At 50.8% G+C, this 130194-nt stretch overlaps 4 protein-coding genes across 8 annotated transcripts; 2 read left to right on the top strand and 2 right to left on the bottom strand.

Moving 5' to 3' along the window:
- The first annotated feature begins 659 nt into the window (after nt 1-659).
- Spns3 (sphingolipid transporter 3 (putative)) lies at nt 660-58360 on the top strand. Of its 2 annotated transcripts, XM_032914068.1 has the most exons (12): nt 752-962; nt 8006-8071; nt 15644-15780; nt 16808-16959; nt 17563-17629; nt 18621-18769; nt 19275-19427; nt 24651-24840; nt 51256-51321; nt 56725-56823; nt 56931-57102; nt 58006-58088. In XM_032914068.1, exons 1-12 carry the CDS (start codon nt 752-754, stop codon nt 58086-58088), a joined length of 1545 nt encoding a protein of 514 aa, XP_032769959.1. The 2 variants fall into 2 exon arrangements, with proteins under 2 accessions (XP_032769961.1, XP_032769959.1); XM_032914070.1 differs by lacking the exon at nt 8006-8071 and having other exon boundaries at nt 660-962; nt 58006-58360.
- Nucleotides 58361-66751: 8391 nt separating this feature from the next.
- Spns2 (sphingolipid transporter 2) lies at nt 66752-105022 on the top strand. 4 transcript variants are annotated; one of them, XR_004388990.1, is made up of 13 exons: nt 66752-67273; nt 81537-81602; nt 92867-93003; nt 97646-97797; nt 98000-98066; nt 99339-99481; nt 99762-99914; nt 99999-100188; nt 100282-100347; nt 102230-102328; nt 102411-102574; nt 102963-103123; nt 103558-103618. XR_004388990.1 is itself a non-coding variant. In XM_032911688.1 (13 exons), exons 1-13 carry the CDS (start codon nt 66904-66906, stop codon nt 104033-104035), a joined length of 2277 nt encoding a protein of 758 aa, XP_032767579.1. In that variant the 5' UTR covers nt 66752-66903; the 3' UTR covers nt 104036-105022. The 4 variants fall into 4 exon arrangements, 3 of the variants coding, with proteins under 3 accessions (XP_032767579.1, XP_032767580.1, XP_032767581.1); XM_032911688.1 differs by having other exon boundaries at nt 102932-103123; nt 103558-105022; XM_032911689.1 differs by having other exon boundaries at nt 102953-103123; nt 103558-105022.
- A 93-nt stretch (nt 105023-105115) lies between these two features.
- Nucleotides 105116-115863, bottom strand: Mybbp1a (MYB binding protein 1a). The gene is made up of 26 exons (XM_032911692.1): nt 115325-115863; nt 115125-115220; nt 114439-114522; nt 114280-114354; nt 114083-114190; nt 113207-113382; nt 112949-113116; nt 112723-112840; nt 111834-112129; nt 111541-111651; nt 111021-111146; nt 110714-110884; nt 110528-110627; nt 109562-109658; nt 109332-109483; nt 108974-109057; nt 108733-108885; nt 108487-108654; nt 108238-108398; nt 107620-107863; nt 107375-107506; nt 107220-107288; nt 106710-106823; nt 106471-106572; nt 105897-106045; nt 105116-105784 (listed from the first exon to the last, which is right to left on the bottom strand). Exons 1-26 carry the CDS (start codon nt 115514-115516, stop codon nt 105196-105198), a joined length of 4035 nt encoding a protein of 1344 aa, XP_032767583.1. The 5' UTR covers nt 115517-115863; the 3' UTR covers nt 105116-105195.
- Nucleotides 115864-117232: 1369 nt separating this feature from the next.
- On the bottom strand, nt 117233-120791 carry Ggt6 (gamma-glutamyltransferase 6). Its single transcript, XM_032913994.1, has 4 exons — nt 120396-120791; nt 119589-119791; nt 119398-119511; nt 117233-119097 (listed from the first exon to the last, which is right to left on the bottom strand). The coding sequence occupies exons 1-4, from the start codon at nt 120533-120535 to the stop codon at nt 118058-118060; spliced, it is 1497 nt and encodes a 498-aa protein (XP_032769885.1). The 5' UTR covers nt 120536-120791; the 3' UTR covers nt 117233-118057.
- Between the last annotated feature and the right edge of the window lie 9403 nt (nt 120792-130194).

The raw sequence follows: 130194 nt of genomic DNA on the forward strand, positions 1-130194 counted from the left end.
GAGAGAGAGAGAGAGAGAGACAGACAGACAGACAGACACAGACACACAGAGAGACAGAGAGACAAGGATCACTCCGTTACCCACACATGAACTTGTGTGCCTTGGTGCACGTTATGTTCGGAGGTCGGAAGACAACTTTGTGGAGTTCTCCTCTTCTGCCATATGGGCTCTGGGGATCTAACATATGTCAGCAGGCTTGGTGGTACTTTCTCAGGCTGAGCCATCTTGCCAGCCCCCATGGGTTACTTTTACATAAGCTGTCCCTATGTCTCCAGCTCCCTCTGTTATCTTGTTCCTTTGTGCAACTTCCTTACCATCCTGGCCAACACCTACCCTCCTCTATCTGACCTGGTTCAGGGCCATGCTCACAGCTCATCTCCCACTTGCATAGGCAGGGCAGTTTGCAGTGAGCAAGGCTTGGAGACACTCCTCTCATTTCCTGTCCCAGGAGCTTCTCTTCCTCACTGCAGTTGCTGCAGCCATAGGCTAGATTGAGGGACCACAGAGTTATCCAATCACCAATGCAAGACCCTCTTCCCCCAGCAGGGCTAGGAGGCTGAGAGTGATGAAATCCCACCAGTGTGGCTGCACTGTGCTCAGCAGGAACCTGCGATAAGGTGTCTGACAGTTAAAGGAGCAGCCTTTTGAGGTTGAGAGGCTGGGAGCCTGCAGGAAGTGACTTGGTGCCAAGCCGATGTAGCTTAGTTCAGCACCCGTTCTGACAGAGAAGTTGCAGCTGGCACTGCTGAAAATGTCCAGAGAGTGTATCAAACCTCAGACAGGAGGGCCACAGAGCCAGAGCCTGAGTCCAGGTGGGCAGTATGGGGCCTTGGCTTCAGGTAGCTGTCTGCCTCCCTCCACATCTGCCTCCTGGAGCCTGCCCCGCTGGAGAGCGTACTTGGCTGCAGCTGTTCTCTGTTACATCAACCTTCTGAACTACATGAACTGGTTCATCATCCCAGGTGAGGATGGGAGGGGTAGCCTGGGGCAGTAGCGTCAGTTATCCCCATTCTACAAGCCCACGACTGTGTATCCTTGGTGGCTTTCTTCCCAACACTTTCTTCTCTAGGAGCACATCTCTGACGGTTTCACCCCAGTGAGTGGTCTCCCGCCTCTCCTGAATGGTCTCAAGCCAGAGTGGGGGCACAATGTGTGTCAGCGCAGGGGTGCTAGTAAGTAGATGGGATTGTGCTCTGCAGCAAAGGCATTGGGATAAGGAGAGAGCTGCAGGCAAGGTTATGGAAGGCAGGGCAGCTTGGCCCAGCTCCCAAGTGAGAATGGCTCTCCCTGCACTGTTTCTGGGGCAGCCGGCTGCTGGCCTACCTTGCACAGTTTGCCTTTCTTCTTGCAGGAGACAGGGTACAACATGCTGTTCTGTCTCTCACTTGCACACTCCTTTGTGACTGGGCTCTGCTTGCTTTTCTCATCTGGTCCCCCATTCATCCCTTCATCAGTTCATACTCAGCCCTTTCTTTAAAAAAAAAAAAACAAACCAGTGTGTAAGGATGTGTGTGTACACATGCGTGTGTGTACATTTGTGTGTGTGTATGTGTGTGTGCCTGTGTGTGCCCGTGTGTGCCTGTGCGTGCCTGTGTATGTATGTGTGTGCCTGTGTGTGTGTATGGGTGTGTGTGTGCCTGTGTGTGTATGTGTGTGTGTGCCTGTGTGTGCCTGTGTGTGTGTGTGTGTGCCTGTGTGTGCCTGTGTGTGTGTGTGTGTGTGTGCCCGTGTGTGCCCGTGTGTGCCCGTGTGTGCCCATGTGTGCCTGTGTGTGCCTGTGTGTGCCTGTGTGTGTGTGTGTGTGTGTGTGTGTGTGTGTGTGTGTGTGTGTGTGCCTGTGTGTTGTGTGCCCTGTGTGCGTGCTCTTCCACCCTCATCTGACTTTCAGAGGTTGAACTGAGGTTTCAGAGCTTGATCAGCAAGTGCCTTCACAAACTGAGCCCTCTTGCCAGCCCTCATTTCTTTTTGGAGGCAGGGCCTCATGTAGCTCAGGCTAGACTCAAACTCACTATGTAACTAAAGATAATCTTGAACTACTGATGTGCCTGCCTTCACCTCCCTAGGGCTAAGATTGCAGGTTTGCCACCACAATGGTTTATGAAGTTCTAGGGATTGAACCCAGGGTCTTTGTGCATGCTGGGTAAGCACTCTACCAACTAACCGAGGTCCCCAGCCTCTTTTCTTTGTTTGTTTTTGAGATAGGGTCTTAAGTAAGACCAGGTTGGTTTTGAACTCACTGTGTAGTTGAAAATGATCTGGAACTCCCAATCCTCCTGCCTTTGTCCCCTAAGTGCTGAGATTACAGGTGCTACCATGCCTAGCCGATTTTTCATCATCCACTTGTTCCAGGTTGAGCACTGTGAGCAGGAGCACTGTGCACTGAGAGCAGGAGCACTGAGAGCAGGAGCACTGAGAGCAGGAGCACTGTGAGAAGGAGCACTGTGAGCACTGTGAGCAGGAGCACTAAGAGCAGGAGCACTGTGAGCAGGAGCACTGTGAGCAGGAGCACTGTGAGAAGGAGCACTGAGAGCAGGAGCACTGTGAGCAGGAGCACTAAGAGCAGGAGCACTGAGAGCAGGACTGTGAGCAGGAGCATTGGAGAAGGAGCACTGAAAGCAGGAGCACTGGAGCAGGAGCACAAGAGCAGGAGCACTGAGAGCAGGAGCACTGAAAGTGGGAGCACAGGAGCACTGTGAGCAGGAGCACTAAGAGCAGGAGCACTAAGAGCAGGAGCACTGTGGAAGGAGCACTGTGAAAAGGAGCACTGAGAGCAGGAGCACTGAGAGCAGGAGCACTGTGAGCAGGAGCACTAAGAGCAGAGCACTGAGATCAGGAGCGCTGTGAGCAGGAGCACTGTGAGCAGGAGCACTGTGAGCAGGAGCACTGGGAGCCGGAGCACTGAGAGCAGGAGCACTGAGAGCAGGAGTGCTGTGAGCAGGAGCACTAAGAGCAGGAGCTGTCTCTTATACACATCTAGATGTGTATAAGAGACAGACTGAGAGCAGGAGCACTAAGAGCAGGAGCACTGTGAGCAGGAGCGCTGTGAGCAGGAGCACTGTGAGCAGGAGCACTGAGAGCAGGAGCACTAAGAGCAGGAGCACTGTGAGAAGGAGCGCTGTGAGCAGGAGCACTGAGAGCAGGAGCACTGTGAGCAGGAGCACTGAGAGCAGGAGCACTGAAAGCAGGAGCACTGTGAGAAGGAGCACTGTGAGCAGGAGCACTAAGAGCAGGAGCACTGTGAGCAGGAGCACTGAGAGCAGGAGCACTGTGAGCAGGAGCACTGAGAGCAGGAGCACTGAGAGCAGGAGCACTGAGAGCAGGAGCACTGAGAGCAGGAGCACTGAGAGCAGGAGCACTGAGAGCAGGAGCACTGAGAGCAGGAGCACTGAGAGCAGGAGCACTGAGAGCAGGAGCACTGAGAGCAGGAGCACTGAGAGCAGGAGCACTGAGAGCAGGAGCACTGAGCAGGAGCACTGTGAGCAGGAGCACTGTGAGCAGGACCAGAGCACTGAGAGCAGGAGCACTGAGAGCAGGAGCACTGAGAGCAGGAGCTGTGAGCAGGAGCACTGAGAGCAGGAGCACTGAGAGCAGGAGCACTGAGAGCAGGAGCACTGAGAGCAGGAGCACTGCAGGAGCAGGAGCACTGTGAGCAGGAGCACTGAGAGCAGGAGCACTGAGAGCAGGAGCACTGTGAGCAGGAGCACTGAGAGCAGGAGCACTGAGAGCAGGAGCACTGTGAGCAGGAGCACTAAGAGCAGGAGCACTGAGAGCAGGAGCACTGAGAGCAGGAGCACTGTGAGCAGGAGCACTGTGAGCAGGAGCACTGTGAGCAGGAGCACTGTGAGCAGGAGCACTGAGAGCAGGAGCACTAAGAGCAGGAGCACTGTGAGCAGGAGCACTGAGAGCAGGAGCACACTGAGAGCAGGAGCACTGAGAGAGAGCAGGAGCACTGTGAGAAGGAGCACTGAGAGCAGGAGCACTAAGAGCAGGAGCACTAAGAGCAGGAGCACTGAGAGCAGGAGCACTAAGAGCAGGAGCACTGAGAGCAGGAGCACTGAGAGAAGGAGCACTGTGAGCAGGAGCACTGAGAGCAGGAGCACTGTGAGCAGGAGCACTAAGAACAGAGCACTGAGAGCAGGAGCTGTGAGCAGGAGCACTGTGAGCAGGAGCACTGAGAGCAGGAGCACTGAGAGCAGGAGCACTGTGAGAAGGAGCACTGTGAGCAGGAGCACTAAGAGCAGGAGCACTGAAAGCAGGAGCACTGAGAGCAGGAGCACTAAGAGCAGGAGCACTGAGAGCAGGAGCACTGAGAGCAGGAGCACTGAGAGCAGGAGCACTGTGAGCAGGAGCACTGAGAGCAGGAGCACTAAGAGCAGGAGCACTAAGAGCAGGAGCACTGAAAGAAGGAGCACTGTGAAAAGGAGCACTGAGAGCAGGAGCACTGAGAGCAGGAGCACTGTGAGCAGGAGCACTAAGAGCAGAGCACTGAGAGCAGGAGCGCTGTGAGCAGGAGCACTGTGAGCAGGAGCACTGTGAGCAGGAGCACTGTGAGCAGGAGCACTGAGAGCAGGAGCACTAAGAGCAGGAGCACTGAGAGCAGGAGCACTGAGAGCAGGAGCACTGAGAGCAGGAGCACTAAGAGCAGGAGCACTGAGAGCAGGAGCACTGAGAGCAGGAGCACTAAGAGCAGGAGCACTGTGAGCAGGAGCTGTGAGCAGCAGGGCACTGTGAGGCAGGGGCACTGTGAGCAGGAGCACTGAGAGCAGGGCACTAAGAGCAGGAGCACTGTGAGAGCAGGAGGCACTGAAAGCAGGAGCACTGTGAGCAGGAGCACTGTGAGCAGGAGCACTGAGAGCAGGAGCACTAAGAGCAGGAGCACTGTGAGCAGGAGCACTGAGAGCAGGGCACTGAGCAGGAGCACTGTGAGAAGAGCACTGTGGAGCACTAAGAGCAGGGAGACTGTGAGCAGGAGCACTGAGAGCAGGAGCAGAAAGCAGGAGCACTGTGAGCAGGAGCACTGGAGGCAACACTGGAGCAGGGTGAGAAGGCAGGAGCACTGTGCAGCAGGGCACTAAGAGCAGGAGCACTGTGAGCAGAGCAGAGCAGGAGCACTGTGAGCAGGAGCACTGAGAGCAGGAGCACTGAGAGCAGAGCACTAGAGCAGGCACTGAGAGCAGGAGCACTGAAAGCAGGGCACTGTGAGAAGGAGCAGGAGCACTGAGCAGGAGCAGAGAGCACTGAGAGAGCAGGAGCAGGAGCAGGAGAAGGAGCACTGAGAGCAGGAGCACTATGAGCAGGAGCACTGTGAGCAGGAGCACTGTGAGCAGGAGCACTGAGAGAAGGAGCACTGTGAGCAGGAGCACTGTGAGAAGGAGCAATATGACAAGGAGCACTGAGAGCAGGACCACTGAGAGCAGAAGCACTGAGAGCAGGAGCACTGAGAGCAGGAGGAGCACTGTGTGAGCAGGAGCACTGAGAGCAGGAGCACTGAGAGCAGGGAGGAGCAGGAGCACTGAGAGCACAGGAGGGCACTAAGGCAGGAGCACTGAGAGGAGCACTGTGAGAAGGAGCACTGTGAGCAGGAGCACTGAGAGCAGGAGCACTGAGAGCAGGAGCACTGAGAGCAGGAGCACTGAGAGCAGGAGCAGGAGCACTGAGAGCAGGAGCACTGTGAGCAGGAGCTCTGTGAGCAGGAGCACTGTGAGCAGGAGCATTGAGAGCAGGAGCACTGAGAGCAGGAGCACTGAGAGCAGGAGCGCTGTGAGCAGGAGCACTGAGAGCAGGAGCACTGAGAGCAGGAGCACTGAGAGCAGGAGCACTGAGAGCAGGAGCGCTGTGAGCAGGAGCAGGAGCGCTGTGAGCAGGAGCACTGAGAGCAGGAGCACTGAGAGCAGGAGCACTGACAGCAGGAGCACTGACAGCAGGAGCCTCTGGTAGGACCCAGGAGAAATTCAGACATGTAGTTCCTTCTGCAGGGACAACTGACTTACAGAGCACAGAAAGATGCTTATCAATAATGACCATGCAAGGCAGAGAGGCAAGCAATGGTGCAAATGAGGGGGCTCAGGCAGGCTGGGAAGCCTAGGTGAGTAACTGCCACTGCTGACCATGACCAAAGTCATCAGTAATGTAGCCGGGAGCCTCTGTGGAATGAATGGGAGTCTGGGATCTGCAGATATTACCAGAGCAGGGCTGTATCTTTGAGGAACTCAGAGGGGCACAGAACATGTGCCCAGCTTGGTCTGAAGTGAGATAGAGTGGGGAGGTGCCAGCAGGGCATCCCTGAGGATGAATGACTGTAGAACTCATACATGGGGAGCATTTGCCTGGGGCCTTGGAGACTGAGATGACTGGAAGGACAGAGATCAGAGACGTGTCAGCCAAGGCAGGTGAGTGTACTGATCGGAAGGGTCAAGAGGGGGAGTAAGCAGAGAGCATTTGGCGCAAGATCACAGGCTTTTTGAATGCCAGCCTGGGAGCTCATAATTTCTGGTCCAGGCAGTGGGGAACCATGGGAGAAAACCATGGGAGACCATAATAGGATTTGGGACCTTGAAAGATGCAAGATGAGCTGGAAAGGTCAGTTCAGAGGTACCAAGGGGATCAGGCTGAAGGTAAGGAGGAACCTGAGTATGGGCTGAGGGGCTTGGAGGAATGGGATGGGAGGAAGGCCAGGGCTGCTAGGAAGTGTTACTGTGTTACTTTTGGGTGTTACTTCAGAGCCTTACCTGTATCCAGTTCTTTTTCTGCTCTGGGGCCCCCAGCAGGGCTGTCAGACCCTGAGACCCTGAGGTCTGCCTGCCACGTCACTTCCCCTTTGGAACTTCCACTGGCTGTGGTCACTGTGAGGACTGAAGACTTGGAGAAGTGAAACCATGTGGGGACTCTTGGCGACTGTTGTTGGGGCCAGGCAGTGATGCGGCAGCTAAGATTCTCCTGTGGAAACAGCACTCGGAAAGACCAGGGTTGTAAAGACTGGGAGATAAGAGGCTGGCTTCATTAATCCTTGCCCTTGGGCTACCCACAAGGTTGACAAGGTCACAGGACACAGGTCAAGGAGACTCTTCTAAAAATGGAAATTGAGTTCGCTCAGAGGACTTCCAGGGAGCTGTTTTTCTTGCTAACTCACGTTGTATATTTTCCTTTTTCTCCAATGACTACACCATCTGGTGTTGTTAAAAGATGAAAAACGACTGAGGGTGTAACTCAGTGCTTGTTCAGCATGCATGGGGCCCTGGGATCTATCCCCAGCACCCCATAAAACCAGCGTGCTGGCACACACCCGTAATCCTAGTACTTGGGATAGAGTCAGGAATATCGGCAGTTCAAGGTCATCCTTGACTACATAGAGAGTTTAAGGCCGGCTTGGGCTAGGTGAGGTTGTTTTTCCCCCTCAGGATGATAACAATGATTTTTTTTTAAGGTAAAAAGGATGCACAGTTGTATATGCTTGTGCGTTATGGTGAGTGGGCTCAAACAAAGTGAACAAACTCTCCTACTCTCCGGCTGCTAGATAACAGCGGATGGATGTAGGGCTTCCTGTGGGAGGGGCAGTCTGAAGGGTCCCGTGTGGGGTCATTTTTCCCCCTTCTGTGATGCTGGAAGTGGGAGCTGCCTCTGTCCAGTCCCTGTGACTCCCATTCATGCTGGACAATCTTGGGCAGCCGGAGTCTGCGTATCGGGACAGAAACAGTCCCCTCCCCACTTTTTAAACCAGGGTGGGGGTGTTGTGTAACTTAGGCTGGCTGTGAAGTCTACACTGGCACTCCAGCCCCGGATTGCTGAGATTACAGGTACCATGCCTGGCTTTTGTGTGTATTCCACATGGGCATGTTTCTGTTTTGGTTTTGGTTTTGGCTGCTGTTGCTGTGTGGTTGGCCCAGCTGCCATGTCCCGTGCTGTGTGTACTGCTCATTGGGGCCTGTCCCAATCTCAGAAGAAGGAGCCTCAAAGGCCAGCTTGGTCGGGCTACTTCCCATTTATAACCCTCTCCATTTGTCCCCAGGAGTGTTACTGGATGTCCAGAAGTATTTTCACATCAGTGACAGCCATGCTGGTTTGCTGCAGACAGGTAAGGAACCAGTCCTGGACCTGGAGCGAGAACCTTTTGTCATAGTTTGGCGGGTTCTGTGGCTGGCTCCAGCCCCCGAGTCTTTGGCAGGAGAGAGCTGGGGGTTGAACAGGCCCTTGAGCTAGAGTCAGCTGCAGGACGCAGTCGAGGGAGACGGGCTGGGAAAGCTCCTGAGTGTTCCTGGTTCTCTTCCTGCTTTTAGCTCAGCTGAGTATTCCGCAGAGAAACAGGAAACCCCAGTGTGTGCTTTTCTCTCACAGAGCTGAGAAATCTGACTGAAAGGGTACTAATAGACAGGCAGACAGAAGACCTTGGTTCTCAGGTGGCCTCAGAAAGGCCACAGAGAACCTACTAATGCAGCACCAGGGAGCTCGAATGGATGGTTTATGGGATCATTAAACACAGGCTAACCTTCCATGAAAGCCTGGGTGAGTGCAGACCTATTTGTATGCACACACAAGGGCACACATGGTCACAGCACATGGCACCTTGTGGGTGCAGGGTCTTCTCTGGAACCTGTCCCCCTACAGATATCCACTGTCATGCTGTTTTGCAGCAGGTTCTCAAACTAGGTGCAAGGACACCACCCCCACCCCAGGGAACACTGGAAGATTTTCCATGGACTGTATGAACGGTCCTAAGAAACCTACTCCATTCTGCCTGTCATTTCCCTAACATGATCAGTCTGGAACAACCACACCTGGAGGGTGGTTCCCCTTTGCCGTTGTCTCCCACCCCTACCCCCGCTTCAGTACACTCCTCTGTCTACTGCCTGAAGAGGCACCACATCCATGTGCTCCTCTCTGTTAAACTCAGGGTACCATACACAGGGAGTTGCTAAGGCTTTCGCAGGGAGGCCTGGGATGCAGAGAACTCATTCATAGACACGCTCTGCGCTCTTCCCACCGAGCCACTCACCCCTGGCAAGGAGCCAAGCCTTATCTAGCCAGTTCTTTTCGTGACCGTCTGCTACTTATCTATGAATTCAACTTCAGAAATGAGATCCTGGTCTCTGAGATAGGTATTAACACCCCGCTTTTGACTGTAAAAAGACGGCAAGCCAGCCACCAGTTTCCCCACAGTCTGATTTGACGGGTTAGTTTGGCAAAGCGGGGCTGACTTTCCCACTTGGGTTTCACAGCCAGTCTTTCCTATAAACTGAACTCCATCTGCCCCTTAGAGTGCTTGATGGAAATTCTGTTTACAGAAATAAAGTCATCCTTCAGTATCTTCTGGGGATCCGTTCCAGGACCCCTACTGCTGCCAGTCTGAGAAGGCTCAAGAGTTCCAGGCCAGTCTGGCCTACTTAATGAGTTCTAGGCCAACCAGTATTACATAGTGAGACAGATCCTGTCTAAAATAAAACAGTAGAGTCTGGGCACAGCGGCTCACACCTTTTATCCAGGCACCCAGGAAGCAGAGACAGGTGACTTTGAGGCCAGTCTGGTGTGCAGAGTGAGTTTTGAAGCAGCTAGGACTATGTACAGAGACTTTGTCTTTAAAAAAAAAAAAAAAAGCGTAATGTTTACAGCTCCCCTAGTACATCTTCCTCTAAATTCAGGTCATCTCCAGATGGCTCAGGATACCTAATACAGATCTTCATAAGTTATTGTCACAGTGTTTCATTTAGGGGCCAATAAAAAAGGAGGAATGTCTGTGTGTGGTCAGCATGGATATAATTGGTTTTTTTTTTTTTTTAACTACTTGAACTTCAGATAAAAATGTTTCATTTATTTATTTATTTTTTATTAAAATGTATTTACATTTACTTTCTTTTGCTTTTTGAGACAAGTTTTCACTGTGTGTCATTGGCTGGCCTGGAACCCTCTGTATAGAGCATGTTAGTCTGAAGCTCACGGATATGCTCTTGCCTCTGCCTCCTGAGTGCTGGGATTAGCAGTGTGTACCACCACACCTTGCTTTATTTTTAGAGATTTATTATTATCCTGTGTGTATGAATGTTCTGCTTATATGTGTGCCTGTGTGTTATGTGCACCATGTGCCTGCCTGGTGCCTCTGGAGGTCAGAAGAAGGCACTGGATCCTCTGGAACTGGACTTACAGACAGTTGTGAGCTGCCCGATGTGGGCGCTGGGAACCGGACTTGGGTCCTCTGCAAGAACAAGTGCTTGTAATCTGATTCACGTTTCGAAAAATTTTATTAACTCAGTTATTTTGAGGTAAGGTCTCATGTAACTCACACCAACCTTGAACTCACTGTGTAGCCAAGAATGATCTTGAACTGGGAGCTAGTGGCACAAACCTTTAATCTCAGCACTCAGGCGGCAAAGACAGGTGGATCTCTGAGTTCAAGACCAGCCCAGTCTACAGAGTGAGTTCCAGGACAGCCAGAGCTACAAAGAGAAACCCTGTCACACACACACACAAAACACAAAACAAAACAAAATACCAAAACAAACAAAAAACAAAACAAAACAAAGAACCCCTTGAACTCTTGTAGTTCCAAGCTGAGGCTACAGATGTACATTGTCATGCCTGACTACTAAAATGTTTTTAAATGTCAACTTGAAGCATATGAAGAAGTGAGTGGTTCTAGAGGGAATGAAACAACACAGATTTATATTAACACCAGTGAACTGGAACTGGTGGCACACACTTGTGGGGGTCATGAGTTCGAGGCCAGCCTGGCTACATAGTGGGCTCCAAGCCAAACAAGGCTGCATAGGGAGACTCTGTCTCTAACAGAAGAAAACTAATACAACATTGCCAGTACTGAGGGTAGTGTATGGAGGATGATGTATGGGGGATCGTGTGTGTGTGTGTGTGTGTGTGTGTGTGTGTGTGTGTGTGTGTGTGTGTGTATGGTTGTATGGGGGAGTGGTACATGGGAAGTGCTGTGTGTGGGGTGGTGTATGGGGGTGGTGTATGGAGGTGGTGTATGGGGGATGGTGTATGGGGGTGATGTATGGGGGTGGGTGTGGGGTGGTGTATGGGGGATAGTGTATGGGGGGTGATATATGGGGTGGTGTGTGGGGTGGTGTATGGGAGAGGTATATGGGCAGTGTGTGTGGGGTGGGGTATGGGGGTGGTGTATGGGGTGGTGTGTGGGGTGGTGTGGGTGGGTGGTGTGGTGAGTGACATATGCAGGGTCGTGTATGCTCCAATCCCTGGGAGTTGGAGTCAGGAGGAAGAATCAAGGTTATTATCAGCTACATAGGGAGAAAAAGAGGTTACATGGGCCTCAGACCCTGTCTCAAAGAAAAATCAGTGAGATAACATTTGTTTTTATTAGACAACAAAAATGAAATTCTAGTTCATATCAAGTGGTGGCAAGAGTTCCAGCATGCACTTCTATGCAAGTGTAAATTGATACGGCCTATCTGGAGCCCTATTTTGGAAGTAGCTATTAAAATTTTAAACACCATCAACATCGGAGATCACTCTCTGTGGAGTATTAGGTTGAACCATATTAAATTACTGGTTTTATAGGTCAAAAGTGTCCTAATTTCCACAATTGCATATTGCTTAACCAAGTTTTACAGCAGGTCATGGGAGAGTGGGAGGGACTAGGACCTGATCTGGGCCTTCACTGGGCTAAGGAACTGTCAATCACCTATGATTAGTGACTGAAGACCCAGTGTTAGACAGAGTCCTCTAAAGTCTTGGCCTTTTGATAGTGGATAAAGTGAAGGGTGGGGTGGGGTTCCAGGCCCCCATTTGTCTACCTGCTAGCTCTCCCAGCCTGGAGGCCAGGACTCACCATCATCCTCCAAGGGAGAAGGAGATTTTATTTTAGACACAAAAGTCTTGCTTGAGTTTATCAATGGGCCACAATGCTGGGCAAACCCAGAGCCAGGTCTTTATTCTCATAGAAGAGCAAACACAACATAATAAATGCCTTGCCTTGTTTAGGTTCAGCCTTTACAAATGCTGTGATAGGCTGGAACGATGATTTATTGGTTAAAGGCATTGGCCGCTCTTCCAGAGGACACATGTTGTATCCCCAGAACACAACATGGCCATCTGTAACTTCAGTTCCAGGGGATCCCACACAATGGCCTCCAAGGGCATTGCATACACGAGGCACACATACATGCACGCAGGGAAAATACCCATGCACTCATAATAATAGAAGCTTTAAAAATTTAAGAGAAACATTTTGTCTTAGTTAGGGTTTTACTGTGGTGAACAGACACCATGACCAAGGCAACTCCCACATTTAGTTGGGGCTGGCTTACAGGTTCAGAGGTTCAGTCGTCAAGGTGGGAACATGGCAGCCTCCAGGTAAGCATGCTGTAGGAGTTGCGGAGAGTTCTACATCTTCATCTGAAGGCCGCCAGCAGAATACTCTCCTGCAGGCAGCTAGGTGGGTCTTAAAGCCCACCCTACTTACACACACCCACTGCAGCAGGGCCACTCTTTCTAATAATGCCACTTCCTGGGCCAAGCTTATCCAAACCATAACATATTTTTATTACATTTAGTGTGTGAGTGTGTGAGTGAGTGAGAGAGAGAGAGAGAGAGTGAGAGAGAGAGAGTGTGTGTGTGTGTGTGTGTGTGTGTGTGTGTGCGCGCACGCACGCATGCATAAGACACAGTGTGTGTAGAGTTATAGCATAGTTTGCAGCTGCTTTTGTCCCTTTACCGCTTAGGCTCTGAGAATCAAACTCAGGTCTTTAGGCATCTCAGCTGGCCCCTTGTTTTTGTGGTTTTGGGACAAGGCAACTCAGGTTGCCCTTGAACTTTCGGTCCTTTTGTCTCAGCTTCCCAAGTCCTGGAATTACAAGCATGCACCACACCTGGCTTGATATGGTACAGAAGGGCTGGAGATGTGGTTCTCTTGGTAGGGTGCTTGCATAGGATATACAAAGCCCTGGGTTCTATCCCCAGCACTGTCTACAAGCAGAGCGTGGCGGCACACTTTAGCACCGGCAATCAAGAGGTAGAGATGGGAGGATCAGAAGCTGCTGCAGACAGCATACTATGACAGGGACTGTCCGGAGCAGTCTGGGATGGAGACATCTCAGAAGCCGGCAGTAGCTCCTTGATGGTACCTGGGACCCTGAGAAGCAGGGGACACATCCCTCCAGGGGACCTGCCATCTGAAATAAGAGACTGCCTACAGTAAGCCAGGATGGAGACATCTCAGTAGCCTGCGGCAGCTCTTTGTAAAAAACAGTTGTTCCCATTTCTCCTGACCTTAGCCCTGGATAACAGCTGTATAGATCTTATTTGTGCATGACTATTTTTCAGTTGGCCTTGGTGTGCATAATTATTCTATTATATCTGACTTTCCTATTTCTTTTTCCTTCTGCTCTGGTGAATTCTATGAAACTAGATGTTCCTTGATGTGATGATTCTTAAACAATTAAAAATTGAGGCATGGGGCAGAGCACAGCACAGTCCTAATGGTCCAGGTACAAGCTGTGTGTTCTCATCTCGGAAACAATGTAATAACTGCACAATGGTAGTTCCAGATTAATGCTTGACTTGCAAAGAAAGTTTGAAGAAATTATTAGAAAATGAATTAAAGCCAACATTGGGACCCTGAGAAAGGGAAAAAAAACTATTGAAGTTATGAAATAAGTTTTGCACAACATTTAAGAGTGGTACCTGGATAAGGAAGTATAGAATGCATAAAATTATATACTAGTAAAACTACGTCAAAACACTGGGACCCTTAGGAGAGTCATTGTGTGCAATATGCAGAAGTAGAAAGCTAGTGGAGTTACTGAGTTAAGGGTTAACTTGATTCTTTCTGGACTGCCTGGCAGCTTTGCCCATGTCATTTATCATTAGAAATTCACAGGAAAATGCAAGTAACTGGCCTCAGAGCTCTGAGCTCTGAAGTATAATAAGTCAAAAGTTAAACTTTAAATAATAATAAGTTTGCAATTATTATTTTGGCCACAGGCCTGGGAAGGGGAAGCTTGAAACTTTGGGGAACAATTGTAATTCTTAGTTCTTTGTGGGATGTGGTTATTCTTTTGAATTTGATTTGGCAATGATTATACAATGTCTTTTTTTTCTACCTGCTTCTGGAGTATCAATAAAAGAGTGGGGCAAGAAAAAGGCAAGAGAGTGAGTGGAGAGCGAGTGAGGTGAGAGCGAGGTGAATGTCGAGTGAGTGGAGAGAGTGTGAGACAGACAGTGTGAGGGGAAGAGAGAGTGTGTGTGGGTGTGTGCATGGGAGAGAGAGCAAAGAGTTGTGTGTGTGTGTGTGTGTGTGGGGTGTGTGGTGTGTGGAGGTGTGTGTGGTTTGTGTGTGTGTTGTGTGTGGTGTGTGTGTGGGTGTGTGTGTGGGTGTGTGTGTGGGTGTGTGTGTGGTGTGTGTGTGTGGGTGGGGTGTGTGTGAAGTGTGTGTGTGTGTGGAGAGTGTGTGTGGTGTTTGTGTGGTGTGTGTGTGGTGTGTGTGTGCTGTGTGTGTGTGAATGTGTGTGTGTGTGGTGTTTGTGTGTGTGTGGTGTGTGTGTGTGTTGTGTGTGAGTGTTATGTGTGTGTGGTGTGTGTGTGGTGTGTGTGTGTGTGAGTGTGTGTGTATGTGTATGTGTGTGTGGGTGTAGTGTGTGTGTGTGGTGTGTGTGTGTGAGTGTGTGGGTGTGTGTGTGTGTGTGTGTGTGTGTGTGTGTGTAAAAGGAGAGTGTGTGTGGTGTTTGTGTGGTGTGTGTGTGGTGTGTGAGGTGTGTGTGTGTGTGTGTATGTGTGTGTGAGTGAAAGGGGAATGCACAGAGGTGCGTAGGGGTGTGGGAGTTCGAGAAGAGAAAAGTGCACAGGAGAAAAGCAGAGGGCACAGGAGAATGAAGAATGTGTGCAGCCTCAATCTGAGAGAGAGAGAGAGAGAGAGAGAGAGAGAGGCTTTAAGCCTTGAAAAATTGCCTGTCAGTTTGTACCTGAAAAGTAGTCTGCCTGTTTATCATGCGCCTTCCAGATATCCCTGCTTTCAGTTGAGAACTCCAATCCTGTGTCGAGGCTGGACCCCGACATTAAGCTCAAGGTTATCCTTGGCCAGATAACAAGTTCAAGGCCATCCTGAGATTCAGGAGATCTTGGTTTAGGCACAGGTATTGGTGCGGAGACTAGTGCGCGTACCAAGGCACACCAGCTCTTCACAGCCTCCTGCACCCTCTCTGGTTTGGAGTCTATGTGCTTATTTCAGGTCCCCTCTGCTGGTCCAGAGGGCCGACATCCCTATTCCCTAGCAAAAGATGTGTGAATGACAAGTCAGAACAATTCCCATACCCAACCTCACAGAAGCCATGTATTCTTGCAAATCCAGAAGGCTGGCATTCACTCCGTGTGGTGGCTCTATATCCCTTTTATGAAGACTGAGGGAGAATGTCAGCTTCCCAAGACATGCTCAGAGGCCACACAGCAAAACGAGGCAGAGCTGAGGTTTGGCCCACGCCCAGTGCTGTACACTCTGGGCTATGGACTGTATGATGGACTGGGAGTATAAGACTTAACTTTATATCTCTTCTTTCTTTTGTTCTGGGCCCCGTGCCAAGGTGCCAGCTTGTGGCATCTGTGCCAGGCCTCTTCCTTGAGCCAGTAGGGCTGTCTGCCCAGCCACCCTCTTGGAGGTTCCAGGCTGCCTCTTGTGTGTCTCCTTCAGTCTTCATCGGCTGCCTGCTGGTGTCTGCACCTGTGTTTGGCTACCTGGGTGACCGATACAGCCGCAAGGCCATCCTGAGCTTCGGGGTCCTGCTGTGGTCGGGGGCTGGCCTCTCCAGCTCCTTCATCTCCTACCAGGTAGGGTCCACATCCCCGCCCAGTCCCCGGACCTTCCTCATCTGCTTCCTCCCTGATCCAGCTGTCTCGGAGCTTCCTTCTGGCCCAAGCCAGCTCAGGGACTGTACCGCCAGTGCAGGAGGGGAGCCTGTGGTACGGCCTCTAAGCCTGAGTAGAGAGGCCATTAGATGTGCTTTGTTGTTTCCATTTTAATTTTTCTGAGGCAGGGTCTCTCTATAGCACTGGCTGTCCTGGAAGGCACTATGTAGACCAAGCTGGTCTCACACTCACAGAGACCTGCCTGCTTCTGCCTCCCGAGCGCTGAATTTAAGGTGTGTGCCACTATGCCCTGCTGTCGTTAGTGAGACAGTGTCTCACTGTGTAGCTCTGGCTGGGTTGGTATATTCAAAGTAGAAGAAGCTGGTCTTGGACTAAGCAGAAACCTGCCTATCTCTACCTACCAGGTACTAAAACCAAAGGCATGAGGCGGCATGTACCACCGTGATGTCTACCTGGTCCTTTAGACGTTCTCCCCCACCCCCACCCCCTTTTTTCTGGAGACAGAGTTTCTCTGTGTAGCTCTGGCTGTCCTGGAACTTGCTTTGTAGAGTAAAGCTGGCCTCAAACTCACAGACATCTGTCTGCCTCTTGAGTGCTTGTGATTAAAGGCAGGCACCACTACATCCAACCTGTTAGACTTTCTTGACCAGGAGCTTTCTGGCCTTCCATTTCACTTCCCACTCTGGTGGGCTCTGTGGGGGCTGGGGGAGGTTGGTGTAATAGGTACCGTCTTAGGAAACTGTCCTGACTGCAAAGAGACCCAGAGGAAGGGTTCCACTATGGGTCGGGCAAGCAGCGGCTAGAAACACCAGTAGGGTTACCCATGTGACTTTGGGCATCTGGAGTTGGGAGAGGAGGGACACTTGCAGTCCTGGCTTGTGCCTCCTTCCCTATGGGCTTTTGTCATAAGGTCCCTTTTAGGTCCCCTGGACCCTCATCCCATGGGAGATCTCTGGATCTCACCATGGTCTTGTGTTGGCTTATCCAGTATTCCTGGCTCTTCTTCCTGTCCCGGGGGATCGTGGGTACCGGGGCAGCAAGCTATTCCACCATTGCACCCACCGTCCTGGGTGACCTCTTCGTGAAGGACCAGCGGACCTGTGCACTGGCTGTCTTTTACATCTTCATCCCTGTTGGAAGGTTGGTATCAGTCCTGAACCCACTTCCCCAAGAGGTAAACTGAGGCTGAAGGAATCAGAACAGGAGCTGTGCTGGGCATAGGAGAGATCAAACCAGGAGGGCTGGGATCTTCCGCCATTGCTCTTTCCCTCCCTATCACCGTGTCTCTGAGCCTGTTTCCTTGGCTGAATCCATGGGGACAGTGCTGCCCCTCAATGGGCTATGGGAGGTTAGCGATGATGACTGCTCCTGACTCTCAGCTCACTCCTGGAAGCAGTGAGAAGAGACAGTGTGGGCCACTGGGGAGGGCAGCTCTGGGAGACTAGTGAGGAAATGTGCTTCACAGCCCTACAGGGAGGCCCCTGAGCTCTGACCCTCTTTTCCTGACTGAATCTGGGCTGGGCTTTGGACACTAGGGGGTGGGGTTGGTGGTAGGATAGGCCCATCCTTATATGGAGGGAATGGCCTAGGGTCTGGGCTAGGAGCCAGGGGTCACTAGGGGTCAGACCAAGGGCAGCATAAAACAGAACCTTTTTCAGGGGATGGGCTCAGCGGCTGCAGAGAACTGTCTCCCTGGGCCCGCCTTCCAGCCCTCACTACTGTCTCTCTTGCCCACTGTTGCAGTGGTCTGGGCTATGTGCTGGGATCAACTGTGGCGGAGCTGACAGGGAACTGGCGTTGGGCCCTCCGAGTGAGTTTCACTTCCTTTTTGTCCCTACACTTACCCCCTGGGCTGACTGGGACTTTCCAGTCTCCTGTGGCCTTAGCCACTTGGCATAGTACCTGGCGCCATGGGGGGGTGTTGGTTGCTGTCAAATTGTGGCCTCATGGGAAACATGGGCTATGGAAATCGTGACCTTGAGGTCAAATTCCAGCTGCTCAGTTTGTTGGCTGTGTGGCCTCAAACAAATTGTCTTCTGGTTTGGGGCCTCAGCCTCCCTTGTTGTAAAAGTTAAAGCTACCTATGAATCTTAAGGATTATGGGCAAGAAGGAGAAAGTTCCAGGCCAGGCCAGGCCGGGCCAGGCTCAGAACAGCCTTAAGGATTGGCATCTGGGGAGACTTGGAAGTGGAGTCAGGATACGGGGAACATACCTGGGCAGCCCTTGGTTTACGGACCGCTCAAAAGAGGAACTGAGTGGCAGAGGGGCCTGGAGCTTGGTCCTGCATGCAGACCTCTGCTGAACTGTCATGGAAGGCAGAGATAGAAGCCTGAGGCAGGAGAAGGCTTCAAGGAATCTGGCCTGATTTGCCTTGAACAGGAGCCTTCTCGTGTTCTGAGCTGCTTGAAGCTGCCCCAGACTATGTAGTGAGATCCATGTCCTATGGGCAGGGGGGACCGGGGAGGGTGGCAGGGTGGAACTGGTGTGGCAAGTGGAAGCCTGAGCCAAGAAAAGGGCTTGTGGTCTGAGTCCCAGTTCCAATCACCTTAGGCTCCCTGCTCCCAGCAGAGGAGAGTACGGACTGGACAGGGGGACAATAATTGGGTACTAAGGAAATCAGACTGGTTAGAGAGGCTATACGGTCTCTGTAAGAGTGAGGGCAAGCTCTACGGACAGCTCTACATATAGTCAGCACCTGGGAGCCAAGGCGAGACTAGTGGTCAGACCCAGTGGCCAGTCATCTCCTGTCTCTTAGGCTGTAGTAGATTTTGGTGCTGGCCCCACGGCCTTCCTTCCCTAGATCATGCCCTGTTTGGATGCTGTGGCCTTGGCTCTGCTCATCTTGCTGGTTCCAGACCTACCCCGAGGAGCAGCTGAGAAACAGGGAGAAGTGCTTGTGAGGGCTCCGAGGAGCAGCTGGTATGAGGACGTCAGATACTTGGGGAGAAAGTAAGTGTCCCTGGACTCCATTTCGAGTCCCAAGAAACCCCTGTCTGCTCCAACGACTCCAACCTCCATCTCTGACTCCAGGGTTGTCTGATTGTCCATGGCCCTCTTCTTTCTCTGAGCTCCATTCTCTAACTGAAATGCTTCTTTGTGACTTAGTCCCCTCTGTATGTGGCAGAAATGTGGCTGAGAACAGGGCAGGCTGTGTGAGCCTTGCGCTGTTCCTTTATCCAGTGGATGTCTTTTTCCAGCCCCTCCTGCTACCCTAGGCTGCTGGAGTTTGTTGACCACCTCTTCAGGTTCCACAAGAGCAACATCAGCCCCTGTCTCATGTCTCAAAGGGAAGCAGGCCTCACTGTACTCTCAGGCCTCATGAACACCGCAGCCTGGGACACGAGGGAGCTTGGATCGTTAGGAAGGCTGAACCCTGCATGCCTGGGGCAGTGCTGCTCAGGCACTTGCAGTCCTGGTCCTATCTTGACCTCAGCCAGGACACTTTCTCTTGCAGCTGGAGTTTTGTGTTTTCAACCCTTGGAGTGACAGCCATAGCATTTGTGACTGGAGCTCTGGGCTTCTGGGCACCCAAGTTTCTGTTTGAAGCTCGCGTGGTCCATGGCCTACAGCTTCCCTGCTTCCAAGAGCAGTGCCACAGCCAGGACAGGTGAGGACGGTCTGGAGGGGACTGGCCTGGTTCATGGGACAGTTCTCAGGAGGCTTTGAGCCTGGGTTCAGTCTTTCAGGCAATCTGTGAAGACGGCTGAGCGTTGGATCTAAGGAACTTTGAATGAGCCTGCCATTGTGTGTGGCCACAGACATCTCCCTCGGCTTTTCTGGTGCTGGAATCCCTATCTTCCTACTTTTGTGGGTATTGAGGGGGTTCAGAAGGCATCAGAGGGAGAAAGGCTATGAGGCTTCTGTGTGGCTTCAGGGGATGATAGGTGATTACCCTTTGTTCTTCCGGGAGCCCCAAGTCATTCTGTGAGGTCACCCCATTTTTCAGATTGCAAATTGAGGCACTGGAAAGATTCTTCATGTGTCTCATTTAGGGATGTTTGGGATGTGTTCATTTTTTCTCTGCCTTATAAGTACATCTAGACACCCAGAAGATTTGCTGGTAGATGGGAGGGAAGGGTCTCACTCTCTCCTAGAGGTGTCATTTCATTTCCTGCCTGGCCAGTCCTGTGGCTCTGCTGCGCTCCTCTGCTAGCCCTACCACCTCTTGCCAGGTTCTCTAAGGCCCTTCTGATGGGAGTCAATAACATCTAGGCCTACCTCCCTTGTTTCCTCTCCTCCTTGATACCCCAAGTCCTTGCTCCCACCCCTGGTGACATGCTCTCTCTCCTGTATTTGTTGTTGTCGTCTTTGATCTTGCCTGGCTGATTTCTTGGACTTTTAAATTAAAATTTCTGTATATGGGTATTTTGCTGGCTTGTTTATCTGTACACCACATGCATACAGTGCCCGAGGAGGCCAGAAGAGGGCATCAGATTCCCAGAACTGGTGTTACAGATGTTTGTGATTGGTCATGTGGATGCTGAGAATCTGGTCCACTGCAAGAGCAGCCCATGCTATTAAACACTGAGCATTTCTCCGAGGGCCCTCCTTGGACTTCTAAAGCTCTACCTTCCCCTCTCCTGGGCCCTTTGTTGGTCACACAGCATCTGCTTCCTCTTCTCCAGCCACCTTTTTTTTTTTTTTTTTTTGACTCAGTTGTACTCCCTGGTGCCCAGAGAGGCGTGTGTGGTTTCTCGAATACCTGTTCTTCTGCCCAAGTACAACATCTGCCCATAGTTTCCTTCCTTTTTCTTATCATTATTAAACTTGTTTATTTTGCCAACCTGAGGATTGAACCCAAGGCCTTATGTGCTCTTTGTGGTGAATTCTAGGTAAATGCTCCACTAATGAGGGACACTCTCAGCCTCTCACTGGCCGGTTTTAGTCAAGGGCTCTATCACTGAGCCACACCTCCAGCTCAAAATGTCTGCTTCAGGCCTAATGCCAAACGTTTTACACTGAAGGCTTTCACATTGTCCCTGAATTACAAATGAGATGGAAGATCATGGGTTGGGATTTGGCTCAGTGGTAGAGCGCTTGCCCTAGCAAGCGCAAGGCCCTGGGTTCGGTCCCCAGCTCCGAAAAAAAAAAAAAAAAAAAAACAAAACAAAAAAAAAAACCCAAAAAAAACCCAAATGAGATGGAAGATCATATAGGTCAAGTGAGTCGTCTAAGTTCATACAGTTAACAAGCAATAGTCAGGGCTTAAATCTGTCTAACCCTGCTTCTGCTGCTCTGAAGCCTCCTGTCCTGTTGCCATTGAAGACTGCCTGGTGCTGTCAATGGCTTGCACATTACACACACACACACACACACACACACACACACACACACACACCCTGCACCCCGGCTGGCAGGGATTTCTGGAGGTGCTCAGGGAAATCTTCTGAACAAATACATGGAGATGTGAGGTTTGCCTTTGTTCCCCTGAGTCATTGTCCTCTCTGGAGGCAAAGACAGTTTCCTCTCTGCTCAGTTTCCACTCTGGTTTGATTCCCCTTCACACATCTGTGTGAGAAACTGGTGGATGTATTTGTTTCTTGTGTTTGTTACAATAAATGGCCCCACACTTAATGATCTAAAAAACAAAACAGAAATATGGGCCTGGGCTGGGGATGTGACTCAGGAGTAGAGAGCTTTCCTAGAGGGCATGAGGCCCTGCATTCAATTCCAGAATTGCACAAAGTCAGCACAGTGGCTCACGCCTTTAATCCTAGCACTCGGGAGGAGGAGGCAAGAGGATCCGGAATTTCAAGGGTGAAGCCTGCAAGATGGCTCAGTGAGGAAAGGCACGTGCCATCAAGACTGATGACCCGGAAACCTAGAGTGGAAGGAGAGAACCGACTCCCACAAGTTGTCCCCTGACCTTCACTTGTGCACTATGGTACCACATACATACACACATACACACACACACATACATACATACACACACACATACATACATACACACATACACACACATACATACATACACACATACATACATATACACACATACATAGATACTTATATATATGTATATATATATATATGGCTCAAGGTCATACTCAGCAATATAGGGAGTATGAGGCTAGCACAGGGTCTACAAAAACAAACAATCAAACAACAACAACAACAAAAAAAAACAAAAACAGAAAGAAAGAAAAGAAAAGGGCATTTGATCTGATAGAGTGGATGCTCTGGGTTCCAGACCCAGTCCTAAAAAAAAAGACCCAATTTAAAAAAAGCAGAAATTGCTGGACAGTGGTGTGCACCCCTTTAATCCCAGCACTTGGGAGGTAAAGGCAGGCAGATCTCTGAGTTCAAGGCCAGCCTGGTCTACAGAGAGAGTTTCAAGACAGCCAGGACTGCACACAGAGTAACCGTGTCTCAGAAAACAAAAGCGAAAAGCCCAGCAATTAGTGTTGTGATTTTGGAGGTGGAGCTTCCAGTGGGCCCAAATCAAGGTGTCTGCAGGGTCATGTCCCCTTAGAGTTCTGTGGACCTTTGGCTCTCCTAGGTCCTTGTGGGTGGAAGCCTTTCTTGGCCACAGCTCTCTAACCTCTGCCTTTAAGGGCACACGATACACCTCTTCTTTCTGGGATGGAGGTCACCCCAGTGACTACTTTCAGGGCTTACCTGACTAAGGGATGGTGGTCATTTTAGGCTAGGTCCTAATATCTGCAAAGTATGTTCTTCCTTAGAAGGTTCCAGAGATTGGAATGCATAATGCAGGCAAAACACCCATACCCATAAGATAAAAATAAAATACAATAAAAAAAAAACCTGTTACTGTGCTTATATGTATGTGGAGACTTAAGAACAACTTGCTGTAGTCATTTCTCTCCTCTCTTTCCATCTCGTGAGTCATTAGGATCAAACTTAGATTACTAGGCTTGGCAGCAAGTCCCTTTACCTGCTGGGCCGTCTTGCCAACCCACATGTCACATTCTTTACCTGAATGTGGGTATATGTGTGTATATGGAGGTCAATAGTTAACCTCAGGGTCACAGCTCAGGAGCTGTCCACCTTGATTTCTAGACTGGGCTGGCTGGCCAGAAAACCTCACTGATCTGCCCCTCTCTGCTTTCCCAGTGCTGGGATTATAAATGCATGACATCGGGGCTGGAGAGATGGCTCAGCAGCAAATGCATGACATCATCATGTCTGTCATGTATGCTAATGCTGGGGATTGAACTGAGGTCTTTGTGCTTGAGTAGCAAAGCACTTAACTGGCTGAGGCGTCCTCCTCAGCCCCCTTGGGGGTAGTAGTTGGGCCCTGGCCATTTCACATAACTGTAATTTTTGTGTCTGAGAAATGATATGACCAGGAGAGACAGGTATGTGTTGGGGCCACAGAGCTCCAGAGAATAGTGCAGAGCAAGGCAGAGAGGCTGGCCAGAAATCATGAGAGCAGCTCAGAGAATTCTGTCATTTGTGCAAAGGGGATGAGAGACTGAGAGAGGAGGCTACAGTGGTCAGCAGGACCAGTCCTGTAGGACCATCATGTTGGGCAGGGGCTTGTAAAGAGGACACCAGAGAGCCACTGAAGGGCTGGGAGAGCCTTGTTGGATTTAGCTGTCAGAGTCCACAGCAGTCACTGTCTCAGTGAGACCTTGGAACTCTTTTTAAAAAAAACTTGAATGGAGTAGGAGGAGGATGGTGTCTGTGGATCCTGGCTCTGTGTCTAGTAGCTGTCTGATACTGGCCTTCTCCTTTCTCAGACTTGCATCTCTCCATCTGGGAATTCTGGGAGGAAATCAGAGTTCATTTGCTTAACGTGAATTATGTGTGTTCTCGGCTCTGTAATCCTAGCACAGAGAGAAGGAAGGAAACCAAACCTGGTGGTCACTGCTTTTGAGGAATCTGCAGGGGCGGATAGTGCCACAGGGACCGATGGAAATAAAGCAGTCAGCCTGGGAACAGGGAGCAGTGTCCCCAGTGAGGGGGTATTTGTGAGAGTCATGTGGATTGAGTAGGAGTTTGGAAAGCTTAGAATGAAGCAAGCAAGGAAACAAGAAAGCTACCACAGAGTGTTCCAGATGCACGAATGAAAGCATGTGAAGGTGTAGGGGGCAAGGGGAAAAAAGAGCAGAGCTGGGGCCCGAGGACCAGGGAGCTGGGCCCAGATCTCTGGGTGTTTGAGAGCGACTGGAGGACTTGGTCACAGTGTGGTTAGGAGCATAGTCCATTGTGTCTTAAGAAGCACTTCCTGAGGGCCTGTGTAGAGAGAGTCTCCATCAGAGCCAGATAGTGTTGAAGTAGGTACAAGAGTGGGCGGGAAAGGTAATGCTGTTGGTGATGCTTGGAAGGGATTTGGAGTCAGGGTGCAGAGAGATGCGATTGAACAGGGAATGTGTAGGCACGGTGGTGCACACCTTGATTCCAGCACTCAGGAGGCAGAGGCAGGTGGATCTCTGTGAGTTAGAGGCCAGCCTGGTCTACAAGTGAGTTCCTAGGCTAGTCAAGTCATAGCAAGAGCCTATCTCAACAAACAAACAAACAAACAAACAAATCCCCAAATTAACAACAAAAATGGTGAATATATGTAATGCTCAGACAAGAGCTATGAATCACGGACGTCAGTCATCTAAGCAATGAGGATGGGTGGGGCCCTAAAATGAAGATTTCTGAGTGGGGCTTTTGGAGTAGTGAGAGAGAGACGGTCACTGTGGATGTTCCTGGGTGGAGATTCCTACAAGGTTAATGGGCATCGGCTTTTTAGCTACAGTTCTGGGCTTGTTTCCTGCTGCATGGTACCAGATGATGTAACTGGGTTAGGTAACCTGGCCCAGAGGCAGGGATGGGATGCAGGTCTGACCCAGTCCTCTCTGCTCTTTCCTATCAGCCTGATTTTTGGGGCACTGACCGTGGCAACTGGTATTATTGGTGTCATGCTGGGGGCAGAGGCCTCAAGAAGGTACAAGAAGGTGAACCCCAGGGCTGAGCCCCTCATCTGTGCTTCTAGTCTGTTTGCCACAGCTCCCTGCCTCTACCTGGCTCTCATCTTGGCCTCACGGACCCTCCTGGCCTCCTATGTAAGTGAGGTCCCCTCTGGGAGTGGGTGGGAAGTCCTTGAGGACATCGGTGCACACCTGTGTCTTGGTGCTATTTGCACTGACCACTCCTTCCAGGCTACCTCTCCAGCTCCATTTCCCAGGAAGTACACAGAGGCTCACAGAGAGCTCCCTAGCAAACAGGCAGGGGCCAGATTCCTTCCCAAGCTCCTTTCTGGCTCTGGACTGAGTCCCTCTGGACTCCTGACCGACAATCTGGATAGAGATAGGGGTAGTTGTCCTCGGCTGTGCTGTGAACCTAGGAGGAATGTTCCCCAAGTTCTGAATGAGGAAGTTTGGTCATGGCTGATGCAAACCTTGCTTGAAGGACACTTATGGCCAATATAAGCTTTCCAGACCCTGGTCCCTATTCCGGTCCCTCCTGTGTTCCACATTCGGCCTGGGACTTTGCTAGTGTCTGTTCACAAAGGGCACTGTTCCTCTTCCGTGTGTCTGAAATCTTTCTTTCTGCAGTCAGAGTTCACCTCCTCCAAAGTGTTTCCAAACTATCAAGCACCCTGTCCCAATTAATTCACTGTTCCTTCCCACCTACCCCATTCCTGTCCTGCCAAGTGGGAAGGGCTTGCTATTTCCGTGAGGATAATAGCAGCTTCGATCCTGGGAGCTGGGCACAGTACCCTTGTCCATAGACCTCAGGCCCACTGAGCTGACTAGTCTCAGAGACTAGTGATGATTTTTCTGTATTCTAACCAGTCCTGGTGACTGTTGTGGCCAGACACATTTGAGAACTAAGAAGTCTGGTTCAACTAAAATCACAACTTCCTCTCTGCCTCTGAGTAAGGCTGTTACTTAGGTGCAGAAAATTGCCCTGAAGAGAAGACCCCTGGTGTGCTCAAGCTCCTTGTCACGTTTCATGCCTTTTGTCATGGATACCACTTCTCCGCACGATTCTGACTCCTACAGGCCTGAGTGGATGGCAGAACAGACAAGAGTCACCTGGGAATAGGTTGTTTTCTGTCATTGCCTTCTGAGTGACAGGTATCCAGGTGCTAGAGTTGGGAACACTTTTGTGTTTTTTGAGTGGGCTCTGACCTTACTTACTTGAGGCAGGTGTGACCTCTCTCGCAGGACATGCCTGGCCTGTAGGCCATGCTAGGGCACCCTCATGACCTTCACGATTCCCCTGTATGCAGTCCTTTTAACCCACCTGGTCTCTCTCCTTTTCCCACACTGTACTCTGCTCCCTCTAGTACTCCACCCCAAGACCTTCCCAAGAGGATTCAGACCCCAGAGCCCATACTTCCTAATGCCAACTAACATGGGCAGGACAGTGGGGGCCCTTGAGGTGGCCTTAGTCTAGGAGAGTCTGAACTTAGGTATTCTGTTAAGGAGAAAGGCTGGCTGGTTTCTTCCTGTCTTCATTTAAGAAAGGGTTCTCTCTCTCTCTCTCTCTCTCTCTCTCTCTCTCTCTCTCTCTCTCTCTCTCTCTCTCATTTTGAGACAGGGTTTCTTTGTGTAGCCTTAGCTGTCCTGGTACTTGCTCTGTAGACCAGGCTGGCTTTTAACTCATAGAGCTCTTCCCGTCTCTGCCTCTGCCTCTGCCTCTGCCTCCTGAGTGCTGGGCTTAAAGGCATGTGTAGTATCACTGCCTTCCAAGAAAAGTTCTCTTTCAAGAAATGCCCTATGGGCCAGTGAGATGGCTTAGTGTGTAAAGGAGCTTGCTGCCAAGCCTGGTGACCTGAGTTTGATCTTTGTAAACTACTTGGTAGAGAGGGAACTAACTCCCTCGAGTTCTCACTGTCATTTGTACACCATGCTAACTCTGTCTCTGTCTGTCTCTGTGTCTGTCTATCTGCCTGTCTCTCTCACATACACACACACGAACACGTGCACACACGCATACACAAAGGCTCAACAATGAAGAGCATTGGCTATTCTTCCAGAGGACCAGGGTTCAATTCCCAGCTCCCACGTGGTGGTTCATAATCAACTATAACACTACACACAGGGGATTTGGCCTCCTAGGCCACCAGCATGCACATGATGCACATACATGCAGACAAAACACCCCTATTAATAAAATAATTACATTTTTTAAAAGAAAGAAGAAAACAGTAAACACTCCAGGCATGATACAGAGCCTACTCCTGGGCACACTGGTTGGCAGTTGGCAAAAAGATGCTCCTTGTCTGTTGCCAAGGCCTTAGTGTGCACCTGAGCCCTCTTCAGGGGGTGTCTTGGGTTTCCATGTCTGTGATGAAGCACCATGGCCAAAAATAACTTGGGAGGGAAAAACTTTATTTCACTTAACACCCCCACATCACAGTTCATCATGGAAGGAAGTCAGGGCAGGAACTGAAACAGAGGAGGGAGGGACCTGGAGGCAGGAGCTGATGCAGAAGCCATGGAGAGGTGTTGCTTCCTGTCTTGTTCTTATGCCTTGTTCAGCTTACTTTCTCATAGAACCCAAGACCAGGGGTGTCCTTACCCACAGTGGGCCCTCCCCGACCAATCACTAAATAAGAAAATGCCCAACAGGATTGCCTACAGCTGGATCTTCTCAGCTGAGGTTTCCTCCTCTCAGATGACTCTACTTGTGTCAAGGTGACATGAAACTACCCAGCACCGGGAGATGCTCTGTGAACTTCCTGACACCCTCTCACAGGTGCACCTGACACTGACTCGTCCCCTTGACACAGTCGTGGGAAGGGTTTCCTTATCCCACCTGACAGACCAGAAAATTGGGGCTCAGAGAAAGCAACAAAGAGTAAAACAGACAAATGCTTGCCTCACGCCTGGATCTATCAGGATACATCGGTGACCTTGTCATTCTGTGGGAGAGAATCAGCTGGGCAATAGGTGTGTTCATGCTTGATGTCTATTGGTTAGAGCTGGTGAGACTCACAAGGACTAGGATTTCAAGGAGAAAGAGACCCTGGTGAGTGGGGGCCCTGTTAGAGGCATGTTCCTGCATCAGACAGCTCTGTTCTTGCTACTGTCTTCTTTAACTCTGGCTGGCTGCTTCTTGGCTATGTTTTGGGCACACAGATGTCCCCTATCCCGCACTCTGGCAGACTGCAGAGTCTTATCTAAAAGTAACACCGTGACTCAGCTGATCAAGCTAGCTGAGAGAACCCTAACTCTTCTCCAGCCTGTCCTGGTTGAGTATGGAGGGGCAGGAAGGTGCTCAAAGCAAGGAGACATCCATCTTCCAGTGCCAGAAGTGGCTCTGCCGTCAGGATGCTCTGAGGACTGAGTCTCCATGGTCAGATTCCAGCCCTCATTCTCCGCATCTTTGTCCTGCTGCCCTGGGGCCTACGAGAAGTTAACCTAAGATACAACCTGAGGCTGTTCCCCTGTCAGCCCTCAGTCACGAAGCCCTTTCTACCCAGTCCCACCCTTCTGCCCATTTCTTCTCCCCTGCCCTCTGTCAGCCTTACCAGCTTTCCCCAGCACTGCCCCCGCCATGACAGCCAGTTCTTGCTTTTCCTCTTCCTGCTCACTTGTTGTAATCGGTCCATCCTACATGGTCTGGGAAGTGTATAAATGCCATGAGCCTTGGCAGCTTTAACCTTGCATAGCTCTCTGGTTCTCTGAAAGAAGGTCCAACTCTTCATCCTGGCATTTAAAGCTCTGCGAGAACTGCCTCCACAGCCTTGTCGGCACCTCCTCCTCTGCACTTTTACCCTTCCCGATTCCTAGAGCATGCCCAGTGGATGCCCTTTCAGTCCATTCATCATCCCTCTATGCCCATGTGTCTAAAGATCTACTTATTTATTATTTATGAGTACACTGTCACTATCCTCAGTCACACCGGAAGAGGGCATCAGATTCCATTACAGATGGTTGTGAGCCACCATGTGGTTACTGGGATTTGAACTCAGGACCTCTGGAAGAGCAGTCAGTGCTCTTAACCACTGAGCCATCTCTCCAGCCCTATGCCCATGTGTCTAAATCATTCTCAGCCTCCAGGGCAGAGTCAACCTAGCACTGTCTTCTTGGGGCTTTCTCTTCCTGGGGGTCTGGTCGTCTGGTCCTCTACTCACAGCCTTACTGTTCTCTGATATTCTCTCTCTCTCTCTCTCTCTCTCTCTCTCTCTCTCTCTCTCCCTCTCTCCCTCTTTCCCTCCCCCCCTCCTCTTTTCTTCTTCTCTCTCTCTTCTTTGATACATGGTTTCTCTGTGTAACTCTGGTCTTGGATCTCCATTTGTAGACCAGGCTGGCCATGAGCTCAGAGATCTGCCTGCTTCTACTTCCCAAGTGCTGGGATTAAAGGTAAACCCACCATACCTAGTTTGATTCTAACACTTCCACAGCCCTGGCTTGTGAATTCTGGCTCTCGTTCCTCCCTTCTCAGCGCTCCATCCCCAAGTACACTCTCGGGAATGTGGGAGTGAGATGGGAGTCTTCACTGCTTGCTGAAAGAGCAGTTTAAAGTAAGTTGTTTGTATCCATTTACTTACTCAAGCCTAGTAAGTGTTGGCCATTGGCTTCCTAGTTCAAATGCTACAGTTGCCATGACTAGAATGGCTCAAATATCTCTGTCCCGAGGAAGTTTGAGTTCTAGTGGGAAAAAACAGACTTCAGGCAAGATACATGAGGGCAGGGCATAGTGCAGCTGTCTTGAAATCACAGCACTCAGGAGGCCGAGACAGAAGGAGTTCTAGGCCAGGCTGGGCTGTATACTAAGACCCCATCTCAAAGCAAGCAAGTAAACAAACAGATACATAAGTCAAACTTTTAAACTATTCCAGGTGATGATAAATACATAGAAAGCTATAGCGTGGAGAAGGGAGGTAGTGAGAGGGTGTCTGTGGATGAGCGAGGACTCCTATTTTATACAGCGTCCAGAAGGGTCACTGAGAAGGTGCTGTGACGACTTCTCCTCCTCCTCGTTTTCTTCTTCTTGTGGTTGCCAGGAATGGAGTGGGAATCATGTAGATACTTGGGATAAAGGAGTTCTAGGAGTAGGGACTAGCAACTCTCATGGGCCTGAGCCGGGGGTGTACTTGGAGGGTCTGAGGAATGGCAAGGAGGCCGTCCTCATTAATACAGAGTGGGAAGTGAGCGCAGAGAGGCTGACGGGGCCTTCAGACATCAGGCGGGATTCCATGCTTAGGGATGGAGATGGTCAAGTGGTTGTGCCTTTATGTCTGCTCCTCTAGTGTTGCATTGGTGGACAGCCATGTGCTTAGCCGACCCCGCATTCCTGGTTGTATGGACGATGGGGTGTATCGTCCTACGGCCACAGTGTATGCTCATCTCCTCTGCTGATGAATGTCACTTGGTAGTAGCCTGTTGAGGACTTCTGTATCTGTATGGATAGGATGTTGGGGTATTAGGGATATGTGTATTCGCATCTGTGTTTTGTGGTGTGCCGGGGCATGGCCTCAGGATGACCTAGCAAATGCTTCTCCCTTTTCTTTGTTTTTGCAGCGTACGAAGGATCTGTGTTAATTTGTCTTTAAACATTTGGTAGAATTCATCAGTGACACCATCTGGTTCTGGGCTTTAGCTGGGGGGAGATTTTTGATTATGGACTCAATATTTACTTGTTGAAGGTCAGTTCAGATTTTCCTGTTTCTTTTTGACTGAGTTTTGCTAGTTTTACTAATTTTTTAAGTTAAATTTTACTAGTTCAACTAAATTTTACATTTTTGAGATCATAATATCCCATCATTTCCACTTTCACCATGTGTGTGATCTTAAACACATAACTATATAACCTGCTTAGCCTGTATAACACACACACACACACACACACACACACACACACACACACACACACACACACACACACATATATATATATTCACACACACACACACGCATGCACGCACATACACACACAGACACAGACACACACACACACACACACACACAGACACACACAGACACATGTTTTCTGGGATGGACATTTGGTATTGGATAAGCAATTGGTGTGGTCTTTCCTAGGGGAGACCATTTCTCCTGCTCGCAGCATTTCTTGAGTTGTCTGTAGCTCTTTGGGTGGGGCTGAGGACTTGTGAGCTTCCACATGCGCCGTAGGATGCCTACTATTGCCCTCGTTCCTCTCATGCTTAGGCAGCCATGCTGGTGAGGCTTTCTGACATTCTGACTTCCTAGGAGACATAGTCTTACAGTGAACTCCCTGGTCCTCTGCCTGCAGTTTCACAATGGTCCCTGAGCCTTAGGTGCAGGGGTCGTGTCGTAAGCATATCACTTGGGACTGGACTCCATAACTCTGCATTTTGATTGGTTGTGGTTTTCTGTAATGGTCTTCATCTTTTGTATAGAGATGTCCTTTTCATTTTTTTCTAGGATTTTTAAATTTAGTCTAGATTAATCTAAGTCTTGGTATATAAATGTGCATAGATTTCCTTATAATCCGTTTGATTTCTGTGAGATTGACATCAGTACCCTTTCACTCTTGATTTTGGTAAGCTAAGCATTCTTTTCTTTTTTTCTTTCTCAGTTTAAAAGTCTGTTGATTTTGCTTTTTCCCCCTTTCTATTTCTTTTTTTTTGGTTCTTTTCTTCGGAGCTGGGGACTGAACCCAGGGCTTGTGCTTCCTAGGTAAGCGCTCTACCACTGAGCTAAATCCCCAGCCCCTCTATTTCTTTTTAAAATATATTTATTTGTTTTATATGTGTATGTATATGGGCATGCATGCTAGTATGTGTGTGTGTGTGTGTGTGTGTGTGTGAACTGATGTATCCATCCACATACGTGGATATATTTTAGTAAATGAGTTGTATGTATGTATGTATGCTCTTATATGTGTGCAATGCTACACACATGTATATTCAGGTTGAATATATGTTGAGCATACATATTGAGTTATGTTAATTTATGTGTACCATGTGTCCTTCTGTACTGTTTGTCTACCTGTCTTTGCTTGAGTATCAGGGATTGCAGATAATTGTGTGGGGTATGTGTGCCTGTGTATATGGCCGAACATAGCTCTTCTCTTACTTTAGCTGCTGTACCTACGTTGCGTGGGAAGACAGGGTTTTTGGCAGTACAGTGTGTCTGCTCCCAAATTGGTAGAGACTAAGTTTTCCTGTGCTCCATGGAAATGAAGCTTCCTGAGCACATGGAGTTTAGTTCAGGCCCTGTGGGCCACCTGCAGGTGTGGGGACTCCATCTCCTCTCCTCAGGGCCTCTTGGCAAGGGAAGTGGATTTCGAGGCTGGTAATTAGGATCTAGACACACTCGCAGCAGGTCTTGGCTCACGCCCCTTCCTTGGCCCTCTTCCCAGGGCTGCTGCCCTTCAGAGGGAAAGGGGCTCGTCCCTTAGAGGAGGACTGAGCCTCATGCAGGGGCTCTCAGCCCTTGCTAACCTGTTGGCTGGAGGACATGGCTGGATGCTGACAGTCCCACTTTTGGTGGACTTTGTGTTCAGGATGGAGCAGCCAGAGTTTGGGCCTGGCAAAGAGTGTGCACTGGGGAATCTGAAAGACCAGGCTGTCATTCCTGCCTCCACACTCCCTAGTTGTATGATCTAGGGCAAGATACTGACCTTGTGAGCCTCAGTCTTCTCAGCTGTAAGATGGGAGGCTACTTACCCGTGGCCTCACTGAGGAGGTGAATGAACTTTGGAGCCTGTTCTAGCTACCATGGTTATGTAATGAAACTTGGCCACTCAAAACAACAAAAGCATTTGTTTTGCTCAGATTTTTCAGCTAGGCAAGACTCAGTTGGAGGCAGCAGGGGTGGCATCGAGTTTTCTATCTGAAGTCAAGAAGGCAGATGGGGAGGGCTGGATCCTGGAGGCCAAGCTGTCTGGCAGTTGATGAGAACTTAGCTGGAGCACTTGCCCATGCCTTCTCTGTGTAGCTTGGGCTCCCTCACAACATTGTGGTCAGATTCCAAGCACTAGCAACCAGCACTAGCTAGGTGAAGCCATCTTGCCTCATATGACCAATCCTGGAAAGTTACTTTGAAAGTGATATTTTCTCTTGAACTCTAACTTGTGGCTCAAAATAGCAGGCTGGAGAAACAGAGAAAAATATATTTATTTTGATTTATGAGTATGTGTTTGAGTATATGCTACGTGTGTTTGGGTGCCTAAGGAGGTCAGAAGAGGGTGTCAATTTCCCTGAAGTTGCAGTTGCAAGCGTTTAGGAGCCGTCCAGAGTGGGTTTGGAGAACTGAACTTGGGTCTTTTGAAAGTGCGTCTGGTGTTCTTCACTGCTGAGTCGTCTCTCCAGATCCCTAGAGTCTGTCCTTTGATGAGAGGATCAAGGACCTGAAAGAACATGTGATGACAAGATATTATCGTCTGGTTGCTGTGGCTCAGGTCTTCTTGTCCCCCACCTTCTGGGTCCCTCTGGAATTTCACCTTGAAGGGAAGCATGTCTGTGCGTACGGACAGGAAGCCCACTGGGCGTGGGTCTTTAGCTCTACTCTGTTTTCAGGATCTCACAGGTAAGAAGTCTAGGGTTCGAGTTGTACCTTCCACCAAAGCTGGGCTTCCTGAACTGAGGGAATGGACTTTCTGATGTGTCTGAGATCTCGAGAGGTAGATCTGAGGCCACATCTTAGTTAGGAGCAAGAACCCTTGTCCTAATCAAATACATCCCAGTATGTCCTGTGTGTCATACACCATTCTAAACACTAGGGGGATTGTATTAAACAAAATGGCACACAATCTATGTGGAGTGAGATAAATATGTCAGAGAAGGATGCATTCTGGGGGAAATAACAGAAGAGAAAAGACATAGGATGAGGGTTCAAGGGGCCTCACTACGATGAAAGCTTCATTACTAACCGGAAGCAAGGGAAGGGCAGAACCATGTGGTAGTGGGAAACAGCAATCTGTTGGAGGAGAACAGCAGATGTTGGGACTCCAGGGAAGAGAAAGTAACTGCTGGGAATCAAGGAAATGTGTCTTGGAGGGGGTAGAGCCAAGATAGGGTGGAGGAACTGTGTTCAGAGTAATGACAGCAGGAAGTGGGGCATGCAGACCATGCAGGACCTTGTACCTACAATGACTTTGGTTTCAGATATGAACTGAGGACCAGTGAATGTGTCCTGCATGCAAGCCAAGTGATCTAACTAATCACCCCAAAACTTAGTGGCTTAAAACAGTCTACTATAGTAATTATAACTATTGTTGTTTTGTCATGTGGCCCATGGCCTTTTTGCTGGAGAGTTTTATGACAATTTGACATAAGCTAGAGTCATCTGGGAGGAGGAAACCTCAACTAAGAAAATGCCTCCATTAGATCAGACAGTGGGCAAGCCTGCAGGGAATTTTCTTAATTAGTGATTGATGCAGGAGGACCCAACCCATTGTGAGTGGTGCCATCCCTGAGCTGGTGGTTCTGGGTTCTACGGGGAAGCAGGCTGAGCAAGTCACGGGGAGCAAACCAGTAAGCAGCACCCCTCCATGGCCTCTGTATCAGCTCCTGCCTCCAGGTTCCTGCCTTGTGTGAGTTCCTATCCTGACTTCCTTTGATGATGAACTGATGTGGAAGTGGAAGTGAAATCTTTCTCTTCCCAGTTGCTTTTGGTCATAGTGTTTCATCACAGCAACAGTGACCCTCACTAAGACAGCTTTGAACTCAAATGTAGCCAAGCATAACCTTGAGTTTCTGATCCTCCTGTCTCCACCTCCTCTTCCCAAGGCCTGGGGTTACAGGTGTGCACCATCATACACAGTTTAAGCAGTGCCAGGGATCAAAAGTGGGGCTTTGTGCATGCTGGCTCAGCTCTACCAACTGAGTCACATCCTCGGCCTTCAGTGATTTCTCATGGCAGGACCGTTTCTCTCCTGTTTCCTGTGTTTTCAGTTTTAGCCTGTGCTCACTCATGTGGCTGCACTGACCTGGGGTGGGCTGAAATGCCCACACTGACCAGTCTCCTGTGGCTCTTCTCCATAGGACTCTGTATCCTTTGTTAGAGGAGATCAGCTTCTTTTTAGAACAGTATCTAAGAGACCAAAGTGGAAGACGCAAAGCCCTTTAGTCCCCAGGAAGGACATCACGTCTGCATCCTTCTATTAGCTGAGGTGATGTAGGACCCACCCAGGTTCACTGAGGAAGAGCACAATGCAAAGGCATGAACATGATGTGGCAGGATTAACTGGGGCCATTTAGCAACTGTCAATCACATAGCTTAAGGAATTCTCTCTGGGGCCAGTGAGATGGCTCAGCAGGTAAAAGGGCTTGCGGCCAAGCCTGATACCCTGAGTTCGATCCCTAGGACCAACATGGCGACTGATTTCTGCAAGTTGTCCTCTGGCTTTGTGGTCTGTACACATGCCTCTCGGCGTCCTCCGTGCATGCACAAACACAAATATTAAATAGGTAAGGGGAAAACTTGAAATAAAAAGGGCAGGGGGAATTCTCTAACTTCTGTGTTGAGATGGAATGGGCGGTGCCCAAGTCAGGGAGAGGAAAATAATGAAGAGGTTTTTCCAATGACACAGGCCAGCGAGGGCGGTGGCTTGGGTCAGACTGGCTAGTGAGGAAGTGTGGAGAAATGGTCAGGTTCTGGGTGTGTTGTGGAAGTAGAGCCACAGGATTTCCTGACAGATTGGGTATAGAGCGAAAGAAAGAGAGAGAGGAGTTAAGAGCGTGTCTGTGGCTTGAGCCACTGGAGTCAAGGAGTTGCTCTTTGCTGAGGGGACGTCTGGGAGGGAGGGGAAGGGTGGCTGTTTTTACAGTTCTGTGGGGTTCCAATTTCGGCATGTCGAATTTGGTTTGTGTATTAGTTGCTTTTTCTGTCACTCCAAAAACAGCAACTTAAGGCAGGAAGGGTTTATTTTTGCTTCATGGTTTAAGGATACCCTCCCCGGCAGCAGGGAGACAATGCAGCAGAAGCACGAGGCAGCTGGACATCCTGTGTCTCGCTTGGCGTTTCTCCTGCTACAATAAAGACTGCGATGGAAAGTGGCTCAGGGAAGAAAGGGTCTATTTCACCTTATAGTTGGCCTTTTTCATCGATGAGGGACATCATGACAGATTCTTTTTTTTTTTTTTTTTTTTTTTGGTTCTTTTTTTGGAGCTGGGGACGAACAGGGCCTTGTGCTTCCTAGGTAAGCGCTCTACCGCTGAGCTAAATCCCCAGCTCCATCATGACAGATTCTTAAGGCAGTAACCTGGAGGCAGGAACTAAAACAGAGGCCAAGGGGGAGTGCTGCTTATTAAGGCTTGCACCTCAGGGCTTGACAAGCTATACACCTCAGGATCACCTTCACAGAGGTAGAATCACCCCTGTGGGATGCACCCCTCCCCCCATCACACATTCATTTAGAAATGCCCTACAGTCTCATCTGTAGGTAGTCTAATGGAGGAATTTCCTCTGTCGAGGTTTCTCTTCCGGGATAGCTCTCCTGGTGTCAAGTTGATGAGGTAACTGTGCTTGAAGTAAGGAAGCAGAGAGATGAATGCCGGTGCTCAACTCACCCGCCCCCACACCTTTCTCTCCCTCCCTCTCTCTCCTTATCTCTCCCCCCTCACTTTCCCTCTTTCTTCTTTTTTTCTTTCCAGCTGGGACAGGGTCTCACTATGTAGCTTTGGCTAGCCTAGGACTCACTATGTAGATCCAGCTGGTCTCAAAGTGATGGAGGTCTGCCTGCCTTTACCCTCTGTTCTAGGTGTGGTGGGTGGGCCACCAATCGGCCTCCCCTTGTCTTTCTTATTCAGTCCCGGCCCCCAGCCCACAGCCCAACATACAGGGTGGATCTTCCCACCTCAGTCAGAGCTCTCTAAAAACATCCTCGCAGATATTGCTGGAGCTGTCTTCTAGGTGATCCCAAATCCAGTCAGCAAGTCAGTCAAGATAAACCATCCCAGGCCGCCTCTCAGGACATGCAACTCCAGATGCCAAGAGGCAGCTGCCGTGTGCCAGCCTGGGCTTCAGGACAGAGGTTTAGGCTGCTGACTTGAAGCTGGGAGTTTGGAAGAAGTCACTGAAGTGAGCACAGTTTGGGAAGAGAAATAACATGGGACGAACCTTCCATGTATAATATATATATTATTATATATTTTATACAATATGTATTATTTATATAGTGTATATGAGTGTTTGGTCTGCAAGTGTGTATATGCACCACATGTCTGCAGAGGCCAGAAGAGAACCTCAATCCCTTGAACTGGAGTTACAGATGGTTGTTAGCTGTGTGGGTGCTAAGAGCTGAGCCCAGGTCTTCAGCAAGAGCAGCCAGTGCTCTTCACTACTGAGCCACCCTTCCAGCCCCACCCACCATTTATATTTTACTTCTGGGAAACTTAAAACATTTAGTGGTTACCAGGTGCAGTAGAACCTGAGAGGTCAGAGGCAGGCAGATCTGTGTGAGTGTGAGGCCAGCCTGTCCTTCTAACTGAGTTCCAGAACTACAGTGAGATTCTATCTCAAAACAGAAATAATTACTCTCAACGCACGGGTCTGCTTCCACCTCCGTGTGCTGTCTCCTTAGACGGCTGCCTTCCCATTTGCCTTTCTGTACTCACTCCCAGGTTTATGTTCACTAGAAATACCTTTGCTGTTACTTTGAGACAGAGCCTCACTCTGTAGCCCAGGCTAGGCTGGCCTGGAACTCGGTTTGAAGCCCAGGCTGGTCTCAAACATGTGGCAATTTCTTGCTTCAGTCTCCCGCATGCTGAGATTGCAGGCATGAGCCATGGTGATAGATACTGAGGTCATGTGATTTTTAAATAACGTTTACAAATTATTATATTTTATTTTATGTGTATGCTTGGTTTTTCTGGATGCATGTCTGTGCACCATGTGTGTACCCAGTGGCTGTGGAGGCCAGAGTGTTAGGTCCCTTGGAACTAGAGTTGCTGTGAGCCACCATGTGGGTGCTGGAAATAGAACCCAGATCCCCTGACAGAGCAGCCAGTGCTTTTAACCACTGAGCCACCTCTCCAGCAGTTTTTTTTTTTGCATTGTTATCTATGTTTTGTGTATGCATGTATGCATGTGCCTGTGTGTGCAGGTGCTATGACATTCATGTGGAGGTTAGGAGACAATTTGCAGGACTCTATTATCTCTTTTCAATATAGGAGTGGGGAATTGAATTCAGATTGTCAGCCCTCGTAACAAGGGCCCTTACCCAGTGAGCCATCTCACAGGTCCACTTTGTAATTTTTGGAACAGATTTATTTGGATATAATTCACATACCACACAACTCATGTATTTTAAGTGGGTACCTCGTGGTATCCTGTGTATTCAGAGCTGTGTGATCATTCACACATCAATTTTCCCTTAGGAGATAAGGGCTCACTATGTTGCTCAGACTGCCTTTGAACTCCTGGGCTCAAATGACTGTCCTGTCTCAGCCTCCCAGGGACACCAGGTGCCTGTATCTATGCCCAGCCCCTGCACTGACTTCAGAGCCTTTACATCACCCCAGAGAGCAGCTTTGTATCCACTCACTGTCTTAGTTACTTTTCTATTGCTGTGATAAGATACCAGTGGTATACTGCTTCCAACAAAGCCACACCTCCTAGTCCTTCCCAAACAGTTCCATTGATTGGGGACCAAGTATTCAAACATATGAGTCTACGGGAGCTATTCTCAAAGTACCACATTCTACTCCCTGGCCCCTGGAGGAGGTGTGTTACCAGAAGTGGGCTTTGAGATTTCAAAAGCCCATGCCACGCCCAGTTAACTGTCACTGTGTCGTGGTTGTTGTTTTGATGTGTAGACTCTCAGATATGGCTCCAATGCCATGCCTGCCGCCATGCTCTCCACCAGGATTGTCATGGACTCTCACCCGGTGAGACTGTAAGCCTCAAAATAAACTCTTCTATAAGTTGCATTGGTCATGATGCCTTACCACAACAATAGAAAATAACCCAGATGCTCCCCACCTCCATACCTTCCCTCCTTTTTCCTCCCCAGGCCTAGGCAACCACCAGTGGACCTCCTGTCTTTATAGCTTGCTCCTGCTAGACACCTCCCAGAAACACAAGCACAGAGTGTATGTTGCGTGTGTGACTTCGACTGACAGAAACTGAGGTGAAGTCAAAAGCATTACATTCAAATTAGTTGTGGAAATTTGGATTTACTGAAGACCAGCTACGAAAGGGAATGCCAGCTGCGTCTCCCCTCCTTCTCTCCCTAACCTTCCAAGTTTTGTTATTTTTTATTTTTACATTTTCTAGAGTTATAACATCCACAATCTGTTCTCTGTGCATAATCCCAGTAGCTGCTTGACAGTGGTCCCATATTTAAATGAGGCTGGTGCTCATTATCAGTCTGCGTATATAGATTCTCTGTCACTGACTCCTTTATTTTGTGTCACCTCCTCAGTGCATGCATTTCTGGGTTCAATGGGTTGAAATGGTTGAGTTTTTTCTTTTTCTGAAACAGAGTCTCATTAATTTTGCTCTACTCAGATGGAAACCACATGTGCACGAGAACCACCTCTTCCTACACTGCTAGTCCCTGGCCCTTGGGTTCTTCAGGCTTAGGGGCTGGGCTGACAGACTAATAGCTCTAAGGCATCATTTCTCAAAATGGGTGTTGTGACCTCTTTGGGGGTAAAAATGACCCTTTCCCAGAGATCACACATCAAATATCATGCATATTAGATGTATACAATATGATTCATAACAGTAGCAAAATTACAGTCATAGAATAGCAACAAAAATCATTTTATGATTGGGGGTCACCACAGCATGAGGAAGTGTATTAAAGGGTCTCAGAATTAGGAAGGCTGAGAAAGCTCAGAAGCTTAAAGCTTTAGGCCAGAGAGGCTGGAGACGTATGACTGTAGCTGCTCAGGTTGGAGGGACATTGATTGCTCTGGCCTTTGATTGCCAGTGGCAGGGCACTCCCACCTAGTGAAATGCTTGGTGTTAAAGTGACAGTGAGGGTCGGCAATCAGCAGCAGGCAGCTAGTGCTGTAGCTCCCAAGCTTGGAGTACTGACACCATTGGCTTTAAAGCCTGGTAGCCCCTGGACCCGTTTAGGGGGTGTATGACCCTACAACTGTAATCTTTGGCTCTTTATAGCTTCTGCCTTTTCTGTATTTCCACCATCCCTCGCTGTCCACACCACTTGTGGTCACTACCGTTTCTGCCCTTGGTATTTCCTGGAACTGTTCAGCATTCTCCTGCCACCGTACAGCTTTGGTCACTGCCTCTGCTTGCTGCCACCATCACTGCGGCCATTATGCTACCTGCTCAGTCTACCCATTATAGAGGCAAGGAAGCAAGAAAAGACCATGTAAGACTCCTTCTGTGGGCCTGTGTTCTAACTTCACTGGGTAGCCCGGGAGAATGTCTCCCAGAGTGAGCCAAACAGCCTTATATAGCCAGCATAGGATCGTGGTATAGCTATAGGATGCCAATGTGGTGTTATAATGTACTTCAACCTCAGCACACCTTCATCTTCTACCGGCCAAAGGCCTTATGTGTGGATCAATTACAGGCCCAGCCAACGTTGTCGTGGGCTTCCTTCCTGGCTTGAGAGAACAGCTCCAGGGGAAGCCAGGGCATCTGGAGTTCCCAGGCTTGTGATCCAGGCTGTCTGGAGTAGGACTAGACCATGTCGTTCTGGAGCAGGAGTCCTCACTCATAGTTTCAGGGGTCATTATGGCTGAAATGAAATGTTCTCAGAGTGGTAGTGGAAGACTTAAAATGATCGGTTGTATATACCTTTACTCCCAGCATTCAGAACTGCTGAGGCAGGAGGGGTCAGTTCAAGGTCACCTGACTAGAGCGTTACTAGGCCAGTCAGAGATACCTAGCGATATCTTAACTGCAGACAGGAAAACCAGGGCTGGGAATGTAGCTCAATTGGTAGAGTGTGTCTCTAAAATGCAAGAGGGGTTGATCCCTAACTCTACATGAATATAGGGGTATGCATCTGTCATTCCAGCACTCGGATGTAGAGACAGGAAAATCAGAAGTTCAAGGTCATCCTTGGCTACCCGTATCAAGTTTATCAGAGAGCCCCCCCCTACAATCTCCCCAATTACAACAGCAAACTAAATCAGGTCAACCAACAACAAAAACAAAAACAAAACTCAAATATGGCCAGGCTGTCTTGGAGGGCTGTTGTTTGCTAACGGATTTCTTGGCTGACATTTTCCTGACGGAGGCAGCCAGGCATGGGAAGGGACCTGACAACTGTCACTCAAAAATTCGAGTGGCTTACTGCCAGTAGTTGAATTTATTCGAAGAAAATAAATATCAAGAAGCATATCTCAAGGAATTATCACAAAATTAGCATTCCCTAAATATACGGTTTATTTATTCATTTTCGTGTGCATGCAAGGGCTGAGGTCGATATCCAATGACTTCTTCTATTGCTCTCTACCCTCTGAGACAGGCTCTCCCACTGAACCCAAACTTCACTGATTCAGCTAGACTGGCTTTCCAACAAGACCCCTGGGTTTCCCCCAGCTCTGCCTTTGGAGTAGTGGGATTGTACTCAGAGCCCCTACACTGGGCTCTTTACATGGATACTGGGCATCTGAATTCAGGCTGAGCCATGACCCAAGCACCAAAGTTAAAATTCTTTCTTCTTTTATTCTTTTTTTTAAAAACATTTTTTGTGTATCAGTGTTTTGCCTAAGCATATGTATGTATACCATGTGCGTGCCTGGTGTCCATGGATACCAGAAGAAAGCATCAGACTCCCAGCAAAGAGAGGTACAGATGGTTGTGAAACAGCATGCAGATGCTGAGAAAGCTGGGTCCTCTGAAGGAGCAGCAAGTGTTCTTAAACATTGAGCCCTCTCTCCAGACCCCAAATTATCATCCCTAACAGTGCTTACCAGAATTGTCTTCTTATGATGCTTAGCTGTGAGTAGCGCCAAGTCTAATGCTTCTAGGAAAGTTTGTGCTCCTCTCATCTGTCTCTTTACCGCACAGCCCAGGCTGGCCTCAAACTCAGACTACTGATCCTCCTGCCTCCACCTCCCAAGTACTAAGATCATAAGCATGTGCCCTGGTACCCAGCTCCCCCACCTGTTTTTTAAAAATTTTAATCTTTTGGGTTTTTTGAGATGGCTCTCACTATGTAACTCTGGCTGTCCTAGAACTCACTAAGTAGACCAGGCTATCCTCAGTCTCACAGAGATCCTCCTGCCTCTGTTCCCCAGGTGCTAGGATTAAAGGTGTATGCTACCATGACCCACCTTGATCTCTAAAACCCTTAATGTTGGTAGCACTGTGGGTTTGAGACCAGCCTGGTCTATTAGGTGAACCTAGAGCAACCAAGGCTCTGTTACACGGAGAAACCCCGCTGGAAAAGCAAAAACAAAACAAAACATCCTTAGCATTGATCCTTTTTCCCCTTGCGGGTACTCAGATATTTCGTTAATTTTTCTTGAAATCCAGCAGCTTAGTTGGTGTATTAGTCTCTATTGCTGTGTAACAAATCACTCCCAAACACAGAAGTGTAACACAAGCATTGCTGCCTCAGAGTCTATGTGGGTCACTTGGGTTTTTGTTTCTCTCAAGGGTGCAATTGAGGTATTAGTTCAAAGTCTGTTGTTTCGACTGCAAACTCAGCTGGGGAAGGCTGCCAGGATCACTAATGGTTACTGGCAGGATTCAGATCTATGGGTGTTGAACCCCCTTTCCTAGCTAGTTATTGCCTTTCAGTTTCTTAATGTGGATTTTTTGCCTCAGGCAAAATAGGCATGGTCTTCACCAATGAGCTATATTCTCTATCAGAATGGCTGCCTTTACTTAGTGGTTTGCTCCATCAAAGCATAGAGGACAATGACTAAGAAGGGAGAGACAGTATTTTATAGCCCAATCACAGAAAGTTTACCCCACCCCCTTTACTGTAATATACTCATTCAAAGCAAATTGCCAGGTAGAGTTGACTCTAAGGGAAGAGGTTCTGACCACAGGGCAAGGACTTAAGGAGGCCACTCCTCACAGCCAGGAAGTATACCCAAGGCAGGTGCTTCACAACACCTCAGAGTTTGTCATGACTGCTTTTCTTTCTACAAGCATCAGTAGCCAGTCCTTCCTCATTTTATCTCTTTGTTTCTTAGGCTTATCCGCTTTCTTTTCCTTGTGCTGAATCATGGTTGGGACTGGTACTTGGATGAGGCAAAAAGACATCAACGGAGAAGAAATGTGAGAAGGCTCCCAAATCTTTGGTCCTAAGAGCAGGCCCCTCCTTAATACCATGTCTCTACCTTCCTAGACCTAGAGCCCTGCTCATCCTCATCCACCCTCCATGTCATTCATTTCTGTAATTCTTTTCTTTGTGTCCTCTTGGCAACTACCAGGAAATGCGGTTATTTTCACTGTATTAGCTCCACGTTGATGTTGTTTGTGGTTTTCCTTCTCCATTTAGTAATATTTCGTTAGGTAAGTCATCTCCTTTTATGTCTTATCCTACTGAGCGCTGACTTTATCCATAAGCAGTTTCTGTATTGGATTCTTACATTATTCTGTAGTTTGAAATAATTATAAGAATGTCTGTGTCCCTTCTCTTACCATCTGCCTTCTAGGTTGGATTCTTCCCCTGTTTCCTTGTCTCCTTCCCTTCTTCCCTCCCTCCTCACTTCTTTTCCTTCCTCCCCTCCCCCTTGTTTGCTGTCCTTTTTCTCCTTTTCTTTTTAAAAAGTTATCTTTATTTTGTGTATGTTGTGACTGCATGCTGTGTGTGAGAGACATGTGTGCAGTACCCATGCAATCCAGAAGAGGGTGTGTCAGATCCCTTGGGGCTGGAGTCAGGCATTTATGTGCTGTCTGATTGGTGCTGGAAGAACAGAGCACCCTTAAGCACCGAGCCATCTCTCTATCCCCCTGTCCTTCCTTTTAGAGATCAGGTGCATTAGGGTGGTATGGCTATAGACAAGTTTTTCCTAACTTCTCTTTTTATGTTTTTTCAGTCTCTGTATTCTCGTTCTCTATCTGTTTTCTTTCCCTTATCTGTTTCTTTCTCTACCTCCTTTCCTTGCCCTCCTCCCTTCCTTCCTCCCTCCTTCCCCTCCTATATGTCTGCATAGCCCCCTTAGTGTGCACAGATCACATTCCCCTACCTTGGGTGTGGGTAGCTCTGCTCAGACAATGCACTGGCTGTGCTTGTACAGTTCTTGACTCGGGCCCAGGCTTCTCTGTGGCTGTCCTCTCCTGCATCAGGGTTGTACTTTGAGTTGAACATTAGGCTCTATAGACTTTTCTGTCGCCTGAGGAAATTACAGGACCAGGTAGTAGGGAGTCTTTGTTAGAGCACCTGGGCTCTGCTCCGAGTCGGGATTTAGGTAAATGCAGTGTACAGCACAGCTCCTCGGTGTAATTGGTGGGTGCATCCCCTTCTGGAATGGGGGCTTGCCTTCTGGCTGGTGGAGGCAGGATAGGGAAGTTCACTCTCCCCATTTCTGCAGCCACTTGTCCCACTGGCTCTCTGTGAAGGACACCTCTAGGCTGCATCTCCTCCAGTGAGGAGGGTTTTGTAGAGTGGCTCTGGGGAGGACACTGAGCAGCATACCCTGCAGAATCATCCGCCTTTCTGCTTGCCTGCCAGTATTTAATGTTTATTTCACTGGATTTTTGTTCTTTGTCTTTGGTTAAATCTCTTTTCCATGACTTACTGCTTTTGGCTTCAGGAGCCTCTGTCTTTACCTGGGAGTTGTTCCAGATGACCGCTCAGACACTTTCCAACTCACACGTGATCAGAACATCGAATTTGCTCCCTACCCAAGGTAGAATGGAGCAGGGCCAGCACGGACATCCCCGGGGCAGTTAAGATTGGCTGAGGTGGCTGTGCCTTGAGGACTCCCAAGGCTGTCTGGGATCAGCCAGAATATGTCCACTGAGCTGCGGTCACTGGTCATCTGAGGGTTGACTCCTGGGATAGTGCCAGCAATGGTACCTCAGATCTTCAGAATTCTCCTCACACTCCCCAACACCACCCTTCAGGAATTCTGGGAGAAGCCTCTTTGCTTTTTTGATCTTTGGGCTTGAGTAACCAGCATCCCACCCTCAGAACTGCCTCAGTGGGGCTTAAAGAGGCCTACCGTCCTGCTAGGATCCAGCAGGTGTCTCTCCGTGCATGGCCCCTCAAGAAAGTTCACACCCTGACAGGATTCCCCAGGAGGACCCCAGAGCTTCCTGTTTCACTTTCCTGCTGCCAGCTTACCAGGTTGTTGGGTGGTTGATGGACTCAGGAGACCAGTCAGTGCCCTTGTCCCCCAGGCCAGTGCCTGCCATTACAGGTTGGCCGGCCTCAGGGTAGAGCATGCCAGCCACATGGCTGCTTACTGGTGGCCAGGCTATATTCTGGGTCTGTTCTGGCTGACTCGGCCATGCTGAGTGTGGCATTATTACACAAGTGGGAAAGATTCTTTCAGTTTTTCCTACCATGAGTCCAGAGGGGACAGTGACCTGCTCCTTCCCAGTGAGCCTTAGAACTTCTCCATCAAAGATTAGTCAGTGCTCAATTTGAAGGCTGAGGTGGGGTCAGATTGAAGATACAGGTTCTTGGGGGTTGACCCTGGCCAGGATGTACCCTTCATCTTTCTGCCTATGTGCCGAGAGTTGTGCAGGTGTGAAGGCATGAGTGTATGTATGTTTTGTGCAAGGATACATACAGATTGAGAGAGAGAGAGAGAGAGAGAGAGAGAGAGAGAGAGAGAGAGAGAGAGACTGACTTGCTGGCCATTGTGTCACAGTGTCGTGTGGGTACATAGTAGGCTACTTTCCAGCTAATGCTCAGCCTGTGATTGTACGAACACCAGTACTAATTTGTGCATGCATTGTGTAGTTTGGGTTTTGATTTTGCCATGTTGCTCAGCCTGGCTCAAACTCTTGGGCTCAAATGGTCCCCTGCTTTAGCCTCCTAAGCAGCTGGACCTTACAGAGAGAATTCCATACCTAGCACCACAACTGTTTTGATGTTTTATATATCTCCTCTGCTACCTTCATGTGTGTATACATGTGATATGTGAGTGTTGTATGTGTATCTCAGGCTTTGAGTGTGTGTGCATGGGTATTAAAGCTTGAATGCATGTGTATGAGGCACTGCATATATGTAACTGTAGGTGCAGAAGTCCATGTATGTTTATGTTGTTGCTTGTGCATCTGGTGTGTGTGGATAACTGGCAGTGTAAACATGGTTGTGTGTGTACAAGCTTCTCTGACTAGGATGACTAAAGCCAGACATACATACCGGTTGTCACTGGCCCAGCTCAAGGATGAAATATCAGAGGTCAGGAGTTCTCTAGCACAGGGCCATTTCTCAGGCCCTGGGCAGTGTTCCCAGGACCTCCTACCCATCAGGAACTAAGTCAGGGTACAGGGAAGCCACCAGATCCTGAAGAGAAGCCCAAAGCAGAATCAGATTTCCCCTTTGGAAGTCCTCTCTAGGCAGGTGTTGGGGAGATGATAAGGCCCAAGAAACCGGAGAGGTTTGGATCAAGCCATCAGCAATGGGCAGGAGGAGACAGATTGATGCACGATGCAGACTGAGGAGTCATGCAGGGTCAGCAGGCGCTGGGATCTGCCTGCCTCCTTGAGTCTAAGGACAGCTGATCTGTGTCTGTATCCTAGCTGGCTCAGCCACACTGGGCAGGAACAGTGATGGGGAGGGGATGAGGGAAAGAAAGTTAGGGGACATGTCAATGGGAGGTTATATGGCTGTCCAAGAGGGACTTGGACCTGAGAGATAAGCAGTTGGCCAAATTCTTCAAAATTGGAAATCTATATCTACACCTGTGTAGTATGTGTATTTGTGATATATATGTGTGTATGGTATGTAGTGTGTGCAATGTATGTGTGTGTATGTGGTGTGTGTGTGTGATGTATATTTGTGTGTGTGGCATATGTTTGTGCATGTGATGTGTGTGATGTATATGTGGTGTGGTGTGTGTGATGTATGTGCATGTGTGATGTATGTGTGTGTGGCATATGTTTGTGCATGTGGTGTGTATGTTTATGTATGTGTGGTGTATGTGTGTTGTATGTGTGTGTGGTATATATGTGTGTGTGTGGTGTGACACATGTGTTTGTATGTGTGTGTTTGTGTGTGGTGCATGTGATGAGTGTGCATTTGTGTATGTGTGGTGTCTGGATATGTGTGTAGTATGCATGGGGTGTGTGTGTGCTGTGCTTATGCCATGGCACATGTATGGAGGTCAGAGAGCAACTTGCGGATATTGGTTCTCTCCTTCCACCTTTGGTATCCAACTCAGGATGAAACTTGGGGTCATCAGGCTCTCTGGCAAGTGCTTTTACCTGCTGAACAGCTGAAACACCTTGAACAGCCCTTGGTGTACTTGCTTGTTGTTTTCTATTTCTTTCTCTGTCTTTCTTTTTTTAGATGCTACTTCACTCTGTAGCTGAGGTTGGTTCAACCTCTCAAGTGCTGGGATTACAAGGTATGAGCCACCATACCTGGCTTCATTCCTTTAATTAAAAAAAAAGTGGTGTGTGTGTGTGTGTGTGTGTGTGTGTGTGTGTGTGTGTGTGTGTGTGTACCCAATACAAGTGTGGGGGTAACAGGACAACTTGTAGGAGCTGGTTCTATTTTTTCCATTTATTTATTAATTCACTTTACATACTGATTGCAGCCCCTCCTCCCAGTCCTACCCTCACATACCCCTTTCCCCTATTCCCCCATCTCCCTCTCCTTTGTAAGTCCCCCACAATGGGTACCAACCTGCCCTGGAACATCATGATGCAGCAGGAGTAGGTGCATCTTCTCACCAAGGAAAGCAGCCCAGCTAGGAGATAGGGATCTAAAGGGAGACAACAGGGTCAGAGTCAGCCCCTGCTCCAATTATTAGGGGACTCACATGGAGACTATGCTGCACACCTACTACATACGTATAGGGGCCTAGGTCCAGCCCATGCATGTTCTTTGGTTGGTGGTTCAGTCTCTATGAGTCTCAATGGGCCCAGATCAGGTGATTCTATAGGTCTCATGGTGTCCTTGACCTCTCTGGCTCTCTCAGTCCTTCCTCCTGATCTTCCATAAGTCTCCCTGAGCTCCACCTACTGTTTGCCTGTGGGTCTCTGCATCTGTTTCCATCAGCTGCTGGATGAAGCCTCTCGGAGGACAGTTATGTTAGGCTTCTGTCTGCAAGCATAGCAAAGTATCATTAATAGAGCCAGGGGTTGGCTCTCTCCCATGGGATGGGTCTCAAGCTTGTCCAGTCATTGGTTGGCCATTCCCTCAGTCTCTGCTCCATCTCTATCCCTGCACATCTTGTAGGTGGGGTAAATTTTGAATGGGAGGTTTTGTGAGTGGGTTGGTGTCCCCTCCCTTCATTGGAAGTCCCACCTGGTTACATCAGCCTCTATATCCCCCATGCTAGAAGTCTCAGCTAGCATCACCTCCATAGACTCCCAGGAGCATTACCCTGATCTAGATCTCCAGCTCCTTCCAGAGATGCCCCACATCAATTTCTTTCCCCTCTCCCAGCCCACTTGTCTCCTCCCAACACCTAACACCCCCTGTTTTTCTCACCACCATTGGAAACAACCTGGATGTCTCTCAACCAAAGAATGGATAAAGAAAATATGGTACATTTACATAATGGAATACTATGCAGCCATTAAAAACAAAAACATCATGTAATTTGTAGGCAAATGGATGGAACTAGAAAATGTCATCCTGTGCTGAGGTTACAGACATATAACTGGCATGAGCTGAGGTTACAGGCATGTGCTGAGGTTACAGGCATGTGCTGAGGTTACAGGCATGTGCTGAGGTTACAGGCATGTGCTGAGGTTACAGGCATGTGCTGAGGTTACAGGCATGTGCTGAGGTTACAGGCATGTGCTGAGGTTACAGGCATGTGCTGAGGTTACAGGCATGTGCTGAGGTTACAGGCATGTGCTGAGGTTACAGGCATGTGCTGAGGTTACAGGCATGAGCTGAGGTTACAGGCATGTGCTGAGGTTACAGGCATGTGCTGAGGTTACAGGCATGTGCTGAGGTTACAGGCATGTGCTGAGGTTACAGGCATGTGCTGAGGTTACAGGCATGAGCTGAGGTTACAGGCATGAGCTGAGGTTACAGGCATGAGCTGAGGTTACAGGCATGAGCTGAGGTTACAGGCATGTGCTGAGGTTACAGGCATGTGCTGAGGTTACAGGCATGTGCTGAGGTTACAGGCATGAGCTGAGGTTACAGGCATGAGCTGAGGTTACAGGCATGAGCTGAGGTTACAGGCATGTGTTGAGGTTACAGGCATGTGCTGAGGTTATAGGCATGAGCTGAGGTTACAGTCATGTGCTGAGGTTACAGGCATGTGCTGAGGTTACAGGCATGTGCTGAGGTTACAGGTGCACCACCACGGCTTTTTCTGTTTGCTTGGTTTTCATTTGAAGCCAAGTCTGACTGTACCACAAAAGTCATTGAATGAGGACTGTATTGTACTGTACCTGTGGAGACAATGTGTGTACAAATGTGTATAACCAGGTTTCCAGCTGCAGAAGCATGGTATGTTAGTGTCTGTCCAGACTGTGCAGTGAGAGAAACCCAGGCCCCAAGGTGAGTGTGGGGACCTTCCCAAGGTCCCCAAGCAGGTGTCCCACCCTTTGTGGCAATGCCACTCCTTGAGCCCAGAAGGCTAGGCTTTCACTGCCTGGAGAGCCTCTGTAATTATGGGATTAGAAGGCAGGCTGTCTCCACCGGCCTTCTGCCCCTCAAAGCCACAAGTAGAGTGATGGATTTGGTGGCATAGAGCCTGTTTCCAGGTATGTCTGGAAACCTGGCATCCTTAGGCAGCTTGTTCATTGAAAGGCCCCATTGTGGCTGCAGCCTCCCTCTGAAGGGGCTCTATTTTGGGACAGGATCCACCCTAGTCCAGCTGGAAAAGGTACATTTCAGGATGTCCTGTGGGTGTGGAGGTAAGGGTAACACCACACAGGGGGTGTGTTCCTGTGGTAATGGGTGTCCAGCTTGTGTGGAGGAAGAGAGGACATAGAGGTAGGCTGAAGTATGTGGAGAGGAGAGGCTTTTGGCCCAGGTAGAGGTGCACGGATGACAGGACACCATGGGGAGGGGAGCTGCGCTAGGCCAGGCTTTCATGTGGTCCAGAATCTGGGTAGACAGGCCCTGTCAAGATGGAATGCAGGGCTGTGGCCTGCCTGGGCCTCACCCGAGTCCTGCCCACCAGTGACTTCCTGCTTCCCACTACTGTGGCTGCCCAGCCTTTGTCCTAGGCCTAGGAGGAGACCCACCCTGACCTCAAGGGCCTCCCAGTTAGGGTACCCGGGGCCAGAAGCAGCAGCCACAGGCAGCTGGGTTGGGTGTGTGATCACAGGAGCTGCTTAGCCTCTATTCTGCTCTTCTCTCACCAGAGCGGGTTGTTCTCCTGCCCCACCCAGTGTGGCAGCACATTCCAGCCTCCTGCCACTGCTCACAAAAGGTGTCTGCCAGGCATTGTTTGTGGGGCTTCTGCCTGGTGGGCTCCTGAAGATCTTTCTATCTCATTCTGACTGCCCCTGTGTATCTGCCAGGGTCACCTCTGCCTAGGACTCCCTCCCCAGCTAGTTCTCCTCATCAGCCTTTAAAGCACAGTAGCCACTGGAGGCCCCTGAAAGTTCTTGAGGCCATAGGCCTTCCCAATCTCACCATGTACAAGCCAGACACAGAAAAGAGGGCATCTCTGGAAAGTGGCCTTTGGGCTTGGTGATCCAATCTGTGACATGGGTATGATGATAACCTTATCAAATTACCTGGCCCAAGACGGGTATGGGGCGGTGATGCCTGGCATGCACTAGGTGTTCTTTCTGGTGGTGGTGCTGTTCATTTCTCTGCCTTTGGGATATCAAGCCTTTGAGTTCCCAAGCCTGTGCTGCTTTCGGCATAGCCCCGTGACTCCAGGAATGACTAATTCCACCCTGGCAATAAACTCTCCAGAGCTAGGAGAAGTGAGCCTTTCCACCTCTTTCTTCGGTTGCTTCATTAAGCTCCTCTTGAGTGAGGGGAATGAGGATTTCCCTAATCCTCTGGCACGAGGTAAAACAGCACAGAATGCTGGGTAAGACAGGTCAGTAGTAGAGGATACTGGGAGCAAGGCTGAGGGTGGCACCGGAGAGAGGCCTGAAGCTTTTTGTGTTTCTGGTTGGCCTTGTCCTGGACCAGCTATGACCCGAGAAAAGTCTTGGCCTTGGCTAGAAATTACCTGTGTCTGCACAATGGCTGTGCTAAGGCTTGCTTTTGGGGGTGGGGGGCTTACTGGTATATGCAGACCTCCGGAGAAAACAAACAGAAAGTGGTGGGGCCGAGACCTTGGCCTTCTTGTCCTGAGTCTTCACGTTTGGAAATGCTCTGGTAGTCCCGATGTTTCCTCCTTCTTGGGTGACCCCCCCCCCAAGGGCTGGGTCTTGGAGGCTATGAACCAGAGTTCTCAGACATGGTGCTCATCTTGGGGGTCTCAGTGCCTTCCTCTGGGGGAGCCTCAGTTTCCCCCCTGCACAATTGAGGAGGAACTGTGGGAGGGGTGGGTGCCTGAGGTGGGGGCAGTCATCCAGGCCATACTCTGTCCACAGGTGTTCCTGGCTCTCGGGGAGCTCCTTCTGTCTTGCAACTGGGCAGTAGTTGCTGATATCCTGTTGGTAGGTATGGGTTACATGTTGGTCCTGGCACTTTTGAGTAGCCTGGGGACTGGGAAGGACCTCAGAGGCCCTGAGACTGGGGTTAAGGGTCACTTTTCACAGTTTCTGTAGATAATATATTCCCTTTCAAACACTCTCAAGCGTTTCCTATCTCATCCCTGCACATAAGCATGGAAACCCAGAAAGGGCTGGTACCTGCACCAAGGTCACACAGTGGCAGAGCTCTGAGCTGGGACTGGCACACAGGTCTTCTTTCACTCTTTGCCATACTACTTCTTAGTGAACGGGCTCCCTGGCCTGTTCTTTAGAGTCACAGAAAGAAATGCTGGACTTAGAGCACTAGCCTCTAAAGCCTGCTGGTTCCAGCCCACCCCACTGCATGGAGTACTTGAAGGGCCGTCTGGGGTGATGAGACCTAAAGATGTTCTTGCCACATGGGTTCAGGGTCCACAGTCCAGCTCCTTCCTGTGTTCAGCCTCTCAGCTGCCTCTGAGGAGGCCCAAGGACTTTGAACATTATTAAAGTCTGAGCCCTGATTGATAACAAACAGGGCTCCTAAGCCTAGGGACACTGAGGGACCTCCTGCTGTCTCCTGGCAGACTGGCACAGTCTAGCACTGGGTATAGGGTTCTGGGTGGCCTGGCCACAGGTAGAAAGCTGTCTGGTGAAGAGGCTCGGACTAGAGTCCTCTGCAGAGACAACCCTGGGTCAGCCCGCTTCTGCCCTATGTCACTCAAGAACCACGTGACTTTAGGCAGGTTGCTTTGTATCTCTGAGCTTTTGTTTCCTGATAAGGAAAATGGGGATGGAATGTTAGTAACCATTGTTGTGAGAGTGGAGGAAGAGACAACCTGTAGAAGGTTTAGCCCAGTATCAGGCACAGGGGTTAATGGGTAGGATTCCTATTGTGACCCTGAGGTTCCCATGGCACTTCTGTCTCCTAAAGTTATCTTGGGGTCCTAGAATCTGGGTTTGGAAGGACCATGGGGATGTATGCCATTTAACTGACAACAAGGTCTGCTTGAGCACTGCTGACAGGATGTTCACTGCCTGCCGTGTTTCAGGCTCAGCCCTGTCTTTGGCTTTAAGGAACACATCACTAGATATAGCCAGTCTTCCCTGCCCCTCCCTCTGCACCGGAGACCTAGGCTCCAGGCCTGACTCAGCCTGGCCTTGGGCCTCAGTTTCCTTGCCCATAAAAAGGTCTAATCATTACCTCCCTAGTGGGGTGAGTGAGCCAGCCTGAGGGAGCAGCCGCCCTCCACATAGCTCATCCTCTCTCAGGCGGTTCAAGTCATACTGAACCTGCCCCCCACAGCTTCCTCCACTTACCCCCCACCGTGATCCCTTTTTTCCACATGACAGCCCCGATGATATGTGAAGGCTACCTGGCATCCCCATGTCTGTCTCTGCTGGAATCATTAACCTGGCAGAACCAGGTGCTTTGCAGTGCTAAAGAGGAGTGTGCTCACAACTGCGAAGGAGGGAGAGGGTGGTTCTGGGGGCCAGCCAGAATCTGGACTGTGGGGGAGCTGGCGGACCCCATGCAGCCCAGTCTACAACTCTCCCAGCCCTTCATGGCTTGGAGGATATGCTCTAGCCAGCTCCCTGCCCTTCCCCCTGCCTTCTCTCCCGCCCTGAGCTGCCCGGTGGCCCACAGTGATCTTCCTGTCCTAGATGGGGTGGGGTTGGCAGGAAGGGCAGTCCTTTCAGCTCCCACGTTTTAGAGGGGCACAGGTTTACAAGAGTATACTATGCAGAGATGGCAGAAAGCCAAGTTGCAGGAAACGGGGAGGGGACACGTGTGTGGAGACTGAGGTCCCATGGAGAAAGCAGGTCAGGGGAAGGACTTAGGTGGGGACAGGTTGTGCAGGATTGGAGGAAAGGCCCCTGTACCTACCTGCGCTTGCCCCTGAGTAGGAGGTGAATGTCTCTTTTGGTTGCTATGAGGGTATTGTTGTAGCAGGAGACAGCCAGGTGGACAGCTCTTGGTAGAGAGAGCAGAGAGGGTCTAACAGGAAAATGAGGTAGAGACTATGGGTTCCTGGGGAGGTGAGGGGAGAGGATGGACAGCTCAGTTGGGAGCTTTTTAGCAGTCTGCCTTTCATGCCAGTCCCTGCTACTTATGATGAGAGACAGATTGTGGCCATTACTTGACCTTTCTGTGACAGCCTCAGCTCAAATGCACAACAGGGCAAGTAGCTCCTACCAGTGTGCTTCAGGCCAAAAGGACTCATGGAGCTAAAACCTGTACCCTGTGTGTTCCTGAGGAGGTGGCATCTAATCCCCACCGGTCCTGCCCCAGGACACTGCTCTCTCCACAAGGGAGGATCTAGGCTCCTTTTAGACCCGAGGTCTCAAAGGGCTGCCCACTCTAATGGCTCTCACACTTCATCCTTACTGAGTCAGGCTTGGAGGAGCTCCTCACTGATTTCGGACTCTTCGTCCTCATCATCTGATTGGATGGGCGGAGAGTCAGTCAGTACAGGAACTGCACTGCTAGCAGACTTCCCACAGAAGCCTGACCCAGTAGTCTTCAGCACAGCTTCTGGGTTCTCACAGTTACCTCTCCAGCCTGCAGGCTCCTTGCAGGTCTCTCCTCATTTATCTCCTTGTTCAGTCATCCTCATGAGGAGCTCGTTCCCTGCTCCCTCCCTACACATCTCCTCCTGGCTCTGCTGCGCCTGAGACCGTCTTTTCTCCTGGAAAGACAAAGAAGGTGTCTCTCTCTATCTTAAACCTGCTCCAGGAGCCTCCAGCTGCCCCATCCAGGCTGTTCCTCAGTGGCTCACTCTTCCTCCCAGTCCTGAGCAGAGGGATGCCCGAGGAGGGACTGTATTACCATTCAGGGGTATCTGGCCACAGGGGTTGAGTTGAGGAGTGCAGAAGGCAAGCAAGCTGCCAGGGAATCTGTCCTTAGTGATTGTCTCCCCAACTTTCTGTAAGGCGGTGGCTGTCTGCACCTCTCTTGCCCTGGGCTATAAAGGGAACTGCTTTTCTGAGAAGGGTGGGTGAGCCAAAACACAGGTGTTTTTGTCTCAGAAGCTGGTGAACCTGGAATGCTGAAAACCCAAAAGCCGCTCATTTTCAAAATTACCCAGCCCCAGCTTGCCAGGTGCTGCGAGGCCCAGCCTTTGCAGAGTTACAGGTACCCAGAGGAGGCAGGGAGGTGGGACCCGTTTCCCTATATTGAGAAGATATGGAGGCAGCTTGCAGAGACCTTACTCTGGGGTCCTGAGCAGCTCCGGCCCCATGTGGATCTATGCATGAAGCCTCTGTGTAGGAAGCCAAAGCTCAGCCGTCTCCTCAGAGCCACCCATGACTAATCACATAATTATGGGGTGAGAAGGAAGTCCTGAGAAGGTGCAGAGCTGTGGTCGGTTCCTCCTCCAGTGCTGGCAGGTCCTGAGGATGGCAGGAGGCCCAGCTTCTCTTACTGTGTGGGGAGAGAACCTCGGCCCAGTGACCACCATCTGATGGCCACAGTGGCTCCCCAGCTCAGCCCTGCCCACCTACATGCCTCTCTCCAGCAGACCTCCTATGTCTGTCTGGTAGGGTTCTGGAATTCAGAGTCATATTTCTGTGTCCCCTTTGACCTCTCTCTGTAAGACACTGATTCTCCTGCCCATAGGCAGGACCACTAAGGAACCTGTCTTTTCAATTTTTTTTTTTTTTTTTTTAGATAGGGTCTCACTATGTAGACTCATTGGTCAGGAACTCCATATAGACCAGCCTGGCCTCCAGCTCATAGAGCCCCACTGCTTGTGCCTCCTGCCTGTTGGGATTAAAGGTGTGAGCCTCCATGGCCTGCTTCTGTCTTCTTTTTTCTTTTTTTTTCCGGAGCTGGGGCCCGAACCCAGGGCCTTGCGCTTGCTAGGCAAACGCTCTACCACTGAGCTAAATCCCCAACCCGCTGCTTCTGTCTTCTTATCCCTACTGTCCACTGTTTAAACGCTGTGCAATGACTACACCAACATGGCTGACAATGTCAGCGCCCATCATCCCTAACATCAGAGGGTCAGGAGGCCAATCTCTGGGAGAAGAAAGCCTGCCATCCAGTCTGGACCCTGTTACTTCCTGGCTGGGCTGCTCTGGGCAATTTAATTACCTGCTCTGTGAGGGTTTTCCCATCTATAAAATACAGGAAATAATCATATCTCCTTCATGACCTGCTAGAGCTGATATATAAAAACACATGCAGGAAGTAGTTATTAAATGCTATTATTATTATCATTATCATTATTATTATTATTATTATTATTATTATTATTATTATTATTATTATTACTTGCAGATGGGTTCAGATAATGGACAGTAAGGTCTTGGGGACAAGACTCCAGAGCAGCAATCTCCTCTGTGGCTGCCATAGTAGGAAGTAGCTCTGAGAGGGCGAGTGTTCTCCTGAGACTGGTCTTTCAGAAGACTTACTTAGTCAGCAGGTTTTCAGTAGCCCTCCTGTCCCTCATGTGCTACGGTACTCCAGGGACACAGGAGACACGAGGGGCTTTGCTGTTAATACAGTATGTGAGGTAAGGAAATGGACCAAAAAGGACCCCTCCCAGTTCCAGGGGCATTTAACTGTGGGGTGTGTGTGTGTGTGTGTGTGTGTGTGTGTGTGTGTGTGTGTGTGTGTGTGTAGGCAGGCCCCTAAACCTGAGAGGGCTTCGCAGAGGAGGTGACATAAGGGTAAGTCGTCAGTGAGAAATAGTGCCGCAGTTGGCCCAGCGAGGGAATGCCTGCCAGGCAGGAAGCACACATGCCCACAGCCTTCTGCCAAGCAGGATAGATATTCATGTGGAGCTCCTGAATATAAACTAAATGACACTGAGCACAGCCCTCAAGGTGGGTACTATCATTATGTCATTTAGAGAGGAGACAGGCAAGGCTGAAGCGGCTTGCCCAAAGACGCACAGCTAATGGGTAGGGATCTGGAGTGGACCCCAGACTGTCTGACTCCAGAAGTCACATTCTTGATGCCCTTACCTTCTTGCATGGAGCTGTGTGAGCCTCCCTGGCACAGCTGCCCTGCACTGGTCACACCTACCTGCACTGATCTCTGGCGCCCTGAACTGAGATACTGCCTACCACTGTGTTCACAGGCTGTATTCACCACACAGGCTCTCCCAGCTCAAGTGTAAATTCTCAAGAGCGTCTCTGTTCAGTGCTGCGCTCCTTTCCCACCTAGTCCTGTCCCGGGGAAGCCTCTGGGCCTCAAGAGGCCTTAGTCTTGGAGTGCGACTCAGGCCTTGAAAGTCAGTATCCCCCCCCACCCCCAACACCCCCACCTCCCACCCCCATTCTCTGACCTGTTTAGTCTAAACACTCTGGGCAGATGGGAACAGGGGAAGATAGTGACACCCTGTCTTCCTTCAGACTTAGCTCTGGGGCTTCTGTGTTTTGCAGTCAGTGGTGGTGCCCAGGTGCCGGGGCACGGCAGAGGCGCTCCAGATCACAGTAGCCCACGTCCTGGGAGATGCTGGCAGCCCCTACCTCACTGGACTTGTAAGGAGTGTCTAAGTGTGTGTAGGGAGGGACTTGGGAGGTACTGTTCTTGAAAAGGTCCTGGGGCCACCTGGTGGGCCTGGCAGACACTCTTCTCTTCATGGCAGATCTCCAGTGTCCTGCAGGCTGAGCGCCCCAACTCCTACCTGCAACACTTCCTCAGCCTTCAGCACAGCTTCCTGTGTTGCGCCTTCGCCATCGTGCTGGGCGGTGGCTGCTTCCTGCTGACTGCACTGCACCTGGAAAGAGACCAGGCCCGGGCCAGGCAACCTGGCGAAGGTACTCCCACCCTTTGTTCCCCTTGCCAGGCTCCAGGTTGAATATTTCTGGACTGGGAGCACTGGTAACTGCCTCTGCCTCTGGATGGCCCATTCCAGAGCATTTATTATGCCCCTGCCATGTGCCAGGCAAGAGAGCAGATTGACACAGAGAGAGGGGGGGGGAGGGAGGGAGAGAGAGAGAGAGAGAGAGAGAGAGAGAGAGAGAGAGAGAGAGAATTAGGCAAGTCAGAACCCTCATGCAGCTGATGCTTTAATGTCTAGAGATGGACTAAAAACAGAAAGCAGGAGGGGGAAATGTCTGACACAAGAGCTATAGAGACAAAAGACAGGGAAAAGGGTTGACAAGGATAGATGATGTGATCCCCATTGAACTGGTGACACGGGAGTGAAAGAGCAAGGAGGAAGGGGTGAGCCAAGCAGCTACTGATTGGAAGGGGCTCTAGGAGGTGAGAACAGCTTGTGCAAAGGTCCTGTGGCGGGAACGTGCCTGATATGTTGGGCCTGACAAGGTAGCCAGTGAGACTGTACTGGGATGAGGAGGATGGTGGGGGTTGAGAGCAACAGAGCACAGGGAAATCCTTGGATGGACTGTTGCCTTCACTTAGAGTGAGATGGGAGCCCCTGTGAGCTTTCCAGAGGACAGGTCCTGAAGGTTTTTGGGAAACCATCCTCAGGGCTGCTGTATTGAGAACAGAGTTCAGAGTGCCAGACTTGAGGCAAAGATGTCTCAGAATGCTCTGGATGTTGGAGCTAAACCCACAGGGGTGGCACTGAAGGGGACTGATTTGGAATTTGTTATGCAAACAGAACCTCAAGGATCTGTAATAGATTGTCTCTGGGGCTGGTCTCCAAGCCTCTTCTGCCTCCTTTGGACTGACTGATCATCTTTTGCCTCCCACAGAAACTCTGGACAGCAAGGACATAGCCAGGAGGGACACTGAGAGACAAGGGCTGCTATCTGGTACCAGCACCCCAACAGAGTAGCTCTGGGCCCCTGTCTTGCAGTGAGCAGGCTACATCCTTCTGGGGACCCCGCCCATCTTGGCTGTAACTCAGGGACCCCAGCTAAGCTACACTCACCACCTTTTCAATCCCTGCTAGAGAGCTGCCAATGCCCAGGAGCTGGTTAGATTGAGCTGGCTGGATTGAGCTGGCTGGATTGAGCTGGCACTACTCTCTAGGGAGTCTGGGCTCTGTGTCTGCACCGACCAGGGAGACCAGGCCCTTATTAAAGCATGACCAGTGCAAAGCCCTTAGATTTCAGGGCTTCTTAGACCATCTTGTTATTTATAGCCTTGTGAAACCTCTGCAGGAAGGAGGGGGGAGAGAAGAGGTGGGCAGGCCAAGCCAAGGATTCATGGTGGCCTCTACAATGGTGATCCTGAGGGAGGTACTCAGCTTTGCTGTCTGGGGTGTCTCCACCATTACCTTCTCACTCAGACTTAGCTTCTCCTGTTTGCAAAGGCACAGGGGACACACAATACCCCTCTGAGAATTCATCATCTGAATGAGAAGTGGTCTTGAAGGTGGATTCCCTATGGCTGCTGGTGCAGCCTGTGCCCATTACAGAGGCAGCTGCCTCCTAGCCACATGCGGAATGGCTCACATGACTGTTCACACATACTCCTGAAGGAGCCCTCCTTCTCTCCAGCCAATGCTTTGACCTCAGCATCTCCACAGGGGCAGAGGATAGCTCTATGGGACCCACACTTGGCAAGGGGTTCTGAGCAGCTGGGCTCAGCGGGCCCTGCAGGAGATCAACAGCTTCCAGGCGGGCAGCAGCAGGGAGGCATGTTCTTTCTGCCTGTAACCCCAGCTCTGTCCCCTCCCCCGGAGCCCAGCCAGGCAATAACTCATTCATTCATTGCTACCTCTGCTGTGCCTGCCTCCCAGCATCTGTGGGCAGAGCAATGGCCCAGCATTCAACACAGCTCCTGGCCCTTACATTCTTCTCCTGCCTCTTAAGGCTTCTCCTTGTCTCTAGTTAGCTGTGGCAGACTCCTGGAGTTAGCTTAGCCTACACCTGCCCCAAGGCTCAGCTCTCCTTAGGGCAGGCATCTCCAGGACAAGAACCCCCAATTCACAAGTTGGAACCTGGAGCTCATGAAACAACCACCTAGAAACTCCAAAGAAACAGACTGGTGTGGAGAGTGTGATTCTCTGAGAAGGAGGCAGCCATTATGTTCTCATTACGCTGAGGATCAGGGCGTCCTCCTCCCTTGATCTTAGCTGCAGATTCCACAGCTCTATTTGAGAGGCATCAAATGCAGATTTCTAGCCCAGACCCCACGTGATTCACACAAGCTAGCGCCAGGGTCAGAATCTAGTATTCTCAGCTTCTAGACAATGGGCAGAGTCCACTGGCTTGGGAGGAAGGTCAGAAACATCATTTGTGCTAAGTCTGCAAACACTGATTGATATCAGTAGGTCCCATCAAGGTGTGGAGCAGTAAATCAGACTCTAGTCTGTCCTTGGACCTCCCAGCCCAAAGCAGGACAGAGAAAAAGGGGTCACACAGCTCAGAAACATTCTAGAGGCAGCTTTGGGATTGGTAAGGACAAGAGATGTGGAAGAAGAAAACTGTAGGCAGGGGATGGGGGTGGGCAGAACTAGGATGGAGGGGATGGGGCAAGAGGCACATAGTAACTCATGAAGGGTATGAGGTGTGCATGCCAATAGTAGGAAGAGGTGGCAGGACTGGCTGGGAACAGCTGGCCTCAGTTGCCTGACATAGTGTTGTAGCTTTCATCCCTAGTCTGGGGTTATTTCTTCTAGTGCATTCTAAAGTTTGAGTTCCTAGGCCAGGATATTGTTTTCTAAATGAGTCTGGGGAATACCAGAGTTCTGGGACTGAGGGACCCTGGGAAGACAAGGGCACACCTTATCTACAGCCAAACCAGGCCCCCCAGCTTCCCTCAGAGCCTACTTTCTGCCTACTGGGGACCAGTCTCAGAAGATGAGGTCACAGGTGCAAGCCTGTGAGAGGCCCTCAGTGCCTCACTTCAAAGAGTAGAGGAGTGTAGTAAACAGAATATATCTTTCTCGCCAAGGGCGCTTGTTGGGTAATCCTGGTTATTGACACTCTGGGCTTGTTTGTAGGGAATGTCAACAGGAGTGAAATGCTATTCAGCAAGCACAGTCTCCAAGCCCAACCCTACTCACTCCCCTGTTAATGACTCAGCTTCCAGGAGACATCTTGGCAGGAAGATGTGCTTGCCTGTGTCTGCCCATGAGACCAATTTGCTCTCTAGGTTGGTATATGACCATGGTAGAGGCGCTTGTAGCCTGGAAATGAAAGCTTTCCTTCCTTTTTCTTTACAGCTTGGATGGTTGAGCATGCATCTAAGTTCCTGGACTTCTTCCCAGGCTTGCTCTCCTATAGCTAGCCATTGACCTGTCTGTCCCACTCCCTGAACTGGGTGACTTCCTGCTGTATCGGGGTGGGCTTGTAAGGTAGCTGAGCTTACAAGGGTTCTATCAAAGAGTCCTAGAAGAAGCATTGATGCTTATGGAAGCTGCAATTTACCCCAATGGCAAGAGGGTGGGTTTACACTGACTCCTCCAGATGGCCTTACCAGTTTTGGTCATGGAGTTACATGCAACAGAGATGGACTGACTACCTTAAGGAGGCAAAGGGCTTGTTCACAGTGTAGGAAGAGCTAATTGAATTGATGGGAAGGTTGGACAGTCAGAGTTTCTGCCTCATCTTTTCATTTTTTCAGAGCTCCAACATTCTTTTCCCACTTAGTCAAGATTTAATGCCCTAGACATAAGAGTCCAGTTGGGTTAGGTTGGATCCTCTGCCTGTGCCTTGATTCATAGCTCCATTAAGACCAGGAAGCCATGAGAGCTGCTAGGAAGAGGAATGAATTAATTCTGCCAGGGGTGTGGCTTGGTGACGGAGTGCTTTCCTAGCAGGCCCCAAGTTTGATTGCCAATGCAAAACCAATGAACATTAACACACACACACACACACACACACACACACACACACACACACACACTTTCCTCAATGACTGCATCTACTGTAATGATTTGGGGTGGGCCACTTGACTCTCCACTCAATTTCCTCCCAGAGACTCTCTGTTTCTGAAGGTCTCAGGCCATGATCAAAGGTAACCGGGGCATCTGTAATTTAGGAAGTGTTAAAAACGCTCAAGTGAATGATTCATAGTGATGCAAGCCTTTAATCCCAGCACTCGAGAGACAGAGGCAGGTGGATCTCTATGTTTCAAGGTCAGCTTGCTCTATAGATTGAGGACAGCCAGGGCTATACAGAGAAACTCCGTCTTGAAAAAAATTAGAATAATGGAACACGAACTTCTGTATGAGTGGGGATTCAGACCATCTGTTCTGAGCAGGAGAGAGAGCAAGATGAAGTGTTCAGAGCAAAATTCATGTGGCAGGCCCCAGGCTGGGGGATAAAGAGACTCCAGTGAATTGTCAGTGTGGCAAGAGCAGGAGCAGAGTGCGGTACCTTCTCTCAGCTGAGGTGGTGACCCGCAGAAAAGCTGCTTCAAGTATGGAGGGAGGAGTCATTAGGGAGAAAATGCCTTTTCTAGAGATACCAGGATTGAAATCTGGCTGGTTTCTGAATCACCCGGAGCGACAGATACATAATACAAATCAACACATATTTCCTGCACCTGCTAAATGTCATTTGCTCATTCAATCAACAAACATTCTCTGAGCACCTCCTCTGCACTGGATGGTGAAGATGAATCAGACAGAGGATGGGACCTTGAGGCTCATGTCTTCTGGGGGTGGAGTGGTGGTGGAATCATACGAACATAATCACAATAATGAGTTTGGCCTGATGGAGGAATATTACAACACGGCCCCAAGGAGGAAATGACTGGTCATCCAGGTAGGTCAGGGAAGGCTTCTATGAGGAAGTCAAGCCCATACTGGATTTGTGAAGGACCAGCTACAGGAGCTCCTAGCCTGGAAGGCCTTGTAAGGGAGAGCCGGACTAAAGGGGAGTGGGTTGTTTGTGTGACGCTCTCCGTGGTCCTGAACCATCATTGAGTTAGCGGCCAACAGCTTTTCTGGTGAAGGGTGGACCTGGACTACAAATAAATGAGCCAATTTTTGCATTTTCCCAGGCTCCAGAAAGTATTCGACTGTCAATCCAAGGATCTACATGTCCATGGAATGGCGTCTCAGATCCTTTACCATGAGATAATGTGCTGGAGATATTTAGAAGGCTCTAAGGCTGGAAACCTATGGGTTAGGAAGAATTGTGAAGCCATGAACAGATCTATGAAGAGTTTTTGTGTCAGGCAGTGATGGGACCATGGGTATGGTTTGAAAAGTCACTAACAATCACTGTGGGAGAAAACCCTGGAGGTGGATGTGGAAGTCCAAGTGAGACATCTGAGGGGTCTGAGATACATCAGTGGGCAGTGGGGAACACGGAAAGTGACACTCAACGGGCTATATCTAAATAAAGGATGCAAGTAAGACAGTCAGAGATGGCCCACAGGATTTCTCCTTGGTGTCATTGTAGGTGAGAAGATAAAGGATACCATGATGAGAAGCAACTAGAGGGAAGGATGGGGATTGCTAGGAGGATATATGGGGGGTTGTATGTGAAACTAGGACTTGGTAATGAGCACTGTCTAGAGGTGGTGGCCAGGGTATCACAAACAGATGTGTGGTCACTGAGACCCCATGTGTAAGTGAAGGATGCCCAAAGGGTGTGCAAGTGATAAGAGAAGCTACCATAGCCCTGAGTCAGGGAGATGCTACCATGTGGGGATGCCAGAGGGGAGAGGAACAGATCTCCAGATCATCAGCCTTGGTGGAGCTCGCTGTATGTCTTCCCAGAATGGTCAGTAGAGCCCTAGTCTGACAAACTGTTGTGTGAACATACGGTAGCTTCTCCCTGCCTCTGGGAGACTCGCAACGTCCATAGTCATTGTCCTGGCTAGTTTCTTTCTTTCTTTTTTTAAAAAAAAGATTTATTTATTTATTATATATAAGTACACTGTAGTTGACTTCAGACGCACCAGAAGAGGGCATCTGATCCCATTACAGATGGTTGTGAGCCACCATGTGGTTGCTGGGAACTGAACTCAGGACCTCTGGAAGAGCAGTCAATGCTCTTAACCACTGAGCCATCTCTCCAGCCCCCCTGGCTAGTTTCTATTACTGTGACAAAACATCACAGCCAAAGACAACTTGGGGAAGAAAGGATTTAATTTTACTCGCACACCCCAGTCCATCATTGAAGGAAGTCAGGGCAGGAACTCAAGGCAGGAACCTGAAGTCAGGAACCGAAGCAGGGGCCACAGAGGAACATTGCTTACTGTCTTGTCCTTTATGGTTTGATCAGTCTGCTTTCTTATTGCATCCAAGACCACCTACCCTGGGCCCTTCCACATCAATCATTAATCAAGAAAATGCACCACGGGCTTGCCCACATACCAATTTAGTGGGAGCAGTTTCTTAGTTGAGGTTCCTTCTTCCAAAATGTCTGCAGCTTGTGTTGACATAAATTTAGCCAGCACACTCATGGCATTGAGAAGTCCCTCAATAAGGAAATGCCTCTGCTTACCCCATCATCCCCAAATATAGTTATCCTTGGAGTAATGGCACCTAATGTTCTGTTTTGGAATTTGTTGTTGAAAGAAGGTCACACTATGTAGATCACACTGGCCTGGAACTTGCAATCCTCCAGCCTCAGTTTCTCGGGTTCTGGGATTACTGGAATCTGTTAGGTCTTGTGTGGCAGTTACAGTCTGGAGCTGATGAATGAACATCAGAAGGTCCTGAAGCCATTGCTGACTTCAGATTCTCATCATGCCCAGAAGAAAAGGGTTCTGTAGAAGATGTGGGCAGAGTGATGGGTAACCAGGAAAGTACTGGCTTGGGAGGTAACCGTACCCTGGGATGATTGCTTCTTTCTCTGGAGTCTCTCAATACCCTAACCGAAGAGATAGAAATAGTAACACACAGGTCTGACCAACATGGGGGTTCACACCTTTAATCCCAGCACTTGGGAGGCCGAAACAGGCAGAACTCTATGAGTTTTGAGGTCAGCCTTGTTTACACAGTGAGTTCCAGGACAGCCAGGACTCTACCTCAACCCCCTCCTCCAAAACAAACAAACATCCTAGGATGCTTCCAGTAGTTCTCACAAAGCTCTCATCTGAACACAACCACACAGCCCTGGCCATGGATAGGAAACCCTTTATCTTTCACAGGATCGAGTCCAGGAACTGCCTTTAAGATAGAAGTCTCATAGGAGGCATGGATGGCTTGCTTGGTGACAAACCCAGGTTCTCTCCCCGCTCCATGAATGAAGGACTCAAAAGTCTGCCCTCTTTCCCCACTCTAGAATTCAACCAGGGGTAGAACTGAAGGGCAATGGGTCAAAGACCAAAACTTGCCTTGCTGGGCCGGGCTGTGAAAGGGTGAGGATTCAGGGGTGGGAAGTGGAGACGCAGCCTGGATAAAGTGCAAGGCCATGGTTGAGCCTCCTCACAGATACACAGCTGGGTAGCATCCACAGCAGACACGGTCCCCTAGCTGGCACAACCACAAAGGTCTGGCCCCATGGAGTTCCTGGATCTATACTTGTCTGCTAATCACCTGTTATCCCTGGCCACCCATTGAAATCCCCCCCGACTGACTTTGCAGGCCAGAATCCAGCCAGCTGGAAAGAGGCAGCAGGCAACTTTCCGAATGAAATCTGTTTTCCTAACCTTCCGTCACAGTCATTCATACTCAACACGCTGAAGCATATTTTTAGTCAGTTCACAGAATTTAAAAGACACCTTGAAGGCGCCAAGAAACACCAGCTTGGGGATTAACTTTGCTCACTCAGACAGTGGAGTGTGTGTGTGTGTGTGTGTGTGTGTGTGTGTGTGTGTGTGTGTGTGTGTGCGTGCTTGCGCTCACTCGCGTGCCTCATGCTTTGTCATCCATTGGCTATGCTGTGACTCACCGTGGTTGACACCTTCACAAGATGTTCCTGTTGTGGACGTGGGCCCTGGAGCAGCCAGCAACAGCAAGATGATTTCAGAGCCCTGGCTCAGTACCAGCCAGACCATTGACTAGTTGTCTGTTTATGATGGGTCACTTTGGTGACCCAGAATCTCTCTGTGAAACAGGCCGAAACCACTGGATATCCGAGGGGCTAAATTAAATCTCCCCCGACTCTCTCATTTGAACCAAGGGTTTGGCCCACACTAGGGAGAACATGCTATACTGGGTTTTAACTTCTTTTCTTTCTTTTAAATACTTATTTATTTAAAGATTTAAACTCTGAGTTTAAACCTCAGAGTTGGCTTTAAACTCGTAGTGATCCATCTGCCTCTGCCTTCCAAATGTTGGACTTATAAGAGTTTACTTCCATGACCAGCATGGTTTTATTATTAATCAAAGCCCCAAAGAAATGAATGAGAGAGAGAGTTGCAAGGCAGCTTCTCAGACCCAGGCCACGTCTGGGTCAGAATGGGAAGATGGTTCTTTACACAGAAGCTATCTAGCTGTTCTCCAGAGCTCACAACCCACCATCACCCAATGTGCTCAACTACCTAGAGAGGTACACCTCTCACCTTCCCATCTTCCCCCAATAGAAACAGAGACCCAGGGACTGCTCTTTCAGAGGTCCTGAGTTCAAATCCCAACAAGCACATGGTGGCTCACAACCATCTATAATGGGGTCTCATGCCCTCTTCTGGTGTGTCTGAAGATGGCTGACAGTGTACTCATAGACATAAAATAAATAAATCTTAGAAAAAGAAAAAGAAACAGAGACCCAGAAAGATAGAGGTTTTGTCCACTGTTAAGCCACACACAAGAGCTGATAAGGGCTAAGATCCAGCTTTCCAACTTTCACTAAGCGTTTTGGGGAGATGGTATCCTCAGATAGGCTTCTCCTGCTCCATTCTCTCTCCTCCCCCTGAGGAGATAGGATCTGAGATAGGATCGCTCCTGACTCAGCCTCCCAAATGCTAGGGTTACAGGTGTAGGACACCCTGCCTGGCTTTGATTTTCTTGGGCTCTAATCGGAGTCCTGGTTCTCACAAGCTGCACTCGTTGGGGGTAGAGATATGGTCAAGGTGCACACATAGGAGGAGTGAGGCCAGGGTAGTTCGTGGTGCTTCTCTGGAGAGGAGAGCAATGTACCTTCATGAGGTCTGTGTCCTGGGTCCACCAATCACGTTTCTTAGGCAGCGCAGCCTAAACCGACTGATGGTAACTGTTGGAGCCTCCAGCTCTCCAACAGGTTCCCCTGTTTTGACCATCTGATATATTTTTCAAATGCGTAGCTTAAGCCATGGACCTCCCTTGGCCTCAGTCAGGGGTCCTCTCCCACTGCTGGGGCAGGGTGGAAGTTGAGTAGGGTCTGGGGCATCTTTCTTCCTTCACCTAAATCCTAGTCAGTGCTGTAGATCCCCGCAATCGCTTCCTGATCCCGGAGGGTTCCGTGGCCACATCGCTCCTGCGTGACTTGCGCCCCCGTCAGGCGGGTGGGGCTCTGCGGCCAGGCTCCCCCGCACCCCCCGGGGCAGCACGTGCGGGGCGGGGCTGTGGCTTGAGCCTGGAGGTGATTGGGCACGAGCCTGGTGGGCGGGGCCGGCCGCAGCTGTCAGAGCCGCCGGGGCCGCGCGTCTCACTGAACAGTAGCAGCAGCGCAGCCAGGGCTGGAGCCCGAGCGCAGAAGCCGACGGGCCGGGCCGGGATGGTGCAGCGGCGGCTCCGCGGCGCGCGCACGCACTGAGCGGGCCCGGGCTGGGCCTCGCGTCCCCGCGCCCCCGCGCCCCCCGCCGCCCCGGTCCCGGCCGGCATGATGTGCCTGGAATGCGCCTCGGCGGCGGCGGGCGGCGCGGAGGAGGAGGAGGCGGACGCCGAACGGCGGCGCCGGCGCCGGGGGGCGCAGCCAGGGGCTGGAGGTAGCGCTTGCTGCGGGGCGCGGGGTGTTGGGGGCGCTGGAGTCGTGTCCGCCGACGAAGAGGTGCAGACGTTGTCCGGCAGCGTGAGGAGGGTCCCGTCCGGACTCCCCAGCATCCCCAGTACCCCGGGCTGCGCAGCCGCTGCCAAGGGCCCCGGCGCGCCGCAGCCCAAACCCGCCAGCTTGGGCCGAGGGCGGGGGGCAGCCGCTGCCATCCTGAGCTTGGGCAACGTGCTCAACTACCTGGACAGGTACACTGTGGCAGGTGAGCAAATACCCCATCCAGCCCGAACACGAGGGCCCTTCCATCCCAGATGCCCTAGGGAGCTTTGGGTTGCCAGCCCCCAGATCCAAGCCCTTTGGAGAGTCCCTAAGGACCCTCTGTTCAAGCGATGCTCTCCATGTTCCATGAGTCCAATCCAAAGCACCTCACGCTCCCGGTCAGGGGTTGGTGGAGTTTCCACCCCTGGAGCAGCCAGTGAGTTCTCGCCAGCCCTTGACGGCTCACCCGTTGTCCTCTCGGAGTCTCCTCTGCGTCCCTCTTGCTTTCTCCCCTGTGAGCCCCCTCCCTCCACAGCAGCAGGCTCCCGGGCCTCTCCTCCTTTTCCCCTAGACCAGGCCGTCTGTGCGTGCACAGCCCGTCTGTTCCTTCTTTCCTCTGTCTCAGTCACCCCCCCTCCCCCTGCATGCGTGCGGCCACTGTGTGCGCCCCTTGCGGGAGTGCGCCAGGCAGCTCGATAGTGTGCGCGCGTGGCGGCGCGGGTGTGTGTGTGTGTGTGTGTGTGTGTGTGTGTGTGTGTGTGTGTGTGTGTGTGCTTGTAAGCGCGTGGCTGACAAAGGCTCGGGCCTGCGGGGAGCCAAGGGAGGGGCGGGGCGGGTCCGCGCCTCCTGGAGACCCAGGATGCGGTTTGCAGCTGGCCCTGGATTGAGGCCTGGGGACGCCTCCTTCTGCTCCATGGCACTTGGAGCCGGGAGCAGGGCATAGGCCTGGGGGCGGGGAAGGGGGTCTAAAGAGAGGCAGGCTCAGGCTCCTTGCGCATCTCTGCGAATCAACCCCAGGGTTGAGACCGAAATGGATACAACTGGGTGTCTATCCTGAATGTGCTTGATGTGTGTGTGACCTTGGGCCAGTTTCAGCTTGTGTTTAGGTCTGTTTCCGTTTGTGAATTGATTGATCCCTGGGCCTCTTAGGGTGGATGTGGCTCTGGAATTCTATTCTGCTGGCGTCTCTCCCTATCTTCACAGGGGTCAAGACATAGAGACTTGTCCTGGAGCGGGCTCTGCTTGAGAATAATGCAGCCTTGAGAAAGAAAAGAATCTGGCTAGGTTGGTCCCCGGGGCTCCCTGTGGAGGAGAGCAGTTCTGGGGACCCAACATTCTAGCCTACAACCTAAGGAAAAAGAGGGGAGAAGAAAGGGGAAGAGAGATAGGATGATTTGGATTTTTTTTTGTGCGACACTAAAGAAAACTCAGGGATGATTGGGAAAAGAGAGCCCTAACATAAACCACATAACCACATGCCACCTGGGTACTTGGGTGCTCTTTTTTTGGGTCTCAGTCTTTTTCTGTCTTGAATAGTTTTATGCCAAGTGGAAGGAAAGAACTCTAATGGGAGAGCAGAAACTGCCCTTCCTCCATCTTGCATGTATACCCACCCACCTGCTTGCTCTCTGTCCCTTCCTGGGGGTGAACTTGATGTAGGTGCCAGTGGCATTGATTTTTGGGTCAGGCTGTCCCAAGAGACTCTTCCCTTGCTCTGGTGAGCAAGAGCATGGTGTACCCTCAAGTGTGCCAACATACCATGCATGTGATGTGCTGTCCAGGGTTCAGGATATTAGTGCCACTCTGTAAGGATAAACCAGAGAACATTGAGGGCCTTCACTTTGCAAACTAGGCTCTTTCCAGCTGGGGGACTCAGGCCAATGGGTAGCCCTATCCAAGATTGCCCGGCAGGGTGATCAGCAAAGCAGGTGTTGAGCCCCTCCCACCCCCTTTTCAGCCTGACCTGGGTCTCTTCTCTCTTGAGTAGGAAATACTGCTGTTGCTTTTAGTATCGTCATGTTTGTTTTATTATGGCCCCACACCACTACTTCTGAGGTTCCTAGAGAACTCATGGCCAGGGGCAGAGAGGGGGGTTGGGATCAGGGAATGGGGTCTTATCTACCTTCACCAATACTTGGGTCAGAGTCCAGGAATGAGCTGGCAGGTTTCTGGTGAACTGATTGGGGGGTGGGGGCAGTGCAGTGGGGGAGGGAGGCCTGGAAGGCTCTGGACATGTGCTGCCTGGGCTGTGTATCTCTCACTGTGTTGTCCAGGGTGTGAGCTTGTGCACTACCCCCACCCTATCCCCAACACAACGTGCATCATTTCCTCTCCGGATAAGCCTGCCTCCCTCTCTTTATGATGGCCTTCCCTCCCCCTGCCCCTGAGTTCAGTTTTTAGGAATATTTACCATCTCTATGGTGACTACCATGGCTTTCAGGGGCTTGTGCCAGGACCTGAGTCCACCTGTTGTCTGCTGTCCCTGCTGGGACAGAGGCAGGCATAGAGGCACTGCTGTGTGGGCACTTTTGATGTTTGTGCCCACCTGACCTCTAAGAACCTCACAGGCTGGCCCCAGCAACCTCATCAAAGCACGGGGAGTTTCTGCTTTTCTTTATTATCCCTCCTGTACAGTTCTGTTTTCTCATAGCATGGCCAGTTCTGTCCAGAGGAGCACAATGCAAGCTACCTATGAATGCCAAAATGCCTGGTTTTCAGACAGAAAGAGAGCAGGCACAATTAATATGTTTTACGTGTATGTGTGCACGTGTGAGTCCATGTTCTTTCGGGTGCATATGTGTGTGTGTGCGTGGGTACGGAGGCTGGAAATCAGCCTCAGGTGTGATTCCTCAGCAGTCCCCTACTCTGTTTATTGAGTCCGGGTCTCTCATTGGCCTGGCGCTTGCTGGCTGGCTGGCTAGTGAGTGCTCTGGAGACACCTGCCTCTTCTCCCCAGTGCTGATTACAAGCCCACTTGAGCACAATAGCATGCTGTTGAGCCTGGCGTTTTAAAAACTATTTACTTTAGTTTGCATGTGGGTGGGCGTAGAGGTCAGAGGACAGCTAACAGGAATTGGTTTTCTCCTTCCACGGTGAGCTCTGGGAATTGGACTCAAGTCCTTAGTCTTGATAGCAAAACCCCTTATTCTCCAATCATCTCAGTGGTGTGAGGCTGGACCCTCCCCCACCCCCATAGGTTCTAAGGTCAAAACTCCAGCACTTTAATAGACCAAGCTATCTCCCCTGCCCTATATGATAAATTTTATTTTAACAGGACATGCCCAGCAAATCTGTTGTTACTCTGGGATATTTTACATCTCTTTTCGTATTGTCTTCCAAATCATTTCTTGATTTGGATTTGCTATCATAGCCTGGGTCAGATTCACAGTGGCTGGGTCACAGGAGGATACAGTGAAGGGTCAGAGTCTTTGCCACCACAGTTTGTAACCAGCTGCATCAGTTTACCAGTTTGCCAGTTGTGTGGCCTTGCAGCCATCACCTGAGCCTTCTGTGGGCCGAGTTCTCCCTCCACCTCGTGTGGTGGTATGGAATGAATGAGAATGTACCCGCAGCACCTGGGCGAGGCCAGATACCTGGGAGGCCTTCACAAAATGTCAGCTGTCTGCTGTTTCATGCAGAGGCCCAAGCTGCGCCCCTAACCAGCATGTCCTTCCTCATTCTCTCTGTGTATGACAGTCCTTTTCAGGCTGTCCTTCAGGATACCTTCGTGAGAGCCCCTCCCTTCTGTACCAGGGCTGGTCTCTGTCCTAGGAACTCCGGAGGCTTCTGCCTCTGTGCTAGCGTTCCCAGTGCCACGGGGTGATCCAGGTAATTATGGGCTCTCCTCCCCTGGAAACCCCCATAGGGCAGCCAGCCTTCGACTTGGGAAGGAGGACTGGGCCCCCATTCTGTGCTCCTAAATGGTTCACCTGGATAACACTGAGTTAGCCCAGCAACCTGGTCGAATTGCTTCCCACCACCTTCTTGTAGAGATGTAGAAAAGGACAAAGGCACCGGTGGCTTCCAGGTCAGGCAGAAAGATCCCCTTCTAGCTCTACTTCCTGGACCTAGAGTGGCTTCTCCCCATGGACTCTCATCTTCCAAGGGTGGTCATACTTGGCTCCTGGAAGCAGGCCCAGCCAAAGAGAGCTGGTCTGGACTCTAGCTGTGGTAGATGAGTGACTATTTGATAACCAACATCCTTCGCCGATTTCTTCAGAGCACCTGTGCCCTTCCCAAGACCTATTTCCTGTCCCTTTGATCCAGCCCGTGGCACCTGGAGTTGGGAGTTGTTGTGGGGGCTGGTGAGGAGAGACAGGGCTTTGCCCTGGGGAGTCCTTTTCTGCCAAAGAAGCTGAGACCAGTATCCATGGCAACCACTCACTAACACAAGCCCAGAAGGAATGATGAGCACAGGGACCCTGCCAGGAACACAGGTCTGACAGGCATGGGGCTTCCCTGGAGCCTCAGGGCTGGGTTCTGAGCTGTGGTGCCAGGCTGGGACCTACTCTTCTCCTAGCTCTTTGTTTTCCTGCCTGGTTGAGTCTGTTTAGGCAGACATGGGGAAACCGAGGCCCAGGGTATCAAGTCAGACTTCAGGGTCTGGTGGCTCCATGACTGCCACTCTGAATAGGGATGGTCACCGTAAGGATAAACATGGTTCTTACCACCTTGGGTAGCCCTATCCTGGCTGCTGCACGTCTGTGCTGTGGGGAAATCCCTACTAGGGCCCTGGGTGTGGTATCCAGACCAGCTGTGCCCAGGTAAGCTTCAGAGTCCTGGAATGCTAGGTGACTCAAGGCCCGGCTGGTCAGACCCACGCCCTGCTTCCTCTTCAGGGTTCTTCCTGTTGTCCCCACCAGCACCTCTACCGTTGACCTCTCAGAGGTTAGTACCTCTCACAGGAAGCACCCAGGGCTCCTTATAGCCTGGCTAGGCCTCAGTATCCCGTTTTGTGGTTGGGACAGGAAGGCTACAAAGGGCTGTGAGTCACAACCTAGTCTGATATGGAGCCTAGTCTGATATGGTACTGTGGACAGTTAGGGCTGTTTGGAGAGGGGACACCTCATCCCTTCCCCAGATCCTTTTACTATAGGAAGTGGCTTTTGTTTCTGCTCGGGCATGGGGGCCTGAAATCTTGAGGACAGACTAGGATGAGAACAAAGGAGGCAAACAGAATACTGGTCTCATCCCCGGGCTCGGAGTGGCTCCTGTGCTAAATGTCCTGCTACATACTGGGCTTTGCCAGACTAAACCCTTTTTGCTATGCAATTCAAGGAGTCTCCTATTCCCAAGTCTAAATTCAGTAATTTTTTTTTCTTTTAAATTTTTGCTGTGTCACTCCAAGGGTGTTGTGGGCACTTGGTCTCAGAAAAAAATTTCTGCTGTCCCTGGCTCTCCCTAGACCTCCGTCTCCCAGTACCATCAGACATGGTCCCTAGGAGCTGCAATCACTGACTTCTGTCTCCCTGTGGATCTTGTCAGTGTCTGCCCTTGTTCCAGAAAGTTTCCTCTTCTCTGACCTGAGCCAGGTGGCTAACACTTGCTTTACTGTTTTAAAAAATTAGATGTAGTTATTCTTTGTGTGCTTTTCCATGCTTGCTTGCATGCCCGTGGGTGGGGTGAGACGAAGGAGTCAGATACCCAGAACTGGAGTTAGAGACGCTTGTGGGTCACCATGTGGGTGCTGGGAACTGAACCTGGGTCCTGAGCAGTGCAAGGGCAACAAGTACTCTCAACCACTGAGCAAGCTCTCCAGCAACCCTTTCTTCCTCTTTGAAACAGAATCTCGTGCAGTGTAGGCTGGCCTTGAACCTGCCATACAGCTGAGGATGACTTTGAACTCCTGGTCCTCTTGCCTTTACCTCCCAAATGCTGAGATTAGAGATGTGTGCTGCCGTCCCTAGTTTATGCAGTGCCAGGCCAGCACTCTACCAACTGAGCCACAGCCCAGCTCCAGGTTTTAGTTATTTAACTTAATTAAAAATTTTTACATTTATTTATCATGCGTGCACATGTACCGGAGCATGCTTGTGGAAGTCAGAGGACAACTTACAGGGGTTGTTTCTTTCCTTCCACAATGTGGACGCCACAGATTGAATTCTGGTCATCGGGCTGGGTGTCAGCACCTTGACCTGATGAGTCATATCTCCCAGTTTTAAATCGCCTGTCTTTGTTTCCATCACAGCACATGTCCCCTCGATTGGGTCACTATCTCCTCCCAGCCTGACATGTCTTTGATCTCCGTGTGCATGGGAGACTGGCCCAGGCTTGGATAGCAGTTAGATGACCCAGCCCTGCCAACCTCAGAACACCTTCTCCGGGATGGGCAGGGCACTGGTTAGCTGGACAAGTGGAGGATCAGGCCCCTGTGCAGAGGCTGAACCTCAATGCCTGTAGCTCGTTTGTGGATTCTGCCCTTTTATCCTGGCCAGGGTGCACAATGAGCCTATGAACTGGCATTTCCTGGAAGGAAATGAGATGAAGTGGGGTGAGGCTGTTCTTGTCTGCCCAGTTTTCAGCCTGGACAATGGGGGGCCTCCTCATCTCAGGTGGAGCCACTTCTGGGCATTTAGGAGGACATTCCAGAATGTACTGTGGTGGCTTTCTCTGTCTCACCTGTGGATAAGGCTGGACCTGGCCCTGCAGTGAGACCCTGTGAAGCAGAGATCTGGTCTACTCGAAGTCTGGTCCTCTCCTGCTGCTAGGAGGGGGTGAGGAGGCAAAGATAGTGCACTCCCAGAACTGGGGACAGGGAACACAGTCTTGGTCTCTACCTCTCCTTCTGCCCTCAGCTCAGCTGCAGAACTTCCTCCAGTCTGACTGCACCTAGTTGTGGTCTGTCTCTGTGTCACTGTTGAATTGGCTGAGTAGACTATGAGGGGGACTGGACCGAGGTAGAGGGGTAGCATCTGTCAAGGGTGTAAGGACAACTGGTACTGTTGAGGGGGACTTGGATTGACAATGTGAGTCCGGGTAAAGCCCCAGAGCTCAGCTAAGCTCTTGCTTGGTCCCTGGCTATTGTCCCATATACCTCTGAGATATGGAGGCAAGAGTCCTCCAGGCTCTGTGGTTACTAGTGTAGGACACAGAAGGCTTGAATCAACCCAACTCAGACCTCTTATCTCTTCCCTATGCTCTCTACCCCATGCCTTGGCCTCCTATCACCTTGATGGTCATACTGCCACACCTCTGAGGGTCGAGATAAGGCTGTGGCCACCTTGTCCCTGGCCCCTGGTGATCTGGGGACTTGCTGGTCCAGGCCAGTGCTGTGTGGCTAAGCTAGAAAGGAGTGGCTTGCAGTGCCCCCAAATTGCTAAGGCTGAGTCTGATTCCAGGAAAGGCAGCCCTAAATGATAGAGTAGAACCACAGGCCAGTGGCTGGTCCCACCCACCCTGGCAGGAGTTTGATGAGGAGGGGCATCTCCAAGGCTGTTGGAGGTCTGTGGCAGGTCTCTGAAGCAGGGAAGGGTTTTCGTAGGGTCCAAGACTCCATCCAGGCTAGGGCTCTCTACCAACATGGCTCCAGCCAAAGTCACCCTAGATTGTCCCAATCTTAATGGCTTTAGCTTTGCAGAGTGGTGTCGCAGAGGCAGGCTCACCACATGTGAGTCTAGAACATACCCGGTGAAGTTTTGTCAGGATGCTAGGCCACTTTTTAAATCAGCAGCCGAGGCTCTGAGAAGGGGGCAGAAGAGTTGGTCAGCTTGTTCCTAAAGGACAGGCAGAGGTTGGTCTGAGAGTGTGTGTGCCTGGGCTGGGTCCCCAGGCTGTGGCTTCCCGGCCTTAGCCACCCAGAGCCAGGCTCTTGAGCCTCTGTAATTACCAGGGTAGAAGCTGCCAAGCACTGGATGGGAAATACTCCCACAGGGAGCCATTGCGGAGGCCGCCACACAGGACCAGGTTTCTGAGGGGGACGGATGGAGGGCAGTGTGGTGCATCCCCTCAGACCTACGACCTGCTCTTCTAGATATCCACCTCATCAGAGAAAGGAAAACCGAAAGGACAGTTGTCTGTGCTGGAGCTGTTTCCTGCCCCACTAATCAAAGATCAGAGATAACCGTATGACATGTATAGAGTACCTACCATGTGCCAGGTGCCGTTCTAAACATTTCACATGGATTCACCTGCTCAAGCCTCCTAGCAATCATGGGAAGCAGAATTAAGTCATAAAGATGGAAACTAGCTCAGAGAGGTTAAGTAGCTTTCCTATAGTCACACAGCAGGGAAGATAGAAAAGATAGGATTTAAACTCAGATGGTCTGGCCCTGTAGTCCATGACCCTGAGAACTCAGCTAAGCTGACTGCTGCTTAGGAAAGGCTGAGGCGGGTGAATGTGTCTTGGGGGACAGGTGTGAGTGCCACACAGACTGTTCTGCGTAGTCAAGCAGGAGGAGCCCTCAAAGGGCAGGGCATTTTTTTAAATTCTCTTTGGGGGGCGGATGGGGATATATGTAGAACAGGCTGGGATTAAAGGGGTGCAGCACCACACCTAGCAATTGGCCTTTTCTTACATTCCTTTTGAAGACTCCTGTGTCAACAGGATGGGCTTGGCTGGAGGAGGCCTGGCATCCTGAATCTGGGCTTGGTCTCTTGGGGCTACTGGTCATGATGGGGACTCACCAGGAGCCTCAGCCACAGCCCAGTGGGGCCAGAGAGTGTCCGGCTCTAGGGTTCCCTGAGGGTCATGGGCTACATCTCAGCAAGCGCCTCAGAGGCCTAAAGGATACCCTGGTGGGGATGACCTTGGAGGACGAGGGGAATCTTAACGAGCAGCCATGGACATCCCAGGAAGGGGCATGGCTGTGGCTGGGACTGTGAAGGGCCAGTCACATAGGCTACTGATGTGCCTGGCCAGTGACTTTTGACCTCTGTGTTTATTGACTCTTGGTTCTGGGAATCAACCTGGAGCTCGTGCATGCCAGGCAAGTGTTCTGCCGCGGAGCTACAGCCCCGGCCCTATTTTTACTTTAAAAAAGTAATATTTTTTTTTTTTTATCTTTAGACGGGGTTTCCCTATGAAGCCCTGGCTGTCTTGGAACTCACTACATAAACCAGGCTTGCCTCCAACTCAGAGGTCAGTCTGCCTCTGCCTCCCGAGTGGGGGTATTAAAGGCGTGGTGTGCACTGCCGTGCCTGCTCTCTTTACTTTTTATTTTAAGACACTACCTAGGTTTCCTGAGATGGTTTTAAATCTTTCATCTTCCTGCCCCAGCCTCCCAAGTAACTGGGCTTACTGGTATGCACCACCAGGCCTGACAAGGGATAGCATAGCAGGCATCCTCTGTAAGGGTGACTGAAAGTTCTAGGCAGGTTTACGACCAACCTAGTTCCTCCATTCTGTCCATTTATTCAGGAACAAAATGTGGGTTCAGGAAAGTGTGTAGTCACAGCTACAGCTTGGTCTCTGTGCATGTGTGTGTGTGTGTGTCTGTCTGTCTGTCTGTCTGTCTGTGTCTGTGTGTGACAGACAAGGCAGGTCACACCAGCAGTAGAGAACCATAGAAGGCTCTGGGCAGCCATGGGCAGTGAGTTAACGCCCTCCAAGCTGAACTGGCACCGGCAAGCACTCTTCACCTTTTTCTGGTCTGCTGTTGTCTCACTGAGCCAGAGGCTGAGTTGGCAGGTCTTGAGGAAGTTTGGGTAACCCTGAAGCACTGCCAGAGCTGACATCCACCAAGCCGGCTGCAGCATTAGCCCCCTGAGTCCATGAATAACCTTGAGGGCTCTAGAGGTTCAGTCTAGGCTCTGGAACCCAGTTAGTGATGGCTAAGCATTTGCGAGGTATAGCTGCCCGAGGGATGAGCAGGGGCAAGCAAGGGCTAGAATCGGGGAAGCGCCAGCTAGGCTAGGCACCGAAGAGGAGAAGAAACGGGCTTTGAGGAGGGCTACAGGTGACTCCAACGGTAGCCTGGGTGTTCGGTGGTGCTGCTAAGGGGTTGGAACCAGCTCCACATTACATTACACAGTTGGGGCAGCTGTGGAAAGAGGCTGGGAAAGAAAGACTGGGAAACTGGAGGATAAGAGGAGAGTCAGTGAACCACCAGGGGTGGAGGGTTGGAGGGGGGCGTTGTCCATCCTGAATGAGGACACCATCTGGAGGGCAGAATCTATTTTTGCCTTGTTTTGTTTGGAGGGTCTCATGTAATCCAGGCCTGCCTTGAACTTGATATATAGCCAAGGATATCCTCCTGGCTCTCATGAGTAATGGGATTAGAAGCATTATGCACCACCATGTTTAGTATATGAAGTGCTGAGGACCAAATTCAAGGCGCTGTGTGTGCTAGGCAGGCAGTCTAGCAACTAAGCCACACACCCCCAGACTCATAGGAGGTGGACAATTTCAAGAGCAGCTTCTGTGAAGGAGGGAGGGGTGCTGGCCAAGCGGACATGTTGGTGTGCACCCACAATCAGGATGCATACGGCATGGAACGCTGGGCGGAGGCAGACACCAAGAAGGGCCTGAAAGCCCAGGTACCAGATAGAGGCTGACGGATGCAGGATGAGGAGAGGAGAGTCTCCCCCAGAGGGGTGTGATGGCTATGAATGGATTAGAGAATTCAGGGGTTCTGCTATTCCAGAATATGTGTCCTAGGGAATGGAGACCCTGTGGCCAGGGAGCCCTTGTGAATATGGGTTGAGGGCTTCCTGGAGAGGTTAGCCTATGGCTGGAATAGGTGGGGGGCCCTGCTGGGGTGGGAATCTCACCTTGCCCACTGCCTGGCTGGAACTGGTGGGCCAGGAGGCTGGGCTTGGATTGAGCTGTGGGAAGCTGCTCCTGGGCGTGAGGCCCATTCTGTGACCCAGCAAACCTCAGCCTCCAGGAAAGACTAAATGTAAGGCTGTGGTAAAAAAGGGAGGATGTGTGTGCCTGCGCCAGGCTGGAGCCCAGAGGAAAATGTGAGCCAGCTGTGAGCTGCTGTGACACATGCTTCCCGTGCCAGTGGCTCTCCCGATCCCAGGTCACCCTGCCTCCCTCCAAGCCAGAAAGAGCAAATGACCCCTGCTCCCTAAGAAGGTTACTCCAGCCTTACACCCACAGCTCTAGGGCATGTGGCAGAGGGAATTCCAAGCTTCCTTTGCCCTGGCTTCTAGACTTCCCAGGAGTTCCTGGGGACCTTGGATGCCAGTGTGCATGAGGGGAAATGGAGAAAGCTACCTGGAGGCAGAGGCAAATGTCAGTCTGGAAAGTGCCGGGTAGGGGATGACCAGCTGGAAGGCTCTACATACTTTGATACAATGCCCTTCCTGAAGGAGGGGTCTCTTTACTTCAGGCCTATGCTCTTTCTTTGGTCATAGGTGCACAGCCACAGCCTGGGGGTGTGGGGTGCGAATCATTTCTCTCACTCCCTCCTGACTACCCATTCCTTTGGCTACCTAACACCGAAGCTGTGACTGCCCTTGTTGTGAGTTCCAGAGCCTCCATGACCTGGGCCCTACCCATGTCCACCCATCAATCTGTACATCCACCCCACCCCCTGGGGAGCAGCTCTGTGCTGGGCTCCGAGCTAGGGGATGCATGTAAAGCAGTAAGAGGCAGGGTGGCAAGAAAGTCGCTTTGCTTTTCACCCTAAACTTAGCTGTGTTGGTGACTGTGGTGGAATCTGCGTTTGGTTTTTCTCCTGCCTCCTGACAGAGTCCCAAAAGTCACTGGAATTTTCAAAATGATTAGCATATTTGGCATGCTAATGTTGACTGATGGTAATGCCCCCAGGGAGCCTCAGTATAGGGGCTGGTCACTGAAGGCTGGGACAGAGGGGAGCAGAGCATGTGTGGATTACCCCTGGCCAAGGGTTCCATGAGTCAGGCCTGGTAACAAAGCCTCCGTAAAAATTCTGATGGATTGGAAGGCGGTGTGCTGGGAGGTCCCCCTGGGTGTTCCTGTAGGTGCTGCTATAGAAGTTGAGGAGGCCTTGTGTCCCTCTCCCTGTGTCTCAACGCAGGCATTGTTCTATGCGTGCTCTGAAATCTTTGTCACAGATGGTGTGTGTGTGTGTGTGTGTGTGTGTGTGTGTGTGTGTGTGTGTGTGTGTGTGTGTATGCACTCGTGCTCCCCTGAGTTCTGTGAGCTGTGCTAGGCAATGAATTGTATTTGGGATTGTGGAAATCTCTCAGAGCAGCCTGGGGTTATGATAAGCACCTGCAATGGGGAACAGCCTTGGGACTAAGTCTTCACCCTGAAGGGTTCTGATAGCTCCTTAGGTGGATACCATCAGAGCTGAAGTGTTTCTCCCACTTGTGTCTGCTCCAGATGCCATGGCTCGTGTGCTGTGTGGAGACCCCCCTACCTTTGCTCACGGAGGCCAACTGTCGTGAGAGTGCATTGACAGAATCAAAGCTTGTTTTTTTCCTCTCAGTATTTCAAGACCTGGTTTCAAAGCCCATGCTCAGCCTGCATTGCTATGTCACAGTGGCTCCTTTCCTCTAAGCTTTAGGTTATTCGTGTGCAGAATGGAGGTGGCAACTCAAATGACAGGCAAGTGGGAGGATCAGATTTGCCATGAGAGCCTCCCAGTATGAGAATTTACCAGGAAACAATTACTAATACATTAGTTCCCAGTCACAGTGGGTCCCACGAGCTTACCCCCATGACCGTGTGTGTCTTCCCCCATTGACCTAGCCCATCCTCACCCACCTTTGAGATGGGTGCTAGTGTCAGACTGGACCAGCAAGCGCTGGGCACTGAGGGACTGAGGGTGGCAGGAGGGAGAGAAATAAGGGAAGTCTGCTTAGAAGAAGACGTGTAGAGATCAGTCTTGAAGGGGTGGCAGGGATCACTATAGTAAGTCAGCCTTGGGCCAGGACAGAGAGGGGTGTTTGGAGAGAAGCAGGTATTGGGTAGGTTCGGAGGTAAAGCTGTCATTCAAGAAGTGGTATGGGAGGGTAGGGTTGACAGAACCGTTGACCTGTTTGTTGCCTGTGACCTTAGGAAGGGTTTGCACACTAAGGAGCCAGAGGTGACAGTGTCTGAGAGAGAGGCCTGGCTCATGAGAGAGACTAGGCTGGGTGCTGGGAGGTGAGTGTGGGTGATTCCCCAAGAGGCTGCCTCTTGGCCTCTGAGGATGGCCAGGGTACCTCTGGTCCCACGTAGTGATTGTGGCCGTCTTCAGGCCTAGCTCTGACTATCCAGTGTTGTGGCAAGGACACTGCCCCATTAGACCTTGGTTATTAAGTCATTAGCTGGGCCTCACACTGCCTCTTCATTATGGTAATTACGGAGAATCCACTCAGGGAATTAGAGAGGAGACTGTTTTCTCCAGGCCGTCAGGGTGCCAGTCACCAGCTAGGCCTGGTTCTACAGCCATAGAGATCCCTCAGCTTCCCAGCAGGGTCTAGAGAGGGACGGTGACATTTGGTGCCCCCACCCCATCTACTATACTAGAGCCAGACACAGTGCTTAGCAATCCCTGTCTCCCCCTTTCAAGCATATGGTTCAATCTCCTGTACCTCAGTTTCCTTACCTGTCCAGTGGGATAACAGTACCCAGAAACACAAACCGCCCATCACTGGTCAAACTGTTATGCCAGATAAAGCTCTAGGGTCCCCAAGGGTCTCTGCTCCCTGTGTGGGCAGCTATTGAAGGAAGGGCGTTGCCTCTTCCTCTTCTCTCCCTAACCCCCTCTCTGTGGTAAAGGACCAAGGCCCACCGGTCCTTCTGTACACAGAGATAAGCCTGTGGGACCTGGGGCCAGGCTTCTGGTGGTATGCTAACTCTGGGTACTTGGCTAAGAGCTACGGAAGCCGTCTGGGGTCTGTAGCCCCCACACAGCCATGGCTCTGTCAGCAGTGAATGGCTTGTAGATTTTCTTTAGCGTATGTTGACAGAGCCACAATGGAGAGCAAAGGTGGTACGCTGGGAAGCAGCCTCTAGAACCTTCCTCAGTCTGAGGCCTGCGTCCTATGTCTGCAAACTAGAGTCCTGGTCATGAGAGCAGCTGGCATGAGTGGTATCTGCGTGTGTGTGTGTGTGAGAGAGAGGGGGGGGGGGAGAGAGAGAGAGAGAGAGAGAAAGAGAGAGAAAGAGAGAGAGAGAGAGCTTGTATAAATGTTGCCTTAAGCCACCTTGTTCCTAGCCATAAGTCTTCTCCATAACTGACTGTGACTGCATTCTGCTTCTTATCTGGGGACTTTGTGAATGGCAGAGAGCAGAGCCTGATCTCTTACCCAGGGTTGAGCCACAGGCAAGCCAAAGGTCAACCTTATTGAGTTACCACAGAGGAGCCTTGCCCTGCTTCATACTTCAGAATCTTTCCATGGCTGATGAGCAGACATCATGTCTAGCGTGAGCCTAGGAGGCCTTCAGTAGGGGTGGGAGGGAACCCCAGGCTTCCCGGTGGTTTGGCTAGCCTGGGCAAAGTGGAGGTCACAGCAGGGAAGGAGTGCAGGAGATGAGCCAGGCTGGTGTGAGGCTGAGACAGCATGGGTAATGGGAATGGATATGGGAATGTGTTTGACCTTGCAGTAAGCACCCTCTGTCTCCCCTCTAGGTGTTCTTCTGGACATCCAGCAGCACTTTGGGGTCAAGGACCGGGGCGCCGGCTTGCTGCAGTCAGGTGAGGCCTGTTCCTATTACCTGCCTAGGGTTAGCGACTCTGCTCAGCCTTCATACTAAAGAAGGTGGGCATCGCAGCACAGTTCCACTGTTGCCACCCACACAGGCTCTGCCCTTCTGAGCCTCAGCTTCTTTATCTTATGTACATGAGTACACTGTCACTGTCTTCAGACACACCAGAAGAGGGCATCAGATCCCATTACAGATGGCTGTGAGCCACCATGTGGTTGCTGGGAATTGAACTCAGGACCCCTGGAAGAGCAGTCAGTGCTCTTAACCACTGAGCCATCTCCCCAGCCCACTTCTTTACTTATAAAACAAAACACATACTATCTGCCACAAGTGGGTATAAGAGACAACAGAGAGTACAGGGCTAGGTCGAAGCCACAGTGACCCTTCCTTTGGGTTCCAAGGCATCATCGGTATCCAGGATCTTGGCCCAGTTGTTAAATAGAGCCACTGATCTGGGTGATGCCAGCAGAGCCTCAGTGGCCTACTCCTGTCACTGCCCCTCCCTCCACGCCTTCGCTCTGATCCATTTAGGAATCACCTCTTGAATGACAAGAAATGCCACCACCTGTCAGCTTCTGAGGAACTTGAGTTCCTGAGTCTAGGTTCAGCCTGAGGGTCACTGTCCCTCCTTCCTGGGATCCCAGCCTCCCAAGGACCATCAGAGGCAGGACCTGAGGTCTTCTGCACTTTTGCAAATATAGCAGAGGCCACAGAGGAAACTCATGGTGCAGCTGTCCCAGCCTGTCAGCTCCCCTTCTGGAGATAGGAACTGTGTCTCCCTTATCCTCGCCCTCCCTTTCAGGGCCCCTGTAGGATCCGTATTCTTGGCTCCCTGGCCCCCCTGGCTTTGGTTATACCACCATGAGCTCAGCTGGCTCTTGAAGACATGCTGGAGACTCAATCCAGTATGGGATCCCAGGATGTCTGGTCCCGACTGGGCCCCAGCCTTGCTGTGTGACTCCAGCCTGTCTCTGAGCCCTTGGTTCTGGAGTTCATCTGGCTTTGAGCCCTAGGAAGGCCGATGTGTGGGAGAGCTCTGGTTTGCATTCCAGCCCATGAACCCTTCCCCAGCCTGGCTGTTCTAGGAGGGTGGGGGTGGAGGGAATCTGCCTTGGAACCTGCCTGACCTGTCTGGGTGGCATTCCATATGCACAATGGCCCCTAGAGCTCACGAATGACATGGCACGAAACATGCAGCCTGGGCCCCTCAGTGGGCACCCGGACCCTTGTCCCGGGCAAAAATCCTGGATAGGGTCTTTGGCTTAGAGAGAGACCCATTGAATGGCTCTAAACACTGAACTAAGTAGGGGCAAGGCTGTGTGGTCTCATGTCCCCATAGTGGTCAGGACCCTACCCCAAAAGTTGTGGCCTCCAGCCAAGCCATGAGCTCAGGCTCCTCCTTCTCCTTCCTGCCCCCTACCCTTACCCCTGGCTGGGCTGCCCTGCAGGTCCCTCCAGGCATTAGGCTCTGTACACAGTGATCACCCAGAGGAAGGGGTGCTGGCCAGTGGTAATATGGGAAGAATGGATTACACAACTTTCCTAGACTCTGAGTTCCCAGGAACCTGGGTGAACCCCATCCCTCTGGTCCTAGCCTTGCTGGTGATCTGGAAAGAGGCTGTACCCCAGCTTCCCTCATCAACTACCCTGACTGTGCTCAGTGCTACCTGGCCTCTCAGGGACACGGAGTGAGTATTATCTCCAAAGAATGTGAGAGGTCAAGCCCTGTTCTCTTCAGCAGTTACCTCCCAAGCTGGATTCTTGCTTCACGAGAGGGCACATGGTGCCTTCTGACGTCCAGGAACCTGGCTGAAAGTGGGCCAGTACCCCCACAAGGATCGTCTCCTTTGATTCTTCCAGAACCCAAAAGGCCATCTGTGCCAAGTTTATTTTCTGGTGAACGAGGTGTCCCAAGGGAGGGGAGCAACTTGTTGAGGTCTCATGGCAGAGGGACCCTGTCTCTGCAGGCTGCTACCCTGGTGATTTATGAAGTTTGAGTGTGTGGCGTCACAGGGTCCTCACAGTGGGTACCTCGGGGCCAAGATGAGAACCCCCCAGCTGTCTCAGGGTCTCGTGAGTCCTTGCCTCATGGTCTGGACCCACTGTTGACCGTGACAGGGATGCTCCCTGCAGTGTCCTCACCCTGTTGGCCATTTGAACTAAGAAGCTGGACAAGCTCAACCAGGATGTGACTCAGTGGGTACCAGAGCAAGGCACCTAATTGGCCTGTGCCGCAGGCACCTGTCTCTTCCCTGGGCGCGATAAGGTCTGAGCTGGTAAAGGGCGCCAGCTAGGTGTTGCTGCTTGCCCGGATCAAAGGGCCAGGGCTGAGAACAGCACCAGCTTATTTGTGGGCTCCAGGGGCTTTGGGGCTGGGAGGCATATGAGGAGATAGCGGGCTTAGCTTGGGCTTGCCCTCTCTTTTACCCCCTGGGAAGGCGTCCGTTGTCGGCATCCCCTTGCCTCGGTAGCAGCCCACAGTGAAACTCTAGCCACTGGGGGAGCTCCCATAGCCCACACTGAAAGGGTTAGCAGCTACACAACCAACCAGTCGCTTGGAACGCCCTGGGCTGGGTGCGGTTCATGCTTAGACCCTGCTGACAAGCAGATCCCCTCTCTCAATGGGAGTAGAAAATTCTATTCAGGTACCTCTCGGGTGCAGGGTCCAGCATGGAAGGCTGGACAGAGAGCAGGGAGTGCACCTGGCCGTAACTGGCGGCAGGTGAGAAAGCCTTCCCTGAAGAGGGGGTGTTTCAGTGGGGCTTTTTCATACATGGGAAAGAACGTCTGGTCAGTTCATCAGAACATGTCAGAGCCCCACCCCCACCCACCCACCCACACCTTGCTCTCCAAGCTCAAAAAATATGAAGATAAAACCTGCTTAAATTACATAGCCGCACTTGAAAGCTAAAGCTAACAGGGAATTCCCAGGTGCCAGAAGCAAAGAGCTGAAGTCAAAAGCTGGCCTGGGAGACGGAGCTGAAGTCATGCTTCAGAGCTCCGGGGGCAGTTGTATATGCTGGGCACTTGGCAGTGTTCATAATGACATTTTCACAAAACCTCAAACACACACACACACAGAATGTCAGAGCAGGCTCCCCCTGAATGCTGGTTCTAGAGCTCCTAGCGCACTGCTGCTCATCTTTCAGGTTGGGTCCTTTTTACCCAAAGCTCAGACCAGTGCTAGCTTAGACTTCCAGGGTCATGAGGTTGACTCAGTTTCCTGCCAGGACTCAGGCAAGGCCCCAGATCCCAAGGTTGTCCAGGCTGGCAGACACCTCAGCTGGTAGAGGTCCCACTCCTAGCAGATGTTGCCCGCCTGCCTCCAACTTCCTGCAGAGAGCCTGGTGCCAGTCCCAGTGGCCTCAGGCCTGCTACGCACTCCTTTTTCCATAGAAGCCTTCTGTTTCCAGCGACCCTGGCAAAAACAAGTCCAAGTGGCTCTTTAGAGAAGCCTTCGTGATCCAAAGCTGACATGGACACAGGTGACAGCTCTCCCTGAAGACAAACTCACATTTAAAGTGAATGGTGTACACATCAGGACAGAGTAGGTGAAGCGTGTGTGGTGTAGTGGTAGAGTGCTTGCCCTACAGGCACAAGGCCTGGGTTCCATCTTCAGCACTCAGGAGGCCGCAGGCAACTCATCTGTGTGAGAGGCCAGCAGGTGGTCCTGGAAGCAGCCTGGAGAACTACTGACAAAAGTCTTGTTTTTAAAAGATTTTAAAAATAGGTATAACTGGAGTTGGGGATAATAGCTCAGTGGTAGAGTGCTTGCCTAGCAAGTGCAAGGCCCTGGGTTCGGTCCCCAGCTCCGGAAAAAAAGAAAAGAAAAAAAAAAATAGGTATAACTAGCCAGGCACGGTAGCTCACAGCTGAAATCCCAAGCATTTAAGAAGGCTGAGGCAAGGGAATTACTATGAATTTTAGGCTAACCTGGACTACAGGATGAATTCTAGGATAGCCTGAGCTAAAGCAAGACATGAGTTAATGAGTAACCCAGACCCAGCTGAAGAGAAAATAAACCAATTAGAAGATGAATCTGAGGAGTCAGCATCAACACAACACAGAGAAGGGGCAGTGGGTGGGATGTTGTTTGTGATGTTACCTGGTCTTTGTGACCTGTGAGCGGTCGGCCATGGCCTTCTGTATGGGGAGGATGGAGGAAGAGGAAGCAGAAGAATCAGTAAGACATTTTTGTGACTGGCTCGAAGGCCAAGCTAGGGCTCCTGGGTTTTTGTCTTACAGCAACAGGGAGGCAGAGCGGGCTTGAGAGCAGGGCACATCCATGTGGTCGTATGCATCAGCATGTTCACACTGTGGCCCAGGGATGGAGGCTGGAAGCTGCTCAGTCAGGGCTTGAGTTTGTGGGGCCACAGGAAGTGCCGGGATGAGGTAGTGGTGGAGGAAGAGCTGCCTCAGAATGAAACCAGACAGCGTCTTCAGGCCCCACTCTTCTCCATCTTGATGAGCCCAGCAATGTGTTCTTCTTCAGCAGACCTCCATGGGTACAGCTAGGACCCTCCCAGGGTCCGCTGCTCAGAGAGGCCAGTGTAGGCTTTCTGTCTACAGCACGGAGAGCGCCCGCCGCGGTGCTGTTCTTCCTGCCTGAGGGCTGAGTGTGGAAGGACCCTGGATGCCACTAATGGGTCTATGTGTGTCCTGTGTCTTCCCCATCGGTTAGAGTGGCCTGGATGGCAGAGGCTGCCCACGTCTGTCTGAGCATCCTCCCTACCCACAGGATGTGGAGGGTGGTGTGTCTTCTCGAAATAGCAGATGGCTGGAATCTGAGCTTGGGGAACAGCCCTGGTTCAGTCAGGCCAGGCAAGGGCAGGAGGTAGGTTCTGTGGCCACAGTGGTGTCTCTGGAAGCTACCTTGCCATCTCACTCTGATACCACTTTCTGGGGCCATGCATGTGTGGCGAGAGGGACATCTACCATGGATAGGGTCACAGCATGATGGCCTGTCAGCATGAAGAGCCCCTGTGAGGCCTGCTCCTGCCTTCTAGATGTCTGCACACTGGCTCTTGTCAGCCACAGGAGGCAGATGACACCTCAGGAATGTCATTCAACATGTCATCTGTCCTATTTTTCTTTTGTGGCATTGGGGATAAAACTCAGAACCCTGAACTTGCTAGGCAAGTGCTCTGCCACTGAGTTATGTCCCAAGCATTTTTCATTTTACTTTGACTCAAGATCTTGCTATATATGTATTCCAGGTTGGCCTGGAACCTGCTTAGTGGTAGCACAAATGTTCTCAAACTTGCGATCCTCCTACTTCAGTCTCTTGAGGTCTAGGATTACTTGTGTGCCTTATTCATGAACACACACACACACACACACACACACACACACACACACACACACACACACACACGCCCTCGCTCAGGCTCCTTCTCATTTTTTCTGATGGCCTTAAGCCAACCCTGTGAAGGAGAGTGAGGCTTGGTGCCTGAGCTCTAATGCTGAGCTGGGCTCCTCCCATCAGCAGTAAGTAGCCTGGGTACCCTGCCCCCTCTGCCTGGCTCCTTGCCCTACAGCTTCATTGTCCGAGACCTGTGGGCTCAGCAAGTGTGAGCTGAGTGAGGTCTTCCCCACACCCTGGCCACAGGATGTCCTCGTGTATGCGGGAACTGCCGGGAAATCCACTCTGCCTACACTGAGGCTGGGGGTGGGGCCGGGCAGCCAGTCTGGTCTGAAAGCTGTCCTCCCACAAAGGGACTGGGGTGGACAACACAGGAAGCTTCTAGCTGTTGCTGGTCTTTATTTCCAGCAGAGCTGCCTACTGGCTTTGTAAGCCTCTCAGTGCCCTTTGTTCCTGAGGGACATATAGTTCACTGTCCTTTGCTTGGGTTGTTCCTCCGGCACCAATCCTGACAGTGTACAGGACGGCTGGCCATCGATGGCCCTGAGGCTCCTCACCAGGCTGCAAAGGTGACCCGGCACATTCCTGACTCCAAATTCCTTTGTTCTTAAGGGAAGTCATTAGGTCCCTGGCAGCCTCGCTAAGTCTTCCAGGGTGAGTTCCTCTACCTGCTAGGGCCTCAGTGGCTCCAGCTGTAATGTGGGTACAGAAAAGTAGGGCTCAAGTTTTCTGATGGAGTGGAGGAGCTTGGGAGCACGGCCAGACTGGCAGGTGGAAACAAGTGCACTGCTTTTCTTTTACTTTTTTCTTTTTAATTTTTTTTTATGTACATTTCAAATGTTATCCCCTTTCCCGGTTTCCTGGCCATAAACCCATCCCCCAACCCCCTGCTTCTGTGTGTTCCTCTACCCACCCACCCACCCACTTCCCTCCTCCCTGCCCTGCTTTTCTAGGAGCCTACCCAGCTATGGTGTTCCTGCCCACTGCATGAGCAAAAAGCCAGGGTGGGAGAACCAGACCGCCCTGCTGAAAACAGTGCGATGTGGCCAAGGCCTGGGTGCCTGCCTCAGGTTCCTTCAGTCACCCAGTGAGGGCTTTCCCAAGCATTCCTCCTCGCAGGGGTGGGATGGGACATGCTATGCCTCAGAATGTAAGCCCAGTCCTGGTCTCTAGGGACATGTGTCTCTCTGTGACCCTCTCACGCTGCAGCCTGACCCATCTTCTGCTGTTCCCAGTACACCATGAATATTCTCTGCCGTCGGGGGCATCTGTGGGGAACATCCCCTCCCAGTGTAGCATCCAGTAATGTGATTTAAAGCAAGGGCTTCAGAGTCAGCGAAGCGGAGGTTTAATCCTGTCTCAGACACACAGTTGCCCTGTGACATCACTTCTTTCAGCTGGGTCATTCCCTCTTAAGATGAAGTCAAGAGCAAGAATCGACGGAGATAATGAATACATATGCCAAGTGTGTGTCCAGGGCCTGGGCTGTCATAACTGGTCCATCAGTGACAACTGCAGCCGATATTAACAAGAAGCATCGTTAGCTGTCGTACAGTATGATTAGAAGATTTGAAACGTATTCAGTGTGTGTGTGTGTGTGTGAGAGAGAGAGAGTGTGTGTGTGAGTGTGTGTAAGTGTGTGAGTGTGAATGTATGAGTATGTGTGAGTGTGTGTAAGTATGAGTGTGGGTGAGTGTGTATGTGTATTTGTGTGTGTGTGTGCGAATGTGAGTGTGAGTGTGTGAGTGTATGTGTGTGACTATGAGTGTGGGTGAGTGTGTATGTGTGTTTGTGTGTGAGTGTGTGTGCGAGTGTGAGTGTGAGTGTATGTGTTTGTGTGAGTGTGAGAGTGTGTGTGTTTGTGTGAGTGTGTGTATGTCTGTGTGAGTGTATGTGAGTGTGTGTGTGTGTATGTGTGTTTGTGTGTTAGTGTGTGTGCGAGTGTGAGTGTGTGAGTGTATGTGTGTGACTGAGTGTGGGTGAGTGTGTGAGTGTGTGTATTTGTGTGAGTGTATGTTTGTGTGAGTGTGTATGTTTGTGTGAGTGTATGTGAGTGTGCGTGTGCGTGTGTGTGTGTGTGTGTGTGTGTGTGTGTGTGTGTTGTCATCACGGTGAACTCCTAGGCATGTTTCATTGCCCACTTTGACATCGGCAGGATTTGGTGCTCCTCTCTGGTCCACAGGCTTTCAGTACATGGAGCTGTACAATTCATGGATGGACCTGCACATTGCCTACTCTGGTTTTCTCTGCCCACTCCCCACCCAGCGCAGACTGGCATACAGAAGACAGTTGTTCCTCTTCCCGTAAACCTGTGTAAGCCCTTTGAGACTAAGCTTTTCCTTGTCCACATCCTGATCTGATCTTGGGCAGGTCTTAGGAGGCAGGGCTGACAAGAAAGCATTCTTTCTGTAGATGTAAGGAAATAATATTGGCCCTGGCTAACGTAAACATGAGCCTTGTTGACCCAGTCTGTGCCTCGGAGGGCAGGGCGTGAAGCGAAGCGCCTTCCCCCGCACTGCTGCATCCAGCACTCAAGCCACCCAGAGCAGCAGCTATTTTTATCTTCATTTTACAGATGAGGAAGTTGGCGTGCGGAGCTGGTCAGAGTGGCTCATGAGCCGATTGTTAAATCTTTAGGAATTGTGTGAGCTAATTGTTAGACACAGCCATTGTTTAGAACTAAATTATATAAACCTACAACAGAGTGATTTGTATTAAAAGACGCTGATAAATTCTCAGAAGTCATCATGTCCTAATTACTTTCCTACTTCAAGCTATTGTCAGTGTGCTTAAGGTAAACTCCGGTTATCTGAATGGACAAGGTGCTGAGCTCTGAGCTTCACATCTCCTTGGTGATTTGGCCTCAGCTAGGTGGGAGTGCTTATTCTATGGAGATGCACAACCCCCAGGCATTGTGGGTCCCCTCCTCTGTCCCGTTTTAGAGAACCTGTTTTTATACACCAGTGAAGCTGGGACAGAGACGTGGCGCAGAGCTGGGGTTGAACCCTGGGTAGGGTGTCTCTGAGGCCCATCGACTGATTCTGCCCAAAGCATAGATCTGACTTACCAGGTCCCCTGTGGTGTGCTTTCTAGTCCAGCAGAGAAAAGGACCCTTCATGCCACTCTGAGCAGCCCACTTTTCCTGGCTCATGTCCTTCCTGTCTTCATTACTCCTCCCCCTAAACACAGTCTCCCCAGAGGCTGCTAAGCCGCGTACACATGAACCCAGCAGACAGAGGTCAGTGCTGTCTGGCCATCTGCCTACTGACAGTGGAACTGCCCTCCATGAGACAGAGGGGACTGTCCGTGTGGTTGGCCCCTACCCTACTGAATCTCTGCATCTCACCTGGAGCACCAACCCCTCCCATCATCAACGGTGGCATTCTCTCCAAGTCCCTGAACATGACTGTGCTCCTGTCCCAGCAGGACAAAACCAGGTCATTAGTTTTTTGTTCGACATCTCCTGTCCTACCCGTGAGCATCCCATTCCATCTGGCCTCTTAGCCTTGTCTTCCGCCCCTCCCCCTCCATCATTTTGCTGCAGACGCTCTGACCTCCTTCACGCCCTCAAACACGCTAAGTGCACTCCTGCCTTCCTTCCGCCAGTACTTCTATGAATGTTTCCTTGCCTCCTGCAGGTCTTTGCTGAGGTGAAACTTGTCTGTCTCTTCTGTTTAATACTGTGTGGTCTGTCTTTCTCTCTCACACAGCTATTGTAAATAAAAGTTTATTATGAGCCCCATCGTACTCGAAGGCAACACTAGATTCTGGTTATACACACCAGCAAAAGATGTTTGGCAGGGATGTTCGCACAGGAACGGCCAATGCACCATCCTTACCTCAGTCACAGGGAATGACTTGGGTTTTGCCAGATTCCTTAATTCGACCTATGGCTGCAGGATCTTCCCTGTGCGTTCAGCTCCTGAGTTTCAGGACACCGTTCTGTGTCTGTGGAAAGCCTTCTCTTCCTCGTGCATCTGTCAGCAGCTGCTTCTTGCCACCCCCTCCTCCAGGCTCTGGTCCTTCATACACATTTCTCCTCGTATACATTTCATATACATATGCATCTCCTGTACCTGTTTAATATTCCTACCCATGTCTTATAGCTTGTTAATTACTTCTATTGTGTTATTTATATGCTTTTCTCCCTTAGAATATTAAGTTCCAGGAAGGCAGGAATCTCATGTTCGTTTACCTGTGAATCCCAAACGCCTAACGTTAGTATGTTGTAGGGAATCTGCTTTAGTTACTTTTCTGTTACCATGAAGAAACACCATGGCCAAGGCAACTTATAAATGTGTGATGGTTTCAATGAGGATGGCCTCCACGGGCTCATAGATTTGAATGCTTGGTTCCCAGTTGGCAGAAGGGAAGGACTAGGAGGTGTGGCTTTGCTGGAGAAGGTGTATCTTGGGGATGGGCCTGGAGGTTTCAAAAGCCTACATCGTCCCAGTTAGCCTGCTTTCCGCCTCCAACTTTTGGATAAGATGAGAGCACACAGCTACTGCTCCAGCATCACGTTTGCCTGCCTGCCTGCCAGCCGCCACACTTCCTACCTCGGTGGGCATGGACCTCACCCTCTAAACCGTAAGGAAGTCCCCAGTTAAATGCTTTCTTTTACAATTTGCCTTTGTCACAGTGTTTCTTCACAATAGGACAGTAACTAAGCACGCCCCTCCCCCTAATTGTGGAATGAGTCAATGCACGCCTGAGTGACTAAGTGAATGGCAGGGTTTTCAATATTCAGGATAGCTTCTGCAGCCTGCTGGGAGTGCGGGTGGCCGAGTGACCTGGAAGACGCTAAGACCCGGAGTTCCAGGCTCAGGTCTGCCCTGATTTGCTGTGTGACTTTAGGTAGATAGATCCTCACTCTCTCTGAGTCTCTCCATCTTTCAAGTATCTGTAAAGATTCGGAATTTTATGTGTACAAATGTCTCCCTCCGGTATGAACTCTGCATGAGTGCTTGGTGACTACAGAGGTTAGAAGAGGACATCGGATCCCCAGGAATTGGGGTTAGACAGTTGTGAGCCACTATGTGAGTGCTTGGAACTGAATCTGAGTCCTCTGCGAGCATAACGATTTCTTTTTACCTATGAGCCACCTCTCCAGCCCCTCTCTCAAGCATAATACAGGAAGTAAGGCAGGCCATGCATTCTGGTGCTCCCAGCAGGGAGGCAGAGGCAGGAGGAACTCTTGCGAGTTTGCGGCTAGCCTGGTTTATATAGCATGTCCTGTGCCAGCCAGGACTGCATAGTGAGAGCTGTCTGAAAACGAGCAAAGCACTATGGGCTGGGGATGTAGCTCCCCAGCATGGCAGAATGTTTACCTAGAGTACATGAGGCCCTGGGTTTGAGCCTCAGAAGCACATAAACTGGGCGTGGTAGTGCACACCTGTAATACTAGAACTTGAGAGAATGAGTGGTAGGATCCAAAGTTCAAAATCATCCTTGGCTACAAAGTTAAGGCCAGCTTGGGCTACAGGAAACCTTGTCTAAAAAGCAAGCAGGTAAAACAAGTGGCAAAACCTAAGGAACTCGGGCTCCGGAGCTCGGCAGACAAAGGTTCCATTTCTGCTAGAACATTTATTGCCTGCGGGACCTTGGCAAGTCAGTTTCCCTGAGTCTTGCTCTCACCTATGAAGTGGGGAACCCCTGGAGGTGATGCGGTAAGCCTTGGGCTAGCACTCTGAGGGAGTGTTCCAAGGCACACAGGACACGGAATAAGCTTGGGGTGATGGAAGAGCTGGAGTCCCCGTGTCCCTAATCTGGCACATTTCCCCCTGCCTGCTCTGTGTGCCATGCACTGAAGTTGTCCCTCCAGGGCCACTTCCTCTGTCTGGATCCAAGCTGAGCTCAGCACAAACTCCAGCTCTTCTCTCTTCTTTCCACAGTGTTCATCTGCAGCTTCATGGTGGCTGCCCCCATCTTCGGCTACCTGGGCGACCGCTTCAATAGAAAGGTGATCCTCAGCTGCGGCATCTTCTTCTGGTCGGCCGTCACCTTCTCTAGTTCTTTCATCCCTCAGCAGGTGAGCTCCCCCAAGGTGCTCCTGCTTAGCTGCTCCCTCCAACCCCATGTCTTCAGGGAGAGTCGTTCTGTGCTCTGTAGACTGAGCTGCTGCTCCTGAGCTTCAAGGCAAAGCCATGGCAGGTATCTTTGTGTTCAGTTATAAACTAGCCCCACAGACAAGGATATCTCTGTGCTGACCTGGTCTCACAGCCCTGCATGGCAACCTGACTTTCTGAGCAGCCTCTTGCCAGGAACAGAGTGGATAAGTCTGCCCTAGCAATAAGGACCTTGGCTTCTAGTCCTAGATCCTCTCTGTTCTCTTGCTGTGCAAACCTAAGCTAGTCCCTGACTCTGTTTCTGGCTCGGTTTGCTCTTTGATGGCCAATCAACCCTTTGAATCCGAGTCCCAGGAAGGCAAATGTCAACTCAACATTGAGGTGTTTTAAGAAATACTGTTGGCTTTCACGGTCCTGGGTTTGAATATCTCAACTTTGTTGGCCACCGTGCTTTGTGACTTGGAGTTGTACTTCACCGCTCGGAGTCTCGGTCTTCTCATTGTTAAAATGGGAATAATCATACTCAGACCGGTCCTCCATGGGAAGCAACGGAGTTGATGAATGTCCAGCATGGAGCATGGCCAGCATCTGGAAAACCTTCCTTTCTGTTCGTTCTTTCCAAGAAGGCCTGTGTAGTCTCATGAAGGCAGGGAGTTTCTCATGGCTTGGAGCAGCCAGCCATGTGACAATGTCTGTGTAGAGCAATGGAGGAAGAAGAACCAACCTCTATCCTCAGGAGCTTTCTGTCCATCTCTGCCATTGAGAGACAGGGGCAGATAGATGTCACAGAGAGATGCTTCACACTCACAGCCTTCAAGATGTGCTAAGTGCCAAACACTGGAGAATAACTGTCCCTTTGCCCTCTATGGGTTCCAGGAAGGCTTCCTGGAAGTGGGTAACATGAATTCAGCAGGCACGACTGGGAATCCAGTACTTGCGTTGAAGAGGGCCCAGGCAGGGGGCATACTCAAAGATGTAGGGGCAGTGGATCGTGTTGAGAGAAAGAGAAGGGTATCATGGCTGGAAAGAAAGGCAGGGACCAGGTCAAGGAGGGCCTTGAGTGCCAGGCCTGAGACCCAGTCCTTCCTCCTCAGGCAGCACTGAGCCCTGGAAGAATCCAAAGGACAAGGAGGAGCCAGATGCTCCCAAGGGGGTCTGCAGAGCTGTCTTTGCTTCAGGGAGGTGGGTCAGACCCAAGACAACTCCAGACCCAGAGCCTGGTCACCATAGAAACAAAAGACCAAGGCAGGAGCCTTCGGGCCCTCTGTGCCTTACCCTGCCCCTGGCTGGGCTCCTGGGCCTGCTTCTGAGACTGACCAAGGAGGGCATCTAGGTCTTGATGCCCTCTGTGCTGGGAGAAGAGATGAGCAGAGGCAAAGAAAGAAACAGATCACTTTCAGTTGCTCTGTAAACTGTGATAACCATCCAAGCATTGCTAGGGCTTTGGGGGGCATTGGCAACTGATTTTTAAAGTTAATTTGGCAGAGAAACTGCTTCAAGCAGCCAAAAAGAATGAGCAATAGCAGTGAGTGGGGTTTGCCCTATCAGTTGTCAAACAATGGCCATTCTGGTTAAATCAGCCAAGGGGCAGACTGAGTAATGATTGATCCATGAAGCAAGGCCCTGGGGAGTGGGGAGCCAGTGCTGGCTGAGGGCGCATCTCTCACCAGTGACTCCAGGGAAAAGAGATGACCTCCGTGACTGAACAGTCAATGCTGGTGCCGTGTCAACCATGGTGCGGAGTAAACCTCAAATGGTGAGGTGGAAGCCAAAGCAAGGCTGAGAAACCTAACTATAAACCAGCAAGGAAAAGACAATAGCTGATAGGAAAATAAACAAAGTGTTGTCAGGGCATTCCAGAACATTCCAGAACATTCCAGAACATGCCAGAACATGCTCAATGGGCAACGAATGGACCAAGAGATACCTCGGCCTCTGCCGGAATCAGAGAAATGCAAAGCAAAATAACAATGAGATAACCATTTCACACCCATCAGATTGGCAACAATTAAAAAGGCCGACGATACCAAGTGTTAGTACAGCTGTGGGAAGCCTGGCCGCCTAGCTGTTGGTGGGAGTGTAAATTGGCGGAGACTCTTTGGAGATCAGAATGGCGAGATACTGTAAATTCCTGCTGCGTCCCTACATGGCCCAGCTTCTGTCTGGAGGGACACAGCCAAGAAAAACTCCAGTGTGTGGACAAACAAGTGTGAGGATCCTCCTAGGGGAGAGAGAGAGAGAAAAAAAAAAAAAAAAGATGTAAAGGTGGTTCAGTGGTTAGGGTTGCCTACTGTTTCTTCCAGAAACCCAAGTTTGGTTTCCTGCTCCCCATACAGGGTGACTCTTAACTACCTGTGAGTCCAGCTCTGAGGGATGTAACTTCCTCTTCTGGTGCATGCGCGCGCACACACGCACGCACACACACACAGAGAGAGAGAGCACATAAACACACTTGCATACACCTAATATTTTAAAAATCTTTTTAAAAAGAAAAGGAGAGGAGAGATGCTAGAAAGGCGGCTCATTGGATACAAGTGCTTGCTGTCAAGGGTGAGGCTCTGATCCCCAGCAGTTTGTGTAAAAGCCAAGTGTGAGGGTGTGCTCCTGTAAGCTCAGGGCTGGGGGATTGGGCACAGCTGGCTCCTGGGGGCTCACTGATCAACTAGTCTAGCTGAATCTGTGGGCTCCAGGATCAGTGAGACACCCTACAGAAGATATGTCCAACACTGACTCCTGACCTCTATGTAGACCTGCACGCACTTGTGTACACACTTCCTGTGTGCATACACACACAGAGAAAGGGAGGGAGGGAGGGAGGGAGGGAGGAAGGAAGGAAGGAAGGAAGGAAGGAAGGAAGGAAGGAAGGAAGGAAACAAATCACTCAAATGCCCACCACTGGAGGTTGGGGGGACTGGGGAGATGGCTCAGGAGTTAAAAGCACTGACTGCTCCTCCAGAGTCCTGAGTTCAATTCCCAGCAACCACATGGTGGCTCACAACCATCTGTAATGAGATCTGATGCCCTCTTCTGGTGTGTCTGAAGACAGCTACAGTGTACTCATATACATTAAATAAATTTTTAAAAATGCCCAGCACTGGACCTGAGAGATAGATACTCAAGGTGTATTCATCCAGAGTGATGAGTGGAGGAATTCAACGTGTATTATTCATACGGAATAGTGGAAGAATGGACTTGGTCAATGTAATCACTGTGCTTATATCTCAAAAAATAATGAAACACATGGTGGGATTAAAAAAAAAAAGTGGAGCATGCTGGGTGGTGATGGCACACACCTTCAATCCCAGCACTAGGGAGGCAGGGCAGTCTCTGGGAGTTCAAAGCCAGCCTGATCTACAAAGAGTTTCAGGACAGTCAGAACTGCATGCAGAGAAAAAAAGAACCCAAACAAAATCATGGAATAGCCTCACCGCCTGTCCATCTGAAGCACAGGAAACACTAAGTGCTGTTTCTTGGGACTTACATGTACAACATAGGGCAGAGACCACATCAGTCTGGGAGGCCCCTGTGTGGGGTGGGGACAGAGTTGCCTTAGCATGCTAGAAGCTGAGAAAGACTCGTGTCTCTCCAATGTGTTTCAAGCATGAAACAGAGGAGGATGTTTTGTACTTTGCAGCTACAGTAGGCTTTCTTGAACAAGGCATGGAGGAAAAAAAAAATCAAGATTTGACAGCATCAAATTAGATATCAAGAAACCTGTGAATGGTGAAACCGGGTAAACAAAGAGGAAAGAGAAGGCTGAGAACAGTGGTGACAGATGACAAAGGATTCACCCTGCGATGTAGAGGAAGCTCATATAAATCTATTCGACCCAGTCGAAAAATAGGCAAAGGCTGTGGGCAATTAATCTGCAGGGAAAGGAGCCCCAGGAACCAGGGAGACTGAAATGGGGTCAGGGTGGAGGGTCAGAAGCCCCAAGCAGAGACAGCCAGGAGCCAGAGAAGTGGCAGGAGATGGCTGGAGAGAGACAGCAGGGACAACAGGGGGTAAGCTGCATATGGGCAATGCTGGCTAAATGTGGTAAGGGTTGGGCAGGGAAACCATGACCGGTCTGGGTTCTCAGGCCCTGGCCAGCTAGGGGCCAGGTCCACACCAAAGGGGTTGGACACTGGCAACTGGCATGGCCACACTGTTTTCCCGTTGCTGGCCTTTGAGATGTGTATCAGAGAGGGGGCTCTGAGCCCACTAAGGTAGCTATGCCCACACTCTACACACACTGGGACCTCAGTGTGGTCAGGTTTGGTCCAGCCTCCCCTTGGGGAAGGGGCACAGAGCAAAGGTGATTTTTGAATCCTGAAGTAAGGCCAGAGAGGCAAAGATGCCCCAAGTGGACACAGTCCCCAGTGCTTCTGGGAACCCAGAGCCCCGTCTTCTCCCAACCTAGGAATAGTCCATCCCAATCAGATCCATCATTTGGAAGGGTATTCCAGGGCCCTGTGTAGCCTGTGGCTGTGGTCACTGCTGGGGCTAGTCCTGGTCTCATCCTCTCTCCTGGTTTTTGGACCCTGCCAGGGCTGGGACGTAAGGAGATAGGGATGAGCAAGCCTAGGAATGGCTGGTCCTCCAGCGTTCTGTTCTCCTCCACAGTACTTCTGGCTGCTGGTCCTGTCCCGGGGGCTAGTAGGTATCGGTGAAGCCAGCTATTCCACCATAGCACCCACCATCATCGGCGACTTATTTACCAAGAACACACGCACACTGATGCTATCAGTCTTCTATTTTGCCATCCCTCTGGGCAGGTAAGTGTGGACCGCCACGACTAGTGGGAGGAGCACCCAGGTCCCCTAGAATTCACTGTCTCTGCATTAAACAGACGTGGAAGCTGGCAGCTGTAGAGGACTCCCAGACCCGCTCTTCCACAGTCTGGTTGGGAGGGAGGAAAGCAAGAACTTCCCACTCAACCTAACCGGTGGGTCTGACGTGTGTCTGTCTTATCTGCAGTGGCCTGGGCTACATCACAGGTTCCAGCGTGAAGCAGGCAGCTGGAGACTGGCATTGGGCCCTGCGGGTAAGGCCTAGGTCCCCTCCTGTTGAGCTCCCTACTCCAGTCTTTCCCCCCCAGAGAGCAGCCCCACCCAGAAGCCAGGCTTTGGTCTTTAGGCTTCCTCACTCGCTAGCCTGGGCTCTAGGTCTTGTCTCCTTAGAACAGTTCAGGTTGAGCTATCAGGAGAGTTAGACGGTCGGTCTCTCAGTCCAGGGTTGGAACCCTCCCCCAGCCCCCAGAAGTTGGAGAGGATGAGAATTCTCTCATCATGTCAGGAAATTCCAGGACCACAGTGCAGCTTCCTGCTTCCAGCGCTGGCTCTGTTCTAGGGCGAGGTTGGGACAGGACCTCTGTGTGGGGGCCCTTAGGGTCTGGAGCCACTTCCTGTTCTGTTGGAGGGTTGGGGCAAGTCACCAAGGCCCCAGGACAGTGCAATCGGAGGAAACAGAGATCCCCCGTCTCTCAGAGGAGCGGAAGCGCAAGACAAAGTGTTTTTTCCTCAAAAGCAGGAAGGAAGCAGCCACCGTGGAATTTCATAATGGGGAGAGGGGTTAGCCATAGGATGCGGGTGGGGTTACAGTCAGAAGAGTTCCCCGGCCCACAAGGAATCAAGTTTCTCCTGGCCTGTGTAGGGAGAGGTTTCCCCAACCCCAGGATTCTATTCTTAATGTGAGGCTGGACACGGGGAAGACCCACAGGACCCTGTAAAGAACAGGCCACCCGTCTGGTCAGCCCCTTCCATCAGTGTTTGAGGGACACACCTTGGAACATTCCTATCCCAGGGATTAGGCAGATGGGTCTATAGCTCTCTATCCCTACAGATGAGCTCTTCCACTCAAAGACACTCTCCATTTGCCTGCCGTTCTCTCCTTCTACCCTCTCACCTACTTGTCCATCCATCCATGTATGAGTGCATCTATCTATCCATCTATGTGTTCTCTCATCTCGTCTTCATCATCTGTTTAGCCACCTCTCCCTCGCCTACCTCCTTTCCTCCTCCTCTTCTTCTTCCTCCTACTCCTCTTCCTCTTCCTCCTCCTCTTTTTTCTTCCCCCTTCCCTCTAATCCTGAACTCTGTCGATCTTCCTTGAACTTGCTTTCCTGTCCTGCCTTTGGTCTGGACTGTCCACTTTGAGCTCTGTTACCCTTTCCCTGGCCCCATCCCCAGTGGCTTTGCTCAGCCCTTCTGTGACTTGGCAGGACAGATATTAGCCTAGGAAAAGGGCCCTGGAGCTCAGGTATGTTGCCTGGACCCTCCTATGCAACATGAAAATGTCACATTTTCCGTCCTGCCAGGTTTCCCCTGTCCTGGGCATGATCACAGGAACACTCATCCTCATCTTGGTCCCAGCCACTAAGAGAGGCCATGCTGATCAACTTGGGGGGCAGCTCAAAGCACGGACCTCCTGGCTCCGAGACATGAAGGCCCTGATCCGAAAGTGAGTGTTCCCCTGCAGCACCGGTGTGGTGGGAGGAGGTGTGGCCGCGAGTGTGCCCACCCACACTTACCTGCTGTCTACACTGCCTGTAGGGCTGAATGACATTTTGGCCTGAGATTTTATTGGAACAATAAATTGCATCCTGAACCCTCGCCTGGGCCTGAGAAAGAGCATTTCTGTCTGGGGAGGGAGCAGGTAGCTGGCTGTAGGGAAGCTCCTAGGCCCGGTGTAAGGGCTGCCCGCTGCTCCAGCTCAGTTTCCCTCCCTGGATTCTCCCCAGCCGCAGTTACGTCTTCTCCTCCCTGGCCACATCCGCTGTGTCCTTCGCCACAGGAGCCCTGGGCATGTGGATTCCCCTCTATCTGCACCGTGCTCAAGTTGTACAAAAGACAGCAGAGACTTGCAACAGCCCGCCCTGTGGAGCCAAAGACAGGTAAAGCCCAGACCCAAGGGATGGTGCATCCGTCTCAGCCTTGGCCCTGCTCAAGTCACACTCTACTGTCCTTTGTCCCCACAGCCTCATCTTTGGGGCCATTACCTGCTTTACTGGCTTTCTGGGCGTAGTCACAGGCGCGGGAGCCACTCGCTGGTGTCGCGTGCGCACTCAGCGAGCTGACCCCTTGGTGTGCGCCGTGGGCATGCTGGGATCCGCCATCTTCATCTGCCTCATCTTTGTGGCTGCCAAGACCAGCATCGTGGGCGCCTATGTGAGTGCACAGGAGGCTGGGGAGATGGGCTGGACCCTCTGTCTCCACAGGGAAGGTCCTGTGTCCTTCATAGTTGCTTTCCTCTCTGAATAGATCTGCATCTTTGTTGGCGAGACACTGCTGTTTTCTAACTGGGCCATCACTGCAGACATCCTCATGGTAAGCCAGGAAGTCACCATGTGCGGACTGACTCAGGCTTCTTCCATTGGGGTAGCTTGAGAGGGTGGGTGAAAAGTAAGCAGCACTGGGTGGGAGAGGTGAAGCCAGAGGCAGGGCGGAGAGCAGAGACATGTGGGGGTGGGATCTGGGAGAAGCCTGGAAACAGAATTGAGCAGGTAGGTGTTGGGGTACAGGGCAGGGTTGTCTCCAGTCTCAGGTTTGTGGTGAGGAGGCTGGCAGTGCCAGGCTGGCACTGAGGTGGTGCTGTCTGCCAGGACTCCTCCCCCAGCAGTTCAGTGTCCTTGCATTCTGCTTTGCCAGCTCAGGCTGGGTCCTAGGCTGGGTCCCAGGCGTGCCTGCCGAGTGCCTGCGGCTGGCTGGACAGACAGAGGCTGTCTTTACGGGTCCAACAATGGCCTCCAGACCAGCAGGCAGGGAACAAAGGGCTGTCTGAGCAGCCTGCTCAGCTTGTGTTCCTGGGTGGGGACAGGAGGAACAGGGGAGGGGCTGTGGGCCTAGTGACTTGTAGCTCTGAGTGAAATGGGGGGTGGCGATGTCAGGAGCGAGTGTGACTCCTGCCCTTGGTCCTTCAGGAAATCTCTAGATGGGGTCAGGAGACTACAAAGGGTTGGAGATGGAGCAGGAGAGGTGCGGGGCTAGGGAATAAGTACCCTCAGCGTGCTTAGGGGCTGGTGCTCAGGCCAGAAGACCAGAGTCTGGGCCCTTGTAGTTCCTCCCTTTCAGGACGCCCACTGTTTCCCACACACCTATGCCCCATACAGTGCCTCTGTCTCTTACCCATTTCTATGCCGTGTAAAGGTGGTGGGGAGGACTCGGCTAAATGCCTCACCAAGGGGCTGGGCAAGAACAAGGGTAGCGATGGGTCACTACATAACCTGAGTGAAAAGGGTGGCAAGACTGAATCAAGTGTCTTTGGTGCTAGGTAGCATGCCCTCCCCTGACAACCCCTCCCATCAGTCCCCCGGAGAACTGTTGGCAGGGTCTAGGTCCCAGGGAAATCATGTCCCAGTTTTACTAAGTGTTCCAGCTAAGTGACTAATTAGTGGTGGAAATGGGGCCATGCAACATCCTCAGATCCAGATCTCTACCTGTCTCGTCACCACCAGCAGGGTACTTTGAGGGTGCTGGCTGCTGCCACTGTGCACAGTGATAGGTGTCATAGACAGTGAGAGTAGCCGGAGCTCAGAGCAGGGGACACCTGGTACTGTGTGTCCTAGTCTGTCCCATCTGCTTAAGGTGGGGTCAGGGCCTATTCTGTCTAACTCAGGAAGACCTGGGGCCTCGTGGTTCTTCGTGTCCAGGTCATGGTGCTTGAGTTCGAATAGAGGCTCTTAGGGGTAGGATTCTAGTTCATATCCTCTCCACCTCAGTCAGCCTCATCCTTGCTGAATCTTCAAGGAGGGGGAAGCCCAGACAGTTTATAGAAAGGAAGGCAGGAAGCCTAGAAGCTGGAACTCAATGTCTAGGAGCTGCACAAGTGCACTTGTGATCCCTCAGAAACCAAGGTTCTCTTCAGGAGCGTAGCAACCTGAAGTCAGCCTGGGTTACGCAGGAAAAAGTACCTTTGGGCCTTTTAACTCAGCTCCTCCATGCTCCAAGAGCTCTGGCCTAAAGATCTATGCCATCTGATACCCAAATTGTGCTTCATGGCTGAAGCTGTAGGAGGGAGGTGCAGATTCCCACCGCTGCGGGGGAGCAGCCATGCCTACCTACATGGTGGGCAGGAAGTACAGGGCTGGGTGGGAGGAGTGAAGATACCAGGACAGGGACCTGAGGCTGTGGGGGTTTCGAAAGTGTCATAGCCACAGAGATGAGCCTCGCACATGGACCTTCTAGCACTGACTTGCCCTTCCTCCTGCAGTATGTGGTCATCCCCACTCGACGAGCCACTGCTGTGGCCTTGCAGAGCTTCACCTCCCATCTGCTGGGGGACGCTGGAAGCCCCTACCTCATTGGCTTTGTGAGTGTCTGGGGGTGGGGCTTGCCTGGTGTGGGGCACAGAAGACAGTCCTGTCCTGACACCCATACCTCAATCTCCACAGATCTCGGACCTAATCCGCCAGAGCACCAAGGACTCCCCGCTCTGGGAGTTTCTGAGCCTGGGCTATGCCCTCATGCTGTGCCCTTTTGTTGTGGTCCTGGGTGGCATGTTCTTCCTTGCCACTGCTCTCTTCTTCCTCAGCGATCGTGCCAAGGCTGAGCAGCAGTGAGTAGGGTTGGGTGGGCACCCTGTGAAGCAGGGACTGTGACAGCTCTTACCCTAGTGTGGAGGGGATAGTAAGTTACTTTGCACCTCCAGGGCTAGGTGACCTGCTGGAGGCCGGGGCTAGCTCTAAAATGCTTGACTCCAAGTCTCCCTATGCCCCAGCTAGTATGTTGAAGGCCCAGCCAACTGTGGCCCAGGCTAGTAGATGCCAGTCTCTTTTGTGGTAGCTCCAGACATGGGTTTTTCTCTGGAGTTTCTCTCAGGGTTTTAGAGCTGGGAGACCCATCCCCTTCTCTCACTTTCTGACTTCTTTCTTCTCTTTTCTCTATTCCTGTCTCTCTCTTCTCCCTACCCCTGGGCTTTCCCACCTCCCCCTGGGGCTGACGAGGTCCCTGCCCAGCGCCTCCGGTCTACCGGCCCCAGTGATTCGATGTGCCAGAGCCGTGCCTGGGCCCAGTCCCCGCTGATGTGCCACCCTGACCCCCGTCCGTCTCTCCCTCAGGGTGAACCAGCTGGTGATGCCGCCTGCATCCGTGAAAATCTGAGGTGGTGAGTGAAGGCCAGGAAACTCCTGTAGGAGGAGTGAAGGAACAGGGAACAAAACACCTTCCAAACCATCTCCTCCCCTAGCACATCCCCTCCACCCTGGGTCTGCCCTCTTCCTCTGAAATGTTGACACGGCATCTGAGGATTTGTGGGAGCCGGCTTCTTCCAGTAAATCAGTGCCCTCCCCTCCCTAGAAGGGCCAGGAGCATAGGTCAGCGCTGGGCTGGTACTTGCCAGGTCCTGACGTCCTCCTAAATCCTCCTCCATGCGTCAGGGTGCAGATCCCACTCTGACCTTCCCAGTGGCCTAGCCCTGGAAGCTTTAGCTTCCTGGCAATGTTAAACCAGGGTCAGAGCCCCAGGTTCACAGCAGTGATGAAAGCCAAGGAAGCCAGCTTTGGAACAGTCCCAAAGCTCCACCTCTGACTCTTCCCACAGGTGCCGCTGGGACAGCAATGAACTGCAGTTTAGATTGGGAGAGGTTCTCCAGCATCCTGGGCCTGCAGGACGGTCGCAAAGCTTCCTGTGTGACTCACAGTTGGGTACACACCCTCTTTGGCCTAGGACTGCCAGGACTGAGTGGCCCTATCTTCAAGAAGAAGCTGCATCCTCAGTGAACCTAGAAGGCTGTGTGTGCTGGAGTCACTCAGTTGGACACAACTCCAGCCCTGGTTGGGGGCTGAAGGGCCAAGATAGAAGCAGCCACCCTGCAGTGGGTATTTGGGGAGATTCTGGCCCGCCCTTAGCTCATGTGATCTTGAGGGAGCCACTATCCTCCCTAGACAGTGGAACCAAGGACCTGGAGCTTCCTCCATTGTGTGCCATGCACGGCACCCTCCACAGCTTTGAAGAAACAGGCCCGGAGCTGTACACCGAAGACACGGCTCAGGTCTCAGGACCTCAGTTCCGGTTCTGAGGTCTGCCTAAGGCTCTGGTGGACGGGGACCACTTCCCCACTTGTAGGCGCTAACCTTGGGAACAGCAAATTCAGCCTGGCATGCGTAGCTGGGTACACACCTCTGGGTGTTCATGGGTGGGACAGTCTCCCAGGAGGATACTGTCTCTGCTGTCTTCAGCTAGTTCTTTGCCTGGAAGTTTTTCTCAGATGGGATCACCCTCCTTAAAGGAAGCTGTAGCCCTAGGGGGTGAAGGCCCCATGGTAGGCTGAGAATTTGAGAACCTCCCTTCCTCATCCCAGCCCCCAAACTCCTGCAGTCCCCCAGAAGTCACCTCCTCCTCCAGGATGAGCCCTTCCCAATGAGGGGTCAGATAGGATGCTAAAGGACTCACCAGCTGTCACACTACTCCTCGGCCTAGGTGTGAGACTGCTGGAGATCGCCCACCAGTGCCTGTAGGTATCACCCCAACTGACTCTCTTGGGGCCAGGCCTTCACCCCAGCCTTTGATCACACTATTCCCATACACATACAACCCCTCACCCCCCTGCAGCCACCCTAGTCACCTTTGGGCACTTACCCCAGCTTTACTCCTTGCACGCTGTAACCAAGGTGGCTCTGGTCCTGGGGTACCATTGTAACTTAGGGAAACTTCCAGAACCAGCCATCGTGGACAACGGTCTCTGTGGCTGTACCCCACTTGCTGTGGCTTCAGTGGTGTGATACCCACCCCACCAAGTTCTGGGGCACCCTGGGGGTTTGGACATGGGTTTGCAGAGGGTGCTATCCCTAAAGACCAGCCTGGCTCCCACCCTAGCCCCAGTAGGGGCCCTAGCAATGTTTTCTTGTTGTACAAGAACCAGGTCCAAGTGTTGCCTCCTCTTCCTTCCGGAAGCTGAACTGCTCCTTTATTTTTTAGAGCTGCTGATTGTGAATCTCAGAGTCTTAAGAGAGAAGCCAAATATATATTCCTCTTGTAAATGAAGAAATAAACCTATTTAAATGTTTTGGTGACTCTCCAGCGGAACAACCTGGGGAGGGGCAGGACTGTTGCACACGGGCCCTCCCCCTGGAAGGTTCATAAGTCAGACTGGTGTCAGAGATCATGGCTTGTTTATTAAAATATTGGTGAAAAAATAGGAGTCTCTAGGGCTGCTGACAGGAGGGGACATCATAGCACTCAAGGTGTCTGGACTCTCCTCCTGGCCACTCTCCTTTTCCTGATCCCACTCTGTAACAGGCTGGGGCTCCTGCTCACCAGAGACAGCCTTGCTCTTTTCTTTGGCAGGGCAGACTGGGAGGACCTTCTTTTGACCTCCTTTGTGCTGAGAGCCTTCTGATGCTTTTTGCTTTCAGGCTCTACGGGGGACACAGGAGTGGCTCCATTCACCTGTGACAGCTTCTCTTTTTTCTTCTGCACTTTTGGGGTCTTGGCAGGGGTGCTGGGACTCAGGGTGGGGTTATTGGGAGCCGGACTCTTGGCCACAGTTACTCCATTCACCTGGGATGGGGTGTTAGCCTTCACTCTCTTCCTTCTTTTCTTGCCTGTGCTGGGGGGCTGGTCTTTATCAGTGGCAGCAGGCATGGCACCCTCTGTCACTGCATCCTGCTGTGATGCAGCCTTCTTTTCTGGTGTGGTACCCTCAGATTTAAGTTTCTTTCGCTTCTTGGTCTCTGGCAAGAATCCCTTTTTCTTCCGCTTTGTGCTAATGGGGCTCTGGCTGTCACTAGGAATATCCTTTGCATTCTTCTTTTCTGACTTTGGACGCCTGTAGGAAGAAAAACACAAAGTTGAGAGTGTGTGTGTGAGTGTGCAGTACTGCTTGGAGGGAGGGTGCTTTTAGCCACATTCCCAATGCTAGTCCCTCTCCCAGAACATACTGCACTCCAAGCAAGTTCATGGCCTGCCAGTAGAGATCGTAGAGGCGACTGGAGCCAGACGAGTGATTCCCCTGCTGCAGGTTTTGCTGCAGCTTCTGCTGCTTGCCTTGAAGCATGCCCAAGAAAGCAGTGAGGTCCACAGACAGCTTCTGGAAGTAAAGGTAGGCTGGAGTAGCAGTGGTGGTGACATGGCTTCTTGCCAGCATTTGGCTCCTGGGTCCTTAGTCATTCCTGTCTTTAAGTCACTAGTCCCTTGGTTGTGGAGGAAACAAGGGCCCCTAACACTGTCTCTCTTTCCATAGCCAGGGGCCTGGGTCTCTGCTTTTATAGTTCCTCAGCCACCTGCAGGGGTGGTTCCAGACTAGGGGAGCCCAGCTGCCCATCTCCAGTGGCCTGGCCCTCTATCCTGATGGCTCACGAGTAACTCCTGCCCCTCTGAGCCAGGAAGCCTGGCCTCACCTCTAGCTCCTCTCGCTGACCACTAACATCTCTCCATTTTCTTTCCGGCATAGTGACCTGGCCTCCCTCCCAGTCTACCAGGTCTAGTAGCATTTAATCTTTGCAGCTGCCTTACCTCGTGATTGACTATCCTGAAGACAGTGTTCAGCAGCTCCAAGATGGATAGCTCCCTCTGGTGCTCCCCTTTGCTCTGTGCTTCCCCAAGAGTCTGCAGGGTCTGCAGAGGAAGGCCAACATTGAGGCACTCCTGAGAGCGGCTCAAGGCCTCTCTACATCCTATATACAACAGTGGCCCGGGGGAGGTAATGTGTTCTAAGCAATCTGGTTCATGGGCAGGGGCTTCACAGCTGTTACCTGGGTGGTCTTTCCCAAGACCTGGCTAATCAGCTGCTCCCACTCAGGATCCTCAAAACACACTCTCAGCTCCCGTGCAGACAGGGCCTTCTGGAGCAGCAGGCATGCCTGGGCCTGCATCAAGGAGAATGTAGTCAGCAGGAACCCACCCAGACTTAGAGGAGGCTGCCCATGCTAGGCCTTTCAATCATCAATTTCTCTCTTCTTATGTGGGAAAAGGGCTGCTGAGGCCTGGAGAGGCAGTGGTCCCAACTGGATAGAAGCAAGACCTGGTGTTGACCTCCCTCTAGCCTGCTCGATAGTCCTGGCATCTAAGTTGACAAGGGATGCCCTCTTGTGTAGGCCAGAGATAAAGCCTCAGCAAGCTGGAGACCTTGGGCCAGACAGCAAGGTTCTTTCAGTTCCTCTGTGCCTATCATGAGTTACAGCATGAGCATAACTGAGGTCAGTAAAACAGGCCTCGTCGGCTTAAGTGAGAAAACGGTACAGGCGTTTCAGAAAGACCCTTACCTGATGGCGGGGCCGAGATGAGCCAGCCACATGCTGGACCACGATGGGAAGCAAGTTCTTACAGATCACCTAGGGATTGGGGAAGGACAAAAGGCCATTAGCTGGGGACTGGGCTGGGCAGAGTTCTCAACAGGCAGGCTGGCTCCTGTACTTACTGGGTATCGGGAGAAGAGGTCGAGGAACATGGGGATGGTGAGTGGGCTGTTACGCTTGGTCAGAAGAGATTCCAATGACGCTGAATACACCCGGGTCACAAAGTCCAAGTCCAAGCAACTGGTAGTCTGGACCTGGTGAGAGAGCTAAGGTGAAACTAGGAGCAGGGAGAAGGCTGAGGGAGAGTCCTGGACAAGGGCTGGCCTCAAATTCTCATTGGAAACTGCTTGGACCGGCTCTGGCTCACCTCTGAGTCCTTGGGTTCAGACTTGATGTTTGCTCCCTCTAACTTCTGACCGTCTTGGTACCTCTTAGTGGTGTTGCCCTTGAGGACTCGCAGCAGGTACAGAGAGGCATTGAAATAGTAAAGGGCAACAGAGGCGTCGGCCTGGTTGCCAGCCTGCTGCACAAGCCTCTCCACCTGGGCATGCAGAGCCTCTGCGCCGGGCTCCACCTCGTGGCAGTAGTGGCGGGCACGACAAAGATGATGCCTATGGGCAGGAAAGGCAAAGCTGGTCACAAGGGGTCTCTTTACTTGCTCTGTCATGCACACCACAAAGAGCAGCCCCAAGTCTCATTGCATAGGTTAGGAAACCAACTTAGAGATGAACAGAAACTTGATGCCTCTGAGCCGCCCCACACTGTGTATGAACTGTGTATCTGTCTTGTGGGACAGTGGCCTCTGACCTATGTATAGTAAGATGAAGTTCTATGTCCTCAGAGATAGGGACAGAGTACGTTTGTCACCGATAGCTGGGATGGGCCCAGAGCTTCAGGACCCCTACTCTACACACAGGGAACGGCAGCGTGAGGAAAGTGGAACCAAAGGCTGTGCGTTACTCTGGGGTAACTCATGTGCACTCACATGAAGATGCGGGCGGTCTTGTGCAGGAGGTCCTGCTCCTGCTTGGTGGAGCCTCTGCTGCGCATGCTGCGCTGGATGATGTTTAGCAGTGGCTCAAGAAGTTCCAGGATCAGGGGGTGCTCAGGCTGCTTGGTCACCAGCACCTCAATCAGGTCCAGTGCCTGTGGCCAAAAGGCTGAGTCAGCCCATGTGGGAACATGGGAGAGGCAGGAGCAGCTCAGGGTGCCTGGCGACTATGTGCACACTCACCCTGATCTGGAAGTCCCGTCGGAGCTGCCTCTCCTTCTGCAGCTTGTTTTTCTCCTCATGCCGGGCCTGGATACGCATCTTCTGCTCTGCAAATAGGCTGGCCAGGTTCTGGTCCAGGGCCATCATGGCCTCATCCCCAAGCTCTTCCTCCTCCTCTTCCTCTCCACCCTGAGGCACAAAAGCAGAGCCATCAGCTTACCCTTAAGTGGGTGGACAAACCCCCTCTCTCCCCTGGGTCCTGCTCACCAGTGCATTCCCAGCTTGCAACACTTCCATCAGCTGTTGTCGGAAGCCTGGGTCCACATCCTTATCACGGTCCTCCTCTTCACTTTCTTCCCCATCCTCACTATCCACGTCACTCTCTGAGTTCTTACTCTCCTCACTGTCTGAGTCTGCGTCCTATGGGTAGGGAGTTAAGACACCCTTTTGATGACACTATGTGACTATCTCCAGCCACCCGCACTACCTTGCACCCTCTGGTAAGTACCTCTCCATGTTTCAGCTGCTTCTCATCAGTGTCAGTGACCACCACGTTGTCCTCCTCATCCTCATTTGTCTCAGGGTTGAGCACCTAAGGAGAAGCCCCAGACCACCACTGCACTTGCTGCCCTGTGTCACCCTCTCCTTAGGTCACCCATGCAAGTCTCTTCTATGTTGGCCAAAGGCCCCACCACCCCAAGGAGGAAAAGGGGAACGTCCTCTGAACAGCCTGTGGGGATGGTCTGGGGACGGTGGTGTGTAGCATTTTGATGCTGCAGAGGTACAGAAGATGGAAACTGGCACAATTCCCACTCCATCGCAGTGGACCCATCTTCTAATCTATCTCTCCAAAGGCCCCAACTCACAGCCAGGATTAGCTGCAGCCCACGTGGAGTCAGGTGGGAACAGACATGACCAAAAACACTCCGGACCACCTGGCGCATCAGGTTACTGGGTTGAGCCAGCAAGGACAGCAAGATCTCCACCATCACCTCCACCCACACTGGCTCCTGGGAGGCTACAAGAGGGAAGCAGATTTAAGCTGAGCAGGCCACCGACAGCCTGGCTACCAACCTGCCCAGAAGCAACGACACACCTTTGGCTCTAGAGCGTGATCGGCGCAGATTCTGCTCCATGCTTTTCTTGATGCAAGTCTGAATGTCTCCTAGGACATCACAGCTTTCTGCAGGGGACTATGGGCAGGACAAAGTAGATATCAGAGAGGAACTGAAACCAGAGTCCTTAATATGCCAGTCCTGCTTATGCTGGCAGGTCACCCTTACCCGTCACAATGTGAACCCCAAGACCTTTCCACAACTTTCAATAGTAGCAAGGCCCACAGAGCCTAAGTTCCCCCATCAACACCCACAGTCAAGGCTACAAAGGACACCAGGACCGCAGGACTAGCAAAGCCCAACCCCACAATGTTGGGCTAACATGGTACTTATCCACAAAATAAATTTTAAAGTGTTAGTTGAAAAACAGAGAGGGAGACAGTGTGGTCTAGAGGGTGATACAAATGGCAGAATGTGATATACTGGGAAGCTGGTAGGCTACAGAGTCTCTGCTGGGGAACACTACTGGCTTCGGGCCTGACTGTCCCTTGCTTGGGGCTGGAGGAAGCCCTGAGTTACATATATTGCACCTGGGCCCCATTCCTAAATGACTACTAAATGACAAGTGTCCTGGATGTCAAACTGGCCTCCCTCCTGCAGGGGGCAGTTCTTTCTTTCATACCTATAACTTCCAATCAGTAAATCACAGATAGAAGGGACTGTGGGACTATCAATCTCAGCCACTGGAGGTATGGCCCTAAGCAAGGCTTCTGGTACCCAGCAAACACAGGGCAGCCCCCCAGGGAGAGCCTGGGATGCTAGCTGGTGCTCACGTGGATGGCGTGGGTTTTTTCCCCTTTGAGCTATAACTTTCATGCAGGACTAGGTTGGCTTAGGAAATCTAACTTCAACCCCCATGTCCCACTGCCCCCAAAGCCACTGAGTGGGGAGAGTCCACAGTGCCTCAGAACTCCAGGCTCCACGCCTTTCTCTATAGACTACAATACCTTGAAGAGGTGGAGGCCCACCAGAAGCAGCAGGTGCTGGAAGGCAATGGCCCGGGTCTCTGAGGACTGGGCCTCCAGTTCCTTCAGCGTACTCATCATCCTGGAGGGAGAACGGGCACATTTGCAGGCTCCACTGGCAGACAGACAGGGCTCCCTCCTCCACCCCCAGAAATGCTACGTCCTCACTGGTCCCAGGCCTGACGCTGCTGTGCTGTCAAGGGTGTCACATTGGCTACGTTGCGGTTATGCTTCAACAGCATATCTGCCAGCTGCACCAGGCGGTAAGTCCAGGGCTTCCCATTTTCAGCCGCCAGGTCTGGTGTCTGTCTGAACTTCACACTGAGGGTCTGCAGTAGGCTGGGTAAAAGGGAGGCAGGATTCATAAGACAGCACTACCCAGGGGTTCAGCCCCCTGTCCCAGGCTCACTGACCTTGTTCACAGCTCAGAACAGAACAAGAGTCCCTCCCCATCGTGTGGGTAGCCCAGACCCACCTGAAGAAGGCACTGACAATGACCCCACGGTTGCCGTCCTCCAAGGGGAAGGAGAAGTGCTGCTTTGTCTCTGGGATCTGGGGAGTAGCTTTCTTTGTCTTAAAGAAGGCATGGAACAAGCAAAACCTGCGAGCAAACCAGCAGTGGCATGGCTAGACACCCCTTAGCTTCACCACATAGGGGTCATTTCTCTAGTTTGATCCTCTGAACGTAAGTAGACCACCTGAGATCAAGTGGCAGAACCAGAGCCGCTCCTCTGGAGCAACAGATGCTGGCTACTGTGGGCAAAGGCTTGCTACAGAATCCATAGGTCGAGTCTGAACCTTTGGGGTCCCACAGCTGTACACTTTCTTGGTCACTTTCCTTCACAGGATAACGTACCCCAAAGGTCCCCTGTGCCTATTCCCTACCTTAACGTGAAGGCCTCTGGCTCCAGGGGAACCCAAACAAGGATGAGGCAAGGGGCCTAGTTTCAGTCATGCCAGCCACGAGTGTCCCTCACGCCTTGTCCCTCACACACCTGGCTATTTGCTCGACCACAGCTTCATCCTTCTCCAGGTGCAGATGATCCACAAGGCTGACCAGGCGGTGGATGATCCACTTCCGGAGCCGGAATACGGTTCGCTCAGGCCTAGAAGCAGAAGCCACATGACAACAGAAACAGGGTGCTCCTTTGCCCTGGGACCATCTACACCCTGCCCCAACCTCCAGTCAGGAGACACCAAAGCTACCCCAAAAAGCTAACCTTCCTCCCCTCCTGCCATGCCACTTAAGGCTTTGGGCCCCTCAAAGCTCCTGACACCTGCTACTTACACATTCAAGGAGGCGTCCTGAACTCTCTTCTGGTTGGCAGTGCTGAAGTCAACCAAGGAGTCCAGGTCAGGCTGCAGGAACATGTCCCGCAGCCAGGTCACGTAGCTCTGCAGGGCTTCAGTATTCAAGAACCGTGTGACACGCCAGAAGGTAGGCATGACAGGGAGACCTTGATTGGTGATGGCCGTGAAGGCCACCATCACAGTGAATTGCCGCTTGGGATCGTCCTGGCACCCCTCGAGGAAGGTACTCACATATGCACTTATCTCTGGAATGAACCTTAACGGGTTTTGGGACTGCAAGAGACGAGCATGAGTTTGGGTTACTAGAGTGAAGAGGCAGGCGCCACCACTTTCCCATCTTTCTCTCTAGTGATTAAATCCAGGGCTTCCCCACTCCAATTACACAGCAGGACTGAGGGCTGAGCCCAACTTTGCCACAACTCCATCAAAGCCTATCCTTGACCCCTTAGTTCATCCCTAGCACAAGAAGATTCCCATTCTCCCTCAAAGATTGAGGACAAGATGTTTTCCTAGTTTGACTGGCACAAAGGAAACTTAGGTTCAGGTCCTGATAGACCAGTACTGACCTATGGCTCAAAACCCACTTGCTTCCTGACAACCCTCTGTATAGGGCCCCCACTATGACTGACAGGTGCCAGGCACAAAATGCAGAACACACTGGCGTCAATAACCACTCCCCCCAATGTGACCACCCCAGCAATGTTACAAATAGATGGCTGGCTGGGCCTGCTCGTGAGTGGGCCTCGGGACAAAAGGGCCTGATCACTGGCTAACCTCTTGTCAAGTCCTGCCATATTAGACCTTCAGAGGAAGCACCACTGCCCTGGCCCTGTGGGCAGCACTGAACCACACGGGAAGACACCTACCTTAGAAACGACCATGTGCTCCCCAAAATGGCGGATCAAGTCTCCTCGCATCACCAACTGCAACTGCTCATCTGACAGAAGCGGCAGAGATGCACCCAGTAGGCGGAAACACATGTAGCTATGGAGAATTGGGGTAGAGCCGTGTCAGAGGCCCTGTTCTTTTAGCCAGGTTTTAGAACAGGTCCTACCCAGGCTGGAGGAGAGGGGAGACCAGTGTCAAACACACCTGGACGTAAAGGATGGCTTCTTCAGCAGCCCCTCCTCCAAAACCTCCTTCCAGAACCGTTCAAATTTGTTCTCCTTAAGTGCCAGGCGGAGCAGGTTCAGAGCCACATCAGGCAGCTTCTGCTCCTTCTTTACAGAGTTGGCCGCCGCCTTCAGTATATTCACCAGACTGGAAGGCAGGGGGGATTCAGTAAACATCACCCAGAAGACTAGAGTGCAGGACGCCCCCAGCGAGAGCCTGCTCATAATCTCCTCAAACCTGGGAATGTTGTCTTCTGAGAACAGATCAACTGAGCCAACCAGTGACTCGAGCTCTGCTGGCACCCTCTGCCGAGCCAAGAGGAAGAGCTCCAAGTACTTGGGAGAGCTGAGGATCACTTTCATGTCCCCCTTGAGGACCTTTGGCAGGATCTCCTGGAACATGGACTCTGGGACCTGGAGTGGGAGCACAGGTAGAAAGGGTGGCTTCTCCTAGCTCTTGTTTCTCCTTCTGGGTCTTGTTCTACCCAGGGGCTTCTGATACACCACCAGTCAGGCAGCCAACTTGCCAAGCATCAGACCCGTAAGAGAGCACTGCCTCCTCAACTCCAGCATCCTACTGATGGCTAACTGGCCCAAAGGCTACATTTAAAATTGTTCCTCTTTTTATTTTTTTAAGAGAACTAGCCTGTTTCATAGACACAGCCCTATGTGGAGAGCTGCACTTGAATTATGGTCCGTCTCCATTTGTGCCAAAAGGACAAATTGGGGATGAGCTAGTGGCAAATGACTCTAGACACGAGTCTGCCTTGGTCTCCCAACTAGGATAGATAGTGCAGACCCAGGCTTGACCAAACTAACTATGGCAAATGTACTCAGGGTGCCTTCTACATATTCAGGCACTGACAAGCACTGTTCCAAACCCACACTATCCCCACAAAAGCTACCAGAGAGAGTTATGGAGGATCTAAAGTGCCCAACTGAATGGAGATGTGCTGTGACCCTGAAAGACATGACAGATTTAACATACTGGGGACAGGAAGGAAAAAAAGCTCCAGTTGCATGGTGGTCAAATCATCTGTTCTAGTGCTGCTGTAACTAACCCTAATCTTCTCAATGGTTCCCCAATGAGACAGCATGAGCTGGGATTCTCTACCTCGGAGAGGATGTCCACCAAAGCCTTTACTGGCTGCCCCTGTAAGTGGTTGTAGTGATGGGACAATATCTTCAGCAATCTCACGCACTTCATCAGGGCTTCTTTATCCTGGTATCCAGAGAGCAGAGGGTGAAGTGCAGGGAATGCTATGGTCTGCTCCCCACCCCCAAACCCGTCCCTATGCCCAAAGCTCCTACCTTCACTAGGCGTCCTGACTGAAAGAGGGCAAGCACTCCAAACAGGTTTGCAAAGAGAGTGGGTCTCATCATTGCCTAGAAAAAGATCCAAACACAGGTGAACAGGGTCCCTCCCATACCTGTTCAGGGGCAGGTTGTCTGTCTGGGAGCCACACGGACCTTGTTCATTGCTTGTAGATTGTATTTTTCTTGTATCTGTCCCAGGATGTCACACAACTGGATGTCTTCAAAAGACTGCAACAGCTGCCAGCAAGACCAAAAAGAGCTCAGGAGTGGCCCAGGGACATCAAACCAGACCAAGTCAACTTCTTCCACTTTCCCCAATATAATCTTGGTTGCTCTTCCCGTCCCTCACAAGTGCTAAGAAGAGTTTACCGCTTTCAAGGGACCAAATCTTACATTGCTAAGGCTTCAGAAGGCCTAGACTGCTTCTGTACCTCTTGGAAAAACCCATTCCATCCACAGATCCTGTTCTGAGTTGCCTTAAGACTGACTCTACTCGTTAGCCTTCATTGCTTTTTGGTGTACGAATTTCTATGTGGTCTGCCATCAACTGCAACCCAACCTTGCAGAAGTCAACTTCAAAACTCACTACTCCCAGTAACTATAGCTAGTACGCCTGACAAACGTGTATCAGAAAGAAAACGTGTTTAACTCTCCCACCTGTCTGGACTTTGTTGTAGATAGGCCGTGTTTGGGCGCTTCCTTCCACCCATGTAAGGATGCTTGCATCCCCTCAGAAGCCTCTCGGATATCTCCTTACCCAGCAGCTGCGGTCCCCCCTTGCCCTTAAACTCCACTCTTTGCCCAGCGAGTCTGTGCTCTTGCCAGACGTACCGCCTCACCTGTGCTAGCGCCAGACTGTAGCAGGGCCTAGCAGCTTCTCGGCCCACCCCAAGCCCAGTGATTAGGCGCTTCAGGGCATATTTCATCTCCGAATCCTACAGAAAAAAGAACATCCCTCGTGTTCAACAGTGATCTGAGAGGCCCACCCCTTGCCCCTTGCATCCAGACCCGCCACTGAGCCCGGGCCCCTCCATCATACACTCGGCCTTGTGCGCAAGTACTCCAACAACTTCTCCGTGGCCCGGAGCCGCGTTTCCTGATCCGGCTTCGCGATGTCCCAGAAGAAGTCCAAGAACTCGCGACTGTGCTCCAACAGGCTGCGGCGGTCGCCTTGCGGCGCTTCTGCGGGAGACGCAGGCTCAGCTTTCGTAGGGCTCTTCATCTCCGCCATGCTGAACCAAACACGTGGGCTCGAAAGACAGTCTCTTCCAGGTCAGGCCTCGGCGCCTGCGCACTGGGAGTCCGAGTGGGGGCGGGGCCTAGCAGGTTAGGCGTGGATCCCAGCCGGTCTCGCCTTTTCGGTGTGGCTGTGGGTGGAGCAGAGACCTGTGCTCGCACACGTGTGTAGAAACTGCAGCTTTGGTCTCATCCTTTACGCTGGCGGAGTTTCTGTAGACCGCCGTAATAAGATCTCTTCCCAGACCCGGGTCTGCTCGCGATCCTTTCAGAGACACCGGTGCGACTGCTGTTCTGCTTCTACTGTGTTCAGCGGAATAAAGCCGTGGCTTCTCTTCCTTTTAGTGGGAAAAGATGGCTGATGAACAAGTCGCCAAATACATTTAAAACGACAGTTCTGAGGAAAATAAGGAATGTATGTAGCAGAGGGAGCCCTTTAAATGTTAAAATACGCGAAAACATCACCTGTTAGAAATTAAAGAGAAAATTCAATAGATCCTAAGATACTATTTAATAAGAGACCATGACAAGACTGACATGTGGGCTGACAGCTGAGGGACAAGATGGGCTCAATTGTCCCCCAGGGCAAAAAGAACAGGCCAAGGACATTTTTTCTACAAAGGCTGTTCATCTCTATGGGAATGAGGTCAGTAAGAGGAAGAGGACAAAGGTTCTGGGAAGCAAGGCTGTATAGGACCCCGGGCCAGGCTCAAGAGTTCAGAATTTCTTCTGAGTGTGCAGGGAAGGATTTACATCTGATATATATATATATATATATATATATTTGCTTCTTTTTTTCGGAGCTGGGGACTGAACCCAGGGCCTTGCGCTTCCTAGGCAAGCGCTCTACCACTGAGCTAAATCCCCAACCCCCTGATTTATATTTTTAAAAGATCAACTGTTGGCTGAGAGCAGGCACGCCCTGTGCAGAGACAGTGAATTGGGCTGGAGTGAGACCTTGACTAATCTAGAGATGGTCAAGGTGAGTGATGACTTGAGTCAAAGGAGATGATTGGCTAGAAAGGACACCAAGCTAAAAGCTAAAATAGTTGAATAGGCGGTGGAATAATTGCACCTAGGGATGTTTTGTTTGAGAGAGAAGTGAAGATGATCCACTCAAGAGTTCTGCTAGCTTGAACTTGGGGATATGGTATGGAAGTAGAATACCAGGCAAACATGTCAATGCTCTACATTTGACCCCCAGCTCAACAAAACAAAACAATTCGCTGAGTGTGTTGGTGGTCCTCTAACCCAGTGCCTGGGCCAGAATGGATTACATAGGGAGACTCTATGCCTTAAAAGACAAAATTACAGGGCTGGAGAGATGGCTCAGCGGTTAAGAGCGACAACTGCTCTTCCAGAGGTCCTGAGTTCAATTCCCAGCAACCACATGGTGGCTCACAACCACCTGTAAAGATATCCGATGCTCTCTCTTCTGGTGTGTCTGAAGACAGCCACAGTGTACTCATATATAATATTAAATAAAAAAATCTTAAAAAATTTTTTTTAAAAAAAGACAAAATTACAGAGATCAGGGATATGGCACATTGGGTAAAAGCTCTTACTACTATTCCAGAGGATCCAGGTTTAGTTCCCAGCACCCATACAGCAATTCACATCTGTAACCCCAGTTATAGGGGATCCAAAGCCCTCTTCTGACCTCAGACAGAAGATGCATGCGGTATATGTACATATATGTAGTCAACACACACAAGATGAAAGCCTTTTTTAATTGAAAAAAAAATCAAACCCTCAAAACCTTAAATCAGAATTACCTTTTTCTTTGTCCGGTAGGAGAATTGCTACTGGATGTTCTTGCCCTTGGCCCGAGGAACTATTTCTAAAGGGTTGTACTCAAGAGACCTCAGATAAGGTCAGGGCCAGCCCAGTTCCAGCCCTTCTGTACCCAGAGACATCTCCTACTCATTGTCCCTCCTCTGCTCTGCCGTCTGCTCTACACGTTGACACTAAGAGATTTACCTTGCACAGGCGGAACCCCAGAAAGCAGAAGGTGGCTGGAGCAGGGAAAGCTGAAAGAGACCAGGCCAGGCTCCTCCCCCTATGTTTGGTGTTCATCATCTGTGCTGCAAAGGGTAACAGGAAAGTTAACCAAAGAGCACGGGAGGCACGTTGTCCCGGGATATTTGAGTTTTATTAGCTTCCAGTCCAATTGATAGAGATCAGCAGGGAATGGCCCAGTGGAAGATGGAGCTGACTACCCTGCCCAAAGACTAGGTAGGGAGTGGTGACTTCCTCTGGACTTTCCTGAAGGTGAGTTGCACTCAAGCTCTTTTTCATCACCCTCTAAGTCTTTATTTGATTTTTTAAAAAAAAAAAAAGCCAGAAATTCCATCAGCGAGGGTACCAGGAAACGTGGTTGGACCAGCCCTGGATGCCAGAGCTAGAACCAGGTAGCATAACAGGATGCAGGGTTGTTGGAGCAGCAAACACATCACAGATACATTCTCTTCATACATTCATTGCTGCCAGGCCTTCTCTGTCCGGCTCTTAGGTTCCAGACACCTCTGCGCCTCTGTTAATACCCCTGAAAGGGGCAGCAGCCACTAGGGATGCTGGAGACCTGGGCGTGTTCTGCATGGACTACTACCTGCAGTAGAGCCTCTTGGCCACAAATGCCAGGGCTTTCTGTGGGTCTTTGTTGGGCTTGATGTTGGACCTGCTGTTGGGTTTGGGGTGTTGTCAGATGATTGAACAAGGTGCAAGCCATGGCTTTGGCCCCTCTGGGGATCCCTGAAGCCACCAGCCCCAACATATCGTCTTCTGTGTCATCTAGGTTGCCACGGAGAATGAGTGGACAGGCCCAGGTACTAGGTACAGAGCTGGCTTCCAGGTTGCTGAGAAGAACGCCAGTACTTGGGGACAGATGTCCAGAGCCAAAGGAGCTGTTGAGTGAGGAGGTTAGAAGGAGCATGGAGCCATGGCTGTCCACAGTGGCCAGGGCACTGCTCACTGGGGTTTCAGCAGTCTGCAGGGGTGATGAGCAGGAAGCAGGGCTGGGTGTCTTGGAGTGAAGAGTAGACTCCAGCAGTCCCATAAGTTCTGGGCCTGCTGAGGGGCCAGGAGTAGTGAACAGCACACCCTGAGGCAGAGGAAGCTGCAGTGCAGGCTCTAAGGAAGGCTTGGGCTGCACAGAGGGCAACTCTAACCCCAGGTCTCTGACCAGCAGGTTCAGCAAGGCATTCCCAACAAGATCTGGGCTGGAGGCCAGGGCTTCACGGAGCAACACGGCTGCCAGGCTGGGGTTGGTGACTTGAGCTCCAAGACCCAGTGGGGTTCCGTTGGTATGGCAGAACAGTGGACAGAGCCCCTCTGTACCCTGGGCTGCTAGTGCGCTTGCCAGGGGAGCATCTACCTCAAAGCCCTTTTGAGCCAGCATGGCAGGCTTGGCCAGCAGGTGTGACCAGGGCAGGCGGCCGAAGTGGGTATGAAGCAAATGCAGGGCAGGCAGAGCTGTGGGCAGTCCCAGGCCAGGGGCCAGGATTTGGGCTGGGCCTGCTGTCAGGGCAGTTGAGTTTCCTGAGGAGCCATTGTAGAAGAGACCCCAGAATGTGGCACCTGTTGAGAGACAGAGACCACACAAGGATCAGAGGCACTGGCCAGAACTGAGGTCAGGATCCTCCAGTGGTCCCAGGTGGAGAATCACTGTCTTGCAACAGAGGTCCCTGACAGCCTGAAATCAAGAGTTGCTGACCAGGGTCAAGGGTTATCCAAGACTAGGCCTGGTACTCAGATCCTCTGTCCTGTTCACTAGCTAGTCTTGAGGTAACGGTCACTGACTGCCCGAACGAGTTCCAGGTCACTAACTAGGCCCCAGGTTAGAGGCTCTGAGGTTCAGGGCCCACAGATCACACTGACCTAGCCCTGTTGCATGAGGATGCACCACCGCCAGACACAAAGCTGCTCCAACTCCAGCATCCACGACATTGCCCCCAGCGACAAGCAGCTCTTGGCCCAGTTGGGAACATGTGGCTGTAGTAAGGAAAGATCTATGTGTGATGGGGAGGTGCCCTGGACCACTGACCCACAGCCCCTCCCCAAACACTGACCTGCAGGGCTGATGACAGCGCTGTGGTGGTACACACCAGGGTGATGGGAGTGTCTGCTGGCTGGAAGGTCCACAGGGCCCAAGTTTCCTTTTGGGCTGTTCCTACCTTGCAGCTGCCTCAGAGCCAGGGAGCTGCTAACAGCCAGCAGCAGCAGGCCTGCCAGCAGGCGGGTCCAGGCTCCTGGCAACCCACCAACCTTGTTCCTGCAGAAAGGGGAGTCCTGAGCCAGGGATGGGGTAAAGGGGTACCCAAGAATCCCAAGAGGACCCAAGGAATGTTTTCCCCCAAAGGTTTGATTTTGTAAGAGTATAAATTGGAGGGGAGGAGGATTGATTGATTCTAGGCCCAGGGCAGTGCATTGGCAAAGACACAGAGGTAGGAAAAAGTCAGAGAAACTGAGGCTGATTTGGAGGGAGAGTCTACAGAAGAACTGGGGGAGGGAGACCTGAAAGGGGCTTGACACACAGGAAAGAGGGGGTTGAGGAGCGGGGTTCAGCAGGTGTAGTCAGGTCCCAACCTGTCCAGCAGGTGCTGTGGCATGGGGCTGGGCTGAAGCCGGCAAGGCTGGGTCAGGTTAGGGACCAGCTTGATATAAATGTCTCTTCAGATACACAGACCTTTCTCTGACTGACTGGCTCAGCCTCAAGTTGGGTCTGCAGCCTAGAGTTCCCTCCCCCTACTCATCTAGAAAGTCCCTGGGGCTCAGCCAAGTGTGGGATTGCCTGACCCAGCTTAGAGGTTCCAGAGAGAGGACCTTGCCAGCGATCTGGCCTGAACTATGGGGTTCCCAGGCCCTTGCTGACTCACCCGGGGGTATTTTGGAGTCTCCTTAGGGAAAGGACTAGTGGTTCTGCTATTTCTTCCTCTTCTTCCTCCTCCTCTGACTCCATGCCAGGCTCCCAGAGTTGCAGCTTGTGGTAGAGCACAGCCCCTGTGGTGGCATCCATGGCCCGTGCTTCCCCAGATCTTTACCGAGAGCCCTGACAGTTGAGACTGCCAGGTAGGCAGGCAAGCAGGCTGTGGCTGGTGCTGGGTGGCCTTGGGGAATGGAGGTGGTGAAACAGAGAACAGGTCTGGCAGGGCGGGGCTGAGAAGGCTGCTATGAGCCTGCCTCATTAGGACACGGGGCTCTCATAAAGGTTCCCCAAGCAGCTGCCATACAGGGGTCACAATTTACACAGGTCTAGGAGGAGCCCAACACTATAGCTACAGACTAAGGGGTGGGGTGGGTAGAGTCTTTGAGATCCCTAACCTACTCAGGTCCCTAGGGACCGTGGACATGAATTAGAGCTATGGTTACAAAGGGTAACCTGGGCGGTGGCTTAGTGCCACCAACCAGGTTATATTGTCAGGGGTGTGGCTTCCAGGAAGGGTCATGGTCCAATCTTAGGCTACTATGAGATCTTGAGAACAACTTGGGTGATGAGGGCCACCCCTGGATGTGTCATGTGGCTTTTGTCCAGAAGGCGGCATCAGAGACCTCTGTGTGGAAGCAGTCTAGAGAACAGGGTTCCAACCTTCTCCCTAGCATGCACATCAAGGACCTGCTTCTGGGTAAAGCAGTGTTATTTGGAACAGTCCCACATTGGAAACCACGCAAACACCATTGTCAGGAAAACCTCACAAGCCACTCTTCAGTCAACGGGGTATCTGTAGCAGAAAGAATGAGCAAGCTAGGGGTTGGGGATTTAGCTCAGTGGTAGAGCGCTTGCCTAGGAAGCGCAAGGCCCTGGGTTTGGTCCCCAGCTCCGAAAAAAAAACAAAAAAAAAAAAAAAAAAAAAAAAAAAAGAGCAAGCTACAGTTATGTGTAACACTGCAGCTACAGTTATGTGTAACACTGCATGTGACTCAGAGGGAACATGGTGAGCGAAAGATGCCAGGCAGGAAAGGGCACCCATTGTGTGTCTTAAGCAAGGCTCAGAACAAGGTAAAACCAGCTACCTTTCTAGACTCAGAATGCAGCTGGAGTAGGAAATAGAGACAGGGCTTCTGGGAAGAAGCCGGAGAAGTCTTTTTCCTTTTCTTTTCTCTTTCCTTTTCTTTCCTTCCTTCCTTCTTTCTTTCTTTCTTTCTTTCTTTCTCTCTTTCTTTCTTTCTGGTTATCCTGGAACTCACTATGTAGACCAGGATGGCCTTGAACTTATAGAAATTCTCCTGCCTCTGTCTTCCAGTTCTGGCATTAAAGGTGTGGGCCACCACAGCTGAATGTCTTCTCTCTCTCTCTCTCTCTCTCCCTCCCTCCCTCCCTCCCTCCCTCTCTGTTCCCACCTCCCAAAAGTACTACTAATGTTTATTAAATTAAAAGACTTTTTGAGTTTTTGTTTGTTTATTTGAGACAGGGTCTGATTATGTATACTAAATCAGCCTTGAACTCAGATCTGTCTGCTTTCGCCTGCTGAGTGCTGGGATTAAAGGTGTGTGCCACTATGCCTGCCTGTAATTTTTTATTGCATTTATTTCTTGTGTGTGTGTTTGGGTGTGTGTGTGGTGTGTGGCACATGAGTGTCATGGCATGCTTGCGGAAGTCAGAGGACAGTTTGTGGCAGTTGGTCTTCTCCTATCATCTGGGTTCAGGGGACCAAGCATAATTGCCAGGCTTGACCACAAGCACCTCCATCCATGGAGTCATCCCAGTGGCCCTTTGCTTGCTTGCTTGTTTGTTTGTTTGTTTGTTTATTTGTTTTGAGACAGGGTTTTATGTAGCCCAGCCTGCCCTCAGACTCCTCCTGTAGCTGAGGGAGTATGGCCTTGACCTTCTAATTCTCCTGCCTTCACTGCTCCTGTGCTGGGATTATAGGTGAGCATCACTGTGCTTGGCTTAATTAAAAGCTTAATATCAAAATGAATGACATCACGTGTGGTGACCCATGCCTTTAATGCCAGCCCTCAGGAGACAGAGGCAGGTGGATCTCTGAGTTCGAGGCTGGCCTGGTCTTCAGACAGAGTTCCAAGATGGCCAGGGCTACACAGAGAAACTCTGTTGAGGGCAGTGGAGGGGTGGGGGTTGGAGTGGGGTAGGAGTTGCCTTTGGGCACCAGCCTTTCCTTTTTAAATTATTTACTTATTATTGTGTACATATGTACATGGAATGTATTTGTGGGAGGTGCACATCACAGCATGTGAGGAAGCCAGAGACAATTTTGAACAGATCTGTTTTTTCATATTTACTCGGGTTCTGGGAATTGTACTTAGGTCTCCAGGTATACACTGAGCCTTCTTATCCAAGTATTTATTGATTAATTTAAGATTTGTTTTTATTATTCTGTTCTGTGTGTATATGCATATGTCTCTCTGGGTGCTTTCACATTTACATACAGGTGCCTGAGGAGGAGTCAGATTGTCCTGCAGTTGGAGTTATGGGTGACTGAACTCAGGTCTTCTTTAAGAGAAGTACGGGTTGTTTTTTCTTTTTTTAACCACTGAGTCATCTGTCAAGGCCTCTCTTCATTTGAGGAAGGAGCTCACTATGTCACCATAGGCTGGCCTCGAACCTGTGATCCTCTTGTCTCAGCTTCCTAAGTGCTGAGCTCACGCCTAACTTAAATCTTCTTACTTTTAGATCTGAAGTATGGATGTAAATGTTTTTTGGGGTTTGGCTGCTTCCTCTGTGGTCTCCTCCCTTACAGCAACAAGACCTTTCCACAGGGGGTTATTATTTCTCTTCCAACATGTCTAGAAATTGGGAAGCGCAATCATATGGAAATTGGCCACAAGGTGGCAGTGGCACACAGCGAGGCATGGTTTGGGTGGAGCTTGGACCTGCCTGTCAAGAGGAAGTGCCTCCTATAGGCAACCGAGAGAAAGCACTTCGGAGCCACCATCCAGAAAGGGAAGAGAGGAGGACCAGAAGAGGGATTTACATGTCTGAGTGAAGAGGACAAAGAACTGAAGGGCAGCAGTGCCCTGGGCTCTCTAGAACGGTTGTGTGGTTAGAACAGTACTAACAGTGCTGTGCATATTTACCACAACAAAACATGCAAAACAAAAACAAAAACAAAAAACCAAACAAACAAAGCAACAACAACAACAACAACAAACACAAGGAATATAATTTAAAAATAAGCCAATCTTCTCAAACTTGTGGTTACTTAGAGACTTAGAGTTAAAAAAAAAAAAGTATTCCTTGCAACTCCTTGTTCTGTTTGAGCAGGCAGCAGGTAATGAAAAAGGGGAGGGAAGAGAGGAGACTCAGAGGGGGGGGGGAGAGGGAGGGAGAGGGGAGGGGAGAGGAGGGAGAGGGAGAGGGGAGGGAGGGAGGGAGAGGGAGAGAGGGAAAGAGAGGGAGACACATGGACCCCGGGGGGGGGGGGAGACCGGGAGAGGGAGGGAGGGGGGGGGGGGGGAGGGGGGGGGGGGGGGGGGGGGGGGGGGGAGAGGGGGGGGGGGGGGGGAGGGGGGGGGGGAGGGGGGGAGGGAGGGGAGAGGGGAGGGAGGGGGGAGGGAGAGGGGAGAGAGAGAAATTTATGTTTCTGTTCTTGGGTTCTTTTCACTCCCTACTTGCTGGCTTTTGTTTCCGCCAGAGCTGAAACTGGCTGGAGCAGGAAGGGGCAGCGAAGCCCAAGCCCCACAGGAGCTGCACAGTGGCAGCTCCAGCTTTGTGAGTCAGTCACGTGGGTTTGGCACTCAGGAGCCTCTGGGTGTTTAGTGGCTGCTGTGAAGACCTACTTTGCCTCCAGGTGGCGCTCTTGAGAATCCTTTATTCTAGTCCTCGAGTACCTGGCTCTTCTCTTTGGTTTTAGAGGATACAGTCACGTTTCCGCCCCCTGACAGATTTTAGGGGTGGTAATTTTCAGTCTGGCAACGTTCTTCATTTTATTAGCAAAACCATTATTAGTTAACGAGTTGTTTTTTTTTTACACATCGGAGTTTTCGTTTGTTTTTTCAGATGGTCTCTCCATGTAGCCTTTGGAGCTCATTCTGTAGTCCAGGTCGATCCTCAAACCCATAGAGATCTGCCTGCCTCTGCTCCCTGCCCCAGAGTTTTTAAAATCAAATCTATTGAAGTCTGCTTTGCATAAGGTAAAATTCAGTGTTCATCTGTATAACCATCAACCAACTCCACAGCCATTTTCAGCAACCACAAAGTTACTCATCCTCTTTTGCTTGCTTTTTATTAATAGTTCCAACCTTCGGAAACTACTGATCTTATTTCTATCCCTATATGTTTATAGGACTCATATTGAGGGCTTAACTGTTATAAAAGTCATACAGTGTATACTTGTGTATATCTGGTTTCTCCCAACTAGTGTAGTCTTTAAGAAAAATTGAGATACATTTTTAAAAGAGCTAAAGTTAAGGATTATATATACCATCAATCAACTGCTGTCCTAGTGTGAATGAGGCCCCAGGGTCAATCCTGGGTAGTGTTAAAAGTAAATAAATAAAAGATCTAGAGGAATGGAGAACATGCCATGTACATGGACCTTGAAAGTCAGTATTGTTAGTAGGGTATCATCATCTTGATAAACGATCGTGAGTAGACTGTCTTTCTTAAAAGCTAATTCTAAACTCCAGTCCCAAATGTTTTTGAAAAAGAAATATGTGAGAAGACCAAAGCTATCCACTTTGTAAAGGCTTGTAACACAGTTTCAGTACCAATATTCTGTGTTTGCTGTCTCCTATAGACAGGTAACAGTGGGCATAACAGTACAGCGAGAGGTTCTTTCCTCCACAGTCCAGGGGCTTTTGTTTGTTTTTAATGAAACAGGTCTTGATAGTAGTTCTGGTTGACATGAGACCGGTTTTTAAAAGTTCATTTTGTGAGCTGGGGAGATGGCTCAGTGGCTAAGAGCACCGACTGTTTTTCCTAGAGGTCCTGAGCTCAAATCCCAGCAACCACATGGTGGCTCACAGCCATCTGCAATGAGATCTGATGCCCTATAACAATTCTTTTAAAATGTGTTTTGTTTCATTTTATTTATGTGTGTGTGTATGCCTGTGTGTGTGTGTGTGTGTGTGTGTGTGTGTGTGTGTGTGTGTGTGTGTATGCACATGTATGTAGATGCCTGCAGAGGCCAGAAGAGGACATTGGATCTGATGGGCCTGGAGTTAAAGGTGTCTGTGAGTGTTTGTCGGTCCTGGGATCTGAAGTCAGGCTCTCTGCAAGTACCCTTAGCTGCCGAGCCGTCTCTTCAGAGTGATAATTGTATTTTTTTTTTCCTAGGTAATGGGTAAACGTCTTTGTGTGATTTGGTTCCTTCCTTTCCTTTTTGAGACAGTCTTCTTTTCTTTCCTTTAAAAAATTTTATTGGGCTGGAGAGATGGCTCAGCGGTTAAGAGCACCGATTGCTCTTCCCGAGGTGCTGAGTTCAATTCCCAGCAACCACATGGTGGCTCACAACCATCTGTAATGGGGTTGGGTGTGTCTGAAGACAGCTACAGTGTACTTGTATACATTAAATAAATAAATAAATCTTTAAAAAAAATAAAAAATAAAAAATTTTATTTATTTTATGTACATGAGTATACTGTAGCTGTCATCAGACACACCAGAAGAGGGCGTCAGATCCCATTACAGATGGTTGTGAGTCACCATGTGCTTGCTGGGATTTGAACTCAGGACCTCTGGAAGAGCAGTCAGTGCTCTCAATTGCTGAGCCATCTCCCCAGGGTTTTCTTCATTCCAGGATGGTATCAAACACCATGTAGCCAGATATGACCTTGAAGTTCTAATCCACTTGCTTCCATCTCCTGGGATTGAGACCCGAGTCCTTACTTCCAGTCAGTTAAATTAATGCATGGCTTTGAAATTTACTTAATGTGAGCGTGTGCTTCTGCCTGCAGGCATGTCTGCACACCGAGTAAGTACCTAATGTCTAGAGAGGCCGGAAGTAGGCATCAGAATGCCTGGAACTGGAGGCACCATGTGGATGGATGCTGGGCAATGAATCTGGGTCTTCTGTGAGGGCAACCAGTACTCCTAACTGTTCTCCATCGCTCCAGCCCACAGTGCAGGGCTCTGTGCATGCTAAGGGAGCGTTCTGTCAACTGAGCTGCGTCCTCGGCCTGCCTGGTGACTTTTAAACGGGTACTAGATGCTGTAAATTTTATGTTGCCGAGTGCTGTGTTTTGATATATTCCTTTGTAGAGTGTTGGATTTTGTTCTGGCATGTTGTAAAACACTTGTGAATGCTCTTGATCCATTCGGACTTCCTTTGAAGCCTTATTATGGTAGGAAGACTTTATTTTGAGATTAATTAATTCTGCTACTAATGTGTGATCTTTCTGAGGACTCAATCGAATGATTGATGGGTGACAAGAGCTTTTCATTAGACTATTTCTAGTCTTGTGTGAATTCCAGACATTTTTTGGCCTAGAACTTTGTGGCAACCCTTTTCCTGGCCTTGGGTATTTTCTTCCCACACATGAGAGCATCAGTTCTTGTTCAACCCTCCTGAATTCTCTTCTGGAGACATCTGGAGCTTTTTTCTATGACACTTGTATTTTCTCAATACTTTGTCTTTTTTTTTTTTTTTTTTGGTTCTTTTTTTTTTTTTTTCAGAGCTGGGGACGAACCCAGGGCCTGCGCTTCCTAGGCAAGCGCTCTACCACTGAGCCAAATCCCCAACCCCTCAATACTTTGTCTTAAAAATTGCTTTCCAGTTAGAACTCCAATCTTTTCCTCCAAAGCTCAGTGGGACTCCATGTTCTGTTTGAAATCTTCCTAATTTTATTGTCACTAGACATTCTCTGAGGTTATGAGGCTATGAGCCAGGATATCACACAATTGATTTCTCTCTTCTCAGGGATCTGGGCTACCTGTTGTTTAATGTCTAGAATTATGGCTTGTATATTTTCTCCACATTTCTTTCCTTTTCTGTTTCTCTTCATTGTTAGACATTTTTCTAGATTTCTAATTTCTTTTATCTGGAAGATTTCTAAAGTAGTTCATTCTTCAAAACCAGACATGGAAATCACTTAATAGGTTTTTGAGACAGAAATTGGAGATCAGCAAAATGAGTTCTATAAGTATCAAATAATAATTCTATCTTGGCTATTAAGTCCCCGGTCACCTCTATTCTATATTTCTTCTTGTGTAGAAGAAACTTTAATGCATGATGTCCCTGTCTTGTGAAGGTGTAGGAGGGATGGAAGGAAGGAAGGAAGGAAGGAAGGAAGGAAGGAAGGAAGAGGAAGGAAGGAAGGAAGGAAGGAAGGAAGGAAGGAAGAAAGGAAGGAAGGAAGGAAGCTCCAGGGGTGAAGGAGAAGCTGAGAAGTCCTGCTGAGAGCATGGGTAGGACTAGGAGGAACTGGGGTGTGGCTTTTAACAAAATCTTAAATGTTCAACTTTACCAATAAAGAATCAGGAGCCAGATGCTGGGGTGAAAGCCTGCTGACTCAGAGAGGTAGAGAAAGTACCCAGCTGATCTTCCTTCTCAACCAATGTCTGAACAGGAAGCTCTCCTCTCCATGCTGTCTCAAAAAACCCTTCAAACTGAATGTCCCTCCCACCTACTTCCTGTGCATCTGTCTATCCATCCTTCTGACTTCCTTTTACTTCTATGGGTTGTTTTTTTTTTCCATGTTCACTTGGTTTCAGCTCTGCCTCTTGACCTAAGGTTAACTTTATTTAATCCTGTTTACAATAAATAGAACACTCTCGAATTAAGGGTGTGTGCTACAGTTGAGCCATACCACAACTAGAAAAAGGTTTTTCCAGTAATAACACAATCTTGGGGTCCACAGTGTGATCATATATCCTGCAACACGGGGGGGGAGGGGCTGTAATGAAAGGAGTCTAGGATAATAGGTATTGGTGGGGGGAATGGAAAGGGAAAAAGAAGGCTAGCCCATTTACAAAGCCACAATCCCTCTAAGATGTGAGACCTGCCCTGGTAGACTCCTGAGGCAGCGAACCGCACATTCATTCTAGCTGTGTGAGTTACAACTGCCGAGACCCTCAGGGGTTGTCAGATGGGCTCTTCCTGACTCTATAACCAGGAGTGTGCTAGCTCGCCTGAGGTGGGAGGCAGGAGGGACTGGATAACCACATTTTTCCTTCAGCCTGGGTCTAGAGGTAGCGGAGACCCTCTGAAACCTTGTCTGTGTAGTGCACATAGCTGGCCAGACACAGGTCTCAAAGTAACAGACCGCTTGGCGAGTAGGAAAATGTCCTGTGCTATATGATTTAAATGTGAAATGTCCCTAACTGATTCATGTTTTGAACACTTGCTCCCCAGCTGATGGTACTGTTTTTGGAGGTTGTGGAGCCATTAGAGGGTCGGGTCTACATGGCAGAGGTGCTTAATAAGGTCAGGCCTTTGAAGGTCATAGCTTCCATGGTCAACTACGATCCCATGCGCCTCTTGCTGTGTGAACAAAGCTTTGCCTTCTCTGCCGTGGAGGACTGCAATCCCATGAAACCATGAGCCAAAATAAACTTTTCATCTCTTCCGTTGTTTCTTCTAGGTACATCTGTCCATGGACAGCCCTTCTTAGGCCACCCTGGATAAAGCAGGCCTCACCTCTCCTGTCACTGTGAACTACAGACCCTGATGCCATCTTGGCATGTCACTATCTGGCACCTGCAGACAGAGAACAGTGACCTGTGTGAACGTGGACTTTCTGTATTGGAATACAAGCTCCTTGAAGCCAAGGTGTTTCTTTTGTTTGTTGCTGCTTTTCTAGCTCTTGTCACAGTTCCTAGAAGACAGTATGATTCTGTAAGTGATTGGTGACTAACTTAATGAATACACTCAAACATGCCCATGGTCACAGTGATGTTTTTACAACAGCCAAAGGTCAGGTGTGACCTAAATGCCCACTGACTGGATAATAGATAAACTCTGTGGAATGTCACTCGGATTTAAATAGGAAAGCCATTGATGCAACATGGGCGAATGCTGGGAATATTTTTATTCTAAGGAAGCCAGCCACAAAACCACAAATGTCACTGGTTCCCTTAAGTGGGTCATCTGAAGTAGTGACATCCCTCTATCAAGGCCTTACCAGAAGCCCTGGGGCAGAGAGCGTGTGCTCTCCTAGGATGTTGGCTAAAGTCAGAGGTAAAGCTGAGACGGCGTGAGTTAGGACTCAGACAGCATCGGCTACACAGGGGCCTGGACTGTCCTGCCAACCCCACATGCTATGGTTTTAGTTGCAGCAGACAAAAACCGAAGGTCAGTTATCGCAGCCGGCAGGTATGGAGCCTCTCCATGTTTGCCAGATGCACTCCCTTCCTGCTGCTTCCTTCCAGAACCTTCTCTTCCCAGTGATGACCAAGAACGTATCTAATCTGTCATTTGCTCTTGAAACATGCAGTTGTGTACACACTTCTACGTGTGAGGGTTTTCCCCCCAATATTGCTGATGAAGACTGTGATGTTAGTCTTGCCTTTTAACTTAGGTAGTCCCCACCCCCAACCTCTGCCACTATGATGTCAATACCCCTTACCCCTTTCTGTTCTTAAGTTCACTAAAATGTGAAACAGGAACAGAGACAGGAACGGATTCCTGCTGCTGCTGCTGTTGTTGTTGTTGTTGAGACAGGGTTTCCCTGTGTAGTCCTGTCTGTCCTGGAACTCGATTCTTTGTAGACCAGGCTGGCCTCCAACCTGGAGATCTGCCGGCCTCTGCCTCTTAAATGCTGGTATTATAGTGTGAGTTA

The sequence above is a fragment of the Rattus rattus genome, chromosome 9 (genome assembly GCF_011064425.1).
Source record: "Rattus rattus isolate New Zealand chromosome 9, Rrattus_CSIRO_v1, whole genome shotgun sequence".
Classification (NCBI taxonomy): domain Eukaryota; kingdom Metazoa; phylum Chordata; class Mammalia; order Rodentia; family Muridae; genus Rattus; species Rattus rattus.

Coding starts and splice junctions, on each gene's coding strand:
- Mybbp1a (XM_032911692.1), bottom strand. CDS start 115,516: ATGGCGGAGATGAAGAGCCCTACGAAAGCTGAGCCTGCGTCTCCCGCA. Junction 108,886..108,973: donor AGCAGCTGAAACATGGAGAG/GTACTTACCAGA, acceptor CCCTACCCATAG/GACGCAGACTCAGACAGTGA. Junction 106,824..107,219: donor CATCTCGGCCCCGCCATCAG/GTAAGGGTCTTT, acceptor TCCTTGATGCAG/GCCCAGGCATGCCTGCTGCT.
- Ggt6 (XM_032913994.1), bottom strand. CDS start 120,535: ATGGATGCCACCACAGGGGCTGTGCTCTACCACAAGCTGCAACTCTGG. Junction 119,792..120,395: donor AGACTCCAAAATACCCCCGG/GTGAGTCAGCAA, acceptor CCCTTTCTGCAG/GAACAAGGTTGGTGGGTTGC. Junction 119,512..119,588: donor CGCTGTCATCAGCCCTGCAG/GTCAGTGTTTGG, acceptor TCCTTACTACAG/CCACATGTTCCCAACTGGGC.
- Spns2 (XM_032911688.1), top strand. CDS start 66,904: ATGATGTGCCTGGAATGCGCCTCGGCGGCGGCGGGCGGCGCGGAGGAG. Junction 99,915..99,998: donor CCCTGTGGAGCCAAAGACAG/GTAAAGCCCAGA, acceptor TTGTCCCCACAG/CCTCATCTTTGGGGCCATTA. Junction 100,348..102,229: donor TCACTGCAGACATCCTCATG/GTAAGCCAGGAA, acceptor TTCCTCCTGCAG/TATGTGGTCATCCCCACTCG.
- Spns3 (XM_032914068.1), top strand. CDS start 752: ATGTCCAGAGAGTGTATCAAACCTCAGACAGGAGGGCCACAGAGCCAG. Junction 18,770..19,274: donor GTCAGATACTTGGGGAGAAA/GTAAGTGTCCCT, acceptor TTTCTCTTGCAG/CTGGAGTTTTGTGTTTTCAA. Junction 24,841..51,255: donor GGACCCTCCTGGCCTCCTAT/GTAAGTGAGGTC, acceptor CTCTGTCCACAG/GTGTTCCTGGCTCTCGGGGA.